This window comes from Heterodontus francisci, chromosome 25 (genome assembly GCF_036365525.1).
Source record: "Heterodontus francisci isolate sHetFra1 chromosome 25, sHetFra1.hap1, whole genome shotgun sequence".
Lineage (NCBI taxonomy): Eukaryota > Metazoa > Chordata > Chondrichthyes > Heterodontiformes > Heterodontidae > Heterodontus > Heterodontus francisci.
The window spans coordinates 74812458-74947767 of NC_090395.1; the positions used below are offsets into that span (position 1 = coordinate 74812458).

The following is a 135310-nucleotide window of genomic DNA, read 5'->3' on the forward strand; positions in this document are numbered from 1 at the left end:
GCAGTACCCAGAACCGAACCCGGGTCGCTGGAGCTGTGAGGCTGCGGTGCTAACCACTGTGCCACTGTGCCGCCCTCAGAGGCTTGTGGGGCTGAAGATTACAGAGATAGGGAGGGATTTGGAAACAAGGATGAGGATTTTAAAATTGAGCTGTTGTCGAACCAGGAGCCAATATAGGTCAGCGAGCACAGGGGTGATGGGTGAACAGGACTAGATGCGAGTTATGAGTAACGTGGCTGAACTTTTGATGAGGTAGCAGAGAGGGTTGATGAGGGTAATGCGGTTGATCTGGTGTACATGGACTTCCAAAAGGCCTTTGATAAAGGCTTGTCAGCAAAGTTGGAGCCCATGGAATAAAAGGAAACAGTGAGTAGCGGTCAACAGAGATAAAAACAGAAAGTGCTGGAAATACTCAGCAGGTCAGGCAGTATCTATGGAGAGAGCCCTCCACAGATGCTGCCTGACCTGCTGAGTATTTACAGCACTTTCTGTTTTTATTTCAGATTTCCAGTATCTGCAGTATTTTGTTTTTATTAGAGTAGTGGTAAACAATTGTTTCTCGACTGGAGGAAAGTATGTAGTGGGGTTCCCCAGGGGTTGGTACTAGGGCCCCTGCTCTTCTTGATCTATATTACTGACCTAGACTTGGGTGCACAGGGCACAATTTCAAAATTTGTAGATGACATAAAACTTTGAAGTATTGTGAAACTGTGAGGAGGACAGTGATAAACTTCGAAAGGACATAGACAGGCTGGTGGAATGGGCAGACATGTGTCAGATGAAATTTAAAGCAGAGAAGTGTGAAGTGATTCATTTTGGTAGGAAGATCACGGAGAGGCAATATAAAATAAAGGATACAATTCTAAAAGGGGTGCAGGAGCACAGGGACCCTAGGGGTATATGTGCACAAATCATTGAAGGTGGTAGGGCAAGTTGAGAACGTAGTTAATAAAGCATGCCGGATCCTGGGCTTTATAAGTCGGGGCATAGAGTACACAAGCAAGGAAACCGGTATAAAACACTGGTTCGGCCTCAACTGAAGTATTGTGTCCAATTCTGGGACCATACTTTAGGAAGAATGTGAAGAAATTAGAGAGGGTGCAGAAAAGATTCACGCGAATGATTCCAGGGATGAGTTACGTGGATAGATTGGAGAAGCGGGGGCTCTTCTCCTTAGAGAAGAGAAGATTAAGAGATTTGCTAGAGGTCGAGGTCTGGACAGAGTAGTTAGGGAGAAAACTGTCCCCATTGACTGAAGGATCGAGAACCAGAGGACACCAATTTAAGGTGACTGACAAAAGAAACAAAGGCAACATGATAAAAACATTTTTATGGAGCGAGTGGTTAGGATTTGGAATGCACTGCCTGAGAGTGCAGTGGAGGCAGATTCAATCAAGGCTTTCAAAGAAAAATAAGACTTGCATTTATATAGCACCTTCCATGACCACCGGACATCTCAAACCGCTTTACAGCCAATGAAGTACGTTTTTTGAAGTGGAATCACTGTTGCAATGCAGGAATTGGAAAATTATCTGAAGATATATATAACGAGCCAACACTGAAACCAGAGCTCAGTGACTCTCACAATATAGCCCAGAGGCAAAATTCACAGCAGCAAACTCATTATCCAACAGGTACAAAAATTGACCCTAAGGGAGGCTGGTGTGAGAAACAGTGTGCCTCTCAGGTGAACTTAAAAGATCCCATGGCGCTTTTTGAAGAGCAGGGGAGTTCTCCCCAGTGTCCTGGCCAATATTTATCCCTCAATCAACATCACAAAAACAGATTATTGGTCACTATCCGTTGGAGTTTGTGGGAGCTTATTGTGAGCAAATTGGCTGTCACATTTCCTACATCACAACAGTGACTACACTTCAGAAGTACTTGGCTATAAAACGCTTGAAGAAGTCTGCTGATCATGAAAGGCGCTATATAAATGCAAGTCTGTCTTCCTTTTTCTGTACCTAGACCATGCTCTTACTGCCCTGAGAGCATTTGACAAGACAGGGTGGAGGGAGCTTTACTCGGTATCTAAACTGGGTTTTAACTGTCCTTGGCGGGGAGGGGGGGTTCCTGGGATTGTGTCAGTATTTACGAGGGGGGAGGGGGTTCCTGCAGACAGAATATTTTGAAGTTCTGTGAATTTTGGGGCATAATCAATGCACTGGAACTCAGTTTGACTGCCCCAGGTGGGTAAAGCTAAAGCTAAAACATTCTGTTCTACAGAAGTTAACAGTAGATTTATAATATACAGATATTTACAGCTTTTTCCATTATAAAGAGTAAACAGTGACGTCTCATGGATTCCTGAGTACCGAGCTTCTCGCCATGTAAATCTTGTCAGTCCAGTGATAACATTGCAGTAACAGAGCTGATTATCTTTGTGAAACGTGCTTGTGAAAATTTATGGATTTGATGAACAATTTATAAATGGTGACACACTGCATTAATAATAAAATAAATTCATGGTTCAAATGGAGCCCACAGAGTGGGGTAGCTATTCCAGAAACTCTCACAGGAACTCACTGCACTGCACTGCTGAGTTAGTTCACGTCTGTTACTTTTACTATGAAATGTTATGTTAAAAGAACTAATTCCAATCTCGCCTGCACACTCAGCAGAGTCATTCACCGGAATATACCAGGGCTAAAAGGGTTAAATTATCAGGACACATTGTGTAGACTAGACTTGTATTCCCTTGAGTATAGAAGATTAAGGGGTTATATAATAGAGATGTTTAAGATGATTAAAGGATTTGATAGGATAGAAAGCCAAGAAACGATTTCTTGTGGTGGGGGGAGCCCAGAACAAGGGGGTGGAACCTTAAAATTCGAGCCAGGCTGTTCAGGGTGATGTCAGGAAGCACTTCTTCACACAAAGGGGAGTGGAAATCTGGAACTCTCTCCCCCAAAATGCTGTTGAGGCTGGGGGTCAATTGAAATTTTCAAAATGGAGATTGATAGATTTTTGTTGGGTAAGGGGATTAAAAGTTATGGAACCGAGGCCGGTAGATGGAGATAAGATACAGAGCAAAGATGATCTAATTAAATGGTGGAACAGGCTTGAGGGGCTGAATGGCCTCCTTCTGTTCCTATGTTCTACGCCTCACAGGGAGAGTATGTCAGGGGATTGGGGTTATGGTGTCTTTGCTTCTTCGAATGAGACCCCCCCATGAGGAAAGCAGGGTTAGCAGATTAGGCCCTTACTGTCCTGCTGAAGAAAAAGGCACAAGACACAGAAGTGATAAATATAAAACCTTTACTGTAACCAGCAGGAAGCTTCTGTTGCTTGTAAAACAAAACCCAACTGTGAGTTGATAAACCATTAAATAAAGATTGCAGTCCCTACAGCCTATCAACCTCGAAAACAGACGAGGCATCAGCAATACGTCCTTGTGCAGAATACAAAGACATGATACACACATGGTTGACAGGTAGAATGAGACCAGCTGTCCCACATCACGGTGAGCAGAACATTGTGATTAAACACGTGCTCTCCACTCCCCACTCCCTGTGTAATCTCATGGGCGAGGCAAAACCCTGGGACAAAAAGAGAAAAATACTTAGACTTAGAGAGATACAGCACTGAAACAGGCCCTTCGGCCCACCGAGTCTGTGCCGACCATCAACCACCCATTTATACTAATCGTACATTAATCCCATATTCCCTACCACATCCCCACCTTCTCTCAATTCTCCTACCACCTACCTATACTAGGGGCAATTTACAATGGCCAATTTACCTATCAACCTGCAAGTCTTTGGCTGTGGGAGGAAACCGGAGCACGCAACGGAAACCTGCGCGGTCACAGGGAGAACTTGCAAACTCCTGCAAACTTGGGCAAATTCCTCTCTCAACCCCACCCCCACCCCCACCTCAGGCAATCAAAAATATTCCAGGAGATCACAACGGACCAAGTCTTGTCTATATACACTTACCTTCTGTATGATGCCATCTCTGCCCTGGTCAAGAACGGCTCCAGCCAGTATAATATTTTTATCTGGTCCTCATGTGGACTTAAAAAAATCCATGAGCTGCAATTCAGGCAGTTATATTAGGATCGGGAATAAAAACAAGAAATGCTGGAACCACTCAGCAGGTCTGGCAGCATCTGTGGAAAGAGAAGCAGAGTTAACGTTTCGGGTCAGTGACCCTTCTTCGGAACTGACAAATATTAGAAAAGTCACAGATTATAAACAAGTGAGGTGGGGGTGGGGCAAGAGATAACAAAGGAGAAGGTGTAGATTGGACAAGGCCACATAGCTGACCAAAAGGTCAAGGAGCAAAGGCAAACAATATGTTAATGGTGTGTTGAAAGACAAAGCATTAGTACAGATAAGGTGTTAACGGACTGAAGATTGAACAGCAGCAAGGGCAAACATGAAAAAAAACAGTGGGTAAGCAAACTGAACAAACTAAGATGAAATGAAATAAATGCAAAAAAAGGTTGTAAAAAATGTAAAAAAGAAAAAAGAAAAAACAACTAAAAATGAAAGTAAAATGGGGGGCTGTCATGCTCTGAAATTATTGAACTCAATGTTCAGTCCGGCAGGCTGTAGTGTGCCTAATCGGTAGATGAGATGCTGTTCCTTGAGCTTGCGTTGATGTTCACTGGAACACTGCAGCAATCCCAGGACAGAGATGTGAGCATGAGAGCAGGGGAGAGTGTTGAAATGGCAAGCAACCGGAAGCTCAGGGTCCTGCTTGCAGACTGAGTGGAGATGTTCCACAAAGCGGTCACCCAGTCTGCGCTTGGTCTCCCCAATGTAGAGGAGACCACACTGTGAGCAGCGAGTACAGTATACTACATTGAAAGAAGTACAAGTAAATCACTGCTTCACCTGAAAGGAGTGTTTGGGGCCTGGGATAGTGAGGAGAGAGGAGGTAAATGGGCAGGTATTACACCTCCTGCGATTGCAGGGGAAGGTGCCATGGGACGGGGACGAGGTGGTGGGGGTAATGGAGGAGTGGACCAGGGTGTCGCGGAGGGAACGATCCCTTCGGAATGCTGACAGGGGAAGGGAGGGGAAGATGCGTTTGGTAGTGCCACTGAGTTCATCCACTGACCCCGCTGAGCTCACTGGGTCAGGGAAGGCGCCTCTTCACCAATAACTTGCATTTATACAGCCTTTAATATAGTGAACCATCCCAAGGCACTTCACAGGATTGTTATCAAACAAAATTTGAAAGGTGACCAAAAGCATGGTCAAAGAGGTTGATTTTAAGGAGCATCCTAAAGGAGGAAAGAGAGGTAGAGAGGCAGCGGGGTTTAGGGAGGGAATTCCAAAGCTTCGGACCCAGGCAGCTGAAGGCACAGCGATGGTGCAGCAACTAAAATCAGGGATGCTCGAGGTCAGAATTGGAGAAGCACAGAGATCTCAGAGATTGTAAGGCTGGAAGAGATTACAGGGAGGGACCTGAACATCAGGATGAGAATTTTAAAATCGAGATGTTGGAAGGTCTGGAATAGAGGCCATCCTCACCTCAGCTGGGAGTGAAGACTTGGTTTTAGGGAAATTAAAGAAAGTGTAAGTGGTTGGGATCTGGAATGCATTGCCTGAGAGTATGGTGAAGGCAGATTCAATCGAGGCCTTCAAAAGAGAAGAGGATAAGCACCTGAAGAAAAAAATTGCAGGGCCAAGGGGAAAAGACAGGAGTGGGACCAGTGGAGTAGCTCTTACAGAGAGTCAGCACAGACACGACAGGCGGGATCACCTCCTACTGTGCTATAACCATTCTATGATACCAGGAATCTGCACACCCTCAATCAACATTCAGTAAAACAGCAGGGACCAGCAATGGAAACCAAAGAGGATGGAGCTTCTGCATGTGCTGGAGAGATAAATATATAAGCAGTTAAGAAACCATCAGCCAAACCTTAGAGGGCTAGAAGATTTTTAAACCAATTTTATTTCATGTAAGTCCCGGTGACTTCACAGACCCACAGATCATTCCCGAGATCACCATATCGGGGGAATATATTCCACAGACAGTTAATTGGCCTTCGAGGCAGCATGGCATTCCAAAGGGATGTGGATGCTGAGTCACAGCCTGAGCCGTTACCATAGCAACAGCATCAGCTCAGTGATCGTGAAGATGGTGGAAGAAATGCAAGGTCATTGCAACCCGATAAAGAATCCTTTTGTTGTCACTGTTTCAGAGCTTACAATGTTTTTATTTTAAAAAGTTTAAAAATTATATGTACTGTAAGTGTAGAGCGGGAGGAACAATCGCAATGTACTCCTAGAATCATAGGAACTTACAGCACAGGAAGAGGCTATTCGGACCATTTTACCCGTGCTGGATCTTTGAAACAGCAGTCGTGTTTAGTACCACATTCCTGCTTTTTGTCCGTAACCCTGTAAGTTCCTCATCCCCAAGTACCCATCCACTTCCCTTTTCAAATCATTCATAGGATCAGCTCCTTTTCTGGTCGAGCATTCCAGATCCCGACAACTCTGAGTGAAAAAATTCTCATCTCCCCTCTAGATCTTTTGTCAATGATTCTGAATCTCTGACCTCTGGTTATTGACCCATTCGCCAGAGGAAATCGTTTTTCTCTGTCTACTCTATCAAAACCCCTCAGCATCTCGAAAACCTCTATTCAGTCACCTCTTAACCTTCTCTATACCACGGAGTCTGAACTTTTCACAACTGAAGTCCCCCATCTTGTCTTTGATACTCTGCTAAAAACCTTTATTGCTTCTACACTTTTACAGACAGTTTCTGGTCATGGGAAGAGTTAATGTTTCAGGGTTAAATGTGTAAGAAGGACAGACTTCTATTTATGCAGCAACTTATCGCATCTCTCGGAAAGTGTTTCACATACAATGAATTACTTGGAGATGGATGGGCTGGTTTGTAGACTGTGGACATCAGAATATTCCAGCAACATGAGGTTAGATGACAGGATATTGACAAATTAAGTAAGTGAGCAAAACTGTAGCAGACAGAATTCAATGTAGGGAAGCGTGGGTTCATGTATCTGGGCCTGAGTAAGATAAGTCTGAATATTTTGTTAATAGTGAGAGGCTAGAAACTGGGGAAACAAAGGGAGTTAGCTGTCCATGCACACAAATCAATAAAAGCTACTGGACAGGTACCAAATGTGATCGAAAAGGCTAATGGGATGTGAGCATTTATCTCAAGGGGGTTGAAATATAAAAGTGAGGAAGTGATGCTTCAGTCGTATAAAACTCTGGTTAGAGACACCACCTGGAGATCTGGACATTGCACCGAACAAAGGATATATTAGCCTTGCAGCACAGATTCACAAGAATGATACTGGGGCTAAAAGGGTTAAATTATGAGGATAGGTTGGATAAACTTGGCTTGTATTCCCTAGAGTTTAAAGGTTGAGGGGTGATCTACTCAAAATGATAAAGCAATTTGATAAGGTAGATGGAGAGAAACTATTTCCTCTGGTGGGAAATCTAGAACTAGGGAGCCTAACAAATTTAGAACTAGCCTGTTCAGGAGTAAAATCTGTAATATTACTTCTTTCTTTGGTATGTGAACGATTGTAAGACTCACAGGACTAAAGGGATTTCCTTAAAAAAGTGGGTTTCTATTATAGCTTAACTAGAACATGCTCACGACACTTTTCTTGTAATTGTCTGAGTGTAAATACCATGTCTGTGGTGTTTGCTCTGAAACCACACTGGCTCTCTGGGAGGTTTTCTTCCGCAATGGTAGGCACAAGCCTGTTCAGAAATATTCTAGCCAGGATCTTCCCAGCAATAGAAAGGAGGGTGATCCCATGGTAGTTGGAGCAGTCGGATTTTTCTCCTTTGTTTTTGTACAAGGTGATGATAACGGCAGCACAAAGATCCTGTGGAATCCTGTTCTGTTCCCAGCAGGCCGTGGAAAACTCATGGAGCTTGTGAATAGGGCAGGACCACCATGCTTCACGGCTTCGGGTGGAATTCCATTGACTCCGGGGCCTTTGTTGCTCTTCATCTGGTTGATGGCGGTCACAGTTTCCTCCAGAGCTGGGCTCTCATGAGCAAAACAAAGGCCTGCATATCACTTTCGTAGACCTCACCGAGGCATTCGACACTGTGAGCAGAGATGGACTTTATAAAATCCTTGAAAAACTTGGATGCCCACCTAGATTCCTGGCCACGGTGAAGCAGTTTCATGAAAATCAGTACGGACAAGTCAACAGCGACCTCTCGAGTCCCTTACTAATCTCCAGTGACGTAAAGCAGGGATGTGTGCTGGCCCCAATCTTATTCACCATCTTTTTCAGCATGATGCTGCAGCAGGTAACAGAAGATCTTAAGGAGGGAGTTTATGTCAGGAGGGCTACAGACACCTTTGAGACTGAGCGAAGAACCGGCATGAAAGAGAAAAGGAGGAGAAGGATAGATCCAATTGCCCCCAGCAGCAACTATATCTTCACTGGTACCCACTGTGGGAGAATCTGCTGGTCACAGATAGGCCTGAGGAGTCACTAGCGGGCCTGCAACCAAAACCTTCCTAAAACCTCTATCTGAAAAGAAATGCCAAGAACTAGAACACACATATATATATATATATATATATATATATACACACACACATCTCACTCTGTCGGGCTACATCCACAACTCCCTGGTCATGTGTGACGAGACATCACTTCCTCTGATGATCTTCGCTTACAGGTTCTTAAGGTGGTCCTCTTAAGATCGTCCCACAACAAAATCAGGAAGCATTGTTCCACACAAAGGGTAATGGAAATCTGGCACTGTCTCCCCCAGAAGGCTGTGGATGCCAGCGATCAGTTGGAGCTTTTAAGACTGAGATTGATACATTTTTGTTGGGTAAAGATCTCAAGGTATATGGAGCACAAGCAGATCAGTCATGATCTGATTGAATAATGATACAGGTTTGAGGGGTTGAATGGCCTACTCCTATTCCTATGTTACTATGAAGGACCAGTTAACCTTTATTTTTTGTGATCTTGGTTGAGAGCAGAATGTTGGCTCAGGGTAGTGGGAGAATTCCCTGTTCTTCTTTGAGAAATACCATGGAATCTTTAACATCCATTTGAATAGTGTTTCATCTGAAGAATAGTGCAGTACTCTTTCAATCCTGCATTGAGGTGACTACCCAGACTCAAGTCCTGGAGTGGGTTGCATATTGCAATGAGCAACAGCAAGGGAGATCCACTAACAATATAAAACAAATAGATCATACAAGCGTGTTTTCCTGACAATACACATAGAAAAATCTTCACATGAACTGTAGTAATCAGGACAGGGAATCCTGCCTGAGGCTTTCTTGTATTCCCCATCACGGGAAGTGCTAAAGCCAATTTTAGTGAGCCCGGGCTGAGATGAGCTAACTCAACATAGACTAGAGATTGAACCTGCTACAATTTTGGCCTATAACACTGGCAGAGCAAGTGTAGGAGCTATTCCTACATTATATTCAGATTTCCCACACCCACCCTCAGCCCCAGCAATCTCAGGCTACAAAATGCTCTCTTCCAGCTGCATATTAGGCTGGTTAACCCTGCTTAGAGCTTTGGAAATAACCTAGCAGGGATGGACATTGAAGCGGGCAGTATAAATACTTTCAAGAGAAAATTGGATGTCTTTCTAGAGAGGAGATTGAGGGATAAGGGAGAAGGTGAAGGTGAAAATGTGGGTAGGTGGGGTTAAGGGATGCGGAGAGAAGGTGGGTAGGTGAGGTTAACCTATCAAAAAGCTGCAGCCTTGTGCCTCATTTTTAGGAGATGGAAAAAACAAGGCTATAAAAAATCAAAAAGCACTGCCAATACAAAACGTGTCTACAGTGAATGTAGTTCATCAATATCCCTACGATTAAAGGTAAATGTCAGGGGAAAACCACAAACTGCAACCGGCAATAGTGGTCACGGGCAAGAACAGCCACTAACAGATTGACGATAAATTTCAGCAAGTGACGAAAGCAAAACCTTCAGAGAAATGGGTTGAATGTAATCCAATGTTTATCATTTCAGAGGAGGGCAGTAATGATTCTCTTTGATCAGTAAATGCACTTTTCTCTCCTGAAAGGAAGGAGTTTTGCACTGACCCAGTTTCAGTTAATTTCACATTCAGTAAAAGTCTCCTAGTCACACTGCGATAAACATGAAGCCTGACAGATGTTTGTTGGCTGTAAACGTATTCATTTCAGAACAAGGAAAAGATGCTGGGCTTTATGTTTTGTTTTTCACCCAAATTATATATATTTTAAATTTTGTTGTTTTCTCACTTCTTTCCTGCTCCATTTCTTAGGGTCTCTGTGTTCCACATTGCCCATTATCAGGCTGCTAAGTCACCTCCTTCCACAATGTCACTACTATCTCAGGCAACTGTTTGCAGGCATGCGCTGAAGGTTTCATTCTATGTTTCACTGGCTATCTCTCCTCCTGCCCTGAAGGTGCTAAAATTCCTACTGAAAATGGCTCTTTAGATTCCAAGTACCATCCACTACTTTCCCTTGTATGTTAATTCAGTCAACTTGAAAACAGCAACTGAATGTTGGCCTATGATGTGTAAAAACAGATCGTTACACTGAAAGTGAAGTGGGATATGGCTTTTTTGTAGCTTAAGGCAAGGCTCAATATTTCAATACTTGTATTGCAGCAAAAAGGATGTAGCAGTGGCAGATTTTTAAAAAATCTTTACTTTAAAAAAGGAAGAAAAAATCTTGTATTTTTATCGTGCCATTGACAATCACAGGACATCCCAAAGTAATAAAGTGTAGTCACTGTCGCAATGTAGGAAGATGTGGCAGCCAATTCTGCACTGCAAGCTCCTACACACTGCAATGAGATAAAATAACCAGATAATCGGTTATTGGTGGAGGAATAAATGCTTACCAGTCAATGCAGCCCAGCCTCTACCAGTCATGGATGAGCTGGACATACAGCCAACCAAATCGGAACTTAGTGATGCCATTGATTCTCTAGCCAGCGGAAAAGCCCTTGGGAAGGACAGCATTACCCCTGAAATAATCAAGAGTGCCAAGCCTGCTATACTCTCAGCACTACATGAACTGCTTTGCCTGTGCTGGGACGAGGGAGCAGTACCACAGGACATGCGCGATGCCAATATCATCACCCTCTATAAAAACAAAGGTGACCGCGGTGACTGCAACAACTACCGTGGAATCTCCCTGCTCAGCATAGTGGGGAAAGTCTTTGCTCGAGTCGCGCTGAACAGGCTCCAGAAGCTGGCCGAGCGCGTCTACCCTGAGGCACAGTGTGGCTTTCGTGCAGAGAGATTGACCATTGACATGCTGTTCTCCCTTCGTCAGATACAGGAGAAATGCCGTGAACAACAGATGCCCCTCTACATTGCTTTCATTGAACTCACCAAAGCCTTTGACCTCGTCAGCAGACGTGGTCTCTTCAGACTACTAGAAAAGATCGGATGTCCACCAAAGCTACTAAGTATCATCACCTCATTCCATGACAATATGAAAGGCACAATTCAACATGGTGGCTCCTCATCAGACCCCTTTCCTATCCTGAGTGGTGTGAAACAGGGCTGTGTTCTCGCACCCACACTGTTTGGGATTTTCTTCTCCCTGCTGCCTTCACATGCGTTCAAGTCCTCTGAAGAAGGAATTTTCCTCCACACAAGATCAGGGGGCAGGTTGTTCAACCTTGCCCGTCTAAGAGCGAAGTCCAAAGTACGGAAAGTCCTCATCAGGGAACTCCTCTTTGCTGACGATGCTGCTTTAACATCTCACACTGAAGAGTGCCTGCAGAGTCTCATCGACAGCTTTGCGGCTGCCTGCAATGAATTTGGCCTAACCATCAACCTCAAGAAAACGAACATCATGGGGCAGGACGTCAGAAATGCTCCATCCATCAATATTGGCGACCACGCTCTGGAAGTGGTTCAAGAGTTCACCTACCTAGGCTCAACTATCACCAGTAACCTATCTCTAGATGCAGAAATCAACAAGCGCATGGGTAAGGCTTCCACTGCTATGTCCAGACTGGCCAAGAGAGTGTGGGAAAATGGCGCACTGACACGGAACACAAAAGTCCGAGTGTATCAGGCCTGTGTCCTCAGTACCTTGCTCTATGGCAGCGAGGCCTGGACAACGTATGCCAGCCAAGAGCGACGTCTCAATTCATTCCATCTTCGCTGCCTCCGGAGAATACTTGGCATCAGGTGGCAGGACCGTATCTCCAACACAGAAGTCCTCGAGGCAGCCAACATCCCCAGCTTGTACACACTACTGAGTCAGCGGCGCTTGAGATGGCTTGGCCATGTGAGCCGCATGGAAGATGGCAGGATCCCCAAAGACACATTGTACAGCGAGCTCACCACTGGTATCAGACCCATCGGCCGTCCACGTCTCCGCTTTAAAGACGTCTGCAAACGCGACATGATATCCTGTGACATTGATCACAAGTCGTGAGTCAGTTGCCAGCGTTCGCCAGAGCTGGCAGGCAGCCATAAAGACAGGGCTAAATTGTGGCGAGTCGAAGAGACTTAGCAGTTGGCAGGAAAAAAGACAGAGGCGCAAGGGGAGAGCCAACTGTGCAACAGCCCCGACAAACAAATTTCTCTGCAGCACCTGTGGAACAGCCTGTCACTCTAGAATTGGCCTTTATAGCCACTCCAGGCGCTGCTTCACAAACCACTGACCACCTCCAGGCGCGTATCTATTGTCTCTCGAGATAAGGAGGCCCAAAAGAAGTACATCAGGAGAATTCAAACAGTGCCACGGATCTTTCATTCACCCAAGAGGGCAGGTTTAACTGCTCATCCAGTATCTCTTTTATAAACCTCCAGTTATAATCGTGTCTGAACGATGTCTCCTCATAATACTAGATTACATGCTCAAAACTGGAATGGGGCTTGAACCCACACTCCTGTGCCTCAGAGGTGAGTGTGTTACCATTGGACCAACACTGATAGCTTAGAGGATTGAAGGTGCAAATATATTCTCCAGGAGAGCCTGAGAGTACATTTTTGATACAGAAATTGGTGCAATCTCCAGCCTTTTGGGGTTTAATGCAATTCTGCTGAATCAAATTAAAACTAATATATCCTGGGAAGGAGGCAGAGACTCACCACCAAGTTTTTAAATTTTGTCCCACCAGGGAGGGAGGACTAATGTGAAAAGACTGCAATATAAATAGCACGATTTTGAAAAATGTAGATAAGCAGAGGGACTTTGTTGTATGCATTTTGGAAGATCCAATTCAAGAGTGAACTATACAGTAAATGGAAATGTCCTGGGGAAAATTGATGTACAGAGAGATTTGGGTGTTCAGGTCCATTGTTCCCTGAAGGTGGCAACGCAGGTCAATAGAGTGGTCAAGAAGGCATACGGCATGCTTTCCTTCATCGGACGGGGTATTGAGTACAAGGGTTGGCAGGTCATGTTACAGTTGTATAGGACTTTGGTTCGGCCACATTTGGAATACTGCGTGCAGTTCTGGTCGTCACATTACCAAAAGGATGTGGCTGCTTTGGAGAGGGTGCAGAGGAGGTTCACCAGGATGTTGCCTGGTATGGAGGGCGCTAGCTATGAAGAGAGGTTGAGTAGATTAGGATTATTTTCATTAGAAAGACGGAGGTTGAGGGGGGACCTGATTGAGGTGTACAAAATCATGAGAGTTATAGACAGGGTGGATAGCAAGAAGCTTTTTCCCCAGAGTGGTGGATTCAATTACAAGGGGACACGAGTTCAAAGTGAAAGGGGAAAAGTTTAGGGGGGATATGCGTGGAAATTTCTTGACGCAGAGGGTGGTGGGTGCCTGGAACGCGTTGCCAGTGGAGGTGGTAGACGCAGGCACGATAGCGTCTTTTAAGATGTATCTAGACAGATACATGAATGGGCAGGAAGTAAAGAGATACAGACCCTTAGAAAATAGGCGACAGGTTTAGGTAGAGGATCTGGATCGGCGTAGGCTTGGAGGGCCGAAGGGCCTGTTCCTGTGCTGTAATTTTCTTTGTTCTATACAAGTCCTAAAAGATGGCAGGGCAGGTTGATAAGGTGCTTAAAAAGCAATTGGGTTACTTGAGTTTATAAATAGAGGCATAGAATATAAAAGTAAAGAGAGTTTTATAAATCACTTGTTTGGCCTCAGCTGGAGTACCGCACACAATTCTGGGAGCTGCACTTCAGCAACGATGGAAAGGCCTTAGAAAGGTTAGAAGAGTTTACCAGGATGGTATCAGAGCTGAGGGACTTCAGCTATGAAAACAGGCTGGAAAAGTTAAGATTGCTCTCCTTGGTGACCTACTGGAGGTTTTCAAGATGCTGAGGGGTATTGATAGAGTAGACAGAGAAAAACTATTCCCTTTGGTAAGTGGATCAATAACCAGAGGTCAGAGATTCATAACATTGGCAAAGGATCTAGAGAGATGAGGAGAATTTTTTTCTTTCTCAGATTTGTCAGGATCTGGAACGCTTGACCTGAAAAGGTGGTGAAAGTTAATTTGATAAATAATTTGAAAAGGGAGTTAGACAGATACTTGATGAGGAACTTAGAGTTGCAGACAAAATGCAGGGAGGTGGGACTAAGCACGACTGCCTTTTCAAAGAGCCAGCACAGGCACGACAAGATGAACATGGAGACCTCATGATGCAAAGGGATATTGAGGGTCCACAGAGTACAGGAACCTCGAATGGGATACTGGCAGCTTAACACCAATGGACACTTGGTTTGAAGTGCTGTCTATTCACGTAAAATGAGAAGGTTTACCAAGGATGAGAGACCATTGCACTTCAGAGGCAAGACACCACGAACACAGGGTCACCTTACCCATTCAGCTGTGGCTCAGTGGGTGGCTCTCATGGGTCAGATGGTTGGGTTCCTATCCTACTCCGGAGATGAGCACAATAGCCAGACTTGACACTCCCGGAGCAGTTCTGAGAATGCTGCACTGGCAGAGGCACCATTTATCGGATGAGGCATTGAACAGAGTCCCCCAACTCCCCACTCAGATGGATGTAAAAGATGCTATAGCACAATTTGAAGAGCAGGGGAATTCCCCTGGCCAATATTTATCCCTCAATCAACACCACTAAAATAGATTAGCTGGTCATTAGCACATTGCTGTTTGTGGGAGCTTCCTGTGCAAATAAGTTGCTGCATTTCCAATGCTACCGAAGTGATTGCACTTCAAAAAGTACCTCATTGGCTGTGAAGCACTTTGGGACTTACTGTAGTCATGAAAGATGCTACAGAAATGCAGGTCTTTATCTAGCCTGCATTATACTTGCCCTAGGAGTGCTTGACGTCATCCATTTCCACTGAAAGTGTGTCTTCGGATCTCTAGGACTAATATCTTTCCACCAGTAAGTACAGAGAAACATTTTAAAACCAGTCTATTTCACTAGTTTAAGGTCAACAGCTGCAATGTTTATATCAACTGATTAATATTTCAAAAGCACCAATGCATAATTGAGACACCAGGCCCAGACTTTACAGTAAATGACATTTAAGTCTTTATGCAGTAGCAATACTGACAGGCTGATTAATGACTCCCCATATATTGTTAGCCATATATTCTAATCGTAAAACCTTCATTGGGAAATGTAGTTTTTCTAATTGGTGCCGCCTTATACTTACAAGTTTAAGGGGAAATTACTTTAGAAAGATCTCTCTAAATTCAAGTAAAGATCAATGTGTAAGTTTAACTCTTTCTCACATCACAGATGCTGCCAGACCTGCTATTTCCAGCACTTTAGTTCAGATTCTCAGCATCCACAGTATTTTGCTTTTGTCTTGAAGTGCATTACCCTCAGTTTCTCTTAGGATCACCAATGTGTGTAAACCAGCATTGTCCAAATGCCAGTATCTTCCTCCCCAAAATAAAGCAGGTGCTTCTGAAAAAAGGAAAAGTCCTGTTTTTCTATTCATTACACTTCAAATAGTGCTTTGAGATAGCAGTCGCTGTTGTAATGTAGCAAACGCAGCAGCCAATTTGCGCACAGCAAGCTCCCACAAACAGCAGTGATAATGTTCTTGTGATGTTGATTGAGGAATAAATATTGATGAAGAGACCATGGAGAACTCCCCTGCTCTTCTTTGAAATGGTGCCATGGGATCTTTTAATTCCAAAGATGACAGACGGGCCTCGGTTTGATGCCTCATCTGAAAGATGGCACCTCCGCCAATGCAGCACCCACTCAGTACTGCAGTGGACAGACAGCCTTGATCTTATGACCAAAGTGCGTGCCTGAGATTTGCCCTTAATAGTGCAAGTGCTATCATTGTTTGTTAATGAGATGATATTTTCCCTAAACCCACGAATGTTGGCAGAACTGGTGCATCGAACCTGTCATGTGACCCTTTATTTGCAGCTGGAAGCAAAGTATTCAAAAGGAAACACTTCTGTGCCAATTCAAACACCCAAGATATACTTTATTAAAGTGGCATATTTTAAAAGATGGTGCAAAATACATAATCACTCAATTCCCTTTAATAGCTTTAAAGCAATTTTATTTCATACACATCAGTGCAACACAGGCGTAGCTCTCACTATTCAACAGATTGGAGTTGCAGTGACCTGTAGCAAAGTTTTAAAAAAACCATCAGAAACCAAAAAGCAAGACAAGAAGAACCTCACACCACATCCGCAGCTTGTAGCAAATAGGACATAATCCAGACTCTCACGCCAACTCATTACGAGGGAGTGCTGCATATTTAGAGGTGCTTTCTTTCAGGTATGATAAAGAGGGCCCTCATCTGTTTGTCCAGTGAGGCTAGTGGACAGTAAGGGCCCCGTTCACTATCTGAACAGGGTCAGGGAGTCATGTCTCACCTGGCACATTCACTTCAGCCATTCAGCTGTTTCCATTTGTAGGATCTTGCTGTGCATAAAACCAACTGCCAGATTTATATCTACTTTCATGGCAGGCAATTCAGCTTAATTCATTCTATGCGAAGCACTTTGAAACATTCAAGAGATAAGTCTCTGTGCAAGTCTTTTCTTTTAAATTATATTATTCAGCTGTAGTGACACATCTGGATTTGGAAGAACACATCCAGTTGCAGATCACACGAGGCCCACAATAATGAGAGGTGTTAACGTGGGCATCACCCTTTTTTTAAAAAAAGGTTGTCAACTTAGAATAGGAAAACAAATTCAGTCTGTGCACACACATTTTATTTACTAACTTGCAAGTACGATTCTTGTAAACGTTACTGAAGGCTAAATGTTCCAACGATAGAATAAATCTTCCATTGCAGCCGGTGGGCCGAAGAGCCTGTTTCGGTGCTGTATCTTTCTATGACTCTATGACTATGATGCTAAACTCGATTTTAAATATTTGGTGCAAAAAAAAGCAAGACCCAGCTTGCAATTCAATCTCACAATGGATTAAAACAGCATGAAAACTGAAGGGGGAGATCAAGACAAAATCAGCAGACCTGGGCCCAGATTACTGTGGCCCTGCTCTGATGAAATGAAGCTTAGCGCAAGAGGCCACTTGTGTCAGCTGTGATCCAGTGGGTTCAAGTCCCACACCAGAGACTTAAGCCCCATAATCTAGGCTGACACTCCAGTGCAGTATTGAGGGTGCGCTGCTCTGTTGGAGGTGATATCTTTCAGATGAGACATTAAACCGAGGCCCTGCTTGAAGAGAAAGGGAGCCCCCCCCCGGTGTTCTGGGCCAATATTTATTCAGAGTCATAGAGAGATACAGCACTGAAACAGGCCCTTCGGCCCACCGAGTCTGTGCCGACCAACAACCGCCCATTTATACTAATCCTATATTCCCTACCACATCCCCACCATTCTCCTACCACCTACCTAACTAGGGGCAACTTTTTACAATGGCCAATTTACCTATCAACCCGCAAGTCTTTGGCATGTGGGAGGAAACCAGAGCACCCGGAGGAAACCCACGGGGTCACAGGGAGAACTTGCAAACTCCGCACAGGCAGTACCCAGAATTGAACCCGGGTCCCTGGAGCTATGAGGCTGCAGTGCTAGCCACTGAGCCACAATGCCGCCCTAGTGACTACACTTCAAAAGTACTTCATTGGCTGTAAAGCGCTTTGGGACGTCCCGAGGTTGTAAAGGTGCTATAGAAAGTCCAAGTTTCATTTTTTATTGGTCCAGGATGCTCGCACCTTCCAGTCCACGCACATTACCTCAATCATGCAATTCCCTCCATGCACTTCAGCCCCAGCAAACTGTAAGAATCGGACAGCTCTATTATTACTCAATCCCTTCTCTCAACAGGCATCAATGAAGCTCCTTCTAAAGGCATCAAATGACCCAGAATCAACATTGCTTGCATTCTGTTCTACATTATTACATAAAATTTACACCATCAAAATAGGCTATTCTCCCAAGTCTATTCTCCCCCAACCCTATTTCATCTGGCTTGATCAGCATATCAATAGGATCAGTGAGGAGGGAAATTCCTTCAATCCTGAGGCTTGATTCATTACCAAAGTTATAAATATAAAAAGTATATTCTTTATTCAGCAATGGAATGGGCTATGACCTCTCAGCCAGGAGTCTCAGAGTAAAAAATAAAATATTTGGAATCCATAAATATACTGAGACTGGTTCTATCCACTGTACAAGTACTATTCTTATTAATATGCCCATACCAGGATGGCGACCACACTGAGCGAGAACAGTCTATGCCTGGTCACCCATCCATGGGCTGAATGGGCAGCTGATGTTCCGATTCACAATAGAAAGGATTTATCGCATCCAAAGTGAACATCCCATCAGTAGAAAAAAAAAATGAACGACTAGTACAGCCCCAACCAACACATCTGCAGATGTCATTTCCCATTGTTTTTATCTCACTCTCTGCAGATATATGGAAGCAGAATTATCGTTCCTACAGTGGATCACTGTTCCATACTACTTTCCAACCATAAAATTCTTTATTGCACAGAAACATTTAAATACATTGGATATACCAGACGGATAACCAACGTATTACAGTAGGTCTATCTCTAATATTTTCTGTTCCCCCTTCCTCCCAATTTTGTCTTCCTCTCCTGAAGTCACTAACTTCCCTGAAAATAAAAATAGTGAAGTTACATAAACCTTCCGACTATTTAAAAGGTCAGAATCAAAAGCTGCTTTAATATTGCATTAAGTCCTGGAACACCAAGATGTGCTTAGGCTGGTACTGTGCAGCCAGCAAGGAAGAGAGCTGGTGCATCAGGTCTTAGCATGATACAAAATCAGAGATAAACTCCTTCTTTAAGACTGAAGTACTATATACTACATCACAGTATAAACATGGTTCCCAGGTTTCCATTTTCTAACAAAACAGAGATAAAAACTAATCAAAAGAAAAGGTAAATTGCATCTTATTCCTTTCAAGGCAGCAGACTGCAAGGTGGTCATGACATTGCAAAGAGATCACGACAAACGCAAGAGATAATAAGTGTTACTGATCAATGGCACAAGGGTTAGAAGGGTAGCGGCTGAAAGGATTAATTTTAAAACACTAAAGGGTATTCTGACAGGACTAAACAGAACTTGGCAATATTACTATTAATCAAAGCATATCATTTTCAAGAGTGAAAACCCTGAGGCATGGTTTCCATTCCCACTTGTAACTGAGGAGGCTGGGTGACTGGCTGTTCCTTGTCCCATTTATACAGCACACTTTAAAGCATCTAATTGAATAGCGAAACAGACCTGAGGGGCTGAATGGTCCACTCCTTCTACTGGTACGCAAGTAAAGCATGCATCAAAATAATATATACGGTATTTAACCAAGTGTGGATCATGTAAAGCAGCCAGTTGCCAGCATATAATGTTTCAATCCTTTTTCACATTTAAAGGAAAAATACATGGTTTAGACTCTTATCAGGGCTGGATTGATTTAGCACTTCCACACATCAGTGACACGATCAGATGGCACACTGTGATGACTTTTATATGTTAACAGGAGTTATCACAAACTATTTTATTTTTAACTATATAAAAATAATCAACATCCTCCTCAAACAAGGATTAAAATCTGATACTTTTCTACTTCAAAGAGGGTTAAGTTTTATGTCTTGTAAATTAGATCAGTTACGCCAAAATGCTAATTGAAACTGTTAGGCATGTTGCCTGTCTTCAACAGATCAGACTCTGTAAATTGGTCCTTGCCATTTGATTTAAAAATCAGGAATTGTTTTCATCATATCCTTCCCCGAGCAAAAATCCATCAATCTCAGTCTTGAATATTTCTACTGACTGCATTACCCACCCCACCCACAGTTTTTTGGGGAAGTTTTTTCCTGATTTCCACTATCCTTTGTGGAAAAAGCAGTTCCTGATTTCACTCCTAAACGGCTTAGCATCACACATTTAAAAGGGACCTGAGGTAGCAGTTTGTCCTGTTGCCTCCACGGTGTTGAGGCAAAACATCTGCGAGTGTGTAGCTCATATATATCATGAAACTCCCAAATTGAAAGTTACAGCTTAGGTGGACTATTTGACCACAAACGGCATCACAGTTGACCTTGATTTTGTCTTCCCTTAACATGCAGGTGTGTACTCCCTGCAGGGTCACTGGACAGGGACGAAGTGCGAGAATTCTGGTCTGACTGGCTGCTTCAAGCTGTCATCATTCCAGTCGGGAATCAGCCTACTCAGCAGGGAGCAGGGATTGAACTAGTTGCTTCTTTACTTGTATAGCTCAACTTTTGACTGAAGACAGTGTAGCGGAACAAACAGGTGGCTGGGAAAATGACAGGCTGCATATTTAAAAAAATTAAATTATCTTAGATGGAGCTCGAAATAGAATAAGTCATACAAGCTGAGTGACTCACTGGATTTTGAGTTAGCAGGAAGCCCAGCAGGAGGGGAGAGTTTGAACTTCTCATTAATATTCAAACGATACTTCTGCTCATGTCAACTTGCAAACAGACTCCCAGATAGAGGGGTGCAGGTGAAAACCCTGGAACCATTTACAACCCAACTGGAAGCTATAGTGGGGGAAGGTGTGGAGACACATTCGGGGTCATTCTGGATTAATGAATTAAAATGCGCTGAATGACCTTTCTCATTTGTAACCCTCATCATCTTAAGAACTGCACAGAAAGTGCACGGTGCATAATCCAGCCTGACAAACTAGTGCTGTATTGAAGAAGTGCTACATTGTCAGAGGTCACACGACAATCAAAATGAACATTATTCAACAGCTCGACTAAAGACCCTGGCATTCAAACAGTCATTGAAACAGCAAATTCTAAAAACTGGTATTTATGTAGCCAGTCTGCCCACAATCACCTGACATGTTGCATTTTAATACTGATGCTGGACTGACTGGCTTTACAATAAGGGGATGTGTACAGTTAATGTACTTTATGGCCTATATACGTGCACATTATCCCCATTATTTGCTGTACTGATGTATTGCTGCAATTTAAGAGGAAGAAAAGTTGAAAACAAGCTTTCTAGTGACAGAGACTACAGTTGGTGCTATCTATTTAAATACTGGCAGAGAATACAACTCAATGAGCCCCAACCCAATGATCCCCAACCCAATGATCTGCCTCTTTCAGATGCCAACTGGCCTGCTGTCCATTTTAAAGGTTGTATTTCAAGGTTATTTTAAATTAGAATTATAAGGTCTCATTGCAAGTACTGTACTGGTCCAGAGTGGCAGGGCGAGCAAACAAACATTCTGATGAAGGATTTCCTGCTGACAGTGAAAGATCAGCCCCATCACCGACAAAGCAACTGATCTGTTTCACAGTGTCTATTCTCTGCACATTATTTTTAAGTAGATAAGATTTACGTAGCACTCCCATGATTCAGAAGGTGAAAATGAGATAAAGGGTCACTACTTCATTGCAGTAAATTTTAAATTAATGCAAAGTAGGAGCAAAATGAGATGGTGATAGTTCCATACAGCACTCTGTAATTAATATTCCAGCTATGTTTAAAATACTATGAAACAACAACCTCTAGTGCCAGCAAACCAGTACTGCAAAAGAATGAAGCTGCCCTTCAGATGTAAAAGATCAAAAGTACAGGAAAGTAAAATGGACATGTTCCAGTCATGCTGGTTAATTCAGGTACCACCTCGAGGGGTAGGCAAGGGGACACTGAATGATAGGCAGGGTTCCGCATTTCACATCCCGTGATACATTGTGTTAAGAGTGCCAACGAGTTGCCCCATAACAGTGCCCAGAAGCATCACGTATCTATCGTTACACTCTTAATTCACAACATCACTGCATACAACTATACACATCTGTATCCATCTGATCCGCATTACTTAAAGTCAATTGCACCAGTTAGAAATTTTAATTGAAATTATTACAGCCTGTAGTGAGCAGCAGGCAGGAACAGGGCAACTTGCCAAAAGCATTTGTTCTGTGCTGCTTCTGAGCCCCTCCTACTGGTGCGTTATTTTTTTCGAGAGAGAAAGCTATTAGCCCAGACCAAACAATTGCTAAACTATTCTGCCAACCTCGTATCAGATTTCGGGCTCAACCTTACTTGACATAATCGAGAATGTTGTGCACACTCCACATGGCAATTACGGACTGTCAACATTGATGCATTAAATCTCTATTTTCTTCTTGGAGAGGTAACCATGGTTGATCTGGTTCATGACTACGAGAGCTGGAATCAGCGGAATGATTAAGCACAAGTACCACAACACCCCGTTAACCTGGGCTTTGAACCAATCCGAGCAGAGGCCCAGCATCACTGTAGCTGTCGCCATCAGGTAAGTTACCAGACCACACGTGGCGTGATAAACCCGCAGCCTGGTCACGGAATAGGCGTTAATCAACTTCGGAAACAAGAGGCAGAGGCCGCAGAACAGCTGGCCACAGACCGTGATCATGGTCCCTACCCCCAGGATGCTGTGCCATGAGGTGAGGTGCGGGGACTCTGAGATGTTCTTGCTGGAGACGATGAATATGAGGCCGATCGAGCTGAAGATGGCGGCAAAGACCTGCATCATCCAGTGAATCCGTACCTTGGCTTTAATCGAGCAAAAGAAGAAGGGCGAGCTGTCCAATGAGAAGGTCAGAATGGCTTCTGTCATACAGAAACAGACCTGGAAAACAAGACAGATACATGCTCATCAATGCAATTCAACTGCAACTCTGCCCCCGGGGTCAGGTGGCTATGGGCTCAGAATGATGATCCATTGTGAATCCTCAATTTTCATCACTCCACCTTTGGTGGCTGTGCCTTCAGCTAGCTAGAACCCCAAGCTCTGGAGCAATGGCCAACGGTATGTTAATGGTGGGCTGAAAGACAAAACGTTAGTGCAGAGAGGGTGTTAATTGACAGAAAAATTAACAGCCCTGGCCCAAAGCACAAACATGGGTAGATACATGGTAAAAAAAAATGATGAAACAAACAAAAACAAAATAAATAAAAAACTAAAAAAAGGGGGGGGGGGCAGTCAGTCAGAAACGGGGGAAATTATAATGGGGAACAAAGAAATGGCAGAACAATTAAACACATACTTTGGTTCTGTATTCACAAAGGAGGACACAAATAACCTCCCAGAAATGTTAGGTCTAATGAGAGGGAGGAACTGAAGCAAATCAGTACTAGTAAAATAGTGCTAGGGAAATTAATGGGGTTAAAGGCTGACAAATCCCCAGGGCCTGATAATCTACATCCCAGAGTACTAAAGGAAGTGGCCCTGGAAATAGTGGATGCATTGGTGGTCATCTTCCATAATTCTATAGACTCTGGGAGCAGTTCCTACAGATTGGGGGGTGGCAAATGTAACCCCACTATTTTAAAAAAGAGGGAGAGAAAAAACAGGGAACTACAGACCAGTTAGCCTTACATCAGTAGTGGGGAAAATATAGAGTCTATTATAAAGGATGTGATAGCAGAACACCTGGAAAGCATAAACGGATCGGACAAAGTCACCGTGGGTTTACGAAAGGGAAATCATGCTTAACAAATCTGCTCGAGTTTTTTGAGGATGTAATTAGTAGAATAGATGAGGGAGAACCAGTGGATGTGGTGCATTTGGATTTTCAGAAGGCTTTTGATAAGGTCCCACATAAGGGGTTAGCGTGCAAAATTAAAGCACATGGGATTGGGGGTAATATACTGGCAAGGATTGAGAATTGGTTGACAGACAGGAAACAGAGAGTAGGAATAAACACGACTTTTTCCAGGTGGCAGGCAGTGACTAGTGAGGTACTGCAGGGATCAGTGCTTGGGCCCCAGATATTCACAATATATGTTAATGACTTGGGTGAGGGAACTAAATGCAACATTTCCAAGTTTGCAGACGACACAAAGCTGGGGGGAATGTGAGCTGTGAGGAGGACGCAAAGAGGCTCCAATGTGATTTGAACAAGTTGAGTGAGTGGGCAAATGCATGGCAGATGCAGTATAACGTGGATAAATGTGAGGTTATCCACTTTGGTAGTAAAAACAGAAAGGCAGATTATCTGAATGGTGATAGACTGGGAAAGGGGGAGGTGCAACGAGACCTGGGTGTCCTTGTACACCAGTCGCTGAAAGCAAGCATTCAGGTGCAGCAAGCAATGAGGAAGGCGAATTGTATTTTGGCCTTCATTGCAACAGTATTTGAGTACAGGAGCAAGGATGTCTTACTGCAGATATACAGGGCCTTGGTGAGACCACATCTGGAGTATTAAGTGCAGTTTTGGTCTCCTTACCTGAGGAAGGATGTTCTTGCCATGGAGGGAGTGCAAAGAGGATTTACTAGGCTGATTCCTGGGATGGCAGGATTGACGTATGAGGAGAGATTAGGTCGACTAGGCCTATATTCACTCGAGTTTAGAAGAATGAGAGGGGATCTCATAGAAACCTATAAAAGTCTAACAGGACTAGACAGGCTAGATGCAGGGAGGATGTTTCCGAAGGCTGGGGAGTCCAGAACCAGGGGTCACAGTCTCAGGATATGGGGTATGCCATTTAGAACCAAAATGAGGACAAATTTCTTCACTTAGAGGGTGGTGATCCTGTGGAATTCTCTACCCCAGAAAGCAGTGGAGGCCAAGTCATTAAATATATTCAAGGAGGAGATAGATATATTTCTTAATGCCAAAGGTGTCAAGGGATATGGGGAAAAAGCGGGAACAGGGTACTGAATTAGACTATCAGCCATGATCTTTTTAGAAGGGGAAGCAGGCCCGAAGGGCCGAATGGCCTAGTCCTGCTCCTATTTTCTATGTTTCTATGTCATGCTCTGAAATTATTGAACCCAATGTTCACTCCGGCAGGCTGCAGCGTGCCTAATTGGTAAATGAGATGCTGTTCCTCCATCTTGCATTAATGTTCACTGGAACACTGCAGCAAGCCCAGGACAGATATGTGGGCATGAGAGCAGGGGTGTGTGTTGAAATTGCAAGCAACCGAAAGCTCGGAGTCATGCTTTCGGAGTGAGCGGAGGTGTTCCGCAAAGCGGTTACCCAATCTGCATTTGGTCTCCCCAATGTAGAGATCACATTGTGAGCAGCGAATACAGTATACGAAACTGAAAGTAGTACAAGTAAATCACTGCTTCACCTGAAAGGAGTGTTTGCGACCTTGGATAGTGAGGAGAGAGGAGGTAAAAGGGCAGGTGTTACACCTCCTGCGATTGCATGGGAAGATGGAGTGGAAGGGGACGAGGTGTTACGGGTAATGGAGGAGTGGACCAGGGTGTCGCGGAGGGAACAATTCCTTCAGAACGCTGACGGGGAGGGGAAGGGAAGATGCGTTTGTTATCACGCATGTTTGGCATCACGCTGGACGTGGCGAAAATGGCGGAGGATGATCCTTTGGATGTGGAGGCTGGTGGGGTGGAAAGCGAGGACGAGGAACCCTGTCGCAGCTCTGGGAGGGAGGGAAAGGGGTGAGGGTAGAAGTGCGGGAAATGGGTCGGACACGGTCAAGAGCCCTGTCAACCGCGTGGGGGGAATCCTCAGTTGAGGAAAAAGGAAGACATATCAGAAGCGCTGTTGTGGAAGGTTGCATCATCAGAGCAGATGCGATGGAGAAACTGGAAGAATGGAATGGAGTCCTTACAGGAGGCAGGGTGTGAAGAAGGGTAGTCGAGGTAGCTGTGAGAGTCGGTGGGCTTATAATGAATATTAGCAGACAGCCTATCCCCAGAGATGGAAACAGAGAAGTCGAGGAAGGGAAGGGAAGTGCCAGAGATGGACCATGTAAAGGTGAGAGAAGGGTGCTCTCATGTCCACACATCTGTCCTGGGCTGCAGTGTTCCAGTGAACATCAACGCAAGCTCAAGGAACAGCATCTCATTTACCAATTAAGCACGCTACAGCCTGCCGGAGTGAACATTGAGTTCAATAATTTCATCGTAAGACGGGCCACCTTTTTATTTTGAGTGATTTTTTTCTTCATTTTATTTTAGTTTGTTTCATCATTCATTTTTTTTTAAACCATGTGCCTAGCCAGTTTTTTTTTCATGTTTTGCTTTGGGCCAGGGCTGTTCATTTTTCTGTCAATTAACACCCTCTCTGCGCTAATGTTTTGTCTTTCAGCACACAATTAACATACCGTTTGCCTTTGCTCCATGACCTCCTGGTCAGTTATTCTCTGTGATCCACTGTCCTATCAACACCTTGCCTTTTGTTATCTCTTGCCCCACCCCCACTTTATTTGCTTAAAACGTATTACATTTCTAACATTTGCCAGTTCTAATGAAGGGTCACTGACCTGAAACGTTAACTCTGCTTCTCTCTCCACAGATGCTGCCAGACCTGCTGAATATTTCCAGCATTTCTTGTTTTTATTTCAGATTTCCAGCATCTGAAATATTTTGCTTTTATTATATTACTATATAAATGCAAGCTGTTGTCTTAACAGAGGCACTATCTTTGGACATTAAAGATCCAATGCCACTAACTGAAAAGCAGGCAGTTCTCCCAGTGTCTGGGCCAAAATTCCTTCCTCAAAATAAAAGATGAATGACATAGTTTGTTGGAACTTGACACATCTACACACATTACAACAGCCACTGCACGCCAAAGTATCACAGCTCAAATGCTTCATTACACATGAAGTGCTTTCTGATGTGATGAGGCAATATATAAATTGAAATCTTTAAAGATGTTTATCTTAACAGGCATGTCAGTAAAACAATTCTGAAACACATTCCCTGTCCCCATGTGGATCTGACCTAATTGGAAACTGCTCCAAAAGGTTATTGGAAAAATTCTGAACTTTATTTTGTAGTAGTTGGACAAAATTCCACAATCAAAGGATAAATTAGAGTGTGATCCAGCTCAGCACAGGTCTCACAGAAGTACCACCAGGTGGGCCACCTCCCAATATAGAGTCAAGATATGTTGATAAGGTGAGAGGAGGCTCGGATACAGCATAAACACTGGCATGGACCAGCTGGGCTGAATACCAATTCTAGTCCTCTGGTACTTTGGACAAGTGGCCATTCATCATGCATCATCCTACATAATGAATGCCGGTGAGCAACCCCACTGAGGGGCCATCACTGTTGAGATTGATCTTGTCCTTACCCAATATCCATAGTTGTATATTTCTAGCAGGAGTCACTGATAGCAATCAGGAGCGGGAAATTCTGGTTGCTTTCCCCTTGCTAGCCCCCAAACTGGGCGACAAACAAAACTAGTGCTCTTTCAGTCTGCATGGACACTGACACATTCATACTACTCACACATTCTTGATTATTTCTGTATGCAGAAAATACTCAAATTACACAGTGCATATTTTCCACTTGGCAATAACTACACAGAGGGAGGAAGAAAATTTTAACAGCTTTGTTTTCACCAAAGCAAGCTTGCACACTGCTTGCTACTGCAGCCTTTAGTAAACAGAAAAAGCCAACACAGATTGAGTATTTCATGATCCAATCTTATGAAACATACTGTTAAACCATAACAAATAACATTTATTTCCCTGCCTCTCACCTGGTTCCATTCTTATCTATCTAATCTTATCCATAGTGACACTTACAATGGCTTCTCTTCCAGCTCCTGCATTATTACCTTCGTGACCCCCCAAGGATCTATCCTTGCCCCCTCCCCCATTTCTCATCTACATGCTGCCCCTCAGAGACATCATCCAAAAGCACACCGTCAGTTTACACATGTGCCCCGATGACACCCAGCTCTATCTGACCACCATCTCTCTCGATTCCTCCAATGTTGCGAAATTATCAGACGACCGTTCCAATTTCCAGTACTGGATGAGCATAAATTCTCTCCAATACTGAAAAGACTGAAGCCATTTTTTTTTCAGTCACCACTCCAAACTCCGTTCCCTAGCTACTGATTCCATCCGTCTCCCTGGCAATTATCTGAGATTAAGCCAGTGTGCTTGCAACCTTGGTGTAACATGTGACCCCAAGATGAGCATCATATTCACGCCATCACTAAGACTGCCTATTTCCACCACCGTAACATCGCCCGACTTCACCTCTGTTTCAGCTCATCTACTGCTGAAACCCTTATTCATGCCTTCATTACCTCCAGACTTGACTATTCAAATGCATGCCTGGTCTCCCACATTCTACCCTCCGTAAACTTGAGCTCATTCAAAACTCTCCTTCCCATATCTAAAGTCGCGCCAATTCCCGTTCACCTATCAACCCTGTGCTCACTGACCTATATTGGTTCCCAGTCAAGCAACGACTTGATTTTAAAATTCTCATCCTCGTCTACAAATCCCTCCATGGCCTCACCCTTCCCTATCTCTGTAATCTCCTCCAGCCCCACAAGCCCAGAGATATCTACTCTCCTCTAATTCTGGCCTCTTGAGCATCTCCTATTTTATTCGCTCTGCCATTGGTGGTTGTGTCTTCAGTTGCCTGGACTCTAAGCTCTGGAATTCCTTCCTTGAACCTCTCCACCTCACTTTCCTCCTTTAAGACACTTCTTAAAATTTACCTCTTTGACCAAGCTTTTGGTCATCTGACCTTATGTCTCCTTGTATGGCTCAGTCTCATATTTTTGTTTTATGTGAGAAGCACCTTGGGACCTTTTTAATGTTAAAGTCACTATATAAATATAAGTTGTTGCTGCCTGTTTAGTAGTTCTGTGCTCTGGTGGAAGCTACAAGTTAACTTACTTCCTCACTCTACCCCAGCGTTAGCAGTTCCTGCATAGTGATAGTGGCCTGTGATCTGAATTTGTTCTGTTTCACTTGAATTGCTGATGTCAGCACAAGAGTGCACTGGCAGGACTGGTGCAGCCACACACCAGTTCAGGAACTACATAACCCACATCTTTCCAGGGGCATCGCATTTTGCGACCATCTTCCAACTGCATTCACGATTTCACACCTCCGCCAGAGACCCAGATTAATGGCAACAGCAGCATTTTTCTCTTTGGAGGCAGGGAACTAAGCCACCTCCTGGCACAGTTGACAACAGACAAATGGTTCTCCATGGTACGAAAGACCCGACTTTCAGGGTGACACAAATCCATGAAAATGCGGGTCTATCAACCCGGTGTATGATTAAACCTGCACGTTCTAGTAAGGTGAATACTGAGCTGCTTGTATGTACTCCAGGTCCCCATAATCCAGTGAAGCCCACACATACCTAAGAGACAAGCATTCAAAGGAAAATGTAAAACAGCAAAGTCACTCTCAAGTGAAACTAAATCAAAAACTAGCCCAGTACAGCTGCTTTTAGACTCTATCAGATCCATACCAGCACTGCTGGCTTGCAATGCACATCATTCGCACAGGTAGCTGCCACTCAAAGGGACCTTGGCTGGAAACCACCCATGCTGAATCCAGGTTAGCATTTAAGATTTGGGCAAGAGCTGTGTTTTGGGAACTAGCGGTGGAAGCACAGCAATCACATGGTATAAAAGCAGTTTAAATACACATCAAGAAAATGTTTCAAAGCTCTTCAGGAAATGAATTATCCTGAGCAAAGATAAGAACACATGAAATAGGAGCGTACAGGCCCTTGAGCCTGCTCTGCCATTCAAAATGATCATGGCTGATCTTCTACCTGCTCCCCATATCCTTGATCCCCTGAGAGACTAAAAAACTGTCTATCTCAGCCTTGAATATACTCAACGATGGAGTATCCACAACCCTCTGGGGCAGACAATTCCAAAGATTTACAACCCTCTGAGTGAAGAAATTTCTCCTGACCCAGTCCCTTATGATCGACCCCTTATCCTGAGGCTGTGTCTGTGTTCTAGATTTCCCACTTGGGGAAACAATCTCTCAGTATCTACCCTGTCAAGCCCCTTCAGAATCTTTTGTTTCAATGAGATCACCAGAGAGCATAGGCCCAATTTATTCAGTGCCTCAGCTCAGAAACCAATCTAGTGAGCCTTCACTGTACTGCCTCCAATACAAGTATATCCTTCCTTAGAGATGGCGACTAAAACTGCGCACAGTACTCCAGGTGTTTTCACCAAAACCCTATACAATTGAAGCAAGACTTCCTTATTCTTATACTCCAAACCACGTGCAATAAAGGCCAATAAAGGATGGGAAAATTGAACCAGAGTCATTCCCCACCACCAACCACCCCAGTCCATCCCCTTCCAAACTCCGGAGAGTAAATTCACCAATCCCTGAATTTCTCCCAAGATTCGAATCAAACAACGCCTGTTACTTGGACTGCTAGCATCACAATTACCAGTGTCATCACATTGTTCCTCAACGTCAATTTTTATTTTAAATTAGTCTCTCTTGTGGTGTTGTACATGCAGTCAACAAAAGCTTGCATTTATATGGTGTCTTTAATGTGGTTTAAAAAAATGCCCCAGTGCACTAACAGGAGTTTTATCAAACAAATCTGACATTGAGCCACATATTAGGACAGGTGACCAAAAACTTGATCAAAGAGGTAACTTTTAAGAAGCATCTTAAAGGAGGAGAGAGAGGGGCATAGGGCTTTAGGGATTCAAGACTAATTGTAGTCTTCAGATGGGATTAGAGGGCAGGGTAAAATTGGACCAGGGCATGCAGCTGCAATTTGCCCTCATAGTTAGGTGCTTGATGGTCAGCACAGACACAATGGGCCGAAGGGCCTGTTTCTGTGCTGTATAACTCTGACATTCTTATGATTATACTTCAATTATACATTCTTATGGCCACATTTATAATGGAAAATACCTGTCTAGACTTGTTTTGCCGTATTTAACTCCTCCTAATAGCAGTGCTGCAGCACCTCCAGTTCAGAAGAGTGTGAGCAATTTACATAGGCAGCTGGCATTGTAAATGTGGACATAGGAACAGATACTGGGGCAGTTAGCATGAAGTGCGTTCAGATATATGAAAAATTAACACATCACTGTGACGCTATTTTTTTTTCACCAGATTGCTAGCTTCTTTCTCTACCAGAAGAGACTTTTTTCAATAACACTGTATTTGGTTTATCTAGTGTACAGAATTCAGCATTTCATTGTCTCTAAAATGGAGATGCACAATCTGCAGTGCCCAACCCCTGCACATCTGACCTTCAAACCATACACAACATACCTACTCCCTGGTTTGTCCAGCTTGAATTGAAAGTTGGGACTGGCATGAAAAGAGGGTGTTGCCTTTGCCTCATAGGTGGTTAAGCCCTAAATCAGAACCCCAAGATCTATTACGTCATTAACTCGAGATGTGGACAAATTAATGGGAACAGGGACTGAAACTTGATGAGTGATCTCAAGATTCTGGGACACCTTTGCAAAAGAAGCCAGAATGCACTTGTTGTGAAGACTGCTCGCAAAAGAAAGCCATGCTAAGTTAACCAATACATAAAATGTTCTCTTTTAAACAGAGTGTGCTGGACTACTTTTGTGTCAAATTATTTGTATGCTTCAAAAGGAAACACTTACTGCTACAGCCATGCAGGCTGGGTGCCAGGAGAAACGACCTGGAAAAGAGCAAATATTCAAATGAACATTACGAGTAAGCATCGAGGCCAATTCAGAAGAATAAAATACTTTTTGATGATGTGCTATGAAAGGCGCTGTTCTTGGCAGAGCGTGCAGTGATCAGCAATGAATGCTGCTCTGGGCACTGTGATTAGCACTGGGTTAAGACACAGTCCTTTCACTTCCTGGACCTGGGATTTAAGCCCAGACAAAAGTGTCCTCTTATCTCCTTTAAGCCTCCTGGGTAGCCTTAGTCCAGTTTTTTGTGGCAGAAGATTACATACACAGCATTCCCCATTAACTGGGAGTGCCACAAAGATGACTCATTGAATATGGAAATATCACACTGCTAAAGTAGGAGCAAGCTTCTGGAGTTTGTGAATGATGCACTTTAGAAGGGAGTTTTAATCTGTATCTGACCCATGCTCTAACAGGGCAGTTTAGGAGGAGCTTTACTTTCTGTCCCTTCCCTCTGCTCCATCCTTTCTTCTCACTCTCCCCTTTCCCAAACACTGCATTAGACAGGGAAAGAAAGTAGGGGGAGGGTTTCAGATTCCTGGGACACTGGGACCATTTATTCTTTTAATTCATTCATAGGATGTGGGCATGGCTGGCAAGGCCAGTATTTATTGACCATCTTTAATTGTTGTTGAGAGGTGGTGGTCTGCTGCCTTCTGGAATGAAACTGAGTGGCGTACTAGGTCATTTCAGGCAACAGTTTAGAGTCAACTGTGGGCCTGGAGTCAAATATAGGCCAGACCGGGTAAGAAGGCAGATTCCCTTCCCTAAACAATAATAGTAAACCAGATCGGTTATTACAACAATCCAGTAGTTTCACGGTTACCATTACCGATACTAGCTTTTAAGTCCAAAATTATTTAATTGTATCGGAGGCAGTGAGTGGTAATGACCTGGAATGGACTACGAGCATGGTGGAAGCAGAGATGATCAATGATTTCAAAAGGAAATTGAATGGGCACTTGAGGGAAATAAACTTGCAGGGCTACTGGGATAGAGCAGGGGAATGAGACTGACTGGATTGCTCTACAGAGAGCATGGATTCGATGGGCCAAATGGCCTTTGTCCCATAACGACTCTATACATTAAAATTGTCCGGCTGCTGCTGGATTTGAACTCATGTCTCTATTAGTCCAGGCCTCTGGATTACTAGCCCAGTAAAAGTCATCCAGAGGAGATGCTTTTTACCTAAACCATAGGTGCACCCATGTCCTTGCAGAAAATAAGGTAGTGGAAAAGTTTCAGATAGTTAGAGAGTGGGAGAGGGAACATCCACACAGTCAAAAAGAGAGAGAGAAAACAGCAGGACATACAGGTAGGTTACAGATAATTAAAATAAAAGTTAGAAGCTAAATTCAACTTAAAGGCAAGGTGGTAATAGCCATTAGAGACCTGGCTACAAGCTGGACACAGCTGGGAATGAAATATTGCAGGCACTGGGATCTTTAGAAAGGACAGGGATATTGGTAAAGGATAGTAAATATTGATAGACACAAATACAGCAGTAAGAAGGGATTTCAGCTACAGCACCTTTCCCCCTCCTTCACCCCCATTTCCCTACTACCCTCCCATCCCCTTTCTACTCACCCATCCCACCTCCATTTCCCTGACTACCTGATCACCTACCCTCATTTTCCCTTTTATTTTAATCCCCCACCTGCATTCTCTGTGTGCCCCCTTTTCCCCTCTCCAGCCCCCATTCTAACATCCTATCCCCACCCTCATTTCCCATTTTACCCCATTTCATCCATCATTCACCTCTATTCCCCATTCTATCCATCCCATTTGCCCACCTGTTCCCCCATCTCCCTCCGGTCACCCCCTCCCATACCCTTGTTGAGGTATATAAGATGAATAAGGGGATTGACAAAGTAGATGTAGAGAGGATGTTTCCTCTTGTGGGGCAATCTAGAAGGAGAGGTCATAGTTTTAGGATAAGGGGTAGCAAATTTAAAACAGAGATGTGGAGAAATTACCTCTCTCAAAGGGTCGTGAGTCTGAGGAATTCACTACCCCAGAGTGAGGTGGATGCCGCGACATTGAGTAAATTTGAAGAGATAGACAGATTTTTAATTAGTAAAGGGTTGAAGGGTTATGGAGAACGAGCAGGAAAGTGGAGTTGAGGCCGAGATGAGATCAGCGATGATCGTATTGAATGGCGGAGCAGGCTCGAGGGGCTGAATTACCTACTCCTGCTCCTAGTTCTTATGTTCTTGTTACCCCACCTTCTCCCTCAGTTACACCCCCTAATTACCCCCATCCCTTTACCCTTCCCCCCAGCTACCCTCTCCCCCAGTTACCTTCTCTCCTCCCCCATTTGCCCCCTTCCCTAGATACTCGCTCCCCCAGTTACACCCCCTAATTACCCCCACCCCCCAGTTACCCCTCTCTCTAATTACCCCCACCCCCCAGTTACCCCTCTCTCTAATTACCCCCACCCTCCCCAGTTACCCCTCTCTCTAATTACCCCCACCCCCCCCAGTTACCCCTCTCTCTAATTACCCCCACCCCCCCAGTTACCCCTCTCTCTAATTACCCCCACCCCCCCAGTTACCCCTCTCTCTAATTACCCCCACCCCCCCAGTTACCCCTCTCTAATTACCCCCACCCCCCAGTTACCCCTCTCTCTAATTACCCCCACCCCCCAGTTACCCCTCTCTCTAATTACCCCCACCCCCCAGTTACCCCTCTCTCTAATTACCCCCACACCCCCCAGTTACCCCTCTCTCTAATTACCCCCACCCCCCCCAGTTACCCCTCTCTCTAATTACCCCCACCCCCCCAGTTACCCCTCTCTCTAATTACCCCCACCCCCCCAGTTACCCCTCTCTCTAATTACCCCCACCCCCCCAGTTACCCCTCTCTCTAATTACCCCCACCCCCCCAGTTACCCCTCTCTCTAATTACCCCCACCCCCCAGTTACCCCTCTCTCTAATTACCCCCACCCCCCCAGTTACCCCTCTCTCTAATTACCCCCACCCCCCCATTACCCCTCTCTCTAATTACCCCCACCCCCCCAGTTACCCCTCTCTCTAATTACCCCCACCCCCCCAGTTACCCCTCTCTCTAATTACCCCCACCCCCCCCAGTTACCCCTCTCTCTAATTACCCCCACCCCCCCAGTTACCCCTCTCTCTAATTACCCCCACCCCCCAGTTACCCCTCTCTCTAATTACCCCCACCCCCCCAGTTACCCCTCTCTCTAATTACCCCCACCCCCCCAGTTACCCCTCTCTCTAATTACCCCCACCCCCCCAGTTACCCCTCTCTCTAATTACCCCCACCCCCCCCAGTTACCCCTCTCTCTAATTACCCCCACCCCCCCCAGTTACCCCTCTCTCTAATTACCCCCACCCCCCCCAGTTACCCCTCTCTCTAATTACCCCCACCCCCCCCAGTTACCCCTCTCTCTAATTACCCCCACCCCCCCCCAGTTACCCCTCTCTCTAATTACCCCCACCCCCCCCCCAGTTACCCCTCTCTCTAATTACCCCCACCCCCCAGTTACCCCTCTCTCTAATTACCCCCACCCCCCAGTTACCCCTCTCTCTAATTACCCCCACCCCCCAGTTACCCCTCTCTCTAATTACCCCCACCCCCCAGTTACCCCTCTCTCTAATTACCCCCACCCCCCCAGTTACCCCTCTCTCTAATTACCCCCACCCCCCCAGTTACCCCTCTCTCTAATTACCCCCACCCCCCCCCAGTTACCCCTCTCTCTAATTACCCCCACCCCCCCCCAGTTACCCCTCTCTCTAATTACCCCCACCCCCCAGTTACCCCTCTCTCTAATTACCCCCACCCCCCAGTTACCCCTCTCTCTAATTACCCCCACCCCCCAGTTACCCCTCTCTCTAATTACCCCCACCCCCCAGTTACCCCTCTCTCTAATTACCCCCACCCCCCCAGTTACCCCTCTCTCTAATTACCCCCACCCCCCCAGTTACCCCTCTCTCTAATTACCCCCACCCCCCCAGTTACCCCTCTCTCTAATTACCCCCACCCCCCCCCAGTTACCCCTCTCTCTAATTACCCCCACCCCCCCAGTTACCCCTCTCTCTAATTACCCCCACCCCCGCAGTTACCCCTCTCTCTAATTACCCCCACCCCCCCAGTTACCCCTCTCTCTAATTACCCCCACCCCCCCAGTTACCCCTCTCTCTAATTACCCCCACCCCCCCAGTTACCCCTCTCTCTAATTACCCCCACCCCCCCAGTTACCCCTCTCTCTAATTACCCCCACCCCCCCAGTTACCCCTCTCTCTAATTACCCCCACCCCCCCAGTTACCCCTCTCTCTAATTACCCCCACCCCCCCAGTTACCCCTCTCTCTAATTACCCCCACCCCCCCCAGTTACCCCTCTCTCTAATTACCCCCACCCCCCCCAGTTACCCCTCTCTCTAATTACCCCCACCCCCCCAGTTACCCCTCTCTCTAGTTACCCCCACCCCCCAGTTACCCCTCTCTCTAGTTACCCCCCGGATACTCACTGGTCCCCAGCCGGCTCAGCGACCCCAGGTAGACGCTCAGTCCGACCGCGCTCAGATGCGCCGCCGCTCCCGCTGCCTTCCTGAGGCAGGGGAAAAGGCCGCAGCCTCGCCGGCCCACCGACTCGGCCCTGCCGCCCAGGGGCTCGGGGAGGCGCGAAGGACTCCGCATCCAAGCTCCAGGTTGGCGCAGCCCGAGGCCCGCTCACTTCCTGGATACCGCCGCACTTCCGGGGCGGGAGCGGCTGTGATTGACAAAGGGATCAGCCAATCACAACAAGCCACAGGTGAGGGCGCTCAGGTATCTTTACAACAACAACAACAACAGGCATTGATCTGGCGCTTTTATTTCTCAAACTCCAAAGCTCGACACACTGTTCCTCCCTGCATCTTCACTGCGTTGAAATCAACAACAACTTATATTTATTTAGCACCTTTAACATAGTGTAATGTCCAAGCCGCTTGGGCCTTAAGTATAAACCAGACAAAATTTGACACTGACCAACATATTAGCTCAGATAACCAAAAACTTGGTCAAAGAGGTAGGTTTGAAGGAGCGTCTTAAAGGAGGATAAAGAAGTGCCTGACAAAAGCAGGCGGCTCTCGGACGTCCCAGGGGTCCCTCATGATCGGGCACCCTGTTCCCGATGGAGGGCCGGCCTCGCTACCTCAACCACCCCCACTTTCCCCCCCAACCGACCACCCTTGGCCTGCCGGGACCTGGCCAATTACCCCCCCCCCCCTACGGCGAGCTACAGAAACTTACCTTTGCTCCAGGTTGCCTGACATCTCCACGCTGGGCTGTAGTCCCAGCAGTGGCCACTGCTCCTGGTGGCACTGCCGGGACTAAGAGCTGCTGGCCCACTGATTGGCCAGCAGTTCTATTAGATGGGACCTGCTACCTCAAGCAGGTGGAAGTCCCACCTCACACCAATTGAAACCCAGCGACCCGGATCCCCAGGCAAGGCAGAAGCAGATTCGCCACCGACTTTTCAGTCAGTGGCCGTCTCCCGTCTGCCTGGGGTAAAATCCTGGCCCAGGAATTCATCCTCCACAGTATTAGTGATTAAGTTTACCCAGTCTTACTGAGTCTGCGGCGCTTGAGATGGCTTGGCCATGTGAGCCGCATGGAAGATGGCAGGATCCCCAAAGACACATTGTACAGCGAGCTCGCCACTGGTATCCGACCCACCGGCCGTCCATGTCTCCGCTTTAAAGACGTCTGCAAACGTGACATGAAATCCTGTGACATTGATCACAAGTCGTGGGAGTCAGTTGCCAGGGTTCGCCAGAGCTGGCGGGCAGCCATAAAGGCGGGGCTAAAGTGTAGCGAGTCGAAGAGACTTAGTAGTTGGCAGGAAAAAAGACAGAGGCGCAAGGGGAGAGCCAACTGTGCAACAGCCCCGACAAACAAATTTCTCTGCAGCACCTGTGGAAGAGCCTGTCACTCTAGAATTGGCCTTTATAGCCACTCCAGGCGCTGCTTCACAAACCACTGACCACCTCCAGGTGCTTATCCATTGTCTCTCGAGATAAGGAGGCCAAAGAAGAGACTTATATGTAAATTGAAATCACCCATTATTACTGTATTACCCATGTTACATGCACCTCTACATTCCAGATTTATACTGTGCCCAATATTACCACCACTGTTTGGTGGCTATAAAAAAACTTCCACCAATGTTTGCTGCTTCTTTAGCTCCACCCAAATTGTTTCTACATCTTCATCCTTCAATCGAAGTTCCTCTCTCACTAATGTACTGATCTCGTCCCTGATTAAGAGCACTGCCCCACCTCCATTTCCTTTTTGCCTATCCTTCCTAAATGACAAATACCCTTGAATATTCAATTCCCTCTAACCACATTTCTGTAATGGCAATTAAATCATACCCATTTACCTCGATTTGTGCCTTCAAATCATCTACCTTGTTGTGAATGCTGTGTGCATTCAGTTAGAGTGCCCGGAACTTTGTCTTTTTGACATTATTCCTCATTCTAATCCTATTTGATGTTTGCCTTCGGTTCGTCTGTCTTCTAATTTCACATACTACTTTTCTACTTCGTTACCAGTTTTGCTTCCCTTCAATCTGAGTTCATTCTGAGTTCCCTATCAAGTTCCCAACATCTTGCCAATCTAGTTTAAATCCTCTCCAACAGCACTAGCAAACCTCCCTGTGATAAAAGAAACAAAAAGTGCTGGAAATACTCAGCAGGTCTGGCAGCATCTGTGGAGAGAGCAGAGTTAACGTTTCAGGTCAGTGACCTTTCATCAGAACTGCGAGAATCTTAGTCCCGGTCATGATAAGGTGCAACCCGTCCAACTTGTACAGACCCCACCTGCCCCAGAAATGGTCCCAATACCTCAGAATTCTGACGCCCTCCCTCCTACATCAATTCTCCAGACATGTGTTCAATCGCTCAATCCTCCTAATTCCTATGCTCACTAGCACGTGGTACTGGGAGTAATCCTGAGATTACTGCTTTTGAGGTCCTGCTTTTCAATCTCTTTCCTAGCTCCCTAAAATCTGCTTTTAGGACCTCATCCCTCTTCCTACCTTTGTCATTGGTACCAATGTAGACTATGACCTCTGGCTGTTCACCCTCCCCCAGAAGAATATCCTGCAGCCGCTCTGAGACATTTAAAGTTTATGTCCCCTTGTACTGGACTCCCCCCACCAGAGGAAATAGTTTTCCTTTCAAATTCTTTATTCTTCAAGTCCCACACCAGATACTTGAATATATAATCTACACTGACACTCTGAGGGAGTGCTGCACTGTCAAGGGTGCCGTCTTTGAGATGAGAAATTAAACCAGGATCCTAAATGGCACTATTTCAAAGAAAAACGGTAGAGTTCTCCATGGTATCCTGGTCAATGCTTATCTCTCAACCAACAGGTGATGGTCATGTCGCTGTTTTTGGGATCTTGCTGTGTGCAAAGTCATGAAAGGTACTATATAAATGCAAGTCTTTCCTTATTTTTTCCTCCAATTGTTGCTCTTCCAGCACCCATGTGAGTTATGGAAAAGCACCTATAGATTGTCACTTCAGTGCAGTACAGAAGGAGTGCTGCTTCGTTGGAAGTACTGACTTTTGGGTGAGATGTTAAACCGAGGTCAAATTGGTCTGTTCTAATCGATGCAGACATACATTAAAGAGCCCAAAGCACCAATCGAAGAGTGGGGAAGTTCTGCTAGTATCCTGAGCATTCCTCCCACATCCAACACCACCAAAATCAAATTCATTATTCATCTCATTGCCATGTGTGGGATCTTGCTGTGTGAAAATTGGCTACCATGTTTGCTTATATAATAGTTACTCCACTTCAAAAAGTAATAAATTCTATGTGAAGTGCTTTGTGACATTTCTCAGTTTTCTAATATAAATGCGAATACTCTCCATCCTCATACCAAGCTGTGTATTGACACAAAGTTATTAGACAGGACACTTTAAAAATTCTAATAAAACTTTATTTAAAAAAAATATCCAAATTGTTCACCAAACAGAGATAAACAACAAAAAAAACTTTATTCAAACCGTCTGTTTGGGTATTATAAATTATACATTTATTTGCTTATAAACCAAAGAACACTGAGGTCTAAAGTCATTATAAAAAAATCCCATAAATATTAGTCATAGAGTTATCATTCAAAGCAAACTTCCTCCAACTCAGGGTGGAGATGGGGTGGGATGGTGGGGGGCAGCATAAACCGGCAGTGAGCCAATGGTGAATGGTATGTCGAGTCAGTAGGCTGGATGACACCCAGGTTGGACAGGGGGTGGGAGCCTGGGCATAATGTTCCCTGTAAGCTGTGTGCGTGCACGGTCACACAGCAACCCGGTAGGTACCACACAGGCCGCTCAAAGGTTTCCCCCCTTTAAGATACCGTGCATTCAAATGAACAGGCCATGCACAAAGGAAAAAAAATTCCGAGAGGATATCAACCGAGAGTAGCTCAGGGATTCCAATAGTGATTGATCCCAGCTGGGGAAGGGGCATGGGACTCAGCTGCCCCAAGGGCACAATCAGCCTGAATTCCCACCCATGATCACAATCCAGTGACCCTTCCTGCAAAGCACATGTATAGGGGCAATTTTCTGAAGAGAGAATTCAGCTTGGCTGTGATGCCTTCCATGGTCGAATAGCCTATCAAACACTCACCATCTAGGCTCACTCTCAGCATGCCTGGGCACTCTGCAATTGTACTCCAAACCCCAGGAGTCAGCACCTTCAGTAGAGAAGGTGGGGGACAGGGGGTGACTGAACCAGTCCTGATCAGAATAAAACATGTTGAAACCTATTTCTGTTCACTGTGGCTGCACTGTTGATCATTTAACAGCAGCTACGAGAGGTTGGTTTAAAAGTAACTCAGCTCTCCCGAAGTCATGTAGGTGTTGTATCCGCACTGTGGGCTCCCGTGAAATGACTGCTCTCTCGGTTTTAAAACAGCTTGCACGAAATAAAAAGTATGTCATGTGAAAAAAAACAGGCAGGGTAAATAATAAAGCACATTTTTTTGACACTGCACTGCTTCTGGCAACTTCCTAGAAATCCAGTCCCTATCTTAGACAATGTTTGTTTATTTCTTTAGCCTTTATTACAAAGGGATTGGAGCATAATAAAGAAGTCTTACTGAAATTCTATCGAGCTTTACTGAGACAACACCTGGGGTACTGTATACAGTTTTGATTACCTGACGTAAGGAAGGATCTGCACGCATTAGAGGGAGTGCAAAGGTTCACTAGACTGATTCCTGAATGAGGAATTGTCCTATGAGGAGGGATTGAGTATACTAGGCCTATATTCCCTAGAAATAGAAGAATGAGAGGTGACCTAACTGAAATATAAAATTCTTAAGGGACTTGACAGGGTAGATGCTGAGAGGCTGCTTCCCCTGCTGGAGAGTCTAGAACTAGGGGTCATAGTCTCAAAATAGGGGTTGGCCATTTAGGACTGAGATGAGGACAGATTTCTTCACTCAGAGGGTTGTGAATCTTTGGAATTCTCTACCCCAGAGGGCTGTGGATGCTTAGTCGTTGAGTATAGTCAAGTCAGAGGTCGATAGATTTATGGACACTAAGGGAATTACGGGATATTGTGATAGTGTGGGAAGGTGGTGCTGAGGCAGAAGATCAGCCATGATTTTATTGAATAGCAGAGTAGGCTCAAAGGGACAGATGGTCTACTCCTGTTTCTTATGTTGTTATATTTCTCTTGCAGGTTATCGCCTCTTGGATTCATGCAGCCCTAGTTCATTGCCAAGATCACTGATGGATCCCTGACACCTCTCCTGCCAGAAAGCTGCAACATGAAAATAGCGGTTCCCTACTTCTCTATTCCTCATCCCGTGATTCCTCGCACAACAGGCAGGTGGGGAAATACCCAGCCAAAGCGTTGGCAGGCTGTTCAGCTAAAGAGGGCATCACAGTGGACTCTGATCCCATCTTCAACTGACGCCCATACTTGTTTGCTTCCAGTGGGAATGACTAGACATTCATAAGGAACCTTCTCTTTCCTAGGTTAGAGACACTGACGTTAAGTGTAGAATTTTGAAAGGCCTCCCCTGCTGACTTCAACTAACTTTAGCATTGATCAGGGATAGTGTTAAGGACCTGACTCAAAGGCAAATGTAAAAAAAAACCTTGGAGCAATCAGGACACGCCCCTTTATCTGTCACAAGTCCCAACTTCCAATACATGGGCCATATACGATAAAAGAATAGGCTATGATCAGATTTATAAAATAACTAGCAACTTCTAATGATAAACAATGAGTACACTATTAAATAGTTTGGCACCAACCAGAAAAACAAAGTAGTAAAAATAATTGTCAGCTTACAGGCCTGGGCAGCAGTTCATACTTGAGGTAATTATTTAATTGCTTATCTTCTTTCGTAAAAGAACTTTGCTGCAACTAATCTAAGTTTAAAATGATCTAAACCACACCCACAGTTTGTTTCCCCCTCCCAGTCCAAACACTTTGATATAATAAAAACGGGGGAGGGAAACAAGATTAATGTTTCAACAAGACTCTCCATTAGTGAATTAAAGATTAATATCTTGGGCATTGCTGCGAGAAATCTGGGAGGAAAATCATATAAAAACAATACTGAAGATGGGGGAAAAATGGTGTGCAAAAATCATCCAATTGGGTAACAAAGAGTCTGCTTGTTTTTCCAATTGGCTGTGGTAAGGCGGAGCACCATGACAACGGACGTGCCAAGCAACCAATGGAATGAGCATGGGAGGTCAAGTCATCAAACCTTCTGGATTTCTTCCAACCAGATTTGGCTGCTTCCCCACTACAAATACCCTGATTAGACCCCCTCAACCTGCCTTTAACTCTTTAAGATGCTGACTGACCTGCTTTGCATTTTGGGAGTTTTTTTAAATTTTTGTTTCAGATTTCCAACATTTGTAACTTTTGAACTTTCATTCTAGAGCGGAATTCAAATAGAAAAGAGAAGGCTGAGAGGTGATAGAGGTCTTTAAAATTAGAAATGAGTTTGAATAAGGTAGATATAGAGCTGATGTTTCCAGTTGTGGGGGAGACCAAAACTAGAGGCCATAAATACAAGACAGTCACTAATAAAGCCAAATGGGAATTCAGGAGAAACCTCTCTACCCAGAGAGTGGTGAAAATGTGGAGCTCACTACCACAGGGAGTGACTGAGGTGAAAAAGGGTAGATACATTTAAGGGGAAGCTAGATAAGGACATGAGGGAGAAAGGAGTAGAAAGATATGCTGATAGGGTGAGATGAAGTAGGGTGGGAGGAGGCTCGTGTGGAGCTTAAACACGGGCATGGAACAGTTGGGGCCAAATGGGCATTTTTGTGTTGTAAATACTATGTAAGAGGTGACCTGACAAGAGGTCTTGAAGATGATGAAACATTACGATGAATAAATAGTGGTGGGTCATTTCCACTGGTTGGTGAGGCAGTCATATTACCAGAAAAAGAATTGCTGTATAATCCCAGACCCCTAGCTTTACCCATAGCACATTGCTTCATTAACAGTTACCATGGTTATCCATGGTTTATAAATCCCATTCTCTTTTCATAGTAGTTTTTAAATTGTATCTCATTCTGCACATTGGAAAATGTTATCAAATGGGAATGTGAAAGAAGGTGGGACCCCACGCACTGGAATATCACACCTACTCTTCACCCGCCTCCCCATTATAGCAATCTACTTGCTTCAGGATGGACTGGATAGAACCTCGTCTGAAGTCTTTGCAATGCAGACGCCAACCTAATGCCCCAGCGACACACCCCCCCACTGCAAAAAAAAGTGAAAAATTGAAACAAAATTTAAAACCTGATTCAGATTTTGATGCCTTGATCTGTACAATAAACTACATGACTACTGATAATGCAATGGTTTGCATTCTGACAGCTCACTGCCCTTCAGCAGTTGCCAAGTTTTCTCTCAGATACCCTTAATGGTATACATCTGGCATTTGTAACATTAGGTCACGATATATATGTATTTATCTGTATTTATAGATATATATTTGACCATTTCAAACCATAAAATATTATAGACAATGTGTCATTACTAGATCAAATACAAAAGATATTTGCATAATTATCAATACACTATTACAAACTTTCCAGACATTTACACACCTTGGCATTTTGATCTCCATGACTGACACTATAGTTCAGTACTTTACATTCCCATGGGACTCTCTCAGACATTTGCTCAAAACTGTATTATGAGGGTCACCTTTAGCGCTCCACTGAACTGGCTGTTTCAGGTAGGTGGGACACAGGTAACAAGAGAGACATGCCTACTATAAAGGTAAGCAGGAGCACAGGCTGGGCTGGTTCAGAGGGTTGGTCAAAAGCTGTCCTTTTATCTCCAGGACCTGGGTTCCAATTCAGCCCAGATAGGGTGAAACTCTCCTCAATTTTGTGACTGTTTGGGTTGTGTGTAAAATGAGCTTGGGGCAGTCTGAATCCAGTATCTAGTGGCAAGTTATCAGCATAAAACTGCTCCTGATTTGGCATAATTGCCACTAAACTGGCAATCCAAGTGAGAGAGAGAGCAAAGCACAGCTACTGTGGGAAATGGAAAACTGTGATACTGGTGCAGGAGAGGTAAGGGTGCTCATCTGAGGGCTCATCTCAATCCGAGGATTGTTTGATGACAACAACAACTGGTACCCGATACTGGAAATGTTCCATTCCCCAGCACATCTCATAAAAGTACAAAAAAAATTCATAATGGCAAAATTATAGATTGGGGGTGATTTTAATATCTTACCTGTGGGAAGCTGATGTAATTAGAACAGCACCCAATTTCATACATTGCCCAAGCTCACTGTTGAAAAGAAAACGTTTGCAGGGCTATGGGGAGGGGTCAGGGGGAGTAGGACTAATGGAAGAGATCTTTCAAAGAGCTGGCACAGGCACGTTGGTCTGAAAGGCCTATGTTGGTGCTGGATCATTCCCAAGTCAAAAGCGTCACTTTTGCTGTGGGTCGCTTTGCGTTAAACTGAACCCTACTGAGTGCGTACCCAAAGCTCGTCCAAACTGGGCACAAGCTTCAAACATATGGCCACAGAAACGGAACTACTGCAGCGAAAACTGCCCTCTCAGCTCCGGGGATTGATTGTAACACAGCAGATTTCCATATGTATCCAAAATGTAACCCTTTCAGTCACTGACAGAGAGAACAACAACATTGTGTAGTTAATTATTTTCCTTTTGTTACCTCAGATTTCAAACATTGCCCAGGAAAAAATAAAATCCCCACCAGGAGACACGCTCGGCAGCTCAGTACAGTCCCCTCGGTTACTGATTCACAGCACTGATTGTGAGAAATGTACAGCAAAATCATATATATATATATATATATATATGTATATAATATATAAAAACACAGAACTTAAAAAAATATATATAGCAATACAATGAAAAAAAAAACAAGAAAAGCTACAGAGAAATAAAAACTAAACACTTTGTTCTCAAAAAGGCTGATAAAACTGGTTAGAGTAGAAACATAAATAATGAAATAACTGAATGAAATTTAAAAAACGATTGTTGAACCTTTTCAGCTCCTAAATAGGAGCATCAAGCACCAATGAAATGTATGAAACTTCCACTCAGCTTATCGTGGAGCAAGGAATGGTTTGATTTAAGAATAGTTCAGTTGGAAGAAATACAAGAAAGTTTGAAGAAAGCCCTGGGTCTCACAGTGAGCTCTTCAAACTGTGAACACTCCAGGAACCTGATCGTACAGACTGGAAGCTTGGTAGGACCTGCAAAGTGTTCCTTTCTTTAAATACAAACTCCCCATCCACAGACATTTGCATTCTGCTATTTAAAGCTGCTGTGACATACTACACATGCTGATAAGTCTGCAGTGGACATCATAAATGTGTCCCTTCTCCCTGCTGCAAGAGTCTCCAGCTCTTTGCAATGGTTATAAGAGGTGGTGTGTGCAATTGGGTCCAGGAGAGATCCCCCTCATTCAAAGGTTAATTGAGGTCTATTTGGCAGCAGTGAGGGAAATCAAATGTTACCAGGGGTGTTGGCCCCTGACAGAGTCACTTTTATCATTAAAAGATGAATTTAGCTTAGCTGTCATCTCTCAGGGTCGATGAGATAGCAGAATGCTATTTCAAACTGTTCGCCCGATGCTTCAATGGTTTGTGTGCAGTCTGATCTAGTACTGAGCCATGCGGACCACAAGGGCCAATCTACAATCTTAGGTGATGCCACTTTAGCAAAGGATCAGATGGCAGTGACACCTTGTACTGGAGTTGGCAGGTAACAGTCAGCACTTTCAGGAGAGTGCAAGCTGGAGTGAGGGGGAAGGGGCAGCAAGTTACTAAAATGTCAAATATGTTTCCAGACTTCACCCAAGCACTGGGGGTCACCGATGGTCAGACCATCACCAGGTGGCAGATAGACAAGCCAAGGTATTACTTACAACCAGGTTTAAAGAGCAAAGATTAAAAGATTACTGAGTTACCAGAAATCAAACCATTCCTTGACTTAGTGCGTTCTATTTCAGTCTGTCATGTTTCCACATGCAAGAGAGATGATTTTCCAAATGTGCCTGACCTGCCGGACCTGTATTCCAGGAAATCACGACAGCACTGTTTTCCAGTGATGTAACACACTCGTGAAAAAAAATTAGCCCATTTGTTTCCAGATACTGTGGAGGTGTCATCTTTCTCATCCTCCTTATGTCTGTGATCAGAATTGTTCAGGCTTTTCCAATCATTAATTCAGTAAGAACTTCAAACCGGGGATAGCCATTATCCTCTTCTCTTAACGTTCCTCCCTCTCCTAGACTGTTCAGTGTTGGTAAGGGACACTGCCCAGTGTGGCTGCTAGGGTGGCAAGAGGGATACAGTGGTGGGCCTCAGTGCACTGGACACTAGGTGGGCTCTTGCTCATAATTATGACGGTGAAATACCTAGGGTCACACAAGAGGAATGGCTCCCGGGGGAAGGTACGCAGCGGGCATCCGGCACCTGTGGGACTGAACCCCAATGTGAGTCAGTGCCTTTAGGAGAGAATGGGGTGGGGTAATACAAGCACGATGCCATGAGGAGACCCCCCGCCTGCTGAGAGTGCAGATCAAAGATATGTGGGAATACTCCCCATCATTCTCCACTGCTCTGGAGGCAAAATCACTTGGGGTGTGGCTCACGGGCGATTTTGCGAATGTTTGTAAACTGGTCTCTTTCGTATCAGTACAGAGCAAGGCTGCCATGTCAAGCAACCAAAAAGGCGATACCTCAAAACAGAGAGATCGGAAGAAGGGAACAAAAAAGCGAATAGATGACAAGCACAATAACTCCTGCTACAGACATGGAGCTCAATAAAGTAGTCATACCAAACAAGGCAGCGAGTGCAAGTGCCCTCTATGATTTGTGCATAAACAGCCTGTGGTACAACTGAGGTCTTGACACCTGCGACTGTCTGTGATTTGAGAGAAAGAAGGGCTGGAGGTGGCAACTGGCAGATGGAAGGTTCCAGGTCCTGTATCCCCACATTGCTGGGGCAGGCTCACTCTCAGGGGCGCACTTTTGCCTGCGGAACATGGAGAGAGAGAAAGAGAAATTAACATCCACTAAGCAAATCCACTCTCAGAATTTGCATTTTTATAGCGCCTTTCACAACCTCAGGATGTCCCAGAGCGTTTTTCAGCCAATGAAGTACTTCTGAAGTGTAGTCACTGTTGTAAAGTGGGAAACACAGCAGTCAATTTACATACAGCAAGCTCCCACATATAGCAGTGAAATAAATGTCCAAGTAATCTCTCTTAGTGATGTTGATTGAGGGATAAACAACAGCCCAGGACACCCGCTCCTCTTTGGAATAGTGCGATGGCATCATTTACGTCCAACTGAGGGGGCACATGGGGGCCTCGGTTTAATGTCTCATTGAAAGACGGTACGTCGACTGTACAGCACTCCCTCAGTACTGCACTGGGAGTGTCAGTTAAATTATGTGCTGTAAGTTGCTGGACTGATGCTTGAACCTGTGACCTGCTAAAACAGAGATAACAGTGCTATACACTAAATGACACAAACAAAACACTCTTCAGATGTGGGGAAAGGAGATCCTATTAGCATCAGGTCTCTGATTCAGTGGGAAGACAAAGAGCAGTGTCTGATTCCTGTTCCTCCACATCTGGTGAAAGGGGACATGATCTGTTCAGAGGTTACTCCACTATTACGAAAACCTGGCGCTCTCTCACAATGGTTGGCAGAAATAAATGATTTGATTTTCTGAGGTTGGATTAAAGGTAAAGTGCCCACACTCTGGCAGGTGCTTTGCATGCATCAGAAATTCAGACACACATCAATCATTGTTTTCCTTCCTCCTCTCAAACCACTACCACCAAGAACAGTGACAATGCCTCCAAGTTACACACTGGCACTGTTCATTGGTAGCTGCCCCTCTCACAGTTCCATCACTGTTTTTACCTCCTGCACAACCACACTGAGGTCAACTGGAGCACCTGGCCTGAGATCAGCTAACTCAGCACCTACCTGAAATAGTACTTGGGCCCTCCCGCTCCTTGTGGTTTAGAACCACCAGCTACTTTATCCTTCCATGCTCCGTAAACTTCAGCTCATCCCAAACTCTGCTGCCCTTATCCTAACTCACACCAAGTCCTGCTCGTCCAATGCTCCCTGTGCTCGCTGTTCTACATTGGCTCCTGGTTCAACAATGCCTTGATTTTAAAATTCTCATCCTGGTTTACAAATCCCTCCATGACATCACCCATCCCTATCTCTGTAATCTCCTCAGCCCTACACCCTCTGAGCTCCTCCATTCTGGCCTCTTGTGCATCTCCGATTTTAATCTCTCCACCATGATGGCTGTGCCTTCAGCTGCCTGGGCCCCAAGCTGTAGAATTTCCTCCTTAAATCGCTCTGCCTCGTCACCTCTTTCCTCCTCTTAAGGTGCTCCTTAAAACCTACTTCTTTGCCAAGTTTTGGTCATCTGCCCTAATATCTTTTAGTGGCTTGGTATCAAATTTTGTTTGATGACACTCCTGTGAAGCACCTTATACTATATAAATACAAATTGTTGTTCTCCTTCCAATGGAGGAATTTTAATCATCAGCATCAACAACATGGGAGCACCATCACCTCCAAGTTCCCCTCCAACTCACACACCATCCTGACTTGGAAATATATCTCCATTCCATCACAGTCACTGGGTCAATATCCTGGAACTCTCTACCTAACAGCATTATGGGAACACCTACACCACATGGACTGCAGCGGTTCAAGAAGTCGGCTCACCACCACCTTCTCAGGGACAATTAGGGATGGGCAATAAATGTTGGCCTTACCAGTGATGCTCACATCCCGTGAATGAATAAATAAATGGGATCACATGGACAGTGCCCAATGGAATTTGGTCTACACACTTAGAGTGAGAGGGAACACAGTACACTACCTCCAAGATACTCCAATCATATATTTTTGCTGCTCTGTAATTAAATACAAAATACTTTTGTTTAAACAGTAAATCTCAGTGATTTGTTAAATATTCTGTAGGAGATAGTGTTACGGACCTGTAATTATCTTTTCTCCTCGGATTTAAAACAGTGTGTGCCTTTAAGACTCTGTCAAAAACGGTGTACCTTTAAGGGAGAGGTGGTTCTGGAATTTCTGAGACACAGTGTGCAGCAGCTGCATTTTTGTTACCCTGGGCAACAGCAGGAGAGAGGGTCACATGGTAATGTTTCTACTTGACCATGTGTAAAACTGGCAGAACGAAACCAGTTAGTTCTGAGAGACTTTCCAGCGAGGTGTACTGAAGAAAAAGGGGCTGTTTTATTCTCTCTCAGCAGAAATTCTACAAGGAGCTACAAGCCAAGTTAATTCCGAGTAAAGAAGAAAAGCCTTCTTTTTCAAGAAACCGTTTGTATTGCCATGTTCATCGTTCAAATAACTGTTTAATGCCTATCTACTGAAGGACTATTTTCATCAGATCCACGTGAAGACTTCAAGTGGCCTTTGACTATTTCCACATCAGAATTCCTCATCCATCAGGAACTTAATGTGCAAAGACTTTCTTATTTTATTTATTAAGAGACAGCTAATTTTTAAAACTCCACTTTTTAAAAACCAGTTAATTACTGTTATTTTTGAGAGTGTGTGTGAGAATGGGGGAGTTAGATTAAATTAAGAAGTGAGAAGGTCTTTCGACCTTAATAGTGTTTAAGAAATAGTTAATTTGTTGTCTCAAGATACCTGGTTTGGTCTGTTTCATTCTGGGGTTACTAGAGTGTTTAATTTGGCTGTTTTTCCAATTAGGTGTGGAAACTTAATAATATGCTGCGACCTGTGGAATGGCAGGGCTGAATTGACAGTGCGTGGCTCCCACCGCGGTCGTAACAGGTAGAAACATTCAAAATCTGTTGTGATAGGCAAAAGGTGATTGGGATTTTCAAACAGGGTCATGAACTGACTCTCCCTGAGATACAGGTTCCCTGGGCACTGTTGCCGGACACTATGCACCCCAATGTCCATTTCTCCCATCAACCTCGACAGTCAGATGTTTGAGTTCTCCCCAGGGTAGATCCTAAAAGTCTCACAAAGGAGATTCTTGAGCCATTTACTGTGGTTTCCCTGGCCTTTTTTTTCAGTTTATATCTTCGGAGAACCTTCTCCTAGGTGGACTGCAACCAAAGCTAAAGAGTACCCCACCCACTACAATAAGTTGGGAGGGGCCCCACACCCATCGGACTCAAATCCCCGCCACTCGACGTTAATCCGGTATTCAGAGCCAGTGCTCTGACCTCCACTCACTGGGGCTGTCTGTAGTGGGGCTCAGGCACAATCCTTCTGACTCATGGACGGGAATATTACCCCTGAGGCCATTTAGCCTTTTCACCCATTCAATTAGATCATGGCTGATCTGTATCTGAACTCCAGTTAGTTGGCCTTGGTTCCATAATGCTTAATCAGCTTGCAATCTCAGTTTTGAAATTTTCAATTGACCCCCAGCATCCACAGCATTTTGGGAGAGAAAGTTCCAGATTTCCACTACCCTTTGTGTGAAGAAGTGTTTCCTGACATCACCCCTGAACAGCCTGGTTCTAATTTAAAACATATTCCCCCTTTTCTTGATTCCCCCGCCAGAAGAAATAGTTTCTCTATCTACCCTATCAACTCCTTTAATCATCGTAAACACCTCAGTTAGATCATCCCTTTATCTGTTATATTCAATGGAATACAAGCCTAGTCCATGCAAGCTGTTCTCATAATTTAACCCTTTTAGCTCCAGTACCATTCTGGTGAATCAGTGCTGCTCTCCATCCCACAGTGTGGGGCACAGAACTGAATGCAGTTTCTCCAGATGTGGTCTAACCAAAGCTCTGTACAGCTGTAACATAACTTCTACTTCTTTGTATTCCAGCCCTCTAGAGATAAAGTCCAACATTTCATTAGTTTTTTAATTACCTGTCTGCTAGCTTTTAGTTATTTCTGTACATAGACCCCAAAATATCTCTGCTCCTCCACAAATACTCTGAACTAGTGTTCTTTGATTCAAAATGGATGACCTCAGACTACCACACTCTGCTTCTATCTAAACCACTTACTGTGCCTGTGGAGAGTCACTATCAATCCAGTGTTCAGAGGCCCTACTCTAGCCTCCAGTCACTGGGACTCCTGACTGGGGATAAGAACCCTTCACCTTTTTTTTGTTATTCATGGGATGTGGACATCGCTGGCAAGGCCAGCATTTGTTGCCCACCCCTAATTGCCCTTGAACAACTGAGTGACTTACGAGGCCATTTCAGAGGGCAGTTAAGAATCAACCACGTTGCTATGGATCTGGAGTCACATGTACCATAGAACTATAGAAAAAATTACAGCATAGCAGGAGACCATTCAGCCCATTGCGTCTGTGCCGGCCAGTACCTGGTCCATAGCCTTGCACTTTACAGCACATCAGGTGCATGTCCAGGTACATTCAGGCCTGACCAGGTAAGGACAGCAGATTTCCTTCCCTCAAGGACATGAGTGAACCAGATGGGTTTTTACAACAATCGATGATAGTTTCTTGGCACCATTACTGAGACTATCTTTCAATTCCAGATCTTTATTAATTAATTGAATTTAAATTCCACCAGTTGCCCTGGTGGGATCTGAACCACTGTCCCCAGGGCATTAGTCTGGCTCTCTGGATTACTAGTTCAGTGGCATTACCACTACGCCACCGCCTCCCCTTCTGACTATAGAGGGAGAATGTATCTGAGCCAGTGATGTGATGGCAGGCTATACAACATCAGGACAATCACAGTTGAGCCTCAACCTGTCCTCACCCAAGGTGTGTGCATACATTCACGCGTGCACTCCAGCAGGGTGTGAAGGAGACAGGGACCACTGGGTGGTAAATAGGAGCGGGAATACGAAATACCTTTGCTCCTTCCTAGCCCAAGAAGGCTGAAACCAGTTGTAGCGCCCCAACCAGCACCTTGGCTAGGAGTGGCTAGCTTCAGCAGTCGGATCAGACATCTCCACACTCAGTTCTGAACCATGTGGTGCGTCTCCTCAGGGACTGCAGTGGACCCGTGTTTTCCATACCTTGTGTGTATGAGAGTTGCTGTGAGGTCGGGTTGTTGCCAGGCTCTCCTCTCTCTTCCTTTGAACACAGTTGACTTCAGGGCCCTTGGCTATTTTAGTGGGTTTTGAGCAGGAGGCTACATTTTTCCGTTTCCTGCCCTCGGTCCGTGCGGGAGAGTTGGCGGTCGGTGGTGGGGTCGAGGGGTTGTGAGCCCCCAGCCGGCGCGCCTCGCAGAGGCGGGTGTCCCTCTTGGGATCAAAGTGTTCCGCTGTCCTGCTATTCCCTTTTAGGGAGTTCCCTGAAAGGCCCAGAATTCCAGTTTGTCCTGAGCGTCCAGCTTTAGGACCATGGGCAGTGAATCCGTTGTTAGCATTGTGTGGAGAGGTATTCGAGTGGGGGGGGCGGGGGGCTGTCCCACCGGGAAGGGGGGCACTTATCCTGTCCAGGCTCAATACACAGTTTCTTTTGAGGGGGGGGTCCAAGGCAGGGGGTGGATCGGAGGAGCAGGCTGCCGGTTTCTTCCGTTTGCCCGGTGATGTCTCGCCAGTGGGATGGGGATCTTGGAATCCAGACACCCGACTGGTCTTGTCCCAGGACATTCTACCCGAGGAGGGGGTGGGGGCAGGAGGGGTTGGTGGAGGGAGCGAGCGGCAGCAGGCAGCAGGATGGTCCACAGGAGCTCGAGCTGCGGCAAGGCTGGCGGGCAAGGGCGCTGGCTTTGGTTCCGTGCCCGTGGAGGAAAGCGAGGAGGACAAGGATGCCGAAAGACATGACACAGACTGCAGAGAGAGTGCTGAGGAGGCGGAAGGCAGAGCAGAAGGTCTCTGGGAATCCGTGGCTGGAGGAATCTTCCTGCAGTGAAAAGAAAAAAAAAGTATTAGATTTCTCCTCATGCTACGAGCTGTCAACCATGGTTCAGCGTGAGCACTCTCGCCTCAGACATTGGACCACAAAATACAGGTTTATACACCCAGTGCCAGTACTGAGGGAGCACTGCGCTGTCAGAGGGACAGTACTGAAGGAGCCCTGCACTGTCGGAGGGACAGTACTGAGGAAGTGCTGCACTGTTGAAGGGGCAGTACTGTGGGAGCGCTGCACCGGAGGGGTATTACTGTGTAAGCGCTGCACTGTTGGAGGGGCAGTACTGTGAGAGCGCTGCACTGGAGGGGTATTACTGTGGGAGCGCTGCGCTGTCAGAGGTGCAGTACTGTGGGAGCACTGCGCTGTCAGAGGGACAGTACTGTGGGAGCACTGCGCTGTCAGAGGGGCAGTACTGTGGGAACACTGCACTGTCAGAGGGGCAGTACTGTGGGAACACTGCACTGTCAGAGGGGCAGTACTGTGGGAACACTGCACTGTCAGAGGGGCAGTACTGTGGGAACACTGCACTGTCAGAGGGGCAGTACTGTGGGAACACTGCACTGTCAGAGGGGCAGTACTGTGGGAACACTGCACTGTCAGAGGGGCAGTACTGTGGGAACACTGCACTGTCAGAGGGGCAGTACTGTGGGAACACTGCACTGTCAGAGGGGCAGTACTGTGGGAACACTGCACTGTCAGAGGGGCAGTACTGTGGGAGCACTGCACTGTCAGAGGGGCAGTACTGTGGGAGCACTGCGCTGTCAGAGGGGCAGTACTGTGGGAACACTGCACTGTCAGAGGGGCAGTACTGAGGGAGTGCTGCACTGTCAGAGGGGCAGTACTGTGGGAACACTGCACTGTCAGAGGGGCAGTACTGTGGGAACACCACACTGTTGGAAGGTGCTATCTTTTGGATGAGACGTTAAACAGAGTCATTTTTGTACTGCCTATACCTGATCCTCAATTTCCAGTGGTGTCTAGAATGCTCCATGCATTGACATACTTGCACCACCCTGAGTAGGCAGCTCTGAGTGACGGAATACCAAGTATACCAGGGACACCTAGGGGCTCGATTTTAACTCTGTCTAACTGAATGGTTTTTGAGAGTTAAAATTGGAGTCTGATGTGACATCAATACTCCACTAGTCTCCATTTTCACTCTGCTGACAGGTGGCACAACTTGGAGCCTTGCATCGAAGTCTTAACTGCACCATTGTGCACTCGACCCAGATCATTATTGCATGCCTTCCTCCAACAATCCACAGGCTTTTAAAACCCAAGCTTGACTCAAGAAATCGTTACTTCTTGATTTAGTTCATCTTGTCTCTTCGACCTCTTCTAACCCAAATGGTGCCCTGCGCCATGTACTGGTCCCCTGTTGTCCCAAGTAGCTCAATAAAAAGAATAACTGGTCAAGGGAAAGGAAAATGTTCTGACCTCCACATCTGAGAGTTTAGGTGCCTTTCCACCATGGAGTTGAGGGCCGAACGGAAGCGATCAAAGCGCCTGTTGAAGACGTAACAGCCCCGGCTAATCATTCGGCTTCCAAAAGTGCAAAACTGGAATGGAGTAAAGGAACAGTGAGGTGGGGACCAAGACCATCCCTAACAAGAATAATTCGTCAGCAAAGGAACCGGTAGTGTTGGGGGAAAAGGCCAATTCATTTCTGCAAAAGCAAAACATTGCAGATGCTGGAAATCTGAAATTAAAAAGTGAGGCTGGGAATACTCACCAGGTCTGGCAGCATCCGTGGAGAGAGAAACAGAGATAACGTTTCTGGTCAGTGACCTTTTGTGCTGCTCTCACCATAGATGCTGTCTGACCTGCTGAGTACTTCCAGCATTTTCTTTTTTAGTTCAAATTCAATCGTTTCCAGCTTCTAAATCATAGTTAAACCTTGTGCAATTTATAAAGATCTTCAATTTATTAGAAACAGGGTCATGCAGGGGTGATGTCAGGAAGCAGGTATTCACACAAATAGTAATGGAAATCTAGAGCCTTCTCCCACAAAAAGTCATTGAGGCTGAGGGTCAGTTGAAAATTTCAAAACTGAAATTGATAGATTTTGGTCAGACAAGGGTATTAACTCTCACTTTAGTGCCATAACTCTTAAGATACAGATCAGCCATGATCTCACTGAATGGTGGAACAGGCTTGAGGGGCTGAATAGCCTCATCCTGTTCATAAATTTGGTCCACTCAATTTCCTCTCCCTGTATCCTGCTGATCCCGGGATCCTCAGTTACTCTCAGTGCTCTAATTGCTAGACAGTGAGCAGGCTATTCAACTGATTGTGTCATTATGCTTCACCCAAACACACGAGCTTAGTTCCACAAGGACAGGGATCAGATTATCTCCTCCCGAAACTTGGACTAAGCATCAACAGCAGCGTCCCTTAAATCTGCCACGGCTGACGGGGGAATTTGTTGCCTTCTCTGGCTTTGCACACAGTGGGCTGAATTTAATTGCCCCCCCCCCCACCCTCGGAGGCAGGGGATGCCCGTGGAATTGCGATAGAAGGCTGGAGGCAGAGGGCCTGTCGTCTTCTTGTCACACTGGAATTTAGTCAAGGATGGGAAGGTTGGTGACGGCCCTCCCACCCAGAGGCCAACCGAAGCTCTTAAGTGGCCTATTACCAGCCACTTAAGGCCCTCTTCCTGTGGGAAATCTGCAGCTCACGGAGGGCCCTCACTGGGAAAAACTCCACTTACATTAAACCCCTGCCCCCTCACTAAGCATCCACCCTTCCCCCACTCCAACTCCCGCTCCCCCCCCCCCCCCCCCACTCCGTCGGGGCTCCCAGTCTGGTCCTGGTGACCCCACCTCACTTACCTTGGGTCCAGGTTCCAGTGCTGGGCCTGGGTCCAAGGCTCCTTGTAGTATCGGCAGTGGTCACCACTCCTGGTGGTGCTGCCGATACTGCTGAGCTGCCAGTCCTGTAATTAGCCGGCAGCTCTTGGAGGCGGGTTCCCCATATTTAAAAGAACAGGGACCCCGACACCGGGCATTTAAGTGCCTGAGCGCCATTAGATATCGCCGGGCTTGGGGCAGGGGGAACTCCGAAAGGCCAAGGCCCGGTTCCCCTGACCTTTTCAGCCTGGTGCCCCGTCAGTGTGAAAATCCAGCCCTGTAAGTCAAAGCCAAGTGGAGTCTTCAGGTGGAGTGAGAGGGGACGGCAGTGATGTAAATCAGTCCCCATGTTAAAGTCATCAATTCTTTCCTTATCAAGGAAGCACTGCACTGTTGAAGGTGCCGTCTTTCGGACGAGATGTTAAACTCAGGCCCTGTCTGCTCTCTCAGGTAGACGTAAAAGAACCATGATATATTTTGAAGAAGAGCAGGGGAGTTCTCCCCGGTGTCCTGGCCAAGTTTTATCCCTCAAACAACATCACTAAAATAGATAATCTGGTCATTAACTCGTTGCTGTTTGTGGGAGCTTGCTCTGTGAAAATCGGCTGCCATGTTTCCTACGTTACAACAGTGACTACACTTCAAATGTCCTTCACTAGCCAGCAAGCACTTGGGAGATGTCCTGAGGTCTGAAAGGAGCTATATAAATGCAGGGTCTTTCTATCATAAATAAGGAGAAACTGTTTCCACTTACAGAAGGATTGCTAACCAGAGGACACAGGTTTTAGATAATTGGCAAAAGAACCAGAGGTGGGGATGAGGAGAATATTTTTCTTTTACATAGTGACTGGTTACCATCTAGAACACGCTGCCTGAAAGGGTGGTGGAAGCAGATTCAATAGTAACTTTCAAAAGGGAATTGGATAAATACTTGAAGGGGAAAAATCTGCAGGACTGTGGGGAAAGAGCAGGGGAGTGAGACTAATTGCATAGTGCTTTCAAAGTGCCAGCACAGACACAGTGGGCCAAATTACTTCCTTCTGTGCTGTATCATTTATGTATGTAAATAAATGCTCATGTTTAACATGAAGGAGGCTACGTGGCTACTGATGTTTCCCAGCCCACCTGATCTGCAGGGGAGTAAATTTAAAGTCTCAATGTTCCCAGTGAGGTAAATGAAAAGCGGTGGGAGAGTGGCCAAGCTGAAATGGTACGTACTGCCAGAGGCTTTGGATGCAGTCGTGAATAGTGACAATCCGGCTTCTCCGATTCCTCTGTCATCTCTCCATCACTCTCCTCGCTCGATAGCCGGCTGTTTATCTCAAACCTGAACAAAGGGTAGGGGAGCTCAGGATGTGGTACAGAATCAGCAGAGGGTCTCTCATCGTCAGTCAATTCACTTTCCAAAGAAACCCTGTGGACAGGAGAGAAAATATAATAATGACAATGAGATCTCAGCACAATGCAGCTACCCAAGAACCCTGAATCCACTGTCCATGGAAGCGGAGAATTGTAATTTCTATTTATACACAATGCAGCTATGGGTTTCGAATGACTATCTGTGTTGATCAAAGCAAGACACAATAATACTGAGAAAGGGAGATCTTTGAATTTTATGGGTTAGGGTGCGTGATCCAATAGCGTTCTTCATATAAATGCACGGAGTATAAGGAACAAACTGAATGAATTGCAGGTGCAAATTCAACTTGGAGATTTTGACATGGTTGCCATTACAGAGACAAGGCTGCAAGGCAGGTTATAAGGTCTACAGGAAAGATAGGGAAAATGGTACAGCAGGAGGAGCAACTTTAATGATTAAGGACGGAATCACTTCAATGATAAGAGAGGATACCTTGGCAGGTCGTGGAGACTTTATAGGTAGAATTAAGAAAAAGAATTTAAGACTGTAGTGGGAGTTGTGCTTGGGCCCCTTTGAAGCAGCTATGAAGTGGATACAAGCTGAGATTAGACAAGCATGTAATGAAAGCAGAGTGGTTTTAATGGGAGATTTTAACTTGCATATAGATTGGGATAAGCAGACTAGTATGTCAGAAATCTAGTGATTTTTTTTTGAGTGTGTCTGGGATAGTTTTTTGCAACAACATGTCCTACAACCAACAAGGGGGCAGGACATATTAGATTTAGTAATGAGCAATGAACTAGATTTAGTTCACAGTTTAACAGAGCGTGAACATTTATCAAATAGTGATCATAACATGATCGAGATCAACATAGTGTTTGAAAGGGAGAAATGTGAAACAGCTACTAAGATTCTCGATTTAGGCAAGACTGACCTAAATGTGATGAGACAGAGACTGTCCACAGTAAACTGGGCAAATCTGTTAATGGGTAAATTGACAGAAGATCAGTGGGAAATGTTCAAAAAAAATAATTTAATGTGATATAGAACCAGCTTATCTCTCAAAAGGGCAAGAGTTATACTTCCAAAAAAAAGACAACCTTCGACAACTAAAGAGGTAAGAAACAATATGACACGAAGGCAGGCAGTACTGTAAGCACTGTAGACGGAAGTATAAAATTACAAAGAGATATTGATAGATTAAGTGAATGGGAAAACTGTGACAAATGGATTTCATGTAGGCAAATGCGAGTCATCCACTTTGGACCTAAAAAGGATCGAACAGGTTACTTTTTAAATGATGAAAAGCTAGAAACAATGGGAGGTCCAAAGAGACTTGGGGGTCCAGCCACACAGATTGTTAAAACGTCACGATGAGGTACAGAAAATAATCAAAATGCTAATAGAGAAATAAAATACAAGGGAGTTGAAGTCATGCTTTAGCTGTACAAAGCCCTGGCTAGACCACACCTGGAACACTGTGAGCAGTTCTGGGCACCAAACCTTAGGAAGGATTTAAAAGCAAAATACTGCAGATGCTGGAAGTCTGAAATAAAAACAAAAAGTGCAGGAAAATACTCTGCAGGTCTGGCAGCATCTGTGGAGAGAGAAGCAAAGTTAACGTTTCAGGTCAGTGACCTTTCATCAGAACCTAAACCTCGGAGTTAAACAAGCACAATTTTATAGTAAATGACAGTTTCAATATCGTAAATTAAAAACACTTAACCTTCTGTGTAAAAGATACATTTTTGCAGGATACTTCCTTACAGTACGTTATTAACACAACTTAATGGAGAATTATCACAAATCACGACACAGCGGGAGATTTATACTGTCAATTTGTGCAATGTGCTATTAGCAGACAAGGTGCGTGTGCACCATCTGCTGGCAGGAACTGTGCACTGGAAGACCACAACAGCCAGCAGAGTGCTGCTACATGGATCCCATTTACTTGCAATGATGCATTTTAGCACAAAAGTTTAAAATCTTGTCTGAAGCGCTCCTGAAAAATTGTTGTGCTGCAAATTACAGCAGCGTGAAATCAAATAATGGCTAAATAAATCAGTTGAACAAGTCTGGATGCTCTCAGGGTCTTGATTCCAGTTTCTCACAACGAAAACATTTAATCCTACGAGTTGGATGGTGCAAGGTGGGAGAGGTCTCACGTGGAGCATAAACACCAGTATGGACCAGCTGGGCCGAATGGCCTGTTTCTGTGCTGTAAATACTATGTAATGTGAAATGAGCTGCAACATTCAATTTGCAGGTAAATCATAGAATCATAGAAATTTATGACAAGGAAAACAGCTATTCAGCTCATCGTGTCAAAACGTAGCCATCCAGCCTAATCCCACTTTTCACTTCTTCGTCCGTAGCCTTGTCGGTTACAGCACCTCAAGTGCCTATCCAAGTACTTTATAATGTTATGAGTGTTTATGCCTCTACCACCGTTTTAGGCAGTGAGTTTCAGACTCCCTCCACCTTCTGTGTGGAACAATTCCCTTTGAATCCCCCCCTAATCCTCCTGGTTATGGACCCTTCAACCAAGGGGAGTAGTGCCTTCCTATCCACTCTATCTAGAGCCCTCATAATTTTATACACTTCAATTAGGTTTCCCCTCATTCTCTTCTGTTCCAAAGAAAACAACCCTAGCCTATCCAATCTTTCCTCATAACTAAAATTCTCCAATCCAGGCAATATCCTCGTAAATCTCCTCTCTACCCTCTCTAGTGCAATCACGTCTTTCCTATCATGCGTTGACCAGAACTGCACGCAATACTCCAGCTGTGGCCTAACTTGTCTTTATACAGTTCCAGCATACCCTCCCAATTCTTATATTCTATGCCTCAGCTAATAAAGGTAAGTATCCCATTGGCCTTCTTGACCACCTTATCTATCTGTCCAGCCACCTTCAGGGATCTGTGGACATGCACTCCAAGGTCCCTCTGTTCCTCTACACTTTTCAGTATCCTGTCATTTATCATGTATTCCCTTGCCTTGTTGACCTTCACCAAATGCGTAATATCACATTTCTCTGATTGAACTCCATTTGCCACTCTTCCGCCCACCTGACTAATCCATCGATATCTTCCTGCAGTCTACATCTTTCTTCTTCACTATCAACCACATGGCCAATTTTTGTACTGTCTCCAAACTTCTTAATCATACCACCTACATTCAAGTCCAAATCATCAATATATACCACAAAAAGCAAAGAAACTACTACTGAGCCCTGTGGAACCCCACTGGAAACGAGTCAGAAAAATACCCGTCAATCATTACCCTGGCTTCCTGCCTTTGAGACAATTTCGGATCCAACTTGTCTCTTTGCCTTGGATCTCATGGGCTTTTACTTTCGTGATCCGTCTGCCATGTGGGACATCATCAAAAGCCTTGCTAAATTCCATATAGACGACATCAAATGCACTACCCCCATCAACCCTCCTCGTTACCTCCTCAAAAAATTCAATCATATTAGTCAGACACGACCCTCCCTTAACAAATCCGTGCTGACTGTCTTTGATTAGTTCCACCCTTTTTATTTAAGGGAATATACTTGCTCCGAACCCTCACTATCTCTTCCTTGAATGCCTCCCACTGATCTGGCACTGATCTACCTTCAGGTAGCTGGTTCCACATCACTACAGCTAAAATCACATCTCAGCTCAGTAAAATTAGCTTTTACCCAATTGAGAACTTTCATTCCTGGTCTATCTTTGTCCTCTTCCATAACATCACTTCCACCAAAGTGTTCCCCAACTGATGCCCCTTCCACCTGCCCAGCTTCATTCCCTAAAATGAAGTCCAGAACCAACCCTTCTCTTCTTGAACTTGCTGTGTACTGGCTAAAAAAGGTCTCCTGAATGCAATTTAAGAATTCTGCCACCTCAGTGCCTTCACACTATTTCGATCCCAGTTAATATTAGGGTAGTTGAAATCACCCACTATTACTGCCCTATTGTTTTTGCACTTTGGAGACATTTACCTACATATTTGCTCTTCTATCTCCCTCTGACCAGGGGTCAATAGTACACTCCCAGTAGTGTGATTGCCCCTTTTTTGTTCTTCGGTTCAAATCATATGGCCTCATTTAGTGATCCTTCTACCTACCATATCATCCTCCTCACAGCTGTAATTGTTAGTTTAATTAATCCTGAAAAAAAATTAATTTCTAAAGTTGGTGATCAGCTTCAGTTACCTTTTTACCCATCTGATCATCTGGAAAGTCTGAAAATCGTGTGTCAGGCATGGCAGTGTTCTCTCACCTCTCCATAGACTTGAGCACAAAATCCAGGTTGACACTCCCAGTTCTGTAGAATGCCACTGCCAGCCTGGTGAAAGCAACCAACTCAGCACAAAGCAGAGGCAAAACCTGGGACTTATCTGGCCTGCATTGTTCAGTAACCACTGATCCATCATGGAACATAAAAGCAGAAGGAGGCCATTCAGCCCCTCGTGCCTGTTATACAGACACAGAAGGAGGTCATTTAGCCCCTCGAGCCTGTTATATAGACACAGGAGGCCCATCAGCCCCTGGAGTCTGTTAGATAAGAACAGGAGGTTATCCAGCCCCTCAAGCCTCCTCTGCCATTCAATTAGATCAAGGCTGATCTACAATCAACTGTATTTTTCAGCCTTTGCTCCCTTGATACCCCTAACCAAAAAAAATCAATCTCAGTCTTAATGCTCCAAAAGAGACCCAGTATCCACAGCAAGAGTGTTCCAGATTTCCACTATCCTTTGTACAGAAAAATGCTTTCTGATTTCACTCCTGAATGGTCTTGCTCTAAATTTAAGATGGTAACCCCCAGCTCATTCTAGATACCCCGACCAGAGGAAAAAGTGTCTCTGTATCCACCCTATTGAACCTCTGAAACGCCAAGTCGAGCTGATGGGTATCAGAATCCTGGAGAGTTGGATCATACCTCGAACTGGAACAGCTGGCAACCTTCGGCCGGCTTGGAGAGACCCCCAGCATCATGGAACCAGGAGTTGCTTCCTGCACAGGGGAGAGTGGCGCTGTCTCCTTGGCCTGCTGCTTTCTCTCTTTACCAGTCTCCTTGTTCTTCAAGCTTGCTCGATGTTCTGCCAGCAATTCGTCAAAGGCAAGCCGGCGCCCGGGCACGCTCCTTCTCTGAGTCAGCGAGTGCGTCTAACAAGTAAATAGAGACAGAAAGTTTATCGTCGGCTGACCCGGAGCAAGAACTACAACAACTTACATTTATATGGCACCTTTAAGGTAGCAAAATGTCCCAAGGTGCTTCACAGGAGAATAAATCAGACAAAATTTGACACTGAACCACATAAGGAGAATATTAAGGCAGGTGACGAGAAGATTGGTCAAAGAGGGAGGTTCTTAGCAGTCTCCTAAAAGAGAGAGAGGTGGAGAAATTTAGGGACAGAATTCCAGAGCTTAGGGCCCAGTCATTGAAGACACAGCTGCCAATGGTGAAACAATGAAAATCAGGGATGCTCAAGAGGCCAGAATTAAATGAGGGCAGACATGCTGGAAGGTTGTTGGCTGGAGGAGGTTACAGAGACATTGAGGGATGAGGCCATGGAGTGATCTGAAAACAAGGATGAGAATTTTAAAATTGAAGCGTTGCTGAACTAGTTGCCTCTGAGTCAGAGCTCACGGGTTCAAGTCTCACTCCGGATACTTTAGCATATAATCCAGCCAGTACTGAGGGAGTGCTGCACTGTTGGAGGGGCAGTACTGAGGGAGTGCTGCACTGTCAGAGGGGCAGTACCGAGGGAGTGCTGCACTGTCGGAGGGGCAGTACCGAGGGAATGCTGCACTGTCGGAGGGGCAGTACTGAGGGAGTGCTGCACTGTCGAAGGGGCAGTACTGAGGGAGTGCTGCTCTGTCGAAGGGGCAGTACTGAGGGAGTGCTGCACTGTCGGAGGGGCAGTACTGAGGGAGTGCTGCACTGTCGGAGGGGCAGTACTGAGGGAGTGCTGCACTGTCGGAGGGGCAGTACTGAGGGAGTGCTGCACTGTCGGAGGGGCAGTACTGAGGGAGTGTTGCACTGTCGGAGGGGCAGTACTGAGGGAGTGCTGCACTGTCGGAGGCGCAGTACTGAGGGAGTGCTGCACTGTCGGAGGGGCAGTACTGAGGGAGTGCTGCATTGTCGCAGCGTCAGTACTGAGGGATTGCTGCACTGTCGGAAGGGCAGTGCTGAGGGAGTGCTGTACTGTCGGAGGGTCAGTACTGAGGGATTGCTGCACTGTCGGAGGGTCAGTATTGAGGCAGTGCTGCACTGTCGGAGGGTCAGTGCTGAGGGAGTGCTGCACTGTTGGATATTTCCCACTTTAACAAAACCTTAAACCAAGGCTCTGTCTGTTGATTCAGGTAGATTGTAATGTTCGCAGAGGACTATGTGAAGAGGAGCAGGGAGTTTTCCCGGTGACCTGGGGCCAACATTCATCTCACCATCACCACCAAAAATAGAATTAGACGTCAGTCATCTCAATGCTGTTTGTGGAATCCAGTTACAAGCAAAATGGCTGCTGCATTCCAACAATTGCCCTCCAGACATGATGTCAGTGTCTTTGAGTAGTTTGAGAGGTGAAAGAAGGTGCATGTGTTGTTATTGATGGGCTGACATGCGCTGTCACGGGCTAGCATGCGTTGGCTGACTCTCTACGTAGAGGAGTTCAGACAGATTTCCTCCATCAAGTTATTCACCATTTTATAAAACGGTTGTATTTTTAAAAAAAAAATGTCTGCTCCGAGCGACAAGGACAGGCTCGCATTGTTCCAAATATACAGGACCACCATCCTGTTCAGATTCTGAGGCCATGCTCTGATGTTAAGGACAGGCCAGCTTTTAATCCCTCCTGGATTGAAGGTTACATCATCTCTGCTGCTCTGGAATAATGTACCCATGATGACAGAAAAACATATGAAACTGATGGGCAGGAAAAGACCAGCATCTTCATCAAGCCTGCCCCACACCACAATGTCTAGAGTATCTAGAATAAACACTGCTTCCCTCCCTCCCTCCTTCCTTTCAGCCATGTAATCTTTCAGGAGAGGCAAAAAACCCAGGGCCAATATGGGGAAAAAATACTTGGGAAAATTCCTCTCTGACCCCCTCAGACGATCAAAACCAATCCATGAGAGCACGCGGACCAAGTGTTATCTATTAAAGGACAAAGAAAGCTTTTCTTTTCTCTAAATTATCTAACCACACTAATTCTTAAAATGGACACTACATCCAAGCTTTAAAGTTATTTTGTTTTATTTCCAGTCAAAAATCCGTCAGGCTGGACACCTTAAATCCAGCAATTGAGCCATCTAGGAATGTTGCCTTAAGTAAAATACGAAAAAAAAAACTAATTCAAATGAAGATGGTGGCCGGGAGAGGGGAGAGTGAGAGAGATTACCTTGCAAGTTAGCGAACGGGTGCAGTGTTTCTTGGTGTCTGGGTCCATGACTCCGCAGTGTTTATTGAGGTCACTTTCTTTCTCTGCTGAGAGATTATGTAGAAGTTATGCGGTATGACAGATGTTTCCTGTTAAAGGCCCCCAAGGCACTTCAGGTCTTCCCCTCCCACCACAGAAACACGTAAAAGTTGCTTTTTGGAAAATAAAAGCAATTGAGTTTGAGATGCAGTTTCCGAGAACTTTTCTCAAACTGTAAAAGAATCCAATACTCAAAGAACAAAAGCTTTTAAACAGTGAAGGGGGTTGGGGAGGGATGGGGGGGGGGGTGCGGGTTTAAAAAACAGAAGATTCCTCAATGCTGAGAGGTTCAATGCATTGACTGCTGTGGTACTGAACCATACAATAACAACTGCATTCATATAGGGCCTTCAGCAGGAGTGATTATCAAGCATAAATTTGACACCAAGCCACAAAAGGAGATACTGGGACAGGTAACCAAAAGCTTGGTCAGAGGTAGATTTAAGGAGCGTCTTAAAGGAGGAGAGAGAGGTAGAGAGGTGGAGAGGCGAGGCAGGGATTTGCAGGACAGTCTGTTCTGTTGGCTAGTCTCAAACAGAGCCACATCACCCTGCTTCCTGCTCCTGCATTTATCCATTGACCTGTACTGAAAGGTGCATCTGAACTGAAGTAGAATTCAGCTCAGCTGTGATACTGTCAGGGTGAAATACCCCCTAGCAGACATCGACTCCTCACTGGAGTACGGTTCTGCAGGTACACCCCACTTTCCGGTACCTGACACAAGGCGGCCATTCTTTCAATGCTGGCCAAGACAGCTCGTTTTCCAAAGGTTTTCGATCAGGCCCAATCCTGCACTGCCTCAACCATCAGGCGCGCACACACTGCAGGAGGGATTGCTGGACAGTGATCAGGGGAATGAGCCCTAGATTCCTTCTGCTCCCGAGATTGGGTGTGGGGTGGGGTGAAGGTAGAGACTGCTTCATCCCATTACTGTCGTTAAAGCTAAGGTCAGATAACTCCACGTAGGCCAGATGTGAGACACCCTGGCTCAGTCTTCACAGAGTGGTATGCACACCCACCAACACTCGATTGTTTGATACTAAAAGAGAATAAACACTTTAAAAACCAGGTTACATCCTTTGAGAAAGAGCTAACAAGGATCTTGCATTATTTTCTTCAAGTTTCTTAATGGAGAGGCTCTGACACATAGCTGGAATGCATTACATTTTTGGAAATGGAAATGTCTGAAATGATGATCAATAATGAAAAAATCTCAACTATGCAGAGGGGTCAAAGCTGAGAGTTCAATGTCAGCACACAGATTCCAGCTACCACAGTCCCTAGTTTTACCTCAATTTCTTCCCTCCCTTTGTGTGCTTTAACTTTTTCTATTACTTGAATTTTGTGTGAGAAAGTAACATTTTCCTTTTGTTGCAGCACGGGGTTAGACACTGAGTAAAGCTTCCTCTACACTGTCCCCATCAAACACTCCCAGGACAGGTACAGCACGGGGGGTAAGACACTGAGTAAAGCTTCCTCTACACTGTCCCCATCAAACACTCCCAGGACAGGTACAGCATGGGTTAGATACAGAGTAAAGCTCCCTCTACACTGTCCCCATCAAACACTCCCAGGACAGGTACAGCACGGGGGGTTAGATACTGAGTAAAGCTTCCTCTACACTGTCCCCATCAAACACTCCCAGGACAGGTACAGCATGGGTTAGATACAGAGTAAAGCTCCCTCTACACTGTCCCCATCAAACACTCCCAGGACAGGTACAGCACGGGGGGTTAGATACTGAGTAAAGCTTCCTCTACACTGTCCCCATCAAACACTCCCAGGACAGGTACAGCATGGGTTAGATACAGAGTAAAGCTCCCTCTACACTGTCCCCATCAAACACTCCCAGGACAGGTACAGCACGGGGGGTTAGATACTGAGTAAAGCTTCCTCTACACTGTCCCCATCAAACACTCCCAGGACAGGTACAGCATGGGTTAGATACAGAGTAAAGCTCCCTCTACACTGTCCCCATCAAACACTCCCAGGACAGGAACAGCACGGGGGGTTAGATACAGAGTAAAGCTCCAAAAAAAAAAAAGGAGTTAGATACAATAGTAAATCTAGGGCATTGAAAAGTGTTCCCAGGCTATGAAGAAGAAAACATGTTTAGTAATGGTACTTGTGAACCAAAAGGTACAACAGAGTGGCCAGGAGTGAGTTTTTTTTCCTGCAGGGAAGCATTTGACTCCAATCCCGCCATTCTGCACTTCCAGCAATGAACTGCAATCACAGGGATGCAATTCAGAGAATTGGGCTACAAGTTTGTACCACTGTCTCCAATTGAGGCTCCCTTGGAGTTCAGCTTCCACACCGGGAGCAGGAATCATGGAATTAGCCCTTTGGATTTTGCTCAGCACCATCTCCCTAATGCCACAGCCAAAACTGCAGCTCTGTGTTAATGGAAAAAAATTACAAAATATTGAACTATATGAATATGTTAATTATTAACAAAATTAATTATAAAACACTGTAAAAAAACAAATAAATTATGTGAAGTATAAAAAAAAAATGGGGTTACATACTATAAGGGGGGCCTGAGGAATAAAGACCCCCTTGACAAATAAAAAAAAATAGGTTAGATACAGCCCTGGGAGTGTGTGATGTTAGTGTGATGTTGACTGCAGGAATTGGAATACTGCTCCACTCCACAACACAAACATCACTGATCTCAATCATAAAAATAGAAAATAAAACACATTTTTCAAACCAACTTTAAATTTAATGAACCAGTGCCCATCCCCCACTTCCCTCCACCCCACTACACCATCAGGCCCCTCATTACTTGACTAGTTTGTGTGGTGACTGTATACTCACCCGTTGCTCTCCTGTGGTTTTTATGGCTGTTTCTCCTGTTACTGAGTGCTGGCTCCTCCAGCATGGGTGATCGCTCCCCTTTACCATTCTGAATCACCGGGGCTGGCAGTGGAGCATCAGCCGCCTTTGGGATTGTGCTCGCTGCCAAAGACTTTGCCACGGAATCAAGGACGGGAGCCCGAGTAGGTTTTGCAGACGGCAAGATGGGATCGGGAGGGGAGAGGGAAACGGGAGGGGAGAGGGAAACAGCAGGGAGCTTGGAACCTAGTTTGATGCAGGAGCTTTCCGCCTTTCTGAGAGATGGGATCTTTTCCAGATTCACCACGGGAACAAACAAGCTGGAGAGGGAAAAACAAAAAAAATAATAAATTGCAGCCATCTGATGAAATCCAAACTCCTTCCCACATCAGCCTCCATAGCGAGAATTAGCAACTATTCGACCAGATGGGGCACTGCAGCAGAGCCTGATCCTTGCTTCACCCAACGTCCATCAGCATGCAGTTTCCAGAAGAAGGCCGAATGGGGATTGAAATGAAGGAGCCTATCTGAACCCGCAGTAAGAGCTCCCCCATAGCTTAGTGGGTAAAGGCACTGTGTGGTAAACTAGACAAACCTGGGAAGTCCCAGATTCAATTCCTCAGCTGTGCGAGTTAGGCCATAACAATAGGACTTAGGACTCATATCAGAACTACTACAGAAATATGCCTTAAAGAAGCTTAAAGGACCAAATGCTGGAAAGTGGGATTAAGCTGATTTTTTTCAGCTGGCGCAGATACAATGGACCAAGTGGCCTCTTTCTGTGCTGTAAACTTTCTATGATTCTATTCTAGGACTTTCCCAGTCAGAACTCCAGGCAAGGTTTAAGGTTCAACATTTAGGGTTGAGCTAGGGTCAGAATTAACACCTGATGGTCAGCTAATAACTGCTGCTGGAAAGAGAATGAAGTGTGGTGAGGACTGGACCAGGACCCGGTCTGGCTGTGATGCTCTTCACTGTGGAATAGTCAGCCTGGCATTGTCTTCCACATAAAGAATTACCACTTGTGTAAGGTACCAAACAGCAGCTAGTAGCCATGAGACTGCACCTGAGAAATAATGAAAGCCTTCAGAAGAGTAAAATAGTAAACTGGAGGATAAAATTAAAACTATGCTCGGGATCACTACACACATTTTAAGACTTCCTAATCTGTAACCTTAAGATTAATGCCCCTTGAAAAAAACAGAATCAACCAGGATTCCCACTTTTGATCAGCATCCAGTGATTTCTGCTTGAAAGTTCATGTATCAAGCTCATGTACGATGCTACCCACAGTCAAATAGCCAGCTGGCACTCACTGTCTAGAGCTACACTTCCAGAAGGGTTAGCACCACAGCCTCACAGCTCCAGCGACCCGGGTTCAATTCTGGGTACTGCCTGTGCGGAGTTTGCAAGTTCTCCGTGACTGCGTGGGTTTTCGCCGTGTGCTCCGGTTTCCTCCCACAGCCAAAGACTTGCAGGTTGATAGGTAAATTGGTCATTATAAATTGCCCCTAGTATAGGTCGGTGGTAGGGGAATTGTGGGGATGTGGTAGGAATATGGGATTAATGTAGGATTAGTATAAATGGGTGGTTGATGGTCGGCACAGACTCGGTGGGCCGAAGGGCCTATTTCAATGCTGTATCTCTAAATAAATTAAAATAAAATAAAATAAAAGGGGTGGTTGAGCTCAGAACCAAACTTCACCTCAGAAAATACCGTTAGAGGAGGAGGATGGGAAGACAATTGTCAAAAACTGCTTCTTACTGCCATCATTAGAATTGTACAACAGAGAAGGCAGCTGTTCAGCACATCATGTTCATGCTGGCTCTTTGAAAGAGCTATTCACTCCCCTGCTTTTTTCCTAGAAATATTTCTCTTTCAAGTATTTACCCAATTTCCTTTTGAAAGTTACTGCGGAATCTGCTTCCATTGCCCTTTCAAGCAGCGCATTCCAGATCACAACAATTCGCTGCATCAAAACAAATTCTCATCTCCCCTCTGGTTTAGTTTAGTTTAGTTTAGAGATACAGCACTGAAACAGGCCCTTCGGCCCACCGAGTCTGTACCGACCATCAACCACCCATTTATACTAACCCTACACTAATTCCATATTCCTACCACATCCCCACCTGTCCCTATATTCCCCTACCTATACTAGGGGCAATTTATAATGGCCAATTTACCTATCAACCTGCAAGTCTTTTGGTCATGTGGGAGGAAACCAGAGCACCTGGAGGAAACCCACGCAGACACAGGGAGAACTTGCAAACTCCACACAGACAGTACCCAGAATTGAACCCGGGTCGCTGGAGCTGTGAGGCTGCGGTGCTAACCACTGCGCCACTCTGCCAATTGCCTTAAATCTGTGTTCTCTGGTTACTGACCTTCATGCTACTAGAATCAGTTTCTCCCCATCTACTCTTTCACAACCCTTCATAACTTTGGTTGCCTCTATTAAGTACCCCCATAATCTCCGCTCCAAGGAGAACAATCCCAGCTTCTCTAGTCTCTCCACGTAACTGAACTCCCTTGTCCCTGATTACACTGCTGCAGCCATTCCTTTAAGTTAGAATGAAGATCTCTTTTCTCTACTTGATCACAGACAAAAAGAAAATTAAGTTACCACAGATTTTCTTTTGGTCCCTTTGAAGGCACATCTAACTGTAGCATCTTGTTACCAGGGCTCTGTAGCTTCTCTTTGGAGGAACTGGTGCCATGGTTCGAGGTAACTGCAGTCTGGACACTGTTGTATCGTGATTTCTGCAGGACAATGGAGCTTGGGGAATTCAAGGCAGCAGCTCTTCGTGCTGATAGCTTGTTCAGAGACCCGTGTCTTCTCTCTGAAATTAGTCCTAGTTATTTAGATTCTCAATTCAGCGGCTTCACATAAAACACACAACATAAAATCCAAAGAACATGAGTTTAAATCCCACCATGGCATGAGAATTTAGATTCAGCCTTGGCTCAGTGAGTTAGTGCTCTCTCGCCTCTCAGTCATGGGCTCAAGTCCCACTCCAGAGACTTGAGAACATAAGCCAGGCTGACACTCAGCACAGTACTGAGGAAGAGCTGCACTGTCGGAGGTGCTGTCTTTCAGATAAGACGTTAAATCGCGCCCCCCATCTGCCCTCCCGGGTGTGCATAAAGGACCAGGGCACTATTCAAAGAAGAGCAGGGGAGTTCTCCCCAGTATCCTGGTCAATATTTATCTCTCAACCAACATCACCACAACAGATTATCTGGTCATTTGTTTCATTGCAGTTTGTTAGCTGCCACATTTCAAAACGACTACACTTCACTGACTGTAAAGCACTTTGGGATGTCCTGAGGTTGTGAAAGGTGCTATAGAAATGCAAGTCTTCCTTTCAAAAGAAAAATCTGAAAATAAAAAGCTCATATCAGTAAAAGTAAAATGAAGCTGTCGGATCGTCGTTAAAAACCTACTTGTTCACTGATCTTCTTCAGGGAAGAAAGTCTGCTGTCTTGACTTGGTCTGGGCCTATGTGTGACTCCAGTCCCATATCAATACGGGTGGCTCTTAACTGGCTCTGAAGTTGCCAAGCAAGCCACTCAGTTCAACAACCACAATAATTTGCATTTATATAGCACCTTAACACGGGAAGAGATCCCAAGCTGCTCCACAGGAGTGTTATCAAACAGAATTTTACAGCGAGTCACATAGGAGATATTAAGCCAATTGACTGAAAGCATGCTCAAAGGGGTAGATTTTAAGGAGCATTTTAAAGGAAGAGAGAGAGGCCGAGAAGGGAATGCCAGAGCTTTGAGCCTCGGCAACCGAAGAAACAGTCGCCAATGATGGAGCGATGAAAAATCGAGGGTAAGTGAGAGACCAGAATTGGAGAAGCACAGAGATCTCAAAGGGGTGTAGAGCTGGAGGAGATACAGAGATAGGATGAGATTTGAACACCGGGACAATAATTTTAAACCCGAGGCAGTGTGGGCCAGCGAACACAGAGGATGATGGGTGAACGAGACTTGGTGTGAGTTAGGAAATGGTCAACAGAGTTTTGGATGCGCTCAAATTTAAAAAGGATGCCAGGTGGGAGGCTGGCCAGGAGTGCACTGGAATAGTCAAGTCTGAATATGACATAAATGTGGGTGAGGATATCAGCAACAGATGGTCTGAGGCAGAGATGGAGATGGGTAACGTTATGGAGGTTGAAGTAGGCAGTCTTGGTGACAGAAAAGATAAATAGTGGGACCAATACAAGTGCTCTGTGCTGTAAGGCTATAGCTAGTTAAACTGCAATAGTAGCCCGGCACACACACACAACACTGGGCTTTGTCCGGCTGTTTGGACTTGGGTAACTGGATGTGTTTCTATGAGAAGACAGTATTAATTTTACTTTGGACAGACTCTACCTCTGTGGATCTATCGCTGGTCTGGAGACCTTGAATCGCCAGACTGCTTTCCATGCATTTGGGACAAAACATCTTTAACAAAACTTTTGAATATTTGAGGTCAAAGGTCATCAGTGCTGGAGCCAGCACTCAAGCAAACAGGTACAGCACAGGTGAGATACAGAGTAAAGCTCCCTCTACACTGTCCCCAACAAACACTCCCAGGACAGGTACAGCACAGGGTTAGATACAGAGTAAAGCTCCTTCTACACTGTCCCCAACAAACACTCCCAGGACAGGTACAGCACAGGTTAGATACAGAGTAAAGCTCCCTCTACACTGTCCCCATCAAACACTCCCAGGACAGGTACAGCACAGGTTAGATACAGAGTAAAGCTCCCTCTACACTGTCCCCATCAAACACTCCCAGGACAGGTACAGCACAGGGTTAGATACAGAGTAAAGCTCCTTCTACACTGTCCCCAACAAACACTCCCAGGACAGGTACAGCACAGGTTAGATACAGAGTAAAGCTCCCTCTACACTGTCCCCATCAAACACTCCCAGGACAGGTACTGAGCTGAGACACTGCATTATAGGAAGTGATGGAACAATAATAGAAAAGCAGGAAGAGTATCCTCAATGCATTGGCCCTAACACCCACCTACAGAGAATCGAAGGCCCAAGACTAGGCTGACGTATCCTTCCCTGGTCCCAGAACTGATGTGAGAGGGAGCTGATACCTAGGTTAATTTAAAGGAGAGTTTCTCCAGGATATCAGATTCACGGTGTGTGTACACTTCTTGTTTCTTTTTAAAAAAAGACCCAAAGATGCTGAGGTACAAAGTCACTTACCACAGTGCATCTGGAATGCCTGAGGTTTAACTACCTGTCCACACTGGTTACACACCACAAGGAAGAACTCATCATGGGCTGGACAGTGACCAAAGATTGGCATATCTGAAACAGAGGGTAAAATAGCTAGTTCACACACACTGGCACTGCAGAAGAAAACTGGGAGGGGGAGAGTGGTGGGGGGCGGGGAGAGGGAGGAATACTTTCATCTCAATACCTGGATCACACCTTCCTATCACCACTACCACCACCCCATCACATAAGCACTTCAGAGCACCTGCATTCCCAGTGAAATTGCAAAGCTCAAATCATTCAGACAGAAAAGCACTTGCAACTATGACTTGTTTCATGCATTTATATCCAGCCCAGTCTCTTACCTTCCCTAATGAGCCTCATTGTTTCAATCTTCTTTCTCACATCCTTGCCACTATCCTCCGATTCTGTAGACGCAAAAACAAAAACAATGCTTGAAGCAATCACCAAGAAAAAGCATGAATGAATGTCATACTATGCAGTAGTGAAAGAAAATAACTGACTTTACCTATTAGCTCACCCTGCTCTGTATCACTCCAGCCCTTCTGCACGATTACCCTTTCTGTCTGTGCCAGCTCTTTGATACAGGTCTCCAATTAGCCCCACTACCCATCTCTTCCATCACAGACCTGCAAATTTTTCCCCTTCAGGTATTTATCCAATTCCCTTTTGAAAGTTACTATTAAATCTGCTTCCGCTACCCTTTGGAGAGTCCCAGCTCACACCTCGCTGTGTAAAATATTCTCATCTCCCTTCTGGTTCTTTTGTCAAATATCTTAGAACTGTGTGCTCCAGTTTTACTCTACCAAAACCCCACATAATTTTGAACACCTGTGTTAAATCTCCTGTCATGCACGGAAGGAGCCATGATGAAATAAACAATGAAATGGAAGAATTTTGAATTTAAAAAGTCAACTGTTAATCAAAACCAAAAGAACATGGGCACTTGTACCATAGTCAATCTAACTATTTTTGTATATGTGTGTGTGAGTGAATGCGTGTGTGGGTGAAGTTGCAACCATTTTGGGAATTGTGTAAAAATAAAGAGTCATTTTTTAAACCCACAAGAAAACCTATCATTTGTCTGCTTATTTGACCTGAAAGACACTCAGGGGTTAATGCAACATTTTAACAAAACACAATTGTGGTGAGTTGGGATGTGAACAATGAGAACCACCCACACCTCTTTCCACCTGTTCGTAACACTCCTCTGCTCTACAGAGAGCAACCCCAGCTTCTTTAGTGTCTCCACGTAACTGAAGTCCTACATCCCTTGGACAATTCTAGTTAATCTCTTCTGCACCTTCTCTAAGGCTTTAACATCCGTCCTAAAGTATGATGCTCAGAATTGGACACAATACTCTAGCTGAGGCCTAAGCAGTGATTTATGAAGGTTTAGCATAACTTACTGATTTTGTATTCTATGCCTCTGTTTATAAAGCCAAGGATCCTATATTTTTTTAAAACAGCTTTCTCAACTTGTCCTGCCACCTGCAAAGATTTGTGTACATACACTCACAGGTATCTCTGTTCCTGAAACCCCTTTAAATTTGTACCATTTAGTTTATATTGCCTCTCCTCATTCGTCCTACCAAAATACATCACTTTACACTTTACATTAAACTTAATCAGCCACCTGTCTGCCCATTTTACCAGTCTATGTCTTCCTAAAGTTTGTTACTAACTCCACACTGTTTATTACATTTGAGCTTCTTATCAACTGAAAGCTTTGAAATTATATCTACTATACCCAAGTCTAGGTCATTAATATATATCAAAAATAGCAGTCACCCTAACACTGAACATTGAGGAACACCACTGCATACCTTCTCCAGTCTGAAAAAGAACCATTCCCCACTACTCTCTGCTTTCAGTCTCAGAAAGCATCAAGCTGCCACTGTCCCTTTAATCCCATGGGTTTCAATTTTAATAACAAGTCTATTATGTGGCAGGATGTTATTAGGCTGACAGTCTAGTACAGTATCGAGGGAATGCTGGGTTTGAACCCTTCACCACAGTGAGCAATCTGTCTGGTTGTTAAACCCATGACCTTGTGACAGAGGCAAGAGTTGTGACTGAGCCATGACTGATGCACAGAATCTACAGCACTGTGTACAGCAACACTACTACCTCATTCAATTCAAACTCTGGAACTCAGGACCTTATTAACCTTTAAACTGCTGGAGGTTTCTTGAATTAATTCTCTGTTATCTCTGGATTCCTTTCCTGGTTAGTTCACCGTTCAGCTTTTCCACAGAGTGACAGGGCCTGTTCTTTGCATACAGAAAGAACATGTACAAACATTGCACATGTTTCAGCTAAACAAAATAAGTGTCAGCCATTCGCCGGTTCATTCCTCAGGGCAATGCCTTGACCAATCTGAGACAAGCTGCCTGGTTTAAATGTCAAACAAAGCTTGCCAGTTAACTGTCAGTCTCTGTAAACTACTGCATTCTCCATGGCAATGCCGCGACCAGAGTTCACTTGCCAACCAGTCAACACTCTCTTCTCATACAGTATAAAGTTGTTGTTTTCCCTTACATTGGTATTCTTGCAGATTGTCCTGATGAATGCAAGACAAAAGGCTTCGACAACATGTCTCTACTTTCAGCAATACTCAAGTTCTGTACTACCAAACGCCTATTAAAGAAAATATTCTTCCCGAGTCCAAAACTTTTAATCTGAAACATTTTGCAAACACAAAATTGCCGGGAGCCAGCAAAACCTAACCTTCAAAACCAAATGCATCGCTGAAATTACAGAAACTCTACTTGTTGCACACTCCAGTCTCATTTATAATAGAAAGTTTATTGAAATAAACACTCCAACACCAATCACCAACTGCCTAGTCCAGGACAAGTCACAACCAAAGGCAAAATTATTTTCTTCTGAATACAGCCTTGTGCATGGAATTCATTTCCTTTCTTCTCAGTTTCCTGCTCCTCTGTCCTAAGGCCCTGATTTCAGTTCCATAGGCACACTCTCCCTTCTCACCATTCTCCACCAACGCTAGAATTACCTGGTCTCCTGATACATTTGCACACACCGGCCCAGTCAGCACTGAACTTTACATATTGGTCTGAGCTGAGTTAGCTGATCCAAGACAAAGGGATAGGAACTGGCCATTCAGCCTCTCGAGCCTGCTCTGCTATTCAGTTAGATCATCGCAGACCTATACCCAACTTAGCTCCATATCCTTCGATACCCTTAACTGATAATAACTGAGTCCTCATCTGCCCTCTGAGGTGAATGTAAAAGATCCCATTGCACTATTTCAAAGAAAAACAGGAGAGTTCTCTTTGGTGTCCTGATCAATATTTATACTGCAACTAAACAGATTATCTAGTCATTTTCTCACTGCTGTTTGTGGGAGCTTGCAGAAATACAAATTGGCCGCCTGTAATTACAATAGTGACTACACTTCATAAGAACGTGCCAGCATAAGAAACAGGAGCAGGGAGTAACAGAGCCCTTTGAGACTGCTTGATCATTCAATAAGATCATGGCTGATTTTCAATCTCAACACTTTCTCACCCACTCCCCATATCCCTTGATTCCCTTAGTACCCAAAAATCTATCAATCTTTGTCTTGAATGTACTCAATGACTGAGCGTCCACAACCCTCTGGGGTCAAGAATTCCAAAGATTCACAATCCTCTGAGTGAAGAAATTTCTCCTCATCTCAGTCCTAAAAGGCTGGCCCCTTAGACTTCAAAAGTACTTTGTTGGCTGTAAAGTGCTTGGTGATGTCTGGAGGTTGTGAAAGACGTTAAAGAAATGCTACTTCTTTCCAGCTTTGTAATCCAAGCTTGGCATCATCTAGTCACCTTGCTTCTTTTTGCACTCTTATCAGTCCTGATGCACCCTGCCCTATGAACCTCAGTCCTTCAGTTTAGAAGAAAACTATTGTTAGGAGCGTTTCCATTTTTTGTTACATTTTGAGAATTTGTGTTTTAAAACTGAAAAGGATTCCATGGATACTGGAACTTTGGGTGTGTTTTTTTAAAGGGTGGTCACCAGAAGGTGGACTGAGTTTGAACTGTAAACAGTTACTAGAAGGCACGTTTTTCAAATAATAACCCAGCAGGGGCTGTTTTCGATTTGGAGAGATATTTACGAAGAAGTGACAAGCTAAGATTTATAGATGTCAGGAGGCTGGACTTTTGGAAAGTTTTAGTTTGAACTGTTACAACAGTCAGTTTTATTTTGCCTGCCAGAAGAAAATACAAGCTCATCTCTCTCTCTTGAAAAGAAACCCTGTATTTCCAGTGTGTTTCGTATTTCCTCCTGTATTTGAAGAAACCCCGCATGTTTGAAGGAACCTTGCGTCTAATGTGTGGGAACTAAAACCTTTTTGCTACATTCCTGCTATAAGACCTATTTGAAGCCTCTGTAACTGCAACTCTTGGAAAGCCTACCCAAACTGCTCTTCAACATCGCCTGGAAAGAACTGTTCTGGGAAAATCCTAGTGACAGCCATTTATATGCACTTGGGACGCCTAACCAACACAAAGGGCATCTTTCTATCCCTTCTTTTCAGCCTAAGGGTTTTCCTTTCCTTGATTGTTTTCTTTGTAACAGCTATAAACAAAAATCCCTTTTATTTTTCCTGGTTAACTGGTGTGTGTGTGTGTGTGTGTGTGTGTGTGTGTGAGAGAGAGAGAGAGGGGGGGGTGAGGATAAATAAAGGGCTTTAATATTTCAATTGTGTGTATGTTTTACTTCATTACTCGTTAGGGCTTGGTTGATAAACTGATAATTTTGTTGTTTATTAAAGAAACCTGGTTGGTGTATTTTATTCTGTGGAAAAATAGAATATATGATTGACTGTATCGGTAAGTGGGGAAATTTAAATATATGTTGTGACCTTTGGAGAAGTGGGACTGGAATAAACAGTGCACTCCTCCCACCTCGGTCATAACATTATCCATTGCCCACTGCACCCCCTGCCCCCGCCTTGCTGGAAAATGCCTTCATGAGGACGGTCTTGGCTGTGATGCCTCCTGAGACCAAATAGCCAGCCAGTCCTCACCATCCAAGCTAACACTTGCAAGGTGACACTCTCCTCAGTGGCCATTCGTTACGTGGGAGGTTTGACTGAGATTGTCAGCAGGATATTCCAGGGAGAGAGGGGAGGGGTGGGAGGAAGGAAGGAAAGACTTGCATTTCAGTAGCACCTTCCATGAGCTCAGGATGTCCCAAAACATTTTACAGCCATTGAAATACTTTTAAAGTGTAGTCACTGTTGTAATATAGGAAACACAGCAGCCAAATAGCTGCCAGGATGTTTCCACAAACAACAATGTGATAATGACCAGATAATCTGTTCGGTTGAGATATAAATATTTGCCAGCTCATCGAGCAGAACTTCCATTCTCTTTGAAATACTGCCATGGGACGTTTACATGCACCTGAAAGGACAGATGGGGCCTTGGCTTAATGTCTCATTTGAAAGAGGACACCACCAGCAATGCTGCACTCCTTCAGTACTGCACTGGGATTCTGTGCTCAAGTCTCGAGTGGCTCAGAGGTGAGAGTGCTACAACAACAACAACTTGCATTTATACAGAACCTTTAACATTGCAAAAACGTCCCAAGGCGTTTCACAAGAGACAGACAAAATTTAAGGAGCATATTTAAGGAGGAGACAGAGGTAGAGGCACAGCGAGATTTAGGGAGGGAATTCCAGAATTTGGGGCCCACGCAGCTGAAGGCACAGCTGTCAATGATGGAGAAATGGAAACCGTGGATGCTCAAGAGACCAGAATTGGAGCACGCAGAAATGCTACCGACTGAGCCATGGCTGACAGCAGATGCTGCATAATGTGGGCCACAGATTTGTGCACTAAATTCATCCCAGATTTATCTCAATGGTAGTCAGGGAGAAGGTGACAACTTCGGGGTCAAGAGATCACTAGGGAAGGGGGGAAACAAACCAAATTAAACGCAGCAGCAGAAACAGCACCTGCTGCCCTCACTCGCCTCCTGGGGCCAATCTGGGTAGGAAGTCTCACACATGCTAAAGGGTGCAGCATGCTGCTGTCGCTTTGGGCAGGCCAGCTGGGATCGAACCCAACCCCCCACAGCCCCCCCCCAGGTTCAGCAGCTGGTGTAAATGCTCCTCTTCCCCTTTCAATCTGTATGGTGTGCCCTGAATATAGCACAGTGCCATCGCGCAAACAACCGAGATAGTGCTGTCACTGGATTACAGAGTGAATCAGGATTTATACACAATAGGGAAACACACTTAAGCCATTATAGTCAATGACTGAACCTTTTAATTCATCCCCTCCAATTCGTACAATCCCCAGGGACAGACCTGTCCCAGCGGTATTGTACCCGAGTTTTGTACAGACTGACCTGTACCCACCCATACTGCATCCCAGTGTTATGCAGTGACAGACCTGCACCCAACAGAAGACCCGGCATTATGTTACTGAGGCCCTAGTGCCAACACTAGTGTAAAATCTTGTTGGTTACCTGCAACAGGCAAGGAACTTCACCAAGTACTGGAGTAAGGAAGAGGGCTCACAGTGCAGGATCACCAGGGTGATGCCTGGGGTGTGAAATTATAGTTACAAGGAGAGACTTGAAATACTGGGAGTATTTCCACTCAAGCAGAGAAAACTAAGAGGAGATTTAAAAGAGATTTTTAAAATTATGGAGGGTTCTGAATAAGTGAACAGGGAAAGACTATTTCCTCTGATTGGAGGGCACTCAGTTTAAAAATGTGAGAGGTTAGGAAAAATCTCTTTGCACAATGGGTTATTGGAGCACAAAATGTTTTTCACCCGCAGAGACTATAGCATCTCTTAAGGGAAAGGCAGAGGAAGGCACAGGGCTATAGGGAGAAAGCAAGGCAGTGGAACTGAATTTGGCAAACTATCAGCTCAGGTAGCAAACAGGTTCCTGTGCTCCTGGAGACTGTTGGGGCCTGATCACAGACACTGATTTATTCACACTGCCTAAACTTACAGCAAAGAGCCCAGGGTACATCTCAACTTTGTCGTGAGAATAACCTGTGAGGAGAATCAGTTCATAACAATTTGCATTTAGATAAGTGCCTTTAACTTGGTGAAATGTCCCAAAATGCTTCATAGGAGCCATAAGCAAACCAACTTTGACACCAAGCCGCATAAGAAGGTATTAGTAAAAACAGAAAGTGCTGGAAATACTCAGCAGGTCAGGCAGCATCTGTGGAGAGAGAAACAGAGTTGACGTTTCAGGTCGATGACCTTCCATCAGAACTGCATCCGAGCTTCCAGTCGCGTGTCATTTTAATTCTCCACCCGATTCCCACTCTGACCTCAGCCTCCTATACAGTTCCAATGAAGCTCAGTGTAAGCTCGAAGAACAGCACCTCATCTTGACACTTTACGGCCTTCCGAACTCAACACTGAGTTCAATAATTTCAAGTCATAACTTCTGCCCCCATTTTCTTCAGACAGCAGCTGTTGGTGATGACTCTGCTGTTTACACCTTCTCTAAACCCATCAGATTACCTTTTCGTTAGAACTGGAAAAAGTTAGAGATGTAACAAGTTTTAAGAAATTAGAGAGATGGCAAATGGGGGAAGGGAAGAAAGAACAAAAGGGAAGGTCTGTGATCGGGTGGAAGGCAAGAGAGAGTAAATGTCAAAAGGGATGATGATGCAAGGCAAAAAGGGGTGGTAACAGGAGAAGGAAAGAGACTAAAGATGGGTCTAGAGGAGGTGTAAATGTGAATAAAAGCATCACCAACAGCTGCTATCTGAAGACATGGGAGCAGTGGTTATGAGCTGAAACTGTTGATGTTCAGTCTGGAAGACTGGAAAATACCCAATCGAAAGATGAGATGCTGTTCCTCGAGCATATGTTGATCTTCATTGGGACAGTGTAGGAGGCCAGTGACAGAGAGGACAAAGTGGGAATGGGACGAGAATTAAAATGACAGGAGGCTAAAAGCTTGGATGCAATTCTGATGAAAGGTCATCATCTGAGCTGCTGAGCGTTTCCAGCACTTCTTATCTTCATTTCAGATTTCCAGCATCGCAGAATGACAGAATTGTTACAGCACAGAAGGAGGCCATTCAGCCCATCGTGTCTGTACTGGCTCTCCAAAAGAGCAGTTTACCTAGTGCCACTCCCCTGGTCTTCTCCCCATAGCCCTGAACATTCTTCTTTTTCAGATAACAATCTCATTCCCTCTTGAATGCCTCGATTGAACCTGCCTCCACCACACTCACAGGTAGTGAATTCCAGATCCTAACCATTCGCTGCGTAAAAAAGTTTTTGTCCATGTTGCCATTGCTTCTTTTGCCAATTACTTTAAATCTGTGCCCTCTCGTTCTCGATCCCTCCAATATTGGGAAGTTTTTCCCTATCTACCCTGTCCAGATCCCTCATTATTTTGAATACCTATCAAATCTCCTCTCAACCTTCTCTTCTTCAAGAAGAACAGTCCCAACTTCTCCAATCTATCCACGTAACTGAAGTTCCTCATCCCCGGAACCAATCTCAAGAACCTTTTCTGTACTCTCTCTAATGCCTTCACATCTTTCCTAAAATGTGATGCCCAGAACTGGATGCAATACTCTAGTTAAGGCCAAACCAGTGTTCTATACAAGTCTAACATAACTTACTTACTTTTGTACTCTATGTCCCTATTAATGAAGCCTAGAATGCTGTCTGCTTTATTAACTGCTCTCTCAACCTGTCCTGTCACCTTCAATGATTTATGCACATATACACCCAGGTCCCTCTGCTCCTGCACCCCCTTGAAAATTGCACCCTTAATTTTATATTGTTTCTCTGTGTTCTTCCTACCAAAATGAATCACTTTACACTTCTCTGCATTAAATTTCATCTGCCACTTGTCCACCCATTCCACAAACCTGCGTGTGTTCTTTTGCAGTCCTACACTATCCTCCTCACAGTTCACAATGCTTCCAAGTTTTGTGTCATCTACAAATTTTGAAACTGTGCCCTGTAACACCAAGCTCTAGGTCGTTAAAATGTATCAGGAACAGCAAGGGACCTAACACTGACCCTTGGAGAACTCCACTACAAACCTTCCTCCAGTCCGAAAAACATCCATTAACCACTATTCTCTGTTTTCTGTCACTCAGCCAATTTTGTATCCACGTTCCTACCGTCCCCTTTATTCCATGAACTATAACTTTGCTCACAAGTCTGATGTGTGACATTTTGTCAAATGCCTTTTGGAAGTCCATGTACCATATCAACAGCATTACCCTGATCAACCTTCTCTGTTACCTCATCAAAAAACTTCAGAAAATTAGTTGAACATGATATGCCCTTCACAAATCCGTGCTGGCTTTCTCTAATTAATCAACATTTGCCCAAGTGACTATTAATTTTGGCTTAAATTATTGCTTCTAAAAGCTTCCCCACCACTGAGGTTAAACTGATTGACCTGTAGTTGCTGGGCTGCTCTTTACATTTATTTTGAACAAGGATGTAACATTTGCAATTCTCCAGTCCTCTGGCACCACATCTGTATCTAAGAAAGACTGTAAAATTATGGCCAGTGCCTCTGCAATTTCCACTCTCACTTCCCTCAGTCTCCTTGGATGCATCCCGTCTGGTCCTGATGCCTTATCCACTTTTAAGTACAGTTAGCCTATCCAATACCTCCCCCTTATCAATTTTAAACCCTTCAAGTGTCTGAATTGCCTTCACTGTCACCATGACCTGCGCAGTATCTTCTTCCTTGGTAAAGACAGATGTAAAGTATTCATCTGCAGCATTTTCCTTCTGCCTTATGATGTTAAGGTATCTGGAGTAGGACTTGAACCCTCACCCTTCTGACTCAGATTGTCAACCACTGAGTCACAATGATAACCTCTAGGCACCAGGATCTTAGTATCGCAGAGAAGTTATCACAAAGAGAAGGAGCAGGCATTTTGACCCGGCAGATGCCAGTGAGCGCTAGGATCCGGTAGGAGCCCAGGTGCCAGTGTGACCTAGTGGGCGTTAGGACCCAGAGGAAACCCTGTTGCCCATTTCACTAGTGGGCGCTAGGACCCAGCAGAAGCCCCGATGCCAGTTTTCAGTGGTGGGTGCTGGGACCTGGCAGAGCCTAGCTGCCAGTGCTAAGCCAGCAGGCACTAGAATCTGGCAAGAGCCAAGATGCCAGTGAGCGCCAGAAACCAGCTGCAGCCCAGATGCCAGTGTGAATTAGTGGGCACCAGGACTCGGCAGGAGCCCAGGTGCCAATTGAGCCAGTGGGCACTAGGACCCGACAAGAACACAGGTGCCCAATCAGGCTGTGGGCGCTAGGACCCGGCGGGAGCCCGGCTGCAGTTTGTATACGGAGGGCGCTAGGACCCGGAGGCCGCTGTCTGTCTGCGGGAGGAGGCCGGTCGCCTGCTGTCCGTTTAAATCATTTCCAGGCGCTCGCAGCTGAACCGTTAAAGGCCCCGCGGCCTCCCCGGATCCGGGCGAGCGCCTCCCTCGGATACCGAATGCACTCACCGTCCGACAGCCGCAGCGCCTCGGCGCGCTCGATCCAGCTGCTCCAGGACTGACCCACGAACGCCTCGGGACTCGGGAGCCTGCGCTCCGAGGCCGCCATCATCACTCACCGCGCGCTCCCGAGCCGCCATCACCGCGCGCGCGCCCGGCACGCCGCGGCTCCACAGCGTCAGCGTGAAAGGGGCGGGGCGTGTGCACAGCCTGCTCCCGCCCGCCAGAGGGAGCTGGGAGGCCGCGCTGCGGGCGCCGCAATCCGGCAGCAGGGGGCGCGACAGCAGCACAGACTGTCGACAATCACCAGACTGTGTAAACCAGACTGCATTAACCAATCTACAGTCACCAGACTGCATTAACCAGACTGTATTAACCAGTCTACAGTCACCACATTGTATTAACCAGACTGTGTTAACCAGACTGTGTAAACCAGACTGTATTAACCAGTCTACAGTCACCACATTGTATTAACCAGACTGTGTAAACCAGACTGTGTAAACCAGACTGTGTAAACCAGACTGTGTTAACCAGTCTACAGTCACCACATTGTATTAACCAGACTGTGTAAACCAGACTGTGTTAACCAGACTGTGTAAACCAGACTGTGTAAACCAGACTGTGTAAACCAGACTGTGTAAACCAGACTGTATTAACCAGTCTACAGTCACCACATTGTATTAACCAGACTGTGTAAACCAGACTGTGTAAACCAGACTGTGTAAACCAGACTGTGTTAACCAGTCTACAGTCACCACATTGTATTAACCAGACTGTGTAAACCAGACTGTGTTAACCAGACTGCATTAACCAGACTACAGTCACCACATTGTATTAACCAGACTGTGTAAACCAGACTGTTAACCAGACTGTGTAAACCAGACTGTATTAACCAGTCTACAGTCACCACATTGTATTAACCAGACTGTGTAAACCAGACTGTGTTAACCAGACTGTGTTAACCAGACTGTGTTAACCAGACTGTGTTAACCAGACTGTGTTAACCAGACTGTATTAACCAGTCTACAGTCACCACATTGTATTAACCAGACTGTGTAAACCAGACTGTGTTAACCAGACTGTGTTAACCAGACTGCATTAACCAGTCTACAGTCACCACATTGTATTAACCAGACTGTGTAAACCAGACTGTGTAAACCAGACTGTGTAAACCAGACTGTGTAAACCAGACTGCGTAAACCAGACTACAGTCACCACATTGTACTAACCAGACTGTGTAAACCAGACTGTGTAAACCAGACTGTGTTAACCAGACTGTGTTAACCAGACTGTGTTAACCAGACTGTGTAAACCAGACTGTATTAACCAGTCTACAGTCACCACATTGTATTAACCAGACTGTGTAAACCAGACTGTGTAAACCAGACTGTGTAAACCAGACTGTGTTAACCAGACTGTGTTAACCAGTCTACAGTCACCACATTGTATTAACCAGACTGTGTAAACCAGACTGTGTTAACCAGACTGTGTTAACCAGTCTACAGTCACCACATTGTATTAACCAGACTGTGTAAACCAGACTGTGTAAACCAGACTGTGTAAACCAGACTGTGTTAACCAGACTGCATTAACCAGTCTACAGTCACCACATTGTATTAACCAGACTGTGTAAACCAGACTGCATTAACCAGTCTACAGTCACCACATTGTATTAACCAGACTGTGTAAACCAGACTGTGTAAACCAGACTGTGTAAACCAGACTGTGTAAACCAGACTGTGTAAACCAGACTGTGTAAACCAGACTGTGTTAACCAGTCTACAGTCACCACATTGTATTAACCAGACTGTGTAAACCAGACTGTGTAAACCAGACTGCATTAACCAGTCTACAGTCACCACATTGTATTAACCAGACTGTGTAAACCAGACTGCATTAACCAGTCTACAGTCACCACATTGTATTAACCAGACTGTGTAAACCAGACTGCATTAACCAGACTACAGTCACCACATTGTATTAACCAGACTGTGTAAACCAGACTGTGTAAACCAGACTGTGTAAACCAGACTGTGTAAACCAGACTGTGTAAACCAGACTGTGTAAACCAGACTGTGTAAACCAGACTGCATTAACCACATTGTATTAACCAGACTGTGTAAACCAGACTGTGTAAACCAGACTGTGTAAACCAGACTGTGTTAACCAGACTGTGTTAACCAGACTGTGTAAACCAGACTGTGTAAACCAGACTGTGTAAACCAGACTGTGTAAACCAGACTGTGTAAACCAGACTGTATTAACCAGTCTACAGTCACCACATTGTATTAACCAGACTGTGTAAACCAGACTGTGTAAACCAGACTGTGTTAACCAGACTGTGTTAACCAGACTGTGTTAACCAGACTGTATTAACCAGTCTACAGTCACCACATTGTATTAACCAGACTGTGTAAACCAGACTGTGTTAACCAGACTGTGTTAACCAGACTGTGTTAACCAGACTGTGTTAACCAGACTGCATTAACCAGTCTACAGTCACCACATTGTATTAACCAGACTGTGTAAACCAGACTGTGTAAACCAGACTGTGTAAACCAGACTGTGTTAACCAGACTGTGTTAACCAGTCTACAGTCACCACATTGTATTAACCAGACTGTGTAAACCAGACTGTGTAAACCAGACTGTGTAAACCAGACTGCATTAACCAGTCTACAGTCACCACATTGTATTAACCAGACTGTGTAAACCAGACTGCATTAACCAGTCTACAGTCACCACATTGTATTAACCAGACTGTGTAAACCAGACTGCATTAACCAGACTACAGTCACCACATTGTATTAACCAGACTGTGTAAACCAGACTGTGTAAACCAAACTGTGTAAACCAGACTGTGTAAACCAGACTGTGTAAACCAGACTGCATTAACCAGTCTACAGTCACCACATTGTATTAACCAGACTGTGTAAACCAGACTGCATTAACCAGTCTACAGTCACCACATTGTATTAACCAGACTGTGTAAACCAGACTGTGTAAACCAGACTGCATTAACCAGACTACAGTCACCACATTGTATTAACCAGACTGTGTAAACCAGACTGTGTAAACCAGACTGTGTAAACCAGACTGCATTAACCAGTCTACAGTCACCACATTGTATTAACCAGACTGTGTAAACCAGACTGTGTAAACCAGACTGTGTAAACCAGACTGTGTAAACCAGACTGCATTAACCAGACTGCATTAACCAGTCTACAGTCACCACATTGTATTAACCAGACTGTGTAAACCAGACTGCATTAACCAGTCTACAGTCACCACATTGTATTAACCAGACTGTGTAAACCAGACTGTGTAAACCAGACTGTGTAAACCAGACTGTGTAAACCAGACTGTGTTAACCAGTCTACAGTCACCACATTGTATTAACCAGACTGTGTAAACCAGACTGTGTAAACCAGACTGCATTAACCAGTCTACAGTCACCACAATGTATTAACCAGACTGTGTAAACCAGACTGCATTAACCAGTCTACAGTCACCACATTGTATTAACCAGACTGTGTAAACCAGACTGCATTAACCAGACTACAGTCACCACATTGTATTAACCAGACTGTGTAAACCAGACTGTGTAAACCAGACTGTGTTAACCAGACTGTGTAAACCAGACTGCATTAACCAGTCTACAGTCACCACATTGTATTAACCAGACTGTGTAAACCAGACTGTGTAAACCAGACTGTGTTAACCAGACTGTGTAAACCAGACTGTGTAAACCAGACTGTGTAAACCAGACTGTGTAAACCAGACTGTGTAAACCAGACTGTGTAAACCAGACTGTGTAAACCAGACTGTGTAAACCAGACTGTATTAACCAGTCTACAGTCACCACATTGTATTAACCAGACTGTGTAAACCAGACTGTGTAAACCAGACTGTGTAAACCAGACTGTGTTAACCAGACTGTATTAACCAGTCTACAGTCACCACATTGTATTAACCAGACTGTGTTAACCAGACTGTGTTAACCAGACTGTGTTAACCAGACTGTGTTAACCAGACTGTGTTAACCAGACTGCATTAACCAGTCTACAGTCACCACATTGTATTAACCAGACTGTGTAAACCAGACTGTGTAAACCAGACTGTGTTAACCAGACTGTGTTAACCAGACTGTGTTAACCAGACTGTGTTAACCAGTCTACAGTCACCACATTGTATTAACCAGACTGTGTAAACCAGACTGTGTAAACCAGACTGTGTAAACCAGACTGCATTAACCAGTCTACAGTCACCACATTGTATTAACCAGACTGTGTAAACCAGACTGCATTAACCAGTCTACAGTCACCACATTGTATTAACCAGACTGTGTAAACCAGACTGTGTAAACCAGACTGCATTAACCAGACTACAGTCACCACATTGTATTAACCAGACTGTGTAAACCAGACTGTGTAAACCAGACTGTGTAAACCAGACTGTGTAAACCAGACTGCATTAACCAGTCTACAGTCACCACATTGTATTAACCAGACTGTGTAAACCAGACTGCATTAACCAGTCTACAGTCACCACATTGTATTAACCAGACTGTGTAAACCAGACTGTGTAAACCAGACTGCATTAACCAGACTACAGTCACCACATTGTATTAACCAGACTGTGTAAACCAGACTGTGTAAACCAGACTGTGTAAACCAGACTGCATTAACCAGTCTACAGTCACCACATTGTATTAACCAGACTGTGTAAACCAGAATGTGTAAACCAGACTGTGTAAACCAGACTGTGTAAACCAGACTGTGTAAACCAGACTGCATTAACCAGACTACAGTCACCACATTGTATTAACCAGACTGTGTTAACCAGACTACAGTCACCACACTGCATTAACCAGACTGTGTTAACCAGACTGTGTTAACCAGACTGTGTTAACCAGACTGTGTTAACCAGACTGTGTTAACCAGTCTACAGTCACCACATTGTATTAACCAGACTGTGTAAACCAGACTGTGTAAACCAGACTGTGTAAACCAGACTGTGTAAACCAGACTGCATTAACCAGACTACAGTCACCACATTGTATTAACCAGACTGTGTAAACCAGACTGTGTAAACCAGACTGTGTAAACCAGACTGTGTAAACCAGACTGTGTAAACCAGACTGCGTAAACCAGACTGCGTAAACCAGACTGCGTAAACCAGACTACAGTCACCACATTGTATTAACCAGACTGTGTAAACCAGACTGTGTAAACCAGACTGTGTAAACCAGACTGCATTAACCAGACTACAGTCACCACATTGTATTAACCAGACTGTGTTAACCAGACTACAGTCACCACACTGCATTAACCAGACTGTGTTAACCAGACTGTGTAAACCAGACTGTGTTAACCAGTCTACAGTCACCACATTGTATTAACCAGACTGTGTAAACCAGACTGCGTAAACCAGACTGCATTAACCAGACTGCATTAACCAGACTGCATTAACCAGACTGCATTAACCAGACTGCATTAACCAGACTGCATTAACCAGTCTACAGTCACCACATTGTATTAACCAGACTGTGTTAACCAGACTGTGTAAACCAGACTGTGTAAACCAGACTGTGTAAACCAGACTGTGTAAACCAGACTGTGTAAACCAGACTGTGTAAACCAGTCTACAGTTCCCACATTGTATTAACCAGACTGTGTAAACCAGACTGTGTAAACCAGACTGTGTAAACCAGACTGTATTAACCAGTCTACAGTCACCACACTGCATTAACCAGACTGTATTAACCAGTCTACAGTCACCACACTGTATTAAGCAGACTGTGTTAACCAGTCTACAGTCACCACACTGCATTAACCAGACTGTGTTAACCAGTCTACAGTCACCACACTGCATTAACCAGACTGTATTAACCAGTCTACAGTCACCACATTGTATTAACCAGATTGTGTTAACCAGTCTACAGACACCACACTGCATTAACCAGACTGTGTTAACCAGACTGTGTTAACCAGTCTACAGTCACCACACTGCATTAACCAGACTGTGTTAACCAGTCTACAGTCACCACACTGCATTAACCAGACTGTATTAACCAGTCTACAGTCACCACATTGTATTAACCAGACTGTGTTAACCAGTCTACAGTCACCACACTGCATTAACCAGACTGTGTTAACCAGACTGTGTTAACCAGTCTACAGTCACCACACTGCATCAACCAGACTGTGTTAACCAGACTGTGTTAACCAGTCTACAGTCACCACACTGCATCAACCAGACTGTGTTAACCAGTCTACAGTCACCACATTGTATTAAGCAGACTGTGTTAACCAGACTGTGTAAACCAGACTGTGTTAACCAGTCTACAGTCACCACATTGTATTAAGCAGACTGTGTTAACCAGACTGTGTAAACCAGACTGTGTTAACCAGTCTACAGTCACCACACTGCATTAACCAGACTGTGTTAACCAGTCTACAGTCACCACACTGCATCAACCAGACTGTGTTAACCAGTCTACAGTCACCACACTGCATCAACCAGACTGTGTTAACCAGTCTACAGTCACCACACTGCATTAACCAGACTGTGTAAACCAGTCTACAGTCACCACACTGCATCAACCAGACTGTGTTAACCAGTCTACAGTCACCACACTGCATCAACCAGACTGTGTTAACCAGTCTACAGTCACCACACTGCATCAACCAGACTGTGTTAACCAGTCTACAGTCACCACATTGTATTAAGCAGACTGTGTTAACCAGACTGTGTAAACCAGACTGTGTTAACCAGTCTACAGTCACCACACTGCATTAACCAGACTGTGTTAACCAGTCTACAGTCACCACACTGCATCAACCAGACTGTGTTAACCAGTCTACAGTCACCACACTGCATCAACCAGACTGTGTTAACCAGTCTACAGTCACCACATTGTATTAAGCAGACTGTGTTAACCAGACTGTGTAAACCAGACTGTGTTAACCAGTCTACAGTCACCACATTGTATTAAGCAGACTGTATTAACCAGACTGTGTAAACCAGACTGTATTAACCAGTCCACAATCACCACACTGCATTAACCAGACTGTATTAACCAGACTGTATTAACCAGTCTACAGTCACCACACTGCATTAACCAGACTGTATTCATCAGTCTACAGTCACCACACTGTATTAACCAGACTGTATTAACCAGTCTGCAGTCACCACACTGTATTAACCAGACTGTATTAACCAGTCCACAATCACCACATTGCATTAACCAGACTGTATTAACCAGTCTACAGTCACCACACTGTATTAACCAGACTGTATTAACCAGTCCACAGTCACCACACTGCATTAACCAGACTGTATTAACCAGTCTACAGTCACCACACTGTATTAACCAGACTGTATTAACCAGTCTACAGTCACCACACTGTATTAACCAGACTGTGTTAACCAGTCCACAATCACCACACTGCATTAACCAGACTGTATTAACCAGTCTACAGTCACCACACTGTATTAACCAGACTGTGTTAACCAGTCTACAGTCACCACACTGTATTAACCAGACTGTATTAACCAGTCTACAGTCACCACACTGTATTAACCAGACTGTATTAACCAGACTGTATTAACCAGACTGTATTAACCAGTCCACAATCACCACACTGCATTAACCAGACTGTATTAACCAGTCTACAGTCACCACACTGTATTAACCAGACTGTATTAACCAGTCCACAATCACCACACTGCATTAACCAGACTGTATTAACCAGACTGTATTAACCAGTCCACAATCACCACACTGCATTAACCAGACTGTATTAACCAGTCTACAGTCACCACACTGCATTAACCAGACTGTATTAACCAGTCTACAGTCACCACACTGTATTACCCAGACTGTATTACCCAGACTGTATTAACCAGTCTGCAGTCACCACACTGCATTAAGCAGACTGTGTTAACCAGACTGTGTTAACCAGTCCACAATCACCACACTGCATTAACCAGACTGTATTAACCAGTCTACAGTCACCACACTGCATTAACCAGACTGTATTAACCAGTCTACAGTCACCACACTGTATTACCCAGACTGTATTAACCAGTCTGCAGTCACCACACTGCATTAAGCAGACTGTGTTAACCAGACTGTGTTAACCAGTCTACAGTCACCACACTGCATTAACCAGACTGTGTTAACCAATCTACAGTCACCACATTGTATTAACCAGACTGTATTCATCAGTCTACAGTAACCAGACTGTATTAACCAGTCCACAATCACCACACTGCATTAACCAGACTGTATTCATCAGTCTATAGTAACCAGACTGTATTAACCAGTCCACAATCACCACACTGCATTAACCAGACTGTATTAACCAGTCTACAGTCACCACACTGTATTAACCAGACTGTATTAACCAGTCCACAATTACCACACTGCATTAACCAGACTGTATTAACCAGTCTACAGTCACCACACTGCATTAACCAGACTGTATTAACCAGTCTACAGTCACCACACTGCATTAACCAGACTGTATTCATCAGTCTACAGTAACCAGACTGTATTAACCAGTCCACAATCACCACACTGCATTAACCAGTCTACAGTCACCACACTGCATTAACCAGACTGTATTAACCAGACAGTATTAACCAGTCTACAATCACCACACTGCATTAACCAGTCTGTATTAACCAGTCTACAGTCAGCACACTGTATTAACCAGACAGTATTAACCTGTCCAGAATCACCACACTGCATTAACCAGTCTACAGTCAGCACACTGTATTAACCAGACTGTATTCATCAGTCTACAGTAACCAGACTGTATTAACCAGACAGTATTAACCAGTCTACAGTCACCACACTGCATTAACCAGTCTACAGTCACCACACTGCATTAACCAGACTGTATTCATCAGTCTACAGTAACCAGACTGTATTAACCAGTCCAGAATCACCACACTGCATTAACCAGACTGTATTAACCAGTCTACAGTCACCACACTGCATTAACCAGACTGTATTCATCAGTCTACAGTAACCAGACTGTATTAACCAGTCTACAGTCACCACACTGCATTAACCAGACTGTATTCATCAGTCTACAGTAACCAGACAGTATTAACCAGTCTACAATCACCACACTGCATTAACCAGTCTGTATTTATCAGTCCACAATCACCACAGTGCAATAACCAGTCTGAGTTAACTAGATCACAATCACCACACTGCATTAACCAGTCTGTGTTAACTAGATCACAATCACCACACTGAATTAACCAGTCTGTATTTATCAGTCCACAATCACCACACTGCATTAACCAGTCTGTATTAATCACTCCACAATCACCACACTGCATTAACCGGTCTGTGTTAACTAGATCACAATCACCACACTGTATTAACCAGTCTACAGTCACCACACTGCATTAACCAGACTGTATTCATCAGTCTACAGTAACCAGACTGTATTAACCAGTCTACAGTCACCACACTGCATTAACCAGACTGTATTCACCAGTCTACAGTAACCAGACTGTATTAACCAGTCTACAGTCACCACACTGCATTAACCAGTCTACAGTCACCACACTGCATTAACCAGACTGCATTAACCAGTCTACAGTCACCACACTGCATTAACCAGACTGTATTCATCAGTCTGCAGTAACCAGACTGTATTAACTAGTCTACAGTAACCACACTGCATTAACCAGTCTACAATCACCACACTGCATTAACAAGACTGTATTACCCCTGAAATAATCAAGAGTGCCAAGCCTGCTATACTCTCAGCACTACATGAACTGCTATGCCTGTGCTGGGACGAGGGAGCAGTACCCCAGGACATGCGCGATGCCAACATCATCACCCTCTATAAAAACAAAAGTGACCGCGGTGACTGCAACAACTACCGTGGAATCTCCCTGCTCAGCATAGTGGGGAAAGTCTTTGCTCGAGTCGCTCTGAACAGGCTCCAGAAGCTGGCCGAGCGCGTCTACCCTGAGGCACAGTGTGGCTTTCGTGCAGAGAGATCGACTATTGACATGCTGTTCTCCCTTCGTCAGATACAGGAGAAATGCCGTGAACAACAGATGCCCCTCTACATTGCTTTCATTGATCTCACCAAAGCCTTTGACCTCGTCAGCAGACGTGGTCTCTTCAGACTACTAGAAAAGATCGGATGTCCACCAAAGCTACTAAGTATCATCACCTCATTCCATGACAATATGAAAGGCACAATTCAACATGGTGGCTCCTCATCAGAGCCCTTTCCTATCCTGAGTGGTGTGAAACAGGGCTGTGTTCTCGCACCCACACTTTTTGGGATTTTCTTCTCCCTGCTGCTTTCACATGCGTTCAAATCCTCTGAAGAAGGAATTTTCCTCCACACAAGATCAGGGGGCAGGTTGTTCAACCTTGCCCGTCTAAGAGCGAAGTCCAAAGTACGGAAAGTCCTCATCAGAGAACTCCTCTTTGCTGACGATGCTGCTTTAACATCTCACACTGAAGAATGCCTGCAGAGTCTCATCGACAGGTTTGCGTCTGCCTGCAATGAATTTGGCCTAACCATCAGCCTCAAGAAAACGAACATCATGGGGCAGGATGTCAGAAATGCTCCATCCATCAATATTGGCGACCACGCTCTGGAAGTGGTTCAAGAGTTCACCTACCTAGGCTCAACTATCACCAGTAACCTGTCTCTAGATGCAGAAATCAACAAGCGCATGGGTAAGGCTTCCACTGCTATGTTCAGACTGGCCAAGAGAGTGTGGGAAAATGGCGCACTGACACGGAACACAAAAGTCCGAGTGTATCAGGCCTGTGTCCTCAGTACCTTGCTCTACGGCAGCGAGGCCTGGACAACGTATGCCAGCCAAGAGCGACGTCTCAATTCATTCCATCTTCGCTGCCTTCGGAGAATACTTGGCATCAGGTGGCAGGACTATATCTCCAACACAGAAGTCCTTGAAGCGGCCAACATCCCCAGCTTATACACACTACTGAGTCAGCGGCGCTTGAGATGTCTTGGCCATGTGAGCCGCATGGAAGATGGCAGGATCCCCAAAGACACATTGTACAGCGAGCTCGCCACTGGTATCAGACCCACCGGCCGTCCATGTCTCCGTTATAAAGACGTCTGCAAACGCGACATGAAATCGTGTGACATTGATCACAAGTCGTGGGAGTCAGTTGCCAGCATTCGCCAGAGCTGGCGGGCAGCCATAAAGACAGGGCTAAATTGTGGCGAGTCGAAGAGACTTAATAGTTGGCAGGAAAAAAGACAGAGGCGCAAGGGGAGAGCCAACTGTGCAACAGCCCCAACAAACAAATTTCTCTGCAGCACCTGTGGAAGAGCCTGTCACTCCAGAATTGGCCTTTATAGCCACTCCAGGCGCTGCTTCACAAACCACTGACCACCTCCAGGCGCGTATCCATTGTCTCTCGAGATAAGGAGGCCCAAAAGAATTAACCAGACAGTATTAACCAGTCTACAATCACCACACTGCATTAACCAGTCTGTAGTAACCAGTCCACAATCACCACACTGGATCAACCAGTCCAGAATCTTCTTTCTTTTGGGCCTCCTTATCTCGAGAGACAATGGATAAGCGCCTGGAGGTAGTCAGTGGTTTGTGAAGCAGCGCCTGGAGTGGCTATAAAGGCCAATTCTGGAGTGACAGGCTCTTCCACAGGTGCTGCAGAGAAATTTGTTTGTCGGGGCTGTTGCACAGTTGGCTCTCCCCTTGCGACTCGGTCTTTTTTCCTGCCAACTACTAAGTCTCTTCGACTCGCCACAATTTAGCCCTGTCTTTGTGGCTGCCCGCCAGCTCTGGCGAACGCTGGCAACTGACTCCCACGACTTGTGATCAATGTCACACGATTTCATGTCGCGTTTGCAGACGTCTTTATAGCGGAGACATGGACGGCCGGTGGGTCTGATAACAGTGGCGAGCTCGCTGTACAATGCGTCTTTGGGGATCCTGCCATCTTCCATGCGGCTCACATGGCCAAGACATCTCAAGCGCCGCTGACTCAGTAGTGTGTATAAGCTGGGGGTGTTGGCCGCTTCAAGGACTTCTGTGTTGGAGATATAGTCCTGCCACCTGATGCCAAGTATTCTCCGAAGGCAGCGAAGATGGAATGAATTGAGACGTCGCTCTTGGCTGACATACGTTGTCCAGGCCTCGCTGCCGTAGAGCAAGGTACTGAGGACACAGGCCTGATACACTCGGACTTTTGTGTTCCGTGTCAGTGCGCCATTTTCCCACACTCTCTTGGCCAGTCTGGACATAGCAGTGGAAGCCTTACCCATGCGCTTGTTGATTTCTGCATCTAGAGACAGGTTACTGGTGATAGTTGAGCCTAGGTAGGTGAACTCTTGAACCACTTCCAGAGCGTGGTCGCCAATATTGATGGATGGAGCATTTCTGACGTCCTGCCCCATGATGTTCGTTTTCTTGAGGCTGATGGTTAGGCCAAATTCATTGCAGGCAGACGCAAACCTGTCGATGAGACTCTGCAGGCACTCTTCAGTGTGAGATGTTAAAGCAGCATCGTCAGCAAAGAGGAGTTCTCTGATCACAAACACCACACTGTATTAACCAGTCTGTATTAATCAGTCCAGAATCACCACATTGCATTAACCAGTCTGTGTTAACTGGATCACAAACACCACACTGTATTAACCAGTCTGTGTTAACCAGTTCACAATCACCACACTGCATTAACCAGTCTGTGTTAACTAGATCACAATCACCACACTGCATTAACCAGTCTGTGTTAACTAGATCACAATCACCACACTGCATTAACCAGTCTGTGTTAACTAGATCACAATCACCACACTGTATTAACCAGTCTGTGTTAACTAGTTCACAATTACCACACTGTATTAACCAGTCTGTATTAATCAGTTCACAATCACCACATTGCATTAACCAGTCTGTGTTAACCAGTTCACAATCACTACACTGCATGAACCAGTCTGTATTAACCAGTTGGGGTGTATGGGGTGTTCAGATAGAGGTAGTACCCTTGTATTTTCTGTCAGCTGCATCTTATTAGTAGGATGGACTGGAATCACTGATCCTCATCTACACCTAGCTCTCACAGCTGGCTCCAAGGATCACACCCTGGTACACTGTCTCAGCTGAGGGGCAAAACGTAATGAGGGGAGAAATGATGAGCATGTCACCACCTGGGCGGATGTCTTTCTTGATAAAGGTAAGGGCCGGGCGGAAGGATTCCAAGTGGCTCAAGTAACCATCAGGTTCTGGAACAAAGGACTACCACACCATATTGCCTTGACTAAGCTATGGATAAATACCAAGGGGAGGAGGGTCCCTTCAAGCCCTAGTCGGCAACCCACCTAGGAGAGGGAAACTCTGAATCCAAACCCACAGCTTGGAGACCTTGCTGCCGCAGTCCCAATTCACTGGGCCATGACAGATGAGCTCCAGGCTTAAAGGGTGGGATCTGTCAGCACAAACTGTACTCCATCTTAAAGCACCACTGTGCAGGCATGAAGGAAGTCCATCCATCCCAACTACAACTCAACAAATAAGTCCTGCAGCAATGGGAAAGGGACGAAAACGCGGCTGCAAGATGGCACTGGCAGCTGCAGTTCCAATCCTGCATGCAGGCGGCTCAAGATATTGTTTGTTTTGATGACACCTAGAGACAACACCATCACCCGGTAGCACCCTGAGCGATCAAGCAGCCTTTCTGAAGGACAGCACCGCTTGCTCCTGAATTGGAGAGGGGCTGAGAAAAGGTGGCCAAAACAAATGCTTGTCTCCTTACCACACAGTTGGCTTGCTGCGGTCAACGGGCATCTCTTAATGCGGTCAAACTACGACAGAGAAGGAAACGCGAACTCCTAACCTCGCTTCAAAAGGTGGGAAAAGAAGAAAAATTCTGAAACTCACCAATCTCTATCTCGAGGAACAAAGTATTTGACAAACGAATGGGACTAAAGGCAAACAAGTCGCCAGGACCTGATGACCTGCATCCAAGGGTTTTAAAGGAAGTGGCTGCAGAGATAGTGGAGGCATTAGTCGAAATATACCAAAACTCACTGGATTCCGGGAGGGTCCCAGCGGATTGGAAAACCACTGTTCAAGAAGGGAGAGAGTCAAAAAACAGGAAACTATAGGCCAGGCAGCCTAACATTGGTCGTTGGGAAAATGCTCGAGTCCATTATTAAGGAAGAAATAGCAGGACATTTAGAAAAGCTTAACGCAATCAAATAGAGTCAACGTGGTTTTGTGAAAGGGAAATCATGTTTGACAAATTTGCTGGAGTTCTTTTGAGGATATAACAAGCAGAGTTGATAAAGGGGAACCGGTAGATGTAGTGTATTTAGATTTCCAGAAGGCATTCGATAAGGTGCCATATAAAAGATTATTGCACAACATAGGAGCTCACGGTATTGGGGGTAATGTATTAGCATGGATTGAGGATTGGTTAACTCACAGAAGACAGAGAGTCGGGATTAATGGGTCTTTTTCAGGTTGGAAAGATGTAACTAGTGGAGTGCCACAAGGATCAGTCCGAGGGCCTCAATTATTTACTATCTATATTAATGGCTTGGAGGAGGGGCAGAGTGGAATATATCCAAATTTGCTGCTGATAAAAAAAAGTGGGAGGGCATGTTGTGATGAGGACATATGGAATCTGCAAGAGGATATAGACAGGTTGAGTGAGTGGGCGAAAACTTGGCAGATGGAGTTTAATGTAGTAAAGTGTGATGTCATGCACTTTGGTAAGAAAAATCAAAAGGCAGATTATTATTTAAATAGAGAGAGATTCCAAAAAAGTGCAGTACAGAGGGAGCCGGGTGTTCTTGTGCATGAAACACAAAAGGTTAGCATGCAGGTACAGCAAGTAATTAAGAAGGCAAATGGAATTTTGGCCTTTATTGCTAGGGGGTTGGAGTTTAAAAATAGGGAAGTCTTGTTATGACTGTGCAGGGTGTTGGTGAGGCCGCACCTGGAGTATTGTGTACAATTTTGGTCCCCTTATTTAAGAAAAAATATACTGGCATTGGAGGCAGTTCAAAAGAGATTCACTAGGCTGATTCCTGGGATGAAGGGGTTGACTTATCCAGAACGACTAAACAGGTTAGGCCTTTATTCATTAGAGTTTAGAAGAATGAGAGGTGATCTTATTGAAACGTACAAGATTCTGACGGGGCTTGACAGGGTAGATGTTGAGACAATGTTTCCACTGGTGGGGAAATCTCGAACTAGGGGACATAGTTACAGAATAAGGGGACATTCATTTAAAACTGAGAAGCGAAGGAATTTCTTCTCTGAGGGTAGTGAATGTCTGGAATTCTCTACCCCAGTATGTTGTGGAGGCTAGATCACTGTAAGTATTTAAAGAGGAGGTAGATAGATTTTTGAAATATCAGGGAGTTGAGGGCTATGAGGACCTGGCACGAAAGAGGAGTTGAGGTCTGGGGCAGATCAGCCATGATCTTATTGAATGGCAGGGCAGGCTTGAGGGGCTGAATGGCCTACTCCTGTTCTTGTTTCTTATGTTCTTATGTTGGAACGTGAGAACAATGCTCGACTCTGGTGATAACAGCCGGCCCCAACGATGCTCAACCCTGGTGACCCATGAGCTAGCTAGACTAGACATTGATATAACAGCCCTGAGTGAGGTCCGCTTCTCAGAACAAGGCAGCCTAAGAGAACACAACACTGGCTACACTCTCTATTGGTCAGGTAGACCTCAAGGTGAACAATACCTCTTCGGTGTTGGCTTCATGGTGAAGAAGACTATCGCTACTAAACTTTCAAGCCTGCCAGTCGGCCATTCCGAACGCATCATCTCCCTGCACCTCCCCCTCCAAGACCAGCAGCATGCAACTCTCATCAGTGTTTATAACCCTGCAGGCTAACCCAGCTGACAAAGATAAGTTCTACACAGATCTCCGTGAACTCATCCCGAATGCCCCTCCCAAGGAAAAAATTGTCATCCTTGGCGATTTCAACACTAGAGTGGGCCATGACAGCCCGGCATGGAAGGGAATGCTCGGAAACCACGGAGTTGGAAACTGTAATGAAAACGGACATTTACTCTTGGAACTCTGTGCAGAAAAGCAGCTGTCCATAACCAACACCTTCTTTCAACAAAAAGATCACTTCAAAACCACATGGATGCATCCCTGCTCTAAACACTGGCACCTGATAGATTACATCTTGGTGCGCCAGTGTCACCTAAAGGAAGTCCTGCATACTAGAGTCATGCCCAATGCTGACTGTCATACAGACCACCGGCTCGTTCGTTCAAAGCTGAACTGCCATTTCAAGCCTAAGCCCAAGAACAGGTCGAGAGATAACCCATCAAAGAAATTTCGAGTCAGCAACCTGCAAACCTCATCGTGCAGAGATAGATATCAAGCAACCTTACAGACTAGACTGGAACATCCTGATCTCACTGCTGATTCCACTCCAGAAGAACACATCAAAGCTGCAGTACTGGATACTTCCAACCAGGTCATCGGATCCAACACCAAGAAGAATTGGGACTGGTTTGATGGAAGTAACAAGGAAATTCAAGATCTGCTAATAATAAAAAGGATCAGACTCACCTGGCCAGTCAAGAGGAAAAGACAGCCTACCGTCAAGCATACAGCACCCTTCAATGTAACCAGAGGAACATCCAGAATGACTGGTGGATCGCACTTGTGGAAAAAATTCAACCGTACGCTGATACTGGCGACACAAGAAGTTTCTATGAAGCACTAAAATCTGTCTATGGGCCAAGTGCACAGTGCATGATACTGCCATCAATCGCATCCAACAACAGCCTGTCAAAGAAGAACTGGATGAGAGCCCAACTCTGGAGGAAACTGTGACCGCCATCAACCAGATGAAGAACAACAAAGCCCCCGGAGCCAATGGAATTCCACCCGAAGCCTTGAAGCATGGTGGCCCTGCCCTATACACCAAGCTCCATGAGGTTTTCATGGCCTGCTGGGAACAGGGCAGGATTCCACGGGATCTTCGTGATGCCGTTATCATCACCTTGTACAAAAACAAAGGAGAAAAATCAGACTGCTCCAACTACCGTGGGATCGCCCTCCTTTCTGTTGCTGGGAAGATCCTGGCTAGAATACTTCTGAACAGGCTTGTGCCTACCATTGCGGAAGAAAACCTCCCAGAGAGCCAGTGTGGTTTCAGAGCAAACAGAAACACCACAGACATGGTATTTACACTCAGACAATTACAAGAAAAGTGTTGTGAGCAAAACAAAGGCCTGTATATCACTTCCGTAGACCTCACCAAGGCATTTGACACTGTGAGCAGAGATGGACTTTGGAAAATCCTTGAAAAACTTGGGTGCCCACCCAAGTTCCTGACCATGGGGAAGCAGTTTCATGAAAATCAGTACGGACAAGCCAAACACAACAGTGACCTCTCGAGTCCCTTCCGTATCTCCAATGACATGAAGCAGGGATGTGTGCTAGCCCCGACCCTGCTCACCATCTTTTTCAGAATGATGTTGCAGCAGGCAATGGAAGACCTTAAGGAGGGAGTTTACGTACACTTCTGGACTGATGGAGGCCTTTTCAACCTCAGGCGTCTTCAGGCTCACACAAATATACAAGAAAAACTCATCCGTGAACTTCTTTTCACCGATGACTGTGCTCTCCTGGCCCACAGTGAGTCACCCCTTCTGGATAGCGCTGAGTCATGGGTCCTAAACCGCCGTCATATACACTTTCTAGAGCGCATCTGCCGCAGGACAGCATCTCAAACATTGAAGTTCTGGAAACGCCTACATCATCAGCATCGCGGCCATCCTCCAGCAAAGTCAACTGCATTGGGCGGGTCATGTTGCCCAAGATCATGTCGTATAGAGAGCTGACCACGGGTAAAAGGAACAGGAGGGCCCCTTGCAAATGACTTGGTCCCAAATGGCAGACTGGTACAAAAGGTGAAGTCACATGGGATCAGAGGTGAACTGGCAAGATGGATACAGAACTGGCTCAGTCATAGAAGACAGAGGGTAGCAGTGGAAGGGTGGTTTTCTGAATGGAGGGATGTGACTAGTGGTGTTCCGCAGGGATCAGTGCTGGGACCTTTGCTCTTTGTCGTATATATAAATGATTTGGAGGAAAATGTAGCTGGTCTGATTAGTAAGTTTACGGACGACACAAAGGTTGGTGGAGTTGCAGATAGTGATGAGGATTGTCAGAGGATACAGCAGGATATAGATCGGTTGGAGACTTGGGCGGAGAAATGGCAGATGGAGTTTAATCCGGACAAATGTGAGGTAATGCATTTTGGAAGGTCTAATGCAGGTGGGAAGTATACAGTAAATGGCAGAACCTTTAGGAGTATTGACAGGCAGAGAGATCTGGGCGTACAGGTCCACAGGTCACTGAAAGTGGCAATGCAGGTGGATAAGGTAGTCAAGAAGGCATACGGCATGCTTACCTTCATCGGTCGGGGCATAGAGTATAAAAATTGGCGAGTCATGCTGCAGCTGTACAGAACTTTAGTTAGGCCACACTTAGAATATTGCGTGCAATTCTGGTCGCCACACTACCAGAAGGACGTGGAGGCTTTGGAGAGGGTACAGAAGAGGTTTACCAGGATGTTGCCTGGTCTGGAGGGCATTAGCTATGAGGAGAGGTTGGATAAACATGGATTGTTTTCACTGGAACGACGGAGGTGGAGGGGCGACATGATAGAGGTTTACAAAGTTATGAGCGGGATGGACAGAGTGGATAGTCAGAAGCTTTTTCCCAGGGTGGAAGAATTAGTTACTAGGGAACATAGGTTTAAGGTGCGAGGGGCAAAGTTTAGAGGGGATGTGCCAGGCAAGTTCTTTACATAGAGGGTGGTGAGTGCCTGGAACTTGCTGCCGGGGGAGGTGGTGGAAGTAGGTACAATAGCGACGTTTAAGAGGCATCTTGACAAATATATGAATAGGATGGGAATAGAGGGATATGGTCCCCGGAAATGCAGAAGGTTTTAGTTTAGGCAGGCATCAAGATCGGCGCAGGCTTGGAGGGCCGAATGGCCTGTTCCTGTGCTGTACTTTTCTTTGTTCTTTGTTGTTTTGTTTCAAGGACTCCCTGAAGAAGTCCCTCTCTGTGTGCCACATAGACCATCACCAGTGGGAAGCATAGGCCATAGATTGTGATGCCTGGAGATGCTACATCAGGAGGGCTACAGACACCTTTGAGACTGAGCGAAGAACCAGCATGAAAGAGAAGAGGAGATGGATAGATCCAATGCCCCCAGCAGCGACTACACCTTCACTTGTACCCACTGTGGGAGAACTTGCCAGTCACGGATAGCCACCAGCGGGCCTGCAATAGATATCTACAACCTCCCCAAAATCTTAGTCCGTGAAATGTCAAGATCAGCAAGTCCGCAAGTGCCACACTGTATTAACCAGTCTGCAATAACCACACTGTATTAACCAGTCTATATTAACCAGTCTACAATCACCACACTGCATTAACCAGTCTACAAAACCACACTGCATTAACCAGTCTACAAAACCACACTGTATTAACCAGTCTACAATCACCACACTGCATTAACCAGTCTACAAAACCACACTGCATTAACCAGTCTACAAAACCACACTGCATTAACCAGTCTACAATCACCACACTGCATTAACCAGTCTACAATCACCACACTGCATTAACCAGTCTACAATCACCACACCATATTAACCAGTCTACAAAACCACACTGCATTAACCAGTCTACAAAACCACACTGCATTAACCAGTCTACAAAACCACACTGCATTAACCAGTCTACAAAACCACACTGCACTAACCAGTCTACAATCACCACACCATATTAACCAGTCTACAATTACTACACTGCATTAACCAGTCTACAAAACCACACTGTATTAACCAGTCTACAATCACCACACTGCATTAACCAGTCTACAATCACCACACTGCATTAACCAGTCTACAATCACCACACTGCATTAACCAGTCTACAATCACCACACTGCATTAACCAGTCTACAATCACCACACTGCATTAACCAGTCTACAATCACCACACTGCATTAACCAGTCTACAATCACCACACTGCATTAACCAGTCTACAATCACCACACTGCATTAACCAGTCTACAATCACTACACTGCATTAACCAGTCTACAATCACTACACTGCATTAACCAGTCTACAAAACCACACTGCATTAACCAGTCTACAAAACCACACTGCATTAACCAGTCTACAAAACCACACTGCATTAACCAGTCTACAAAACCACACTGCATTAACCAGTCTACAAAACCACACTGCATTAACCAGTCTACAAAACCACACTGCATTAACCAGTCTACAATCACCACACTGCATTAACCAGTCTACAATCACCACACTGCATTAACCAGTCTACAATCACCACACCATATTAACCAGTCTACAATTACTACACTGCATTAACCAGTCTACAAAACCACACTGCATTAACCAGTCTACAATCACCACACTGCATTAACCAGTCTACAATCACCACACTGCATTAACCAGTCTACAATCACCACACTGCATTAACCAGTCTACAATCACCACACTGCATTAACCAGTCTACAATCACCACACTGCATTAACCAGTCTACAATCACCACACTGCATTAACCAGTCTACAATCACCACACTGCATTAACCAGTCTACAATCACCACACTGCATTAACCAGTCTACAATCACCACACTGCATTAACCAGTCTACAATCACCACACTGCATTAACCAGTCTACAATCACCACACTGCATTAACCAGTCTACAATCACCACACTGCATTAACCAGTCTACAATCACCACACTGCATTAACCAGTCTACAATCACCACACTGCATTAACCAGTCTACAATCACCACACTGCATTAACCAGTCTACAATCACCACACTGCATTAACCAGTCTACAATCACCACACTGCATTAACCAGTCTACAATCACCACACTGCATTAACCAGTCTACAATCACCACACTGCATTAACCAGTCTACAATCACCACACTGCATTAACCAGTCTACAATCACCACACTGCATTAACCAGTCTACAATCACCACACTGCATTAACCAGTCTACAATCACCACACTGCATTAACCAGTCTACAATCACCACACTGCATTAACCAGTCTACAATCACCACACTGCATTAACCAATCTACAATCACTACACTGTATTAACCAGTCTACAAAACCACACTGCATTAACCAGTCTACAAAACCACACTGCATTAACCAGTCTACAAAACCACACTGCATTAACCAGTCTACAAAACCACACTGCATTAACCAGTCTACAAAACCACACTGCATTAACCAGTCTACAAAACCACACTGCATTAACCAGTCTACAAAACCACACTGCATTAACCAGTCTACAATCACTACACTGTATTAACCAGTCTACAAAACCACACTGTATTAACCAATCTACAAAACCACACTGCATTAACCAGTCTACAATCACTACACTGTATTAACCAGTCTACAAAACCACACTGCATTAACCAGTCTACAATCACTACACTGTATGAACCAGTCTACAAAACCACACTGCATTAACCAGTCTACAAAACCACACTGCATTAACCAGTCTACAATCACTACACTGTATGAACCAGTCTACAAAACCACACTGCATTAACCAGTCTACAAAACCACACTGCATTAACCAGTCTACAAAACCACACTGCATTAACCAGTCTACAAAACCACACTGCATTAACCAGTCTACAATCACTACACTGTATTAACCAGTCTACAATCACCACACTGCATTAACCAGTCTACAATCACCACACTGCATTAACCAGTCTACAATCACCACACTGCATTAACCAGTCTACAATCACCACACTGCATTAACCAGTCTACAATCACCACACTGTATTAACCAGTCTGCAATCACCACATTTTATTAACCAGTCTGCAATCACCACACTGCATTAACCAGTCTACAATCACCACACTGCATTAACCAGTCTACAATCACCACACTGCATTAACCAGTCTACAATCACCACACTGCATTAACCAGTCTACAATCACCACACCATATTAACCAGTCTACAATCACCACACCATATTAACCAGTCTGCAAAACCACACTGTATTAACCAGTCTGCAATCACCACACTGCATTAACCAGTCTGCAATCACCACACTGCATTAACCAGTCTGCAATCACCACACTGCATTAACCAGTCTGCAATCACCACACTGCATTAACCAGTCTGCAATCACCACACTGCATTAACCAGTCTGCAATCACCACACTGTATTAACCAGTCTGCAATCACCACACAACATTAACCAGTCTGCAATCACCACACTGCATTAACCAGTCTGCAATCACCACACTGCATTAACCAGTCTACAATCACCACACTGCATTAACCAGTCTACAATCACCACACTGCATTAACCAGTCTATATTAACCAGTCTACATTAACCAGTCTACAAAACCACACCACATTAACCAGTCTACAATCACCACACTGCATTAACCAGTCTGCAAAACCACACTGCATTAACCAGTCTGCAAAACCACACTGCATTAACCAGTCTACAATCACCACACTGCATTAACCAGTCTACAATCACCACACAGCATTAACCAGTCTACAATCACCACACAGCATTAACCAGTCTACAATCACCACACAACATTAACCAGTCTACAATCACCACACAACATTAACCAGTCTACAATCACCACACTGCATTACCCAGTCTATATTAACCAGTCTACATTAACCAGTCTACAAAACCACACCACATTAACCAGTCTACAATCACCACACTGCATTAACCAGTCTGCAAAACCACACTGCATTAACCAGTCTACAATCACCACACTGCATTAACCAGTCTACAATCACCACACTGCATTAACCAGTCTACAATCACCACACTGCATTAACCAGTCTACAATCACCACACTGCATTAACCAGTCTACAATCACCACACAGCATTAACCAGTCTACAATCACCACACAACATTAACCAGTCTACAATCACCACACTGCATTACCCAGTCTATATTAACCAGTCTACATTAACCAGTCTACAAAACCACACCACATTAACCAGTCTACAATCACCACACAACATTAACCAGTCTACAATCACCACACAACATTAACCAGTCTACAATCACCACACTGCATTACCCAGTCTATATTAACCAGTCTACATTAACCAGTCTACAAAACCACACCACATTAACCAGTCTACAATAACCACACTGCATTACCCAGTCTACATTAACCAGTCTACAAAACCACACCACATTAACCTGTCTACAATAACCACACTGCATTACCCAGTCTACATTAACCAGTCTACAATAACCACACTGTATTAACCAGTCTCCATGTGGAAAATTGCTGTTCCCAGGTATGTTCTGTCCACAAAAAGCTGGTCAAATCCAACCCAGCTAATTACCATCCCATTAACAACACTAACAACTTTGTATTTATATAATCCCTTTAATATAGTAAAACATCCCAAGGCATTACACAGGAGCATTATCAAACCGAATCTGACAGGGAGCCATGTGAGGAGATATTAGGACAGATGATGAAAAGCTCAGTCAAAGATATAAGTTTTAAGAAGCTTCTTAAAGGAGGAGAAAGAGTTGGAGAAGTTTCGGGAGGGAATTCCAGAGCTTAGGGCCCAGGCAGCTGGAGGCAAGGCCACCAATGACGGAGCGATTAAAATTGGGGATGCTCAAGAGGCCGGAATTGAAGGAATGCAGAGATCTTGGAGGGTTAAAGATAGCAGGAGATTACAGAGGTAGGGAGGAACAAAGCCATGCAGGAATTTAAAAACAAGGATAACAATTTTAAAATCTGGGCATTTCTTGACCGGGAGCCAATGTATGTCGGTAAGCATACGGATGATGGGTGAACAGGACTTGGTGTGAGTTAGGGCATGAGCACCAGTGTTTTGCATAATCATCAGGTAATGAAGGGTGTAAGATGGGAGACTGGCCAGGTGTGTGTGGAAATAATCGAGTCTGGAGAGAAGAAGGGAATGGATAAAGGTTTTTAAACAGCAGATGGTCTGAGGCAAGGGTAGAGACTGGCGATATTACAGACATGGAACTCGGTGGTCTTGGTTCTGGGGAGGTTATGTGGTCAGAAGCTCAGCAGAGGGATAAATGGGACACCAATGTTGCTAACAGTCTGATTCAGCCTCAGCTGCCAGGGGGGAGGGATGGGGGTCGGTGATGAGGAAACTGAATTTGTGACAAGGACCAAAGATAATGGCTTGGGTCTTCCCAAGATATAGCTGGAGAGGATTCTGGTTTATCCAGGACTAGACGTCAGAAATTATCAGAAAGAATCATCAATTCTGCTGTAACTTTGTTTCAAGATAGAATTTGTCTCAGTAAAGTTATAGAACAATTTTGTTCTCAACTTGGCTCCATGTTCATGTCACAAAATCAGAAGGATGAGGGTTCCAGTTGTGCCCTTGTGTTTTGAGCACATATTCCAGGCTGACAGTCCTGATGCAGTACTGAGAGTGAGCTGTACTGTCGGAGGGGCAATCTTGAGGCAGTGCTGCACTGTCGCAGGGGCAGTGCTGAGGGAGTGCTGCACTGTCGCAGGGGCAGTGCTGAGGGAGTGCTGCACTGTCGCAGGGGCAGTGCTGAGGGAGTGCTGCACTGTCGCAGGGGCAGTGCTGAGGGAGTGCTGCACTGTCGGAGGGGCAATCTTGAGGCAGTGCTGCACTGTCGCAGGGGCAGTGCTGAGGGAGTGCTGCACTGTCGCAGGGGCAGTGCTGAGGGAGTGCTGCACTGTCGCAGGGGCAGTGCTGAGGGAGTGCTGCACTGTCGGAGGGGCAGTACTGAGGGAGTGCTGCACTGTCGGAGGTAGCGTCTTCTTGATGGGACATTAAACCGGGGCCCTTTCTGCCTGTTCAGATAGATGTTGAAGATCCCATGGACACTATTGGAATAAAAACAGGGAACTTCTGCCCCCGTGTCCTGGGACCAACATTCCACCCTGGACCAAAAATAGATTAAGAGATCGATAATCTAATGTGCTCATTCTGGGATGTGAACAGGGTCCAGTTGCCTGTGACATTTGTCTATAAATCACTGAGTGCACCTTCATCATCACTTCCCATGCACTTAATAAAGGTGAGATTTGCTTCTCGGCTGTTTTGATGTAGGGATATATTTATTGATCTCTTTGATTGAAGGGTGCACTATGTATGGTTATAGGAGCATAGGAGGCGATTGAGCCACTCAACCTTGTTCCGCCAGTGAGTTAGATCATTGCTGATCTGTATCTTAACTCCATTTATCAGCCTTCGTTCCATAACCCTTAATACCTTTTGTCTCACAAACATTACAATTTCAGTTTTGACATTTTTAATTGACCCCCAGCCTCAACAGCTTTTTGGAGAAAGAGATTCACCAATTCTTGCCTGTTGAGCATTCCCCATTTTATTCGCTCCACCATTGGTAGCCATGTCTTGAGCTGCCTGGGCCCGAAGCTCTGGAATTCCCTCCCTAAACCTCTCTGCCAGTTTACGGCCCTGAATTTTGGACTCCCACTTTCTCCAAGTTTACTGCATCAAACCCCTTCATAATATTAAAGATTTTTATCAGGTGACCCCTCAGCCTCCTCCTTTCCAGAGAATAAAGCCACAGCAATTTCAGTCTTTCTTGCTGATTATAACTTCTCAGTTCTAGTATCATCCAATATAAATTCACCACCCAGTCCTCTGCTGAACTCACTCAGTGACAGAGAGGGAGACTCACACTGAGCTGGTGACTGGGCTAGCAGCAGCAGCCCATTCTTGGGTGATTCAAGGTTGCAGCAATCTTCCTGCTCGTTCACTCCTTCTCCCACACATTGAACACCAACACACGGAGGTGTTCCACAGTTTTATTTCAGTCACAAAATTTCAAGGCATCGCAAGGCTACATTTTCCTCATACATTAAGGTCACAGTTTGCTGACACTGCAGGAAACCGTTTGTGCAACTGATCAACGGAAATGTGACACACACGCTCACCACTTTTTGTAAAGGTGTGTCCCTCTGCTCACAGCTTGGATTCAGTTTTTAAAAATCTCAAATATTTTGTAAACCAGCTCCCTGCCTAAAACAGGAAACATTGAGGCCAGGTGTTGGAGTGAATGACGAGACAAGCAGCTAACTGGCTCTCAAACAAGTGCTAATAATCCTCCTAATTCAAGTGTAGCCTCAGCCTTTGTGTGCTAAATCATGCTGTGCAAATCCCCCTACCCCTGCATTTAGTTTAATTCCCTCCCCACCACCGTACTTGAAGTAGAGTTAATTTGCACCCCAAGTGCTCCTGGACCCGCATGTAGCCCCTCCTCCCACCGCCAAGGTTTTCCAGAAACCACTGTTCCTATGAGACCCCCCTCCTGCTCTCTTGGGTGGAGGGAACGATAGTTGCCTATTGGTGTTTGGTAACGAGGAGCTCAGGTTTGAAATGATTGGACAGAATGAAAGCAGAATGCTAACTCTCAGCAATGCTAACAGATCACTTTTAAATTGGTCAGCTCACAAACCCACCCCCACCAGGTATGCCATCCCCCTCCCCCCACCTATCAAAACCCCGAAGCCTCACCTTCCAAAGAATGTTTCAGCATTGGATAAACAGACATCAATTTCCAATGATCCCTTGAACCTCAACACACCAGGGACAAAACACAGCAGGATTCTTACAGTAACCAATGCAGAAAGAGTCAAATTGGGAGGTGGGAGGAGGGGGGGGGAGGGGCGAAGAGAGAGAGGGTTTCTCAAAATGGAGCAAGCCCCCATATTATATTGACTTTCTATTACTGAGCAATTCCCCATGGCGTTGTTCAAAGAAAGCTGGATGATAAATGCTTTACAATGCTATAGTGAAGCCTGTTCAAGTCAGGAAACACGAACAGAGGTCACTTAGAGTTCAATTGCATGTCGATAGGAAGCAGAGAATAACAGAGTCTAAAATGACCGGCTTTCTTTCTCCTCCCACCCCACTCCCTGTACTTTTGACATTGCGTAGAATCAGAAGTGTTTAACACACGAGAGATTGGTGGATGGATTCACTTTCCTCCCTTAAAGTGACAGTGTTACTGAGCAAAGGTTTTCCAGAGCTGTAGGAAGGGGATCGGTGCATTGTCAGGAAGATCCTGTTGCATTTTCTATTTAAGCCCCAGGTGGCCCAGAACTTGGAGCTCAAACCCAGCACCAAGACATGGAATTGCTTCTTCTAAAACCAGGAATGTGATGTGTCCCAATATGTTCCAATGAATTATAAAGATCCACATTTGTTGTTCACATGTTAACATGAGTTAAAGCTCATTGGAGGGTACCAGCTCACAGTTGCTATGAGATGAGCAACTGAATACCATTTGAATACAACAATTGCTCTCTATAAACAGGGCGAGTGAAGAGTTTGCTTAAGGGCAGGGGTCACTCATCATCTTTTGGGGCGGGGCGGGGGGAAGAGGGAGGGTCAGTGGTGGGGTTTGTAGTGTGGAATAGTGAGGACTCCCTCCCACTGCCCTCTTAGCCATGTAGTCATTTACACAGGTCCTTAAAACCCCTGCACAGTCAGTTTATTCCATTGGGAGGTTTAGATTCTGAAAGAGACAGAAGTGATAATCCAAGAATCTGATTGGTTTGGATTTGCAATGCTGAATCATTTCTCCCTGTTGCGTTAGGTGCACACACTGCCTGAGGCATCTGAACAAGCGTCTTCAGTGACAGGAGGAGCAGAGGCAGACAGGACGGAAAGTTGGGGGTGGGGGAGGGGGGGTGCGGGAGCAGGGAGAATGGGGTGGTCAGAAAGTCAGGCATTCATAAGGATGGGGGAACAGGGTACAGAAGGGAGGAGGTTGAGGGAAAGAGGGAGGAGGAGCAGCGGGGAGAGGCAGCTGGAGGTCACATCAGCGTTCCATGTTGGCGCCTTGCTCAGCAGCACCCTGTTGATTGGCGGGCTTGTGCCAGGAGGTTTCCTTAAACGCAAACCAGCTATTGCCCGACCACAGGATGAAGTTCATGAAGCCAAATATCTGAGGAGAGAAAAAGAAAATTAACAGCCCATTTTCAGAAATGTTGATCTGTGAAATCCCAACCTTTAACCAATAGGATTTGAGTAAAGAACGAGCATACTCTTCACTTCCATTAAAACATTAGAAGCAAAAGTGACCATGAAACTGTCAGATCATAAAATGCCCAACTGGTTCATTAATGTCCAACTGGTTGAATAGGCTGCTATTAGTCTCCGTCGAGAATGACCCACACTTCAACAAGGAACTAGTGGAGCACCCTCTCCCCCAAACCCCTCCAGGGCAGACGAGATCATTAACAAAGGAAGCACTGGAATGGAAATGGGGAGTTCCAGCAGGTCTCAAAAAAATACAGAACATTTTCCTGTTAAAGGCAGGTGTGTAGGACAAAATTTGGAATTTCAGCAGAGGCAAAAAAAAAAAAGCAGCTAACCTGCCATCATCTATTTTATGCTGCCGCAGAGATTAAATGTTCAGCCGGCAATTCAAAGAATCCATAGAAAATCCTTCTGCCTTTGTAGGGAAAAAAGGTAAGGCAGGAAACTAGCATCAGTCATGACTCTGGGTAACACTCTCGCCTCTGACTCAGATAGCCGTGGGTTCCTACTCCAGAGATTTGAGCTCATAGTCCAGGCTGACACTCCCAGTGCAGTACTGAAGGAGTGCTGTACTGTTGGAGGTGCCGTCTTTCAATGAGACATTAAACCGAGGCCCCGTGTTCCCTCTCCGGTGGATGTAAAAGACCCTGTGGCATTATTCAAAGAACGGCAGGGGAGATACCCAAGTGTCCTGGTCAATATTAATCCCTCGACCAATATCACTAATATAGATTATCCAATCATGTATTTCATTGCATTTTGTGGGAGTTGACTGTGTTGGTTGTCATGGTTCCTACACAATAGTGACTACATTTCAAAAAGTACTTAATTGGCTACAAAGCACTTTGAGATGTCATGAGGTCATGAAAGGCACTGTAGAAATCATTAACTGTCTGGGGTGATTAATTTCGAATGAGGAATTTAGCCTTTGGTGGCATTGATTGCTGAAATGAGAATGGCACTGAGGTTAACTTTGGCCTGTCACATTCTTTTGCAATTTTCCTGAAAGCAGATACAGACTGGTATCAGACATTTCTAATAGTCTCACTGCTGGGTAGCACCTAAATGAAACAACTACACAGATAGAAATGATTATTAACCGATCATCAAAAATTCAAGAAAAACTGATTGTTCTTTAAGGGCTGCTGGAAATATATCTAGAAACCAGTCCAAGAGTTTCCAATTTGTGAAACCAGGGGGTTCCACAAACCTTCGCCACACAACCTTTCACCGACAGAAACCAGAGGCTATAGAAATCAGCTAAAGATTAGTCACCTTTTATTGTTTCAAAACACTTTAAATAGTAAATAAAGTATTTTACTGGTTCCTTATTATTTATTTTGACTTGTGTGTGATTATTTCACTTGTAACTAAATTTGACTTATCCATTTTAGCCTGAAAGTCATGATCTGATTGTGTGGCATTAAGACTGGCAACAGAATGTTGGTTGAAATCAATATCATGGTAAAGGGATAATTAGTATTCCTGAATGTGCTATCCCATTAACGTCACTCCTGAGGTGGCAAGAGGAAGGTCTGCCAATGGAATCAGACTTTTTGCTGCCAGTACAAGTAAGTGAAAACCAGATTGTAACAATGAGTTCAACAGGGTTCAAGTCCAGAGATTTGAGCACATATTCTAGACTGGTACTTCAGTTCAGTACTGAGGGAGCGCTGAACTTTTGGATGAGATGTTAAACCGAGGTCCTATTTGCCCTCGCTAGTGGACATAAATGACCAAAAAGTACTTCATTGGCTGTAAAAACACTTTTGGATGCCCTGAGGTCACGAAAGGCATAAAAAAAATGTAATTTCTTTCTTTCGCATGATCAGGATCAAACTAGCCCTGAACCATTATAGCTCCATGACCCTCCGCAACCCCTGCACTTACCACAGATGCATTAAGGCGTCCCATGGGGGGCAGAGCACCTGCCGTGCACACGACAGCCTGCTTCTGGCATGCGCTTATAGCAGTTAAGAGGGCAGTCGGCCTCGTCGCTTTCTTAACATCAGTCAAACCTTGCGCCCAAGCCGAGGAGGAGATCAACCACAGAAAAGCAAAAAGTGCAGTCACAACAAAATCCTGAGAGAGAGAAGAAATTTTAGTACAAATAGCGAACATAGTCACATTTACCAGTTCAAACTGAGAGACTAGCATGCAGATCCAACAACTTCCTCATCCATGTTTGATTAGTAGATTCTCCATTTTACTTCAGACAAACTTCTAAACTTTGTTAGAGTAAATAAGGAGAAACGGTTTCCCACTGACAGGAGGGTCAGAAACCAGAGGGCACAGATTTAAAATAATGGTAAAAGAACCAGGGGGAAATGAGAGATTTTTATTTTAAACCCAGCGAGTTGTTGCGATCTGGAATGTGTTGCCAGAAAGGACAGTGGAAACGGATTTAATTAACTTATTAAAGGGAATTGGATAAATACTTTAAAATTTGCAGGGCTATAGGGAAAGAGCAGGCGAGTGGGACTAATTGGATAGCTGTTTCAAAGAGCCAGCACAGCCAAGATGGGCTGAATGGCCTCCTTCTGTGCTGTATTATTTTATGAATTGAAGAACTTTCAGCACATCAGGAGCTTAGTGCGCCTGTGCTTCCATATCATTGCTGCTAATATACTGATCCAGTTTCCCTACTGTCTCCCATCCCAGACCGTTTAATACTATTTCTGTCTCAAGTGTTTATCCACTTTCTTTTTAAATGTCGTGATTGACTCACCTTCAGGAGTCATCGTTGTCACAGTGCTTCACCTTTCTAAGAATAAGATGTCTCTCTGTCTTTTGGTCCCAGAACAAACCACAGCTAGACTGTCATGAACACAGTTTCTCAGTGACTGGAATAAGGTACAACATGGAACGCGTGGGAGGTGGGGGGGGGGGGGGAAGGGGGGTAAACAACACACCACCGAGTGACAAGAATCAGTCATTGCAGGAAGTAGTCGCCAGATTTACAGTGCACGGGATAATGCAAGTTGTTCCATCATTATTTACCTCATCACAATCTTGAAGATCTTAAGCTACTCAGCTGCTGTGAAACAAACTCTCAACTCTCAAGCCTCTCTTCATAAACTGTAACCCTCATCCCTAGTATCATCACAGTAAATGAGCTGCTGCATTTCCAACATTACAACAGTGACTACACTTCAAAAAGTACTTCATTGGCTAAAAAGCACTTTGAGCCGTCCGGTCATAGTGAAAAGCGCAACATAAATGCAAATCTTTCTTTCAATCACTGCCCCCATTAATGCTCAGATATCTCTGGTTGCTGATACTAACAGATCTTGGGATTCTGATTTAGGATTTATCCAACAATAAGACATCCAACAGCATTAAGAACAGTCCTTTCCCAAACCTACAGCATCGCCAAATTCAAACAGGACAAACCAGCAAGTGAGAAATGTAAATACAAAATAGACACAAGTTGCCAGGGCTTCCAGGCCTGGATGGACACAGCTCAAGATTCACTTGGGTGGGCATGGTGGCATGGGCTGTAGACTCCTGATGTCAGCACAAGTGTGTTTATACTTAGAATTTACTTCTCAAATCAATAGGGTTCATTATTAAATATTGTGTATACAATATTCAAACAGACCCCTAAAAACCACACTTATGACATAACTTTGTGGATTTTATTCAGAGCACTCAAATGCAAGCTTAATAACTTAAGCCTTTGTGAATACCAAATACTCATTTGCAAACATCCAGTTTTATATATTTCTCTTACCACCTCCATGTGGTAATCCATTGATAAACATATTTAGAGAATTTAATTAACATTCCCCATCAATAACTTTAGCAAGTTCTTTTTCTGTGAACTGGCACAGCTCCCTGACTTTAGGAGCAGGAGTAGGCCATTCAGCCCATCGAGCCTGCTCTGCCATTCAATATGATCATGGCTGATCATTCACTTCAATGCCTTTTTCCCACACTATCCCCAAATCCCCTTTATCCCCATATCCCCTTATGTCATTGGTATTTAGAAATCTGTCAATCTCTGCTTTAAACATACCCAATGACTGAGCTTCCACAGCCCTCTGGGGTAGAGAATTTCAAAGCTTCACAACCCTCTGAGTAAAGAAATTTCTCCTCATCTCGGTCCTAAGTAGTTTCCCCTGGTTCTAGACTCCCCAACCAGGGGAAGCATCTTACCTGCATCTACCCTGTCTATCCCTTTAGGTATTCTGTAGGTTTAAAAATGAATACAGTATATCTTTGAAGGGAGGAGAGAAAAACAGATGGTTTGACCGTAACTTCAAGTATTTTATGAGTTAATTTATGGATATAATGGATCTAATGGTTCATTGCCACATCAACTGCTATTTACTATACACAACTGTACACAAGTTAACACTAATCGTCCTGCCCGTGCGTCTAAGGCATAGATGAAAAGTGAAAACTGTGCAAGAAAGAAAGTTACTTACGAGAAATCTGCAGCAAAACAAATGCCTTGTTCGACAGTGGGGAGTTAAATCCAATTGTGCTACCAATACTTTGTGTAGAAATGAAATAAATTTTCTTTCACATTAACTAAAATAAACAGTGTAGAAAGAACAGAGCTGAAATCTGCTCGGTTAAAGAACCTGAGAATGAGATCGTATTACAATACTCACATCGTAATAGCAATAGGAAAATAAATCAATGAATTTCATTCCAAGCTGATCAATCCTAAAATGCATGTGGTATTGTATTGATCATCTAGATGTGGATTAGATTATCTCATCAATAATTTCACTCGTTACAAATAATTGCTATTCCACAAATGAAAACTCTAATTATAGTCTGTGCCATTCCATACTAATTAGCCGCTGCTAAAAAGTTTGTATTCTCAAATGTTTGCCTCTGCAGAACTGGTTTATCAACTAATTCAGTTCTCTGAGATAAGGGAATCAGCATGCAATGGAATGTCTTTTAATTAGGTTTACTGAATTGACTAAACTAACCATTGCTTTAAGAAAAGTCTTAATTCACGAGTTCCATCCAAATTGACATATTTCTTCACAAGCAGAAGTTAAAGGTTACTATTATTACAATGGAAGGACAAATCAGTGTAACATTAGCAAACTTCGAGACAGTCTGATTAACTATTTCCTTAAAATAAAAGCAAAATACTGCAGATGCTGGAAATCGGAAATAAAAACAAGAAATGCTGGAAACACTCAGCAGGTCTGACAGCATCTGTGGAGAGAGAAGCAGAGTTAACGTTTCAGGTCAGCGACCCGTCTCGAGAACTAGATCACTCTGCTTCTCTCTCCACAGATGTTGCCAGATCTGCTGAGTATTTCCAGCGTTTCTTGTTTGTATAACTATTTCCTTACACTGGCCGACACAGAGAGCATCAAGTTAAGGCACTTACAGCGTTTGGCAGGTACTTGTTCTGCTGGTAGAGGCTCTGGTATCCTAGATACAGCACCAGAGCAGCTGTACAGTAGAGGAACGTAAACACACCAATCGTAACAAAAAATTCTGAGGATGGGGAGAAATCTCCAGTGAGTCGCAGGGTCTCGTAAATGGTATGATTCTCACAGGTGAGTGCTTGGTAGGAGATCTGGTGTAACCTACAAGACCAGAGAGTGGTTAGAAAGCATCACAAGGATATCAAAGCTAAGGGGCTCTACCTATCAGGAAAGACTGAACAGGCTGGGGCAGTTTTCTTTAGGAGAGAATGAGGGGTGACCTAATAGATGTCTTTAAAATTATGAAAGGGTTTGACAGAGTGAGGTAGAGATGTTTCCACTTGCAGGGAGTGTGAGCTGTGAGGAGGATGCAGAGAAGCTCCAGTGTGATTTGGACAGGTTGAGTGAGTGGGCAAATACATGGCAGATGCAGTATAATGTGGATAAATGTGAGGTTATCCACTTTGGTGGCAAAACAGAAAGGCAAATTATCTGAACGGCGATAGATTGGGAAAGGGGGAAGTGCAGCGAGACCTGGGTGTCCTTGTGCACCAGTCGCTGAAAGTAAGAGTGCAGGTGCAGCGGGCAGTTAAGAAGGAAAATAGTATGTCGACCTTCATAGCGAGAGGATTCGAGTACAGGAGCAGGGATGTCTTGCTGCAATTATACAAGGCCTTGTCGAGACCACATCTAGAGTATTGTGTGCAGTTTTGGCCCCTATTCTGATGAAGGATGTTCTTGCAATGGAGGGAGTGCAGCAAAGGTTCACCAGACTGATTCCTGGGATGGCAGGGCTGACGTATGAAGAGAGATTGGATCGATTAGGCTTGTATTCACTAGAGTTTAGAAGAATGAGAGGGGGTCTCATATAAACCTACAAAATTCTAACAGGACTGGACAGACTAGATGCAGGAAGGATGTTCCCGATGGTGGGGGAGTCCAGGACCAGGGGTCACAGTCTAAGGATAAGGGGCAAGCTATTTAGGACTGAGATGAGGAGAGATTTCTTCACTCAGAGAGTGGTAAACCTGTGGAATTCTCTACCACAGAAAGCAGTTGAGGCCAAATCATTAAATATATTCAAGAAAGAGTTAGATATAGTTCTTAGGGCTAAAGGGATCAAGGGATACAGGGAGGAGCAGGTTACTGAGTTTGAATGATCAGCCATGATCATATTGAATGGCGGAGCAGGCTCGAAGGGCCGAATGGCCCACTCCTGCTTCTATTTTACTATGTTTCTAAGATAGCCACTAATAAATTTGGTGGGGAATTCTGGAGAAACAGAGTGCGGTGAGAACAGGGAACGCATTACCATGAGCCCTCTGGACTCAACATTGAGCTCAACAACTTCAGAACATGACTGCCATTTTGTTTTTTTTTTGAAACCATGCACCAGTCAAACTTATTTTTCATGATTTTGCTTTTGGACAGAACTGTTCATTCTTTTTCCATTAACACTTTCTCTGTTCAAATGCCTTGTCTTTTACTGCGGCTATTACTACTCCCTTTGTCTTTAATTCCACGACATCTTTGTCATTTAATCTCTCCTGCCTTCTGCCCTACCATAGACCTTCCCTTTTGTTCTTCTTCCCTTCTCCCCCTCGTTCACTTGCTCAAAGCCTATTAAATTGCTAACCTTTGTCAATTCTGATGAAAGGTCACAGACCTGAAACGTTAATATAAAAGCAAAATACTGCAGATGCTGGAAATCTGAAATAAAAAACCTGACCTGAAACGCTAACTGTATTTCTCTCTCCACAGATGATGCCAGACCTGAGTATTTCCAGCACTTTGTTTTTAATTTCAAATTTCCAGCATCTGCAGTATTTTGCTTTTATCATTTACCATAGGGCGTAGTTGAGGTGAATAGCATGGATAGATTTAAGGGAAAGCTAGATAGGAACAATAGAGAAAGGAATAGATGGTTATATTGTGAGATGAAGAGGGGTGGAAAGTGGCCCACATGGAGCATAATTACCAGCATGACCAGTTAAGCCGAATGGCCTGTCTCTGTGCTGTAAATTCTATGTAAAAGACAGCAGATTTGGGGAACTGGATACCAGTCAACTTTCAATTTGCTTCCTTCTTGTTGTGTTCTCCTACCATTGTTTCATCCATCCAGGAGGGAAAGGCTGGGGTGAAGATTAAAGAATCCGTGGCTCCCACGGTATTCAGGAAGGGGTGAATTTCACCTGCAGCTGTCAAGAGGTGCGGCTCAACAATTTTCATCCCTTACTGCGGGGGGAGTCTCTGCTTAGCAAATTCTCAGTGACTAGGCCGAGATGAGGAACCCAGTGGACACATGGGCATGAAAACAGGTCACCATTGGATATTCTCACCTATTGTCCTACCACATCCACCATTCACATACAATTTACAGCTAAATTTTTAAAAGAAAATTGATGGAGGAACAGCTGACAATATAATCTTCCATTTCCTACATGTGTTGCAACAAGACTGCTGGTGGGGCAGGTCGGAAAGAACACAAATCAGTAGCGTCTTTAGGAAATTAAAATTTGATTCTGGAGTGGCCTCAGATTTACATTAGTTTTTTTTCCCAAATTGATTCATTCTTGGGATGTAGATGTCCCTGACAAAGCCAGTATTTATTTCCCATCCCCAATTATCTTTGAGCATGTGATGAGCTGACTCTTGAACCGCTGCAGTCTGTGTGGTGTAGGTACACCCACAGTGCTGTTAGGGAGGGAGTTCCAGGATTTTGACCCAGTAACAGTGAAGGAACGGCCAATACATGTCCAAGCTTGGATGTTGCGTGATTTGGTGCGGGAACTGGGAGGTGGTGGTGTTTCCATGTGCCTGCTACCCTGGTCCTTCCAGGTGGTGCAGGTAATTACCAAAAAATTCCATCATTCCTGTAATGTGCAACATTTCACCTATTCCAAGCTGGGCTCAGCTCAGCAGTAACACTCTTGCCTCTGAGTCAAAGGTCATGGATTCAAGTCCCACTCCAGACTTGAGCACATAATCCAGTAAGGTACTGAGGGAATGCTGCACTACCTGAGATACCATCCTTCAAACAAGGCAATGAACCAATGAATGTGTGTTTTATTGGTAACACTAACCTCTTTTGTATCCCCTCTTCCTTCACCCCACCATTGCCAGCTGTGCTTTCAGCCATCTAGACCCTAAGTCTTGGAATTCCCTCAGGAACGTTGTGGAGGTGACAAGTTGCGCAGAAAGGGTTTGGGGGAGACTTTTGCAGGTGCAGAGAGAGGTAGCAAGATGGGGAGGAGATAGGTGGAAAGTTGTAGAGTGTGTGGGCTGTGGGGACTGAAAATTCGATGGTAAGGTGAAGTGGACACTGTGGGAAAGGTGGGGGCTCGAGCAGCAACACAGAACTGAGGAAGGTTCCGGGGCAGGGCAGAATGAGGCCAACGGAGGGGTTACTGAAGAGAGCAAGGCAGCGGCAAACTCCAAAGTGATACGGTAGGTTGCACCCCACCTGCTCCAGTGACACCTACCTGAAAGGATAACTGAAATGGACAGTGATCAGATCCTCCTTGCCTTGCAGACACTTAACAGAAGCCACACTCGCCCCCATATAACCTCCACAAGTGGCAAAGGCAAAGACAGCAAAAATCTGCAGAGACAAAACAAACTGAATAAAAACAGGAATGACATAGAACTTACAGAATCAGACCATTCATCCTAACTGGTCCATGTCGGTGTTTATGTTCCACACGAGTCTCCTCTCACCCCTACTTCATCTCACCCCATCAACACATCCTTCTACTCCTCATGTGTTTATCTAGCTTCCCCTTAAATGTATCTATTCTTTTCACCACAACCACTCCCTGTGGTAGCGAGTTCCACATTCTCACCACTCTCTGGGTAAAGAAATTTCTCCTAAATTCCCTATTGGATTTATTAGTGACTGTCTTGTATCTACAGCCTTTAGTTTTAGACTCCCCCACAAGTGGATACATCTCTATCTCTACCCTGCCAAACCCTTTCATAATGTTAAACATCTCCATCAGGTCCCCCTCTCAACCTTTTCTTTTCTAGAGAAAAGAGCCCCAGCCTGTTTAATCTTTCCTGATGATTACAGCCTCGTAAATCTTATTTTGCACCTTCAGATCCCCGTTATAATATACGGACCAGAACTGTACACAATGCTCCAAGTGTGGTCTAACCCTAATCTGAAAACTTATCCTGTCACTAGGATGACTGAAACATCAAGTGTCCTCACAGGGTCAGAGGGCAACGAGCATTACAACCAGAGCACAGGTTGGGTCATTACACCAAGATTTAGTGTCTTCCATAAGAAGGACTGTTTTTAAATAGATTATATATATTCATTTAATGTTAATGTGTTTACTGTACAACAGTTGGTTCAGAGTACAGGCCAGAGCCCAATCGCTTCTCAACTAGACATGGCCATCATCGAACAGGCTGCACCATATCACTTGGCCGAGGGAGGGACAGACAGAACCAGAGGCAGAGTGAGTGAGTGAGAAAATTAAATGTTTTTTTTAAAACTCTGTTATAAAGGGAGTGACACCATCAGGCCTGTTCAAATCCTGGAATGTCAGAACTGAGCTGAACAATAGCAGGAATTCAACTAATTTGTGCTAGCCTGAGATGAGGAGGGTTAATTTATTGACAGTGTAATCAGCGAGTGCTGATTATCGTTTTACAAAGTCCACTCACAGCAGCTAATAACAGCCAGATAATGGAGAGCTGCGGTGACAGCAGTGAGAGCACAGTGCAATGGTGTGAATCTCACACACACTCCACAAGCTAAATTTAAGCTGTGACTTTGCACATGAGGAGAAGAGACTATGGAAAGCCCAAGCTGTCAGTCAGACAGTACAGCGTCTGATACAGGAGAGGACAGTATCCAATCCAAGGTGCTCAGGTTGGTTTGTACCTATTGGGGCAGCAGGCTGATGAGATGATGGCAGTTGTTGTCTCTCTATCTCCTCTGCTGAGGTGCTGGGTTTCACTTGGATACAGATCCACATGAACCCATAGACTGAGGGTCTGTGGAGTGTTCGAGCTTGCAGAATCATCTTCACAGCCAATGGCCAACATCCACAGAAGCACATTTATTTTATTTATTTAGGGATACAGCACTGAAACAGGCCCTTCGGCCCACCGAGTCTGTGCCGACCATCAACCACCCATTTATACTAATCCTACATTAATCCCATTACCCTGTCACATCCCCAACTTCCCTCAATTCTCCTACCACCTACCTACACTAGGGGCAATTTACAATGGCCAATTTACCTATCAACCTACAAGTCTTTGGCTGTGGGAGGAAACCGGAGCACCCGGTGTAAACCCACGCGGTCACAGGGAGAACTTACAAACTCCGCACAGGCAGTACCCAGAATCGAACCCGGGTTGCTGGAGTTGTGAGGCTGCGGTGCTAACCACTGCGCCACCCATTGTTGCAGGGGTGGGAGAGATTCATAAGAACATAAGAAATAGGAGCTGCAGTAGGCCATTCAGCCCTTTGACTGTGCTTTACCATTCAGTAAGATCATGGCTGATCTCCAACCTCAACTACACTTTACCTCACTATCCTCCAACCACAACTACACTTTCCCTCACTATCCTCCAACCTCAACTACACTTTCCCTCACTATCCTCCAACCTCAACTACACTTTCCCTCACTATCCTCCAACCTCAACTACACTTTCCCTCACTATCCTCCAACCTCAACTACACTTTCCCTCACTATCCTCCAACCTCAACTACACTTTACCTCACTATCCTCACATCCCTTGATTCCCTTAAATCTATCAAAACCTATCCCAAAAATGTAACAATCTCGGTATTGAATATACTCAACAACTGAACATTCACAACCCTCTGGTGTAGTGAATTGCAAATATTCACAACCCTCTCAGTGAAGAGATTTCTCATCTCAGTTCTAAATGGCTGACCCCTTACCCTGAGACTATGACCCTTAATTCTAGATTCTTCAATCAGGGAAACAAGGGTTTGGCAAAGTTGATATGGTCAAGTTGTTGGCTTTGCATTTATATAGATCCTTTCACCACCTCAGAAGGACCCAAAGTGTTTTACAGCCAACAATGCCATGGCAGCTTTCACGTCCACCTGAGAGAGCAGACAGTTTTAAAAGTCTCATCTGAAAGACGGCACTTCCGACACTGCAACACTCCCTCAATACAGACATTAAATTGTCAGTCTAGATTTTTGTGCTCAAGTTTCTGCAGTGGGACTTGAACCAACAATGAACTGACTCAGAGGGGAAAGTGCAACCCACTGAGCCTCAGCTGACACAAGCTTGGAGGTGGCATAAATTTAAAAAATGACAATTTGCATTATTATAGCACCTTTAACATAGTAAAAATGACCCAAAGCATCTCTCAGCTTCGTAAATCAGATAGAAATTGACACTGAGCCATAAGGAGACATTAGAACAGGTGAACAAACGCTGGGACAAAGAGGTAACTTTTAAAGTAGGGTCAAAGGGGGAGGGCATGGTAGAGAGGTGTAGGATGGGCATTCCAGAGCTTCGGTCCTTGGCATGCATGGCCACCAATGGTGGAGTGAAGGGAGTGGGAGAATTAGGAACTTTGATGCAGGAAAGGACACGTCAAAGAACCACGGGGGAGTGAATATACAAACAGAAGATTCATAGTAAATAACTATTCCAATGCACTCTGGCCAGCCACCATAAGCTCAAGATCATCTGAAATTCTGCTGCCCATATCCTAACTCCTACCGGGTTCCATTCACGTCACCCCCTGTGCTTGCTACCTTACATTAGCTCCCAGTACAGCAATGTCTCAATTTTACAATTCTCATCCTTGTTTTCAAATTCCTCCATGACTTCACCCCTCTCTATGGCTGAAATCTCCTCCAGCCCCACAACCCAGAGATACTGCACTCCTCAAATTCTGCTCTCTTGTGCATCCCCAATTTCCATCGTTCCAGCAATGGTGGCTATGCCTTCAGTTGCCTTGGCCCCAAGCTCTGGAATTCCCTCCCTAAACATCTCTACTTCTTTCTCCTCCTTTTTATAAACATCCCTTAAAACCTACCACCTTGACCAAACCTGTCCTATTATTTACTGATGTGGCTCTATGTCAAATTTTGTTTTTTTAATGCTCCTGTGAAGTGCCTTGGGACATTTTACTACTTTAAGAGTGCTTTACAAATGCATGTTGCTGTTTATTGCCGGTCTGAAGAATGGGAAAGATGACAAGAGAAAGGAGAGGGTCAGAAACCCTCCTAAAAGCAGCAGCTCAGTTGGACATCTTTAGAGCTCATCATGTCTCTGAGAAATCAGCAGCTTTCGCATTCCAAACCATCTGGACTTTGTCCTCTGCCCAGTTGCAGTGCTGTGCCAACCTCTGCCCAGAACCAGAATCTACACACACCTGCATTAGATCTCAGAATTCATTTACAGATTGAGCTGAGCCAAGAGATGCAACCATTAACACCCACTTCACTCTCACATGTTCCAAGTGTCCTCTTTCTCTCCCGCATCTAGGTGTGTTTTCTGACCGAGAATGCTTTGTTATGGGGGCAAACGGAACCATGTGGTCATTGCAAATGCCCTCCCTCCCTGTTACTGAGGTACAGTCAGCTTGAGCTTTCCACACCAGTGAATATCTGATCTCAGTCACGTCATTCCATCAACAAGCTGAGTGGACTCCCACTGAGAAGGGACAACGTGGAGAATTATTAGAATTATGGAATGGTTGCAGCACAGAAGGAGGCCATTCAGCCTGTCATGCCCGTGCCAGCTCTCTGCAAGAACATCTCCGCTTGTCCCACTCCACTACCCTTTACTCATAGACCTGCAAATTTGTTCTCTTCTGTTGCTTATCCAATTCCCTTTTGAAAGCCACAACTGAATAAGAATATAAGAAATAGGAGCAGGAGTAGACCATTCGGCCCCTCAAATTTGCTCTACCATTCAATAAGATCATGGCTGATTGTGGCCTTAACTCCACATTCCTGCCTGCCCTCCATAATCCTTTACTCCCTTGTAGATCAAAAATCTGCCTCCACCACACTGCCAGGCAGTGCATTCCAGATCCTAACCGCTCATTGTATAAATAAGTTTTTCTCATGTCATGTTGGTTCTTTTACCTTAAATCTGTGTTCTCTGGTTCTCGACCTATCTGCCAATGGGAACAGTTTCTCCCCATCTACTCTGTCCAGACCCCTCCATTAAATCTCCTCTTAACCTCTTCTCCAAGGAGAACAGCTCTAGCTTCTCCAATCTATCCCTGTAATTAAAGACCCACATCCCTGGAATCATTCTTGTAAATCTTTTCCATTCCCTTTCTAAAGTTTCACATCCTTCCTGAAATGTGGTATCTAGAATTGGACACAAATACCCCCTTTTTTTGTTTCCTCTGTTAAAGAAAGACTTGTATTTTTGTAGCTCCTTTCATGACATCAGGATGTCTCAAAACACTTTACAGCATTTAGAGGGAACTTTACCCCAAATGGCCAAGTCCAGCTCTTATTTCTTATGGTCTCTGCATCTGGTGCTGTACCTGTCCTGGGAGTGTAGAGGGAGCTTTACTCTGTATCTAACCCTGTACTGTACCTATCCTGGGTGTGTTTGATGGGGACAGTGTAGAGGGAGCTTTACTCTGTATCTAACCCTGTACTGTACCTATCCTGGGTGTGTTTGATGGCAGTGTTGGGTGATTCAAAGCACTGGGTGCAGTTGCCCCAGGTGAGGGAGATGGTACCTGAGGTGAGAAGTGCACATAGCCTAGTTCTCATTGAGTGAGTTTTATGATTTGATTCTACCCTCAACACAATAATATGCTTCACGACACCATGGGCAAGTTTATATAATTTCTTTACAAATTAAAGGTCAACTCTGAAATACACACAAATTCAGAGCTCGCTCTTAGTCCCAGCCAAACTCAGACCTGAATCCTGATAGACATATTAACATGGGACTGATCCTCACAACTGTGATACAGGCAAAGAGCTCCAAATTTAACGACCCAGAGATAAATAATAAAAACATTTGGGACTCCCCAGAAACCCCGCCCAGCCCAGGAAGCCCCATTTACACCAGCAGAAATAACTTTTGAGATGTTTCAAAACAAGTAGAGGAAGGCCTGTTACACACCCATTGCAACACTTTAATAAATCCGAGCGGCTCTTTAAGAGGATTGATGTCCAGTTTGAATTCAAGTAATTTCTGAAATTACAAAGAAAAAAGTTTCAATAAAAATATAAAAGAAACGCGCGTCAAAAACAAAACTTTAAAAAAAACTTTTCAAACTTCCTGCAGAGTATCTCAGACCTTAACCGGAGCCGCTTCCATTCCTTCAGTCTGTTAAAGTTATTTTCTTTCTCCTCTTGTGTAAAGATCACAGTTCCTGGTCAAAGAGAGAAAGTTCAAGCGAACAGCAAGGATTTGACTGCTGCGAGGAAACCCGGGCAAAAAATCGGTTCAAACTGTTAGAACGAACTGAACTTGTCGAAAGCCGGCGGCACCCGAACAACATGTGACCACAGCATGAATCTGACGCCGAGCAGGATGTAATCGACCTCAACTCATGTTAATCGTCCAAACTTCAAAGTCAATCCAATTAAAAAGGTGGTAAATTAAAACCTCTCTGTCTGCCAGGGGCAAACAAAACCTTCAATTATGCACATCATCCCTGGAACCCCCTGATAATATTGACATCATCCCTGGAACCCCCTGATAATATTGACATCATCCCTGGGACCCCCTGATAGTATTGACATCATCCCTGGAACCCCCTGATAATATTGACATCATCCCTGGAACCCCCTGATAGTATTGACATCATCCCTGGAACCCCCTGATAATATTGACATCATCCCTGGGACCCCCTGATAATATTGACATCATCCCTGGAACCCCCTGATAATATTGACATCATCCCTGGGACCCCCTGATAATATTGACATCATCCCTGGAACCCCCTGATAATATTGACATCATCCCTGGAACCCCCTGATAGTATTGACATCATCCCTGGAACCCCCTGATAATATTGACATCATCCCTGGGACCCCCTGATAATATTGACATCATCCCTGGAACCCCCTGATAATATTGACATCATCCCTGGAACCCCCTGATAGTATTGACATCATCCCTGGGACCCGCTGATAATACTGACATCATCCCTGGAACCCCCTGATAGTATTGACATCATCCCTGGAACCCCCTGATAATATTGACATCATCCCTGGAACCCCCTGATAATACTGACATCATCCCTGGGACCCCCTGATAATACTGACATCATCCCTGGGACCCCCTGATAATATTGACATCGGCCCTGGGACCCCCCGATAATATTGACATCATCCCTGGGACCCCCTGATAATATTGACATTGGCCCTGGGACCCCCCCGATAATAGTGACATCATCCCTGGAACCCCCCCACACCGATTATATTGACATCATCCCTGGGACCCCCTGATAATATTGACATCATCCCTGGGACCCCCTGATAATATTGACATCGGCCCTGGGACCCCCCGATAATATTGACATCATCCCTGGGACCCCCTGATAATATTGACATCATCCCTGGGACCCGCTGATAATATTGACATCGGCCCTGGGACCCCCCGATAATAGTGACATCATCCCTGGAATCCCCCCCCACACCGATTATATTGACATCATCCCTGTAACGCCCGATAATATTGACATCATCCCAGGGACCCCCTGATAATACTGACATCATCCCTGTAACGCCTGATAATATTGACATCATCCCAGGGACACCCCGATAATATTGACATCATCCCAGGGACACCCCGATAATATTGACTTCATCCCACATGCCAAAGACTTGCAGGTTGATAGGTAAATTGGCCATTAGCAATTGCCCCTAGTATAGGTAGGTGGTAGGGAAATATAGGGACAGGTGTGGATGTGGTAGGAATATGGAATTAGTGTAGGATTAGTATAAATGGGTGGTTGATGGTCGGCACAGACTCGGTGGGCCGAAGGGCCTGTTTCAGTGCTGTATCTCTAAAACTGTTTAAAAAAATCCCTGGGACCCCCAGATAATATTGACATAATCACAGGAACCACATCTTGCCCCCCTCCCCCTCAAAGACTGACATTGTCATGAGGACCCCTTGCAAATATCGTTACAATCTTGGGGAACCCTTGACACCATCGCAGGGATGCTTTGCAGGTTTCGATATACACCCAGGGACCCCTGTAAATAGACACACATTTCTGGGGAGCCCTTGAAAATGTCTACAAGGTGCCAGGACCCGCTCCCCTCATTCTGCGAGGATTTATGTTCGCAGAGACCCTCAGCATTATCTTCCAAAGGACAGTGTCAGAGACTGAAGAAAGAAAGTGTCCTCATTGTACAGAGTGTTTAGTAATCATTGTAAATGTCCAATCTAGAGTTTACAGTTTGTAAATGGCCAAGCCCTGTTCCTGGCTATTGAAACAATATCAGCTCAGTCCTCTTTGTGTTTATATTTCACTCGCTGGTTTGTCCTGTTTGACTTCTGTGCATCTGGAGGTTTTTGGTGGGCTGTTCCTTGCATTGTTGCCTCACTGGTCGATGAATCAGAACTTCAAATTCTGCTGGTATCAGTAACTGCAGTAAAAACCCAGAGACTCTTTGCCCAAATCAACTGTAGTAACTGCTTGAAAATTGACAAAGAAAGATGTCCAGAGACCTCGCGATACTGGGATCCCCTCACAGACAACAATAACAATAATCTGCATTTCTATAACGTGCTTAGTGTCGTAAAACATCCAAACACACTTCACAGAAGTGTTATTAATCAAAATTGACACCAAGTCACGTGGAGAGATATTAGCTCAGGAAAGCAAAATCTTGCACAAAGAGGCAGGTTTTAAGGAGGGTCTTAAAGGAGAAGGGAGAGGAAGAGAAGTTTAGGGAGAAAATTCCACAGTTTAGAACTTAGGCAACTGAAGCCACAACCACCAATGGTGGAGCAATGAAAATCAGGATGTGCAAGAGAGCAGAATCGGAGGAGCACAGAGATCTCAGAGGGTTGTCGGGCTGGAGGAGGTTACAGAGATAGGGAGGGGATATAGGCCATAGAGGGATTTGAACATGAGGATGAGAATTTTAAAATCGAGGTATTGCCAGACTGGGAACTAATGTAGGTCAGCGAGCACAGGGGGTGATGGGCGAATGGACTAGGTAAGGGCAGCAGAGTTTTGCATGAGCTCAAGTTGATGGAGGGTGGAAGATGGGAGGTGGTCAGGAGACTGTTGGAATAGTCAAGCCTAGAAGTATCAAAGGCATGGATGAGCATTTCAGCACCAGATGAGCTGAGACAGGGATAGAGATGGGCGATGTTATGGAGGTGGAATTAAGTGGTCTTGATGATGGAGAGGACAATAAAATGAAGTGTGGTGGGGATGCACTCCATGACAAAATATCTCACAGAATGTAATTCATGATGGTGAACTGCCAGTAGGATGAGGGATTGGAATGCCAGCTGGTGCCCATGTAATCAGTGCGCAGAAAACAGTCAATATCTTCAGGAAAGGAGGGGGTAGACTGGAGAAATCAGGCTGTCTATTTGAGAAAGGCAGAGGAGAAAAGGTTTTGTTGGGGAAACATGCCTGCTGTGCCAGTGTTAATAATACCAGGTTTAGTTAATTCAGACGATAGAGTTACTTACAAAATTTACACTCGGGTAGAAACATTCCCCAGGGGGTTAATCTTTGACCCCCAGTATGACTGACCCCAGGCAGAATGTCGTGGAGTGAAGCCCCACTCCAGAGACTTGCATCTATAATCCAGGCTGACACTTCCAGTGCAGTGCTGAGGGACTGCTGCACTGTCTAAGGTGTCATCTTTTGGATAAGATGTTAAATCAAGGCCCCGTTTGCCCTCTCAGGGGAATGTAAAAGATTCCATGGCTACTATTTTGATGAAGAACAGGGGAATTCTGCTCGCGCACTGTACCAATATTTATCATTAAACCAATTTTCTGGTCATTTATCTCATTGCTTTTTGTAGGATCTTGCTGTGTAAAAATTGGCTGCCACGTTTCCTACATTGTAACAGTGACTACACTTCAAAAATGCTTTGTTGATTGTAATGCGCTTTGGGGTGTCCTGAGGTCATGAAAGGTGCTATATAAATGCAAGTCTTTCTTTAAAATGATGAAGGGGTTCAATGGTGTTGATATAGAAAAGATGTTTCCACCTATCGGGCGACCAAAACTAGGAGCTATAATTATAAATCCAATAAATCCAACAGGGAATTCAGGAGAAACGTCTTTACCAGCTGGTGAGAATGTAGAACTTGCTACCATAAAGAATGGCTGAGCTTCATAGCAAAGGAGCATTTAAGAGGAAGTTCAGAATGTGAGGGAGAAAGGAATAGAAGGTTAAGCTGATAGGGAGATGAAAAGGAGTGGGAGAAGGCTCGTATGGAGCATAAATACCAGCATAGACTGTGTACTGAGGGAGCACTGCACTGTCGGAGGTGCCATCCTTTAGATGTAAAAGATTCCATGGCACTATTTCGAAGAAGAGCAGGGGTGTTCTCCCTGGGGTCCTGGGGCCAATATTTATCCCTCAACCAACTTCACCACATCAGGTTATATGGTCATTACATTGCTGTTTGTGGGATATTACTGTGCACATATTGGCTGCCACATTTCCTGCATTACAACAGTGTCCACACTTCAAAAAGTACTCCATTGACTGTAGTGCATTTTGGGACATCCAGTGGTTGTGAAAGGCGCTATATAAATGCAAGTCTTTCTTTTTTAGACCAGCTGAGCTGAATGGACTGTGAAGCATTTTTTAGGACTTCGAGGTGTGAAAGCTGCTGTAAAAGTTTCCTCTTTCTTAATAGCGGAGAGCTGCTGGTTGGTGGCAGTGGTATGAGAGGGGCCTGAGGTGAAGCCTTCAGACATTTTGGGGCCAATTTTAACCTAGCTCGCTGGGTGGGAAACCCACGGGATCATGTGGAACGCTGATTTTACACCCCAGCCAATGGGAGCTTTTTTAACCCACCTTTCAGTCGGAAAATTGAAGAATTAGGGAGATGTTGGTTTTCCACCCCACCTGGTTTTACTCTTTTTGAAGTCAACGAGTAATATTGAGTGGGTGTAAAATCAGCATTCCACCTGATTCTGTGGATTTTCCATCCAGCAATTTAGGTTCACATTGGCCCTTTTGAGTCCCTTACCGTCTGTCTCACACTGTGAATGGGGATTAAGCCTCCATTTGCCTCTCTCCTTATGACTGCACAGCTAAGATTTATCCATTACCACATGGGGAAACACAGGATGTCCAAAGCCCTCCACTTCACCATCTGTACCCAAAAAAGGCACAGAGAAGGAAGCTTATCTCCATTGTTCAACGGGACACTGGCCAGCGAGCTGACAAATTCAGAGCTTTTTATCTCAGTTTGGGTAGAGTGGGTGGCATTCAGCCAGGGTTTCTGCTCCTGATCTTATCCACAATTCTCATTGTCATGTTCAACCACCTCCACAACCTACTCCCCAACTCTCACTCTCAAACCCCCAACACACCCTCAACCACCACACCCTCCCCCCCCCCCCTCCCCCGCAAACACTCACTGTCAGGTACAAGTCTGAAGAATGGACATAGTACCAGATAAATCTCCACATAAAATTCTGCTCCTATCAGTTTGAAGGCATAAAAGACTGGAATAGGTGAGGAGAAGGACTGAGACACCAGTAAAGGGACGGGTGTCTGCCTTTCAAATACTTGGAATAAATCACTCTGTTGCTTCTGGCTCAGGAGTGCCTTGTCTCTGTTCATGTAAAAATAGATCATTTCTTACCATTCCCATTGCGAAGGACACCAAGGAGAACCCCCCTTCTCTTCTTCGAGTAAAGCCATGGGATCTTTTACTTCAGAGGACCTCAGTATTGTACTGGTAGTGTGTCAGTGTGGTTAGGTGCTATTTGTGGAAGAAACTGCTAGGTAGGAGAAATAGTTCATTTATAAACAGATCCAATCCATTAAGCTTGGAAAATTCTACTCCATGTCTTATAATGGAAACATCCATTCTTTAGTGGAGTCCACTCCATATTTTGAGATAGATCCATCCCATGTTTTGAGAGTCGCAACCATTCCTTCAACAGTTCAGTACATTCTATCTACCAAACGCATCTTCCCCTCCCTTCCCCTATCAGCATTCCGAAGGGATCGTTCCCTCCGCGACACCCTGGTCCACTCCTCCATTACCCCCACCACCTCGTCCCCGTCCCATGGCACCTTCCCCTGCAATCGCAGGAGGTGTAATACCTGCCCATTTACCTCCCCTCTCCTCACTATCCCAGGCCCCAAACACTCCTTTCAGGTGAAGCAGCGATTTACTTGTACTTCTTTCAATGTAGTATACTGTATTCGCTGCTCACAGTGTGGTCTCCTCTACATTGGGGAGACCAAGCGCAGACTGGGTGACCGCTTTGCGGAACATCTCCGCTCAGTCCGCAAGCAGGACCCTGAGCTTCCGGTTGCTTGCCATTTCAACACTCCCCTCTGCTCTCATGCTCACATCTCTGTCCTGGGATTGCTGCAGTGTTCCAGTGAACATCAACGCAAGCTCAAGGAACAGCATCTCATCTACCGATTAGGCACACTACAGCCTGCCGGACTGAACATTGAGTTCAATAATTTCAGAGCATGACAGCCCCCCATTTTACTTTCATTTTTAGTTGTTTTTTCTTTTTTCTTTTTTACATTTTTTACAACCTTTTTTTGCATTTATTTCATTTCATCTTAGTTTGCTCAGTTTGCTTACCCACTGTTTTTTTTCAGGTTTGCACTTGCTGCTGTTCAATATTCAGTCCGTTAACACCTTTTCTGTACTAATGCTTTGTTTTTCAACACACCATTAACATATTGTTTGCCTTTGCTCCGTGACCTTTTGGTCAGCTATGTGGCCTTGTCCAATCTGCACCTTCTCCTTTGTTATCTCTTGCCCCACCCCCACCTCACTTGCTTATAACCTGTGACATTTTTAATATTTGTCAGTTCCGAAGAAGGGTCACTGACCCGAAACGTTAACTCTGCTTCTCTTTCCACAGATGCTGCCAGACCTGCTGAGTGGTTTTTATTTCAGTAGATTCTATCCCATGTTTTGTGATAGATCCATTCTGTGCTTTGTGCAAGTCGCCATCAGCTGGGTGATTGATACCGCAATGAGTGAGCTGGGACTAAAGCTGAGAAAGACAACAACAACAACTTGCATTTATATGGCTCCTTTAACATAGTTAAACACCCCAAAGTGCTTTGCAGAACCGTAATCAGACACAATATGACACTGAGCCACGTAAGGAAATATTAGGACAGGCGACCAAAAGTTTGGTCAAAGAGGTAGGTTTTAAGGAGTGTCTTAAATGTGGGAGAGGAAGTAAAGAGACGGAGAGGTTTAGGGAGGGAATTCCAGAGCTTAGGGCCCAGGCAGCTGAAGGCACGGCTGCCAATAGTGGAGCGATTTAAAAACACAGATTTGCAAATGGCCAGAATTGGAGAGATCTTGGAGGGTTGTGGGGCTGGAGGAGGTTAAAGAGGGAGAAGGGGGGGGGGGGGGGGGGGAGGTGAGGCCATGGAGGGATTTGAAAACAAGGATGAGAATTTTAAAATCGAGTCATTGGCAGAACAGAAGCCAATGTAGGTCAGTGAGCACAGGGGTGATGGGTGAACAGGACTTGCTGTGAATTAGGATGTAAGCAGCAGAGTGTTAGACGGCCTCCAGTTTATGGAACATGGGAGAGGGGTCAGTTGCGTGTTGGAATATCAAGTCTGGAGGTAACAAAGCCATGGATGAGGGTTTCAGCACCAGATGAGCTGAGATGGGGGTAGTTATGGAGGTGGAAATAGGCAGTCTCAGTGATGGAGTGGTATAGGGTCAGATTGGATCAGGTGTTAGGTCAGGTGTTTTAATGCATCGGTGCAGACTCGATGGGCCGAAGGGCCTCTTCTGCACTGTATTATTCTGTGATTCTGGATGCCAAGGTTGTGAACAATATGGTTTAGCACTGCAATGAATAGCATGCACAATATTTTAAACTGAAGTGCTTTGTGTCATTGATTCATTAGCAATCATCCCAGCCCGAGTTTGCTTGATAAGGCTGTTGTTGGGAAAGGAGACCCTGCAACTGATGGTAACAGGCTGTTAACTAGAGGTAGTGAAGGAAATTATACCTTAGCTCAGCGGTCGCACACAAACATGCTGGGTTCAAGCCCCATTCTAGGACTTGAGTATATAATCTCAACTGACACTTCAGCATAGCACTGTTGGATGTTGTCTTTTGAATGACACATTAAACTGACGTCTCATCTTCCCTCTCAGGTGGATGTAAAGTGTTCGAGGGCACGTTTACTTGTCAATCATTTTCATGTCGCCACCCTTCCATCTACGAGAATTGGTGAACACGCAGCAAACAACACATTTAGGTGGGGTGTCTTCATATGGTGCACCTTTGCTGATGGCTGTGGAGGGCAATCTTTGAGAGGCAGATTTTACCACAAGTGCCGCACATGAAGCCACCAGGTGATGTTTTGGATTTTTGTTTTCGGTGTTGATGCCTGTTGCCAAGCTGCTGCAACCACTGGCTGTGGTGGTTGTGCACGCCAGTCCACAAGTAGTGTTGCCATTTCCCTCTTTCGTCAGCTAATGACTCCCAGGTGTGATAGTCGATGTTTAGGGCCTTCACGACACACTTGAAGCGGAGCTTTGGGCGTCTGGCCCCGGCTACCTCACCGTACAGAAGGTCCTTGGGTATGTGACCATCTTCCATCCTGCAGATGTGTCTGATCCACCGAAGCTGCCTCTGTTTGATTAGTGCCAACACACTTGGGAGCTCTGCCTTTGAGAGGACTGCTGCATTTGTGATTTTGTCCTGCCAGGATATACCCATAATGCACCACAGACAGCGAATCGATATCACTAAAACCGTCAAGACAACTCACAAAAGAACCAAGAAGGAGATCAGAAGAAGTTTCTTTCAGGGCTGTAGGGTAAAGAGGGGAGGGGGCGGGTGTGCAAGGGAGTGGATCTAATTGGGTAGCTCTTTCAAAGAGCTAGCACAGGATTGATGGGTCAAATGGCCTCCTGTGCTGCAAGATTCTATTTCATTAGTCATTTATATCATTGTTTGTGGGATCTCACTGTGCACACTTTTGGTTGCCAAATTTCCCTACATTACAGCAGTGATTACATTTCAACAGTACTTCATTGGCTGAATGCTATTTGGTTCTGACGTTATAAAAGGCACCATATAAATGCAAACTATTCCTTTGAAGCCTTAGGAACAAACTGGTTTGTTCCATATTCCTGTGTGAAAATAGTAAGTTATCCCAATGGCTCAGTGGATGAA

At 44.9% G+C, this 135310-nt stretch overlaps 3 protein-coding genes across 5 annotated transcripts; all 3 read right to left on the reverse strand.

Moving 5' to 3' along the window:
- Positions 1–16325: 16325 nt before the first annotated feature.
- Positions 16326–36458, reverse strand: cyb561d1 (cytochrome b561 family, member D1). The gene is made up of 3 exons (XM_068057524.1): positions 36252–36458; positions 31703–31740; positions 16326–22977 (listed from the first exon to the last, which is right to left on the reverse strand). Exons 1-3 carry the CDS (start codon positions 36418–36420, stop codon positions 22474–22476), a joined length of 711 nt encoding a protein of 236 aa, XP_067913625.1. The 5' UTR covers positions 36421–36458; the 3' UTR covers positions 16326–22473.
- Positions 36459–39694: 3236 nt separating this feature from the next.
- On the reverse strand, positions 39695–83513 carry atxn7l2a (ataxin 7-like 2a). 3 transcript variants are annotated; one of them, XM_068057526.1, is made up of 11 exons: positions 83404–83513; positions 73273–73335; positions 72896–73000; positions 70302–70518; positions 67660–67997; positions 64762–64844; positions 62298–62524; positions 57231–57426; positions 54601–54722; positions 52323–53154; positions 39695–47298 (listed from the first exon to the last, which is right to left on the reverse strand). In XM_068057526.1, exons 1-11 carry the CDS (start codon positions 83504–83506, stop codon positions 47281–47283), a joined length of 2304 nt encoding a protein of 767 aa, XP_067913627.1. In that variant the 5' UTR covers positions 83507–83513; the 3' UTR covers positions 39695–47280. The 3 variants fall into 3 exon arrangements, with proteins under 3 accessions (XP_067913627.1, XP_067913626.1, XP_067913628.1); XM_068057525.1 differs by having other exon boundaries at positions 64762–64847; XM_068057527.1 differs by lacking the exon at positions 72896–73000 and having other exon boundaries at positions 64762–64847.
- Positions 83514–109314: 25801 nt separating this feature from the next.
- LOC137384000 (synaptophysin-like protein 2) lies at positions 109315–126499 on the reverse strand. Its single transcript, XM_068057528.1, has 6 exons — positions 126251–126499; positions 126074–126145; positions 120452–120570; positions 116930–117131; positions 113458–113649; positions 109315–111472 (listed from the first exon to the last, which is right to left on the reverse strand). Exons 1-6 carry the CDS (start codon positions 126269–126271, stop codon positions 111347–111349), a joined length of 732 nt encoding a protein of 243 aa, XP_067913629.1. The 5' UTR covers positions 126272–126499; the 3' UTR covers positions 109315–111346.
- Between the last annotated feature and the right edge of the window lie 8811 nt (positions 126500–135310).

Bases quoted from the DNA above. Each gene is read 5' to 3' on its own strand.
- LOC137384000 (XM_068057528.1), bottom strand. From the start codon at position 126,271: ATGGAAGCGGCTCCGGTTAAG. The intron at 113,650-116,929 runs GTAAGTGCCTTA...TCTCTCTCTCAG, and splicing joins ACAAGTACCTGCCAAACGCT to GATTTTGTTGTGACTGCACT. The intron at 111,473-113,457 runs GTAAGTGCAGGG...TTCTCTCCTCAG, and splicing joins GACGCCTTAATGCATCTGTG to ATATTTGGCTTCATGAACTT.
- atxn7l2a (XM_068057525.1), bottom strand. From the start codon at position 83,506: ATGATGGCGGCCTCGGAGCGCAGGCTCCCGAGTCCCGAGGCGTTCGTG. The intron at 62,525-64,761 runs GTAATCTCTCTC...TTTACTTGTTAG, and splicing joins CCCGTTCGCTAACTTGCAAG to ACGCACTCGCTGACTCAGAG. The intron at 53,155-54,600 runs GTCAGAACATTT...TTTTCACTGCAG, and splicing joins CTAAACTCTCAGATGTGGAG to GAAGATTCCTCCAGCCACGG.
- cyb561d1 (XM_068057524.1), bottom strand. From the start codon at position 36,420: ATGCGGAGTCCTTCGCGCCTCCCCGAGCCCCTGGGCGGCAGGGCCGAG. The intron at 31,741-36,251 runs GTGAGTATCCGG...GCTCTTTTCCAG, and splicing joins GCTGAGCCGGCTGGGGACCA to GTCGTTTCTCCTGGCACCCA. The intron at 22,978-31,702 runs GTAAGTGTTTCC...CTTGTTTTCCAG, and splicing joins CAGCCTGCATGGCTGTAGCA to GTCTGTTTCTGTATGACAGA.